Consider the following 144,179-nt stretch of genomic DNA (forward strand, 5'->3'; position numbering starts at 1 on the left):
TATATCAGGCACTGTCAGCATTTTCTAGTTTTTATCATCCTCTAGAAAATAATATACTGAACATACCTCAGGGCAGTTAATTCTACAGGCCATTCTCCCAGCTGAAGTTTCCCCATACTCTTCAGTTATGTGTGAGAACAGCAGTGGACCTTAGTTACAACCTGCTAAGATCATCAAAAACCTCAGGCAAATTCTTCTTCTAATTTATGCCTGAGGTAAAAAAACAGTACAACGCCGGAACCGTTTAAAAATAAACTTTTGATTGAAGATAAACTACACTAATTCACCACATCTCTCTAGCTACTTCCCTTGTCGAGAGCTGCAAGAGAATGACTGGAGGTGGCAGTTAGGGGAGGAGCTATATAGACAGCTCTGCTGTGGGTGATCCTCTTGCAGCTTCCTGTTGGGAAGGAGAATATCCCACAAGTAATGGATGAATCCGTGGACTGGATACACCTTACAAGAGAAAAAGGGTGCCCTTTTTATATGCCAATTCTATATTGTCAGCAGTTTTAGAGAATGGGGTTATTTTTTACCACAGGTATATGGTAACGTTATTAAATAATAATATTACTATATTAAAAAAAATGTTCACATAATCTTGAGTCCCCTTGCCTGCCCCCTTCGATATTGTGTTTTATTTAACAATTACGTTTAGGTCACTCATTCAATCCTAAGTGCTGTCACAAAGATTAAAAAGAATGTGTGTGTGTGCTCCTAATTGCAGGTTGCACTGAAAAACAATAAGCTCTGATTCATTACTTACAACTCTTCCTTAGCATAGGGAGCACAACCACATTTCTTTCAATCTGCTGGGCAGCAATTTTTAAGATTAGATGAGTGACCTAGATGTCATTATTAGGAAAAACATAATTTATGCTTACCTGATAAATTTATTTCTCTTGTAGTGTATCCAGTCCACGGATCATCCATTACTTATGGGATATTAACTCCTCCCCAACAGGAAGTGCAAGAGGATTCACCCAGCAGAGCTGCTATATAGCTCCTCCCCTAACTGCCATTACCAGTCATTCGACCGAAAACATGCAGAGAAAGGAAAACCATAGGGTACAGTGGTGACTGTAGTTTAATGGAAAAATTACCTGCCTTAAAGTGACAGGGCGGGCCGTGGACTGGATACACTACAAGAGAAATAAATTTATCAGGTAAGCATAAATTATGTTTTCTCTTGTTAAGTGTATCCAGTCCACGGATCATCCATTACTTATGGGATACCAATACCAAAGCTAAAGTACACGGATGACGGGAGGGACAAGCAGGCTCTTTATACGGAAGGAACCACTGCCTGAAGAACCTTTCTCCCAAAAACAGCCTCCGAAGAAGCAAAAGTGTCAAATTTGTAAAATTTGGAAAAAGTATGAAGAGAAGACCAAGTTGCAGCCTTGCAAATCTGTTCAACAGAAGCCTCATTCTTAAAGGCCCAAGTGGAAGCCACAGCTCTAGTAGAATGTGCTGTAATTCTTTCAGGAGGCTGCTGTCCAGCAGTCTCATAGGCTAACCATATTATGCTACGAAGCCAAAAGGAGAGAGAGGTAGCCGAAGCTTTTTGACCTCTCCTCTGACCAGAATAAACGACAAACAGGGAAGACGTTTGTCGAAAATCCTTAGTTGCCTGTAGATAAAATTTCAGGGCACGGACTACATCTAGATTGTGTAGCAGACGTTCCTTTTTCGAAGAAGGATTAGGACACAAAGATGTAACCACAATCTCTTGATTGATATTCCTGTTAGTGACCACCTTAGGTAGGAACCCAGGTTTAGTACGCAGAACTACCTTGTCTGAATGAAAAATCAGATAAGGAGAATCACAATGTAAGGCAGATAACTCAGAGACTCTTCGAGCCGAGGAAATCGCCATTAAAAACAGAACTTTCCAAGATAACAACTTGATATCAATGGAATGAAAGGGTTCAAACGGAACCCCCTGTAAAACATTAAGAACTAAGTTCAAACTCCATGGAGCAACAGTTTTAAACACAGGCTTGATCCTAGCTAAAGCCTGACAAAAAGCTTGAACGTCCGGAACTTCTGACAGACGTTTGTGTAAAAGAATGGACAGAGCTGAAATCTGTCCCTTTAAGGAACTAGCGGATAAACCCTTTTCTAAACCTTCTTGTAGAAAAGACAATATCCTCGGAATCCTAACCTTACTCCATGAGTAACTCTTGGATTTGCACCAATATAAGTATTTGCGCCATATCTTATGGTAAATCTTTCTGGTAACAGGCTTCCTAGCCTGTATTAAGGTATCAATAACTGACTCAGAAAAACCACGTTTTGATAAAATCAAGCGTTCAATTTCCAAGCAGTCAGCTTCAGAGAAATTAGATTTTGATGTTTGAAGGGACCCTGGATCAGAAGGTCCTGTTTCAGAGGTAGCGACCAAGGTGGACAGGATGACATGTCCACTAGATCTGCATACCAAGTCCTGCGTGGCCATGCAGGCGTTATTAGAATCACTGATGCTCTCTCCTGTTTGATTCTGGCAATCAATCGAGGAAGCATCGGGAAGGGTGGAAACACATAAGCCATCCCGAAGGTCCAAGGTGCTGTCAAAGCATCTATCAGAACCGCTCCCGGATCCCTGGATCTGGACCCGTAACGAGGAAGCTTGGCGTTCTGTCGAGACGCCATGAGATCTATCTCTGGTTTGCCCCAAAGTCTGACGACTTAAGAAATCCGCCTCCCAGTTCTCCACTCCCGGGATGTGGATTGCTGACAGGTGGCAAGAGTGAGACTCTGCCCAGCGAATTATCTTTGATACTTCCATCATTGCTAGGGAGCTTCTTGTCCCTCCCTGATGGTTGATGTAAGCTACAGTCCTGATGTTGTCCGACTGAAACCTGATGAACCCCCGAGTTGTTAACTGGGGCCAAGCCAGAAGGGCATTGAGAACTGCTCTCAATTCCAGAATGTTTATTGGTAGGAGACTCTCCTCCTGATTCCATTGTCCCTGAGCCTTCAGAGAATTCCAGACAGCGCCCCATACTAGTAGGCTGGCGTCTGTTGTTACAATTGTCCAGTCCGGCCTGCTGAATGGCATCCCCCTGGACAGATGTGGCCGAGAAAGCCACCATAGAAGAGAATTTCTGGTCTCTTGATCCAGATTCAGAGTAGGGGACAAGTCTGAGTAATCCCCATTCCACTGACTTAGCATGCACAATTGCAGCGGTCTGAGATGTAGACGTGCAAAGGGTACTATGTCCATTGCTGCTACCATTAAGCCGATCACCTCCATGCATTGAGCTACTGACGGGTGTTGAATGGAATGAAGGACACGGCATGCATTTTGAAGCTTTGTTAACCTGTCTTCTGTCAGGTAAATCTTCATTTCTACAGAATCTATAAGAGTCCCCAAGAAGGGAACTCTTGTGAGTGGAAAGAGAGAACTCTTCTTTTCGTTCACCTTCCATCCATGCGACCTTAGAAATGCCAGTACTAACTCTGTATGAGACTTGGCAGTTTGAAAGCTTGAAGCTTGTATCAGAATGTCGTCTAGGTACGGAGCTACCGCAATTCCTCGCGGTCTTAGTACCGCCAGAAGAGCACACAGAACCTTTGTGAAGATTCTCGGAGCCGTAGCCAATCCGAATGGAAGAGCTACAAACTGGTAATGCCTGTCTAGAAAGGCAAACCTTAGATACCGGTAATGATCTTTGTGAATCGGTATGTGAAGGTAAGCATCCTTTAAATCCACTGTGGTCATGTACTGACCCTTTTGGATCATGGGTAAAATTGTCCGAATAGTTTCCATTTTGAACGATGGAACTCTTAGGAATTTGTTTAGGATCTTTAAATCCAAGATTGGCCTGAAAGTTCCCTCTTTTTTGGGAACCACAAACAGATTTGAGTAAAACCCTTGTCCTTGTTCCGACCGCGGAACCGGATGGATCACTCCCATTAATAAAAGATCTTGTACGCAGCGTAGAAACGCCTCTTTCTTTATTTGGTTTGTTGACAACCTTGACAGATGAAATCTCCCTCTTGGGGGAGAGAATTTGAAGTCTAGAAGGTATCCCTGAGATATGATCTCTAACGCCCAGGGATCCTGAACATCTCTTGCCCAAGCCTGGGCGAAGAGAGAAAGTCTGCCCCCCACTAGATCCGTTCCCGGATCGGGGGCCCTCGATTCATGCTGTCTTAGGGGCAGCAGCAGGTTTCCTGGCCTGCTTGCCCTTGTTTCAGGACTGGTTAGGTCTCCAGCCTTGTCTGTAGCGAGCAACAGCTCCTTCCTGTTTTGGTGCAGAGGAAGTTGATGCTGCTCCTGCTTTGAAATTACGAAAGGAACGAAAATTAGACTGTCTAGCCTTAGGTTTGGCTCTGTCTTGAGGCAGGGCATGGCCTTTACCTCCTGTAATGTCAGCGATAATTTCTTTCAACCCGGGCCCGAATAAGGTCTGCCCTTTGAAAGGTATATTAAGCAATTTAGATTTAGAAGTAACGTCAGCTGACCAGGATTTTAGCCACAGTGCTCTGCGTGCCTGAATGGCGAATCCGGAATTCTTAGCCGTAAGTTTAGTTAAATGTACTACGGCATCTGAAATAAATGAGTTAGCTAACTTAAGGGCTTTAAGCTTGTGTGTAATCTCATCTAATGGAGCTGATTCAAGTGTCTCTTCCAGAGACTCAAACCAAAATGCTGCTGCAGCCGTGACAGGCGCAATGCATGCAAGAGGTTGCAATATAAAACCTTGTTGAACAAACATTTTCTTAAGGTAACCCTCTAACTTTTTATCCATTGGATCTGAAAAGGCACAGCTATCCTCCACCGGGATAGTGGTACGCTTAGCTAAAGTAGAAACTGCTCCCTCCACCTTAGGGACCGTTTGCCATAAGTCCCGTGTGGTGGCGTCTATTGGAAACATCTTTCTAAATATCGGAGGGGGTGAGAACGGCACACCGGGTCTATCCCACTCCTTAGTAACAATTTCAGTAAGTCTCTTAGGTATAGGAAAAACGTCAGTACTCGCCGGTACCGCAAAATATTTATCCAACCTACACATTTTCTCTGGTATTGCAACTGTGTTACAATCATTCAGAGCCGCTAACACCTCCCCAAGTAATACACGGAGGTTTTCCAGCTTAAATTTAAAATTTGAAATATCTGAATCCAGTTTGTTTGGATCAGAACCGTCACCCGCAGAATGAAGCTCTCCGTCCTCATGTTCTGCAAATTGTGACGCAGTGTCTGACATGGCCCTAATATTATCAGCGCACTCTGTTCTCACCCCAGAGTGATCACGCTTACCTCTTAGTTCTGGTAATTTAGCCAAAACTTCAGTCATAACAGTAGCCATATCCTGTAATGTGATTTGTAATGGCCGCCCAGATGTACTCGGCGCTACAATATCACGCACCACCCGAGCGGGAGATGCAGGTACTGACACGTGAGGCGAGTTAGTCGGCATAACTCTCCCCTCGTTGTTTGATGAAATATGTTCAATTTGTACAGATTGACTTTTATTTAAAGTAGCATCAATACAGTTAGTACATAAATTTCTATTGGGCTCCACTTTGGCTTTAGCACATATAGCACAGATATCTTCCTCTGAATCAGACATGTTTAACACACTAGCAAATAAACTAGCAACTTGGAAATACTTTTCAAGTAATTTACTATAATATGAAAACGTACTGTGCCTATAAGAAGCACAGAAAAAGTTATGACAGTTGAAAATTAATAAACTGAAAAGTTATAGCATCAAATCTTTGTAAAAAACACAATTTTAGCAAAGGATTGCTCCCATTAGCAAAGGATAACTAACCCTGATAGCAGAAAAAAAAAAAAAAAATACAGAAATAAACGTTGTTTTTTTTATCACAGTCAACTACAATGTCACAGCTCTGCTGTGAGTGATTACCTCCCTCAAAACAAGTTTTGAAGACCCCTGAGTTCTGTAGAGATGAACCGGATCATGCAGGGAAGACAATAAACTTCTGACTGAATTTTTTGATGTGTAGCAAAAGCACCAAAAAAGGTCCCTCCCCCTCACACATAACAGTGAGAGAGATCAGTAAACTGTCATAAATTAAATAAAACGACTGCCAAGTGGAAAAAAAATAGTGCCCAAAACATTTTTTCACCCAGTACCTCAGAAAATTAAACGATTTTACATGCCAGCAAAAAACGTTTAACATTAATAAATTGAGTGTTATTAAAAAGCCTGTTGCTAGTCCCTGAAAATTAGGCTAAAGTTTTATGCATACAGTATAATTCCAGTGAAGTGCCATTCCCCAGAATACTGAAGTGTAAAATATACATACATGACAGCCTGATACCAGTTGCTGCTACTGCATTTAAGGCTGAGTTTACATTATATCGGTATGGCAGAATTTTCTCATCAATTCCATTGTCAGAAAATAATAAGCTGCTACATACCTCTTTGCAGATTAATCTGCCCGCTGTCCCCTGATCTGAAGTTTACCTCTCCTCAGATGGCCGAGAAACAGCAATATGATCTTAACTACTCCGGCTAAAATCATAGAAAAACTCAGGTAGATTCTTCTTCAAATTCTACCAGAGAAGGAATAACACACTCCGGTGCTATTATAAAATAACAAACTTTTGATTGAAGGTATGAAACTAAGTATAATCACCACAGTCCTCTCACACATCCTATCTATTCGTTGGGTGCAAGAGAATGACTGGTAATGGCAGTTAGGGGAGGAGCTATATAGCAGCTCTGCTGGGTGAATCCTCTTGCACTTCCTGTTGGGGAGGAGTTAATATCCCATAAGTAATGGATGATCCGTGGACTGGATACACTTAACAAGAGAAAAAAACACGTTCTTAAGAGAGGCAGGCAGGGTCAGGTGACTCAAGTATGTAAGTTTAATTAAATAAACAGGATTACATGTATATTGGCAATAAAGTAAAAGCAGGCATGTGTATATTTAATAATAGGCTAACATTATATTTAACCTAACCCATAATACTTTACCATCACTTTAAAGGGATGTTAAAAAGTCTGTTTCATTGTAGTAACAAAAAAGCACTAAGCAGTGGCTTAATATAAATCATTGTGATAAGTATGGTTTATCATTTTAAAAGCATTTTACATGTAACTCATTGTTTAACTTCATTTCTGCAGTGTCTCTTACTTCCTGTCTCAGCCACTCAACAGGAAGGCAAAAGGTATAGTGTTTCTTTAAAAGCGTTGCTAGGAGACACCATAAAATAGATCCAATCAGATTATTGCCCATGATCAATATTGTATATCTTCTGCAAAAATCATGTGACCTAAAACTTAACTTTTGCAATGTCTGCCTCCTTGTTTCCTGGGCAGGGGCTACACTGAGCATTTCTAAGTGCTCATTTTGCAGGAACACAAAAAGGGACAGTCTAGTCAAAATTAAACTTTCATGATTCAGATAGGGCATGCAATTTTTAAACAACTTTCCAATTTATTTATTTTTTCATCAAATTTGCTTTGTACTCTTGGTATTTTTTGTTGAAATCTAAACCTAGGTAGGCGCATATGCTAATTTATTAGCCCTTGAAGGCCACCTCTTATCTCAGTGCATTTTGACCGTTTTTCACAGCTACACAGTTCATGTGTGCCATGTAGATAACATTGTGCTCACTCCCATGGAGTTACTTATGAGTCAGCACTGATTGGCTAAAATGCAAGTCTGTCAAAAGACCTGAGATAAGGGGGCAGTCTGCAGAAGCTTAGATACAAGGTAATCAAAGAGGTAAAAATAACAGTGTTGGTTATGCAAAACTGGGGAATGGGTAATAAAGGGATTATTTATCTTTCTAAACAATAAAAAATCAAAAAAAAATCTGGAGTAGACCATCCCTTTAAGTATAGGGCTATTTTCCACTGAAACAAAAAAGGCGAATATAGAAACATAGCCTTTTTGGTTCTTATCTACCGTCAAATTCTATGTTTCCATAGAGAGGTTGGTGTTTTAAGAAGAAGTATTCCTCTAGTTTTAGGATTTTGTTGCACTTATGCAAGTATTGAGCTTTGTTTGGAACCTCAGATGTCTTCCATCTCTGTGCCAGTAGATTTCACACTATTAAACAATTTATTTAATCATTTCTTTTGTGCAGTTGTGTAAGTTTTAGGAAGCTTGTGGAATAGCCATGCGCATGGGTCAAGTGGTAAAGGTAGTTCTAGGGCATTTAATGATTCTCTAGTTATATTTTCCCATATGGATGTAATTTTAGAACATGACCACCAAATGTGTGCCATTGTGCCTTTCATTCTCAACATTTCCAGCATGTCATTCTGTGTGCGATAAAGTTTGTGGAGTCTAACTGGTGTCAAGTACCACCTCTGTAAAAATGTTATGGTAAGTTCTAGTAAGTTAACCGAAACAGAGGATTTTGTGATATTATGGAATATCTTTTGTGCTTCCAAATGTGTGATGTCAATATTTAATTCACTCTCCCATCTCTCTCTCTCTCTCTCTCTCTCTCTCTCTCTCTCTCTCTCTCTCTCTCTCTCTCTCTCTCTCTCTCTCTCTCTCTCTCTCTATATATATATATATATATATATATATATATATATATATCTGATGAAGCGCATGTACGCATGCGTGAAATGCGTCATTAGGTAGGGGCCCTACCTTATCCATCTGAAGTCTCTTAACTGAATAAACCACCGACTGCACTGGCTACCTGGCTCCGGTATTTCTTTTCTTCTTTGTCACCTCTCTATATAGGAGTGTGTCCTGGAGGAGATTGTTGAAGTATTGTGTAATTTAGCAATAAGGAGTGTTTCAGTGGTGTAGTAGAGCTACATAGTCTTTCGAAAGATGGAATTATTATAAATTATTAATTTGCATGCAGTTTATCACCCTTTATTAAATTCGGAGATATACAGGGAGTGCAGAATTATTAGGCAAATTAGTATTTTGACCACATCATCCTCTTTATGCATGTTGTCTTACTCCAAGCTGTATAGGCTTGAAAGCCTACTACCAATTAAGCATATTAGGTGATGTGCATCTCTGTAATGAGAAGGGGTGTGGTCTAATGACATCAACACACTATATCAGGTGTGCATAATTATTAGGCAACTTCCTTTCCTTTGGCAAAATGGGTCAAAAGAAGGACTTGACAGGCTCAGAAAAGTCAAAAATAGTGAGATATCTTGCAGAGGGATGCAGCACTCTTAAAACTGCAAAGCTTCTGAAGCGTGATCATCGAACAATCAAGCGTTTCATTCAAAATAGTCAACAGGGTCGCAAGAAGCGTGTGGAAAAACCAAGGCGCAAAATAACTGCCCATGAACTGAGAAAATTCAAGCGTGCAGCTGCCAAGATGCCACTTGCCACCAGTTTGGCCATATTTCAGAGCTGCAACATTACTGGAGTGCCCAAAAGCACAAGGTGTGCAATACTCAGAGACATGGCCAAGGTAAGAAAGGCTGAAAGACGACCACCACTGAACAAGACACACAAGCTGAAACGTCAAGACTGGGCCAAGAAATATCTCAAGACTGATTTTTCTAAGGTTTTATGGACTGATGAAATGAGAGTGAGTCTTGATGGGCCAGATGGATGGGCCCGTGGCTGGATTGGTAAAGGGCAGAGAGCTCCAGTCCGACTCAGACGCCAGCAAGGTGGAGGTGGAGTACTGGTTTGGGCTGGTATCATCAAAGATGAGCTTGTGGGGCCTTTTTGGGTTGAGGATGGAGTCAAGCTCAACTCCCAGTCCTACTGCCAGTTTCTGGAAGACACCTTCTACAAGCAGTGGTACAGGAAGAAGTCTGCATCCTTCAAGAAAAACATGATTTTCATGCAGGACAATGCTCCATCACACGCGTCCAATTACTCCACAACGTGGCTGGCAAGAAAGGGTATAAAAGAAAAAAATCTAATGACATGGCCTCCTTGTTCACCTGATCTGAACCCCATTGAGAACCTGTGGTCCATCATCAAATGTGAGATTTACAAGGAGGGAAAACAGTACACCTCTCTGAACAGTGTCTGGGAGGCTGTGGTTGCTGCTGCACGCAATGTTGATGGTGAACAGATCAAAACACTGACAGAATCCATGGATGGCAGGCTTTTGAGTGTCCTTGCAAAGAAAGGTGGCTATATTGGTCACGGATTTGTTTTTGTTTTGTTTTTGAATGTCAGAAATGTATATTTGTGAATGTTGAGATGTTATATTGGTTTCACTGGTAAAAATAAATAATTGAAATGGGTATATATTTGTTTTTTGTTAAGTTGCCTAATAATTATGCAGAGTAATAGTCACCTGCACACACAGATATCCCCCTAAAATAGCTATAACTAAAAACAAACTAAAAACTACTTCCAAAACTATTCAGCTTTGATAATAATGAGTTTTTTGGGGTTCATTGAGAACATGGTTGTTGTTCAATAATAAAATTAATCCTCAAAAATACAACTTGCCTAATAATTCTGCACTCCCTGTATACAGTTTATATTTTATATATTATTTTCTTTATATATATATATATATATATATATATATATATATATATATATATATATATATATATATATATATATATATAATTACTTTCTGAAGATAGGGGATTCTTTATTTAGACCTACAGAGGTTCTTTTAGTGGAAATGATATAAAACACAAACTTAAAAAGAGACATACATTTATTTCATTTATATCAGGATTTTGATTACTATAAAAACACACTGATAATACCGGCCATAGTTCAGAAATTGTCATCTGCCGAAAACACTCAGTGCAATAAAGTGCTCTAGAGCCTGGTTTCTTAACAGCTGGGCCACAGCCCAGTACCCTGTTTTGACAGCCCTTCTAGCTGGCCACGACTTGAAATGTCCCCACTGCAAGCTATGGCCTAGATTTGGAGTTTGGCGGTAGAAGGGCTGTTAACGCTCCGCGGGTTTTTTTCTGGCCGCACCATAAATTTAACTCTGGTATCGAGAGTTCAAACAAATGCTGCGTTAGGCTCCAAAAAAGGAGCGTAGAGCATTTTTACCGCAAATGCAACTCTCGATACCAGAGTTGCTTACGGACGCGGCCAGCCTCAAAAACGTGCTCGTGCACGATTCTCCCATAGGAAACAATGGGGCTGTTTGAGCTGAAAAAAAACCTAACACCTGCAAAAAAGCAGCGTTCAGCTCCTAACGCAGCCCCATTGTTTCCTATGGGGAAACACTTCCTACGTCTGCACCTAACACTCTAACATGTACCCCGAGTCTAAACACCCCTAACCTTACACTTATTAACCCCTATTCTGCCGCCCCCGCTATCGCTGACCCCTGCATATTTTTTTTAACCCCTAATCTGCCGCTCCGTAAACCGCCGCAACCTACGTTATCCCTATGTACCCCTAATCTGCTGCCCTAACATCGCCGACCCCTATATTATATTTATTAACCCCTAATCTGCCCCCCTCAACGTCGCCGACACCTGCCTACACTTATTAACCCCTAATCTGCCGAGCGGACCTGAGCGCTACTATAATAAAGTTATTAACCCCTAATCCGCCTCACTAACCCTATCATAAATAGTATTAACCCCTAATCTGCCCTCCCTAACATCGCCGACACCTACCTTCAATTATTAACCCCTAATCTGCCGAGCGGACCTCACCGCTATTCTAATAAATGTATTAACCCCTAAAGCTAAGTCTAACCCTAACACTAACACCCCCCTAACTTAAATATAATTTACATCTAACGAAATAAATTAACTCTTATTAAATAACTTATTCCTATTTAAAGCTAAATACTTACCTGTAAAATAAATCCTAATATAGCTACAATATAAATTATAATTATATTATAGCTATTTTAGGATTAATATTTATTTTACAGGCAACTTTGTAATTATTTTAACCAGGTACAATAGCTATTAAATAGTTAAGAACTATTTAATAGTTACCTAGTTAAAATAATAACAAATTTACCTGTAAAATAAATCCTAACCTAAGATATAATTAAACCTAACACTACCCTATCAATAAATTAATTAAATAAACTACCTACAATTACCTACAATTAACCTAACACTACACTATCAATAAATTAATTAAACACAATTCCTACAAATAAATACAATTAAATAAACTAGCTAAAGTACAAAAAATAAAAAAGAACTAAGTTACAAAAAATAAAAAAATATTTACAAACATAATAAAAATATTACAACAATTTTAAACTAATTACACCTACTCTAAGCCCCCTAATAAAATAACAAAGCCCCCCAAAATAAAAAATTCCCTACCCTATTCTAAATTAAAAAAGTTAAAAGCTCTTTTACCTTACCAGCCCTGAACAGGGCCCTTTGCGGGGCATGCCCCAAGAATTTCAGCTCTTTTGCCTGTAAAAGAATAAATACAATACCCCCCCCCCCCCCCAACATTACAACCCACCACCCACATACCCCTAATCTAACCCAAACCCCCCTTAAATAAACCTAACACTAAGCCCCTGAAGATCTTCCTACCTTGTCTTCACCATCCAGGTTCACCGATCCGTCCTGAAGAGCTCCTCCGATGTCCTGATCCAAGCCCAAGCGGGGGGCTGAAGAGGTCCATGATCCGGTCAAAGTCTTCATCCAAGCGGGGCAGAAGAGGTTCTTCCATCCGATTGAAGTCATCATCCAGGCGGCATCTTCTATGGTCTTCCATCCGGAGCGAAGCGGCACGATCCTGAAGACCTCCAGCGCGGAACATCCATCCGGCCCGACGACTGAACGACGAATGACTGTTCCTTTAAGGGACGTCATCCAAGATGGCGTCCCTCGAATTCCGATTGGCTGATAGGATTCTATCAGCCAATCGGAATTAAGGTAGAAATTTTCTGATTGGCTGATGGAATCAGCCAATCAGAATCAAGTTCAATCCGATTGGCTGATCCAATCAGCCAATCAGATTGAGCTCGCATTCTATTGGCTGTTCCGATCAGCCAATAGAATGCGAGCTCAATCTGATTGGCTGATTTATTTAAGGGGGGTTTGGGTTAGATTAGGGGTATGTGGGTGGTGGGTTGTAATGTTGGGGGGGGGTATTGTATTTATTCTTTTACAGGCAAAAGAGCTGAAATTCAGGGCTGGTAAGGTAAAAGAGCTTTTAACTTTTTTAATTTAGAATAGGGTAGGGAATTTTTTATTTTGGGGGGCTTTGTTATTTTATTAGGGGGCTTAGAGTAGGTGTAATTAGTTTAAAATTGTTGTAATATTTTTATTATGTTTGTAAATATTTTTTTATTTTTTGTAACTTAGTTCTTTTTTATTTTTTGTACTTTAGCTAGTTTATTTAATTGTATTTATTTGTAGGAATTGTATTTAATTAATTTATTGATAGTGTAGTGTTAGGTTAATTGTAGGTAATTGTAGGTAGTTTATTTAATTAATTTATTGATAGGGTAGTGTTAGGTTTAATTATATCTTAGGTTAGGATTTATTTTACAGGTAAATTTGTTATTATTTTAACTAGGTAACTATTAAATAGTTCTTAACTATTTAATAGCTATTGTACCTGGTTAAAATAATTACAAAGTTGCCTGTAAAATAAATATTAATCCTAAAATAGCTATAATATAATTATAATTTATATTGTAGCTATATTAGGATTTATTTTACAGGTAAGTATTTAGCTTTAAATAGGAATCATTTATTTAATAAGAGTCAATTTATTTCGTTAGATTTAAATTATATTTAACTTAGGGGGGTGTTAGTGTTAGGGTTAGACTTAGCTTTAGGGGTTAATCCATTTATTATAGTAGCGATGAGCTCCGGTCGTCAGATTAGGGGTTAATAATTGAAGGTAGGTGTCGGCGATGTTAGGGAGGGCAGATTAGGGGTTAATACTATTTATGATAGGGTTAGTGAGGCGGGTTAGGGGTTAATAACTTTATTATAGTAGCGGTGCGGTCCGCTCGGCAGATTAGGGGTTAATAAGTGTAGGCAGGTGTCGGCGACGATGAGGGGGGCAGATTAGGGGTTAATAAATATAATATAGGGGTCGGCGATGTTAGGGCAGCAGATTAGGGGTACATAGGGATAACGTAGGTGGCGGCTCTTTGCGGTCGGAAGATTAGGGGTTAATTATTTTAAGTAGCTGGCGGCGACGTTGTGGGGGGCAGGTTAGGGGTTAATAAATGTAATACAGGGGTCGGCGGGGTTAGGGGCAGCAGATTAGGGGTACATAAGTATAACGTAGGTGGCGGTCGGCAGATTAGGGGTTAAAAAAATGTAATCGAGTGTTGGCGATGTGGGGGGACCTCGGTTTAGGGGTACATAGGTAGTTTATGGGTGTTAGTGTACTTTAGGGTACAGTAGTTAAGAGCTTTATGAACCGGCGTTAGCCCAAAAAGCTCTTAACTCCTGCTATTTTCAGGCGGCTGGAGTTTTGTCGTTAGAGCTCTAACGCTCACTTCAGAAACGACTCTAAATACCGGCGTTAGGAAGATCCCATTGAAAAGATAGGATACGCAATTGGCGTAGGGGGATCTGCGGTATGGAAAAGTCGCGGCTGAAAAGTGAGCGTTAGACCCTTTAATCACTGACTCCAAATACCAGCGGGCGGCCAAAACCAGCGTTAGGAGCCTCTAACGCTGGTTTTCACGGCTACCGCCGAACTCTAAATCTAGGCCTATGACTGGCCTGCCACTCCACACATAAGAAATACTAATGTCAGAGTTCACTGTGCACATACAACAGCAGTTCAGTGGGAGGACAACTTGGGACAAGGTGCAGATAGGACTGGACCTGGACACACACACTACAGGGCCCTGGACACCTCCGGATAAAATGTCCTGGGCCTTGAGTTAATTTGGGTTGAGAACCACTGCTCTAGAGGAGTACAGCTTTTTCCTGTCTCACTTTCTCTCTTTTATCCTGAAAGATTATGTGACAAGTTGTGATGTTTATCATACATATTTTTTATATTTACCTCATTGTATAAAAGTTAACATCTTGTCTTATATGCGTCTTATGTCTTAGCTCCATTGTCTGAGTTTGAGTTATCAGTGAGTTTACTCTCTAATATAGAGGGACTTCTCAAATGCTTATTGCATATTATGTTTTTGAGTTTCATAGGTTCATCATCACAAAAATTCCTTATATTGAATTTTTAAACTACTGTTGGATCAGTGGATGATGCAGTTTTACGATTCCCCCCTTTCTCTAATTACAAAAATAAAAGAAATTCATGTGCTTCTTGCACACTTGCTTACAATAATTATAAAATAATCTTTAGAACAATGCCTTGAAAATATTAGACACACTTTACTGAAGATTCTGTGAATACCTTTCAGTTGGTTTAACGTATACTCTCAATACCTATTAAAAAATAAATGTACTGTAAACATTTGTATAATACAGATTATAAACAAAAGACAAGCAATGCCAATGTTTCATTTATTTTTTAATTAATGTAATTAATAACACGTTTGAAAAGCAATCAATATACAGTATTTTAAATGGGTTATAAATAAGATAATGGACAGTTTACATGGTTACAATGATATGAGGTAGGAATGAAAAAATCATCTGAACTTGGACTACGGCAAACAATTGATAATACTAAGGTATTAGAGATCATCTGCCGACAAAAAAAAAATTAAAAATTAAAACTCAAGCTCTGCTGTTTTTCAAATGGTTTATGCAAAATGTTGCTTTAATTGATCTTTCAATCTGCTGTCAATAAAAACTCTGGGCTTGAAGGGAAGAAATATGGTCTAGAAACATATATACATGTATTCATTTTACCCCATTTTACTAATCATATAAAAATCTTTTTTTTCTCCTCTGGATAAAGCTATAAATAGAAATATCTACCAAAATCTTTATTTTTTGTTATGAATTGGAGGGGCAAAGCAATTTATAGTTTTGAATAGAAGCATTTTAGTAATACACTTGAGTGACAGCTTATATTGTGCACGGGCATGAGAGGCATATCTAGATTCTGTGCCAGCATTTCAAACAGTGTCTTCTAAAAGTGCCAGCAGTGGCTTGTATGTGTCGGCAATAACTTAAAATGCTGTTGCATAGAGTGATTCTAGATACGCTTCATGTAACCTTGCATCTTAAAAGTGAAAGAATTAACATTTTTACTAGAAACATTCTTACAAATAAAACTATCATAAAAAATGTTTTATTTAAAATTGACATGGACTAAAGTGCATTTCAATTCTGGCTTGAAATTCCTTTTAATTCAGGGAATAACTGTCGTCAAACTAAATTCAAGAAGAGTCAGTTGTATATTATATTTTAAAACATTTAAAAACAGGTATGTTACATAATAACTGTAATGTAACTAACTCAGTTTCATTTTCATAAACTGTGTGAGCTCTGGATAAATAATCAGGTTCTAGCTGTTGTTAATAAAGGGCCTTTAAACTGCATAAGAATGTTTGTCATGAGTTGTCACTGCAAGGATTCACAAAGCATGTGATTTGAATGAAATGTCACTAGTCTTAGACATTTACTAAGACCATGGTGGGATCATCAAGATGGATTCCAAGTGTAAATAATAACCACTAAAAATATATTAAGCAACTGAAAAAAAACTAGCAGCACGTAGCAAGGTATTGTAATGCCATATACAGCCAGTTCAATGAGAAGCATCCTGATTTGTTACGTAGTAATTACCTCTCTTAATGAATTTGAGTGCAAGAGATGCAAGCTCAGACAGTTCATCACATATTGTTTTCTGTTCCATTTCTAGCAAATCTAGTCAGTCTAGTTTTGTGTCCCCACTAATGTGGGTAGAATCCATCCTGCTTTTTAAAATATCTCCCAATTAAATGTTTCACTCAGTACATTTGTATGACATCATCCCACTCATCCACAGGCCACATGCCATTTGGCTGCACATTGGGTGGAGAATTTTTCCAGTCCCATACTTTTAATGGAACGTCCCAGTTTTTACCATAATTGGCTTCCAAATAATCTAAAGTCTCGCAAGGTACTCGGACCTTCAGCTCAGCAAACTCTGTCCAACAAAGTGTAAACTTTGGGAACAAGTACCTGCAAAAAATAAATAAAAAAAAATAGGGATTTTAGAATATGCACAACCTGAATTAGCAATACAAGGAAGTACAGATGTATTTCAGCGGATTTCAGTTTAAGAGATTGCTAGCATGACGAATGAACTTATGTTACATAGAAATTATTAAATAGTTTACAAAAAAAAAAAACAGAGAAAAGTTGAAAATGTGATAAAGGACATATGTTTCGTTCTCTAACGTATAAGCATTCATAAAAATGACCACTGGCTCACTTGCATAAAAAAACACAATTTATGCTTACCTGATAAATGTATTTCTCTTGTGGTGTATCCAGTCCACGGATCATCCATTACTTGTGGGATATTCTCATTCCCAACAGGAAGTTGCAAGAGGACACCCACAGCAGAGCTGTAATATAGCTCCTCCCCTAACTGTCATAGCCAGTCATTCGACCGAAAACAAGCCGAGAAAGGAGGAACCATAGGGTGCAGTGGTTACTGTAGTTTAAATTTAAAAATTACCTGCCTTAAAATGACAGGGTGGGCCGTGGACTGGATACACCACAAGAGAAATAAATTTATCAGGTAAGCATAAATTGTGTTTTCTCTTGTAAGGTGTATCCAGTCCACGGATCATCCATTACTTGTGGGATACCAATACTAAAGCTAAAGTACACGGATGAAGGGAGGGACAAGGCAGGAACTTAAATGGAAGGAACCACTGCCCGAAAAACCTTTCTCCCAAATATAGCCTCCAAAGAAGCAAAAGTATCAAATTTGTAAAATTTTGAAAAAATATGAAGCGAAGACCAAGTCGTCGCCTTGCAAATCTGATCAAAAGAAGCCTCATTTTTAAAGGCCCAAGTGGAAGCCACAGCTCTAGTGGAATGAGCTGTAATCCTTTCAGGAGGCTGCTGTCCAGCAGTCTCATAGGCTAAGCGGATTAAGCTTCTTAGTCAAAAAGAAAAAGAGGTTGCCGAAGCCTTTTGACCTCTCCTCTGTCCAGAGTAGACAACAAACAAAGCAGATGTTTGACGAAAATCTTTAGTTTCTTGTAAGTAAAACTTTAAAGCACGGACCACGTCCAGATTGTGTAACACAAGGATGGAACAACAATCTCTTGATTGATATTCTTGTTAGATACCACCTTAGGTAAGAACCCAGGTTTGGTACGCAGGACTACCTTATCCGTATGAAAAATCAGATAAGGAGAATCACATTGTAAGGCAGATAGCTCAGAGACTCTACGAGCCGAGGAAATAGCTACCAAAAAAAGAACTTTCCAAGATAAAAGCTTGATATCTATGGAATGAAGAGGTTCAAATGGAACTCCTTGAAGAACCTTAAGAACCAAGTTTAAGCTCCATGGTGGAGCAACAGGTTTAAACACAGGCTTGATTCTAACTAAAGCCTGACAAAATGCCTGAACGTCTGGAACATCTGCCAGACGCTTAACTAGCTGACAATCCTTTTTCCAAACCTTCTTGGAGAAAAGTTAATATCCTAGCAATCCTGACCTTACTCCATGAGTAACCCTTGGATTTACACCAATAAAGATATCTACGCCATACCTTATGGTAAATTTTCCTGGTGACAGGCTTTCGTTTCTGTCTTAAGGTATCAATAACTGACTCTGAGAAGCCACGCTTTGATAAAATCAAGCGTTCAATCTCCAGGCAGTCAGCCTCAGAGAAATTAGATTTGGATGGTTGAAAGGACCCTGAAGTAGAAGGTCCTGTTTCAGAGGCAGAGACCATGGTCGAAAGGATGACATGTCCACTAGATCTGCATACCAGGTCCTGCGTGGCCACGCAGGTGCTATCAGAATCACTGATGCTTTCTCCGGCTTGATCTTGGCAATCAGTCGAGGGAGCAGAGGAAACGGTGGAAACACATAAGCCAGGTTGAAAGACCAGGGCGCTGCTAGAGCATCTATCAGTGTCGCCTTGGGATCCCTGGACCTGGATCCGTAACACGGAAGCTTGGCATTCTGGCGAGACGCCATGAGATCCAGTTCTGGTTTGCCCCAATGATGAATCAGTTGTGCAAATACCTCCGGGTGGAGTTCCCACTCTCCCGGATGAAAAGTCTGACGACTTAGAAAATCCGCCTCCCAGTGCTCTACACCTGGGATATGGATAGCTGATAGGTGGCAAGAGTGAATCTCTGCCCAGTGAATTATTTTTGAAACTTCTAACATCTCTAGGGAACTTCTCGTTCTCCCTTGATGGTTGATGTAAGCTACAGTCGTGATGTTGTCCGACTGAAATCTGATGTACCTCAGAGTTGCTAACTGAGGCCAAGCCTGAAGAGCCTTGAATATCGCTCTTAGTTCCAGAATATTTAATGGAAGGAGAGACTCCTCCTGAGTCCACGATCCCTGAGCCTTCAGGGAGTTCCAGACTGCACCCCAACCTAGAAGGCTGGCATCTTCATAACAATTGTCCAATCTGGCCTGCGAAAGGTCATACCTTTGGACAGATGGACCCGAGATAGCCACCAGAGAAGAGAATCCCTGGTCTCTTGGTCCAGATTCAGTTGAGGGGACAAATCTGTGTAATCCCCGTTCCACTGACTGAGCATGCATAGTTGCAGCGGTCTGAGATGTAAGCGTGCAAACGGAACTATGTCCATTGCCACTACCATTAAGCCGATTACTTCCATACACTGAACCACCGAAGGGCGCGGAATGGAATGAAGAACCCGGCAGGAATTTAGAAGCTTTGATAACCTGGACTCCGTCAGGTGAATTTTCATTTCTACAGAATCTATCAGAGTCCCTAGAAAGGAAACTCTTGTGAGTGGGGATAGAGAACTCTTTTCCTCGTAAACTTTCCACCCATGCGACCACAGAAATGCCAGTACTACGTCCGTATGAGACTTGGCAATTTGGAAGTTTGACGCCTGTATCAGGATGTCGTCTAAATAAGGGGCTACTGCTATGCCCCGCGGCCTTAGGACCGCCATAAGCGACCCTAGAACCTTTGTAAAGATTCTTGGGGCTGTAGCTAATCCCAAGGGAAGAGCTACAACTGGTAATGCCTGTCTTGAAAGGCAAACCTGAGAAACCGATGATGATCTTTGTGTATCGGAATGTGAAGATAAGCATCCTTTAGATCCACTGTAGTCATATATTGACCCTCCTGGATCAGTGGTAGGATGGTATGAATAGTTTCCATCTTGAACGACGGAACTTTGAGGAATTTGTTTAAGATCTTTAGATTCAAAATTGGTCTGAAGGTTCCCTCTTTTTTGGGAACCACAAACAGATTTGAGTAAAAACCCTGTCCCTGTTCCTCCTTTGGAACTGGATGGATCACTCCCATAACTAGGAGGTCTCGTACACAGTGTAAGAATGCCTCTCTCTTTATCTGGTGTGCAGATAATTGTGAAAGGTGAAATCTCCCTTTTGGGGGGGAAGCTTTGAAGTCCAGAAGATATCCCTGGGATATAATTTCCAACGCCCAGGGATCCTGAACATCTCTTGCCCACGCCTGAGCAAAGAGTGAAAGTCTGCCCCCTACTAGATCCGTTCCCGGATAGGGGGCCGTTCCTTCATGCTGTCTTAGAGGTAGCAGCAGGCTTTTTTACCTGCTTACCTTTTTTCCAGGTCAGGTTTGGTCTCCAGACCGTCTTGGATTGAGCAAAAGTTCCCTCTTGTTTATTATTAGAGGAAGTTGATGCCGCACCTGCCTTGAAGTTTTGAAAGGCACGAAAATTAGACTGTTTGGCCCTAGATTTGGACCTGTCCTGAGGAAGTGCATGACCTTTTCCTCCAGTGATATCAGCAATAATCTCCTTCAACCAGGCCCGAATAGGGTCTGCCCCTTGAAGGGAATGTTAAGTAGCTTAGATTTTGAAGTCACGTCAGCTGACCATGATCTAAGCCATAGCGCTCTGTGCGCCTGTATAGCAAAACCAGAATTCTTAGCCGTTAGTTTAGTCAAATGAACAATGGCATCAGAATAAAAGAATTGGCTAGCTTAAGTGCTCTAAGTTTGCCTAGTATGTCATCCAATGGAGTCGCTACCTGTAAAGCCTCTTCCAGAGACTCAAACCAGTACGCCGCAGCAGCAGTGACAGGGGCAATGCATGCAAGGGGCTGTAGGACAAAACCTTGTTGAATAAATATTTTCTTAAGGTAACCTCTAATTTTTTATCCATTGGATCTAAAAGAAAAAACACAACTGACCTCGACAGGGATAGTAGTACGCTTTACTAGAGTAGAAACTGCTCCCTCCACCTTAGGGACTGTCTGCCATAAGTCCCGTGGGGTGGCGTCTATTGGAAACATTTTTCTAAAAATAGGAGGGGAAGAGAACGGCACACCTGGTCTATCCCATTCCTTATTAATATTTTCTGTAAACCTTTTGGGTATTTGGAAAAACATCAGTACACACCGGCACTGCAAAGTATTTATCCAGTCTACACAATTTCTCTGGCACTGCAATGGTATCACAGTCATTCAGAGCAGCTAAAACCTCCCTAAGCAACACGCAGAGGTGTTCAAGCTTAAATTTAAATGTAGAAATATTAGAATCAGGTATCTTTCCTGATTCATTAACATCACCCACTGAATGAAGCTCTCTTTCCTCAGCTTCTGCATATTGTGAGGCAGTATCAGACATGGTTCTTAAAGCGTCGGTATGCTCTGCATTTTGTCTCACCCCAGAGCTATCTCGCTTACCTCTAAGTTCAGGTAGTCTGGCTAATACCGCTGACAGTGTATTATCCATGACTGCCGACATGTCTTGTAAAGTAAACGCTATGGGCGCCGTAGATGTATTTGGCGCCATTTGAGCGTGAGTCCCTTAAGCGGGAGTCAAAGGGTCTGACACGTAGGGAAAGTTAGTCGGCATAACTTCCCCCTCGTCAGATTCCTCTGGTGATAATTTTTTTAAAGACAGAAAATGATCTTTATTGCATAAAATGAAATCAGTACATTTGGTACACATTCTAAGAGGGGGTTCCACCATGGCTTTTAAACATAATAAACAAGGAGTTTCTTCTATGTCAGACATGTTTATACAGAATAGCAATGAGACTAGCAAGCTTGGAAAACACTTTAAATCAAGTTAACAAGCAAATATAAAAAAACGGTACTGTGCCTTTAAGAGAAACAAATTTTGTCAGAATTTGAAAAACAGTGAAAAAATGAAGTAAATCAAACAAAATTTTTACAGTGTGTATAATAGGCTAACAGAGCATTGCACCCACTTGCAAATGGATGATTAACCCCTTAGTTCAAAAAACGGATCAAAAAAACGAAATAGACGTTTTTTAACAGTCACAACCAACTGCCACAGCAAGCTGTAGCCCTACCTTCCCCAATAAACGACTTTGGAAAGCCTTTGGGCCCTTTAGAGATGTCCTATATCATTCAGAGGGCCTTTGAGGGAAGCTGGATGTCACAGTTTGTAATTTTAACTGCACCAACTGTAACTTTTATACTACAACAGTGGAAATTGTTTCTAGTCAAAATTTAAGCCAGCCATGTGGAAAAAACTAGGCCCCAATAAAGTTTTATCACCAAAGCATATATAAAAACGATTAAACATGCCAGCAAACGTTTTATATTGCAATATCATAAGGGTATTACCGCTGGGAGTAAGCATGATACCAGTCGTTATTAAATCACTGTATTCAGGCTTAACTTACATTAATCCGGTATCAGCAGCATTTTCTAGTGTTTTCCATCTCTAGAAAAAATTATAACTGCACATACCTGATAGCAGAATAAACTGCACGCCATTCTCTCGCTGAAGTTACCTCATCTGTGTAATCCCCTCAGACATATGTGAGAACAGCAATGGATCTTAGTTACAACCTGCTAAGATCATAGAAACCTCAGGCAGATTCTTCTTCTATTTACTGCCTGAGATAAAATAGCACAACTCCGGTACTATTTAAAAATAACAAACTTTTGATTGAAGAAAATAAACTAACTATATTTAACCACTCTCTCCTACAACGTCCTTGCTTGATGAGAGTTGCAAGAGAATGACTTGCTATGACAGTTAGGGGAGGAGCTATATTACAGCTCTGCTGTGGGTGTCCTCTTGAAACTTCCTGTTGGGAATGAGAATATCCCACAAGTAATGGATGATCCGTGGACTGGATACACCTTACAAGAGAAAGAAAAGCAGACAACACTACAGTGCAATGCAAAATGTATGTGGTACATGGCTTAAAACCATATTAGTCTATGAAGCAGCAAGCAGAAGACCGTAGAACATCTGTTTTCTAGAGCTCACAAGTCTACACACATTGTGCCCTTGAAAGCTAAACTACTGTTCAGATACATGTGGTCATGTTTTATCCTGAAGTGTACCTTACGCTGCACCAACATTACAAATCTTTACAGCATTTAGGCTTAAAGGGACAGGGAAGTCAAAATTAACATGATTTAGGCAGATCATGCAATTTTAAAATCACTTCTATTATACCTTTTATTTTTGTTGGTATTCTTTGTTGAAAAGAATATGTATATATCCTATACTACTAGGACATAGCTGGTGCTTAATGGTTACAGACACTTGTCTCTTGTAATAGCAAAGGAAGGCTGCACAACAGGTCACAATTCAAACAAAAGGTTTATTGTTAAAAATAAAACCTAAACGGACATGGAAAAGGCAGGCAGTCTGACACGTTTTGCACCCCCTAGTGGCGCTTAATCATAGACTCAAGTGTAGTATGTAGCATACATCTTTAAATAGGGCTAAAATTGCCCTCACATTTGCCAGTACTTCATACAATAGAAAGTACAAAAAATTAATAAAAGCATAAATACACATAAATACACAAAAAAACAGAATTTATGTTTACCTGATAAATTTCTTTCTCCAACGGTGTGTCCGGTCCACGGCGTCATCCTTACTTGTGGGATATTCTCTTCCCCAACAGGAAATGGCAAAGAGCCCAGCAAAGCTGGTCACATGATCCCTCCTAGGCTCCGCCTACCCCAGTCATTCGACCGACGTTAAGGAGGAATATTTGCATAGGAGAAACCATATGGTACCGTGGTGACTGTAGTTAAAGAAAATAAAATATCAGACCTGATTAAAAAAACCAGGGCGGGCCGTGGACCGGACACACCGTTGGAGAAAGAAATTTATCAGGTAAACATAAATTCTGTTTTCTCCAACATAGGTGTGTCCGGTCCACGGCGTCATCCTTACTTGTGGGAACCAATACCAAAGCTTTAGGACACGGATGAAGGGAGGGAGCAAATCAGGTCACCTAAATGGAAGGCACCACGGCTTGCAAAACCTTTCTCCCAAAAATAGCCTCAGAAGAAGCAAAAGTATCAAACTTGTAAAATTTGGTAAAAGTGTGCAGTGAAGACCAAGTCGCTGCCCTACATATCTGATCAACAGAAGCCTCGTTCTTGAAGGCCCATGTGGAAGCCACAGCCCTAGTGGAATGAGCTGTGATTCTTTCGGGAGGCTGCCGTCCGGCAGTCTCGTAAGCCAATCTGATGATGCTTTTAATCCAAAAAGAGAGAGAGGTAGAAGTTGCTTTTTGACCTCTCCTTTTACCTGAATAAACAACAAACAAGGAAGATGTTTGTCTAAAATCCTTTGTAGCATCTAAATAGAATTTTAGAGCGCGAACAACATCCAAATTGTGCAACAAACGTTCCTTCTTTGAAACTGGTTTTGGACACAGAGAAGGTACGATAATCTCCTGGTTAATGTTTTTGTTAGAAACAACTTTTGGAAGAAAACCAGGTTTAGTACGTAAAACCACCTTATCTGCATGGAACACCAGATAAGGAGGAGAACACTGCAGAGCAGATAATTCTGAGACTCTTCTAGCAGAAGAAATCGCAACTAAAAACAAAACTTTCCAAGATAATAACTTAATATCAACGGAATGTAAGGGTTCAAACGGAACCCCCTGAAGAACTGAAAGAACTAAATTGAGACTCCAAGGAGGAGTCAAAGGTTTGTAAACAGGCTTGATTCTAACCAGAGCCTGAACAAAGGCTTGAACATCTGGCACAGCTGCCAGCTTTTTGTGAAGTAATACCGACAAGGCAGAAATCTGTCCCTTCAGGGAACTTGCAGATAATCCTTTTTCCAATCCTTCTTGAAGGAAGGATAGAATCCTAGGAATCTTAACCTTGTCCCAAGGGAATCCTTTAGATTCACACCAACAGATATATTTTTTCCAAATTTTGTGGTAAATCTTTCTAGTCACAGGCTTTCTGGCCTGAACAAGAGTATCGATCACAGAATCTGAGAATCCTCGCTTCGATAAAATCAAGCGTTCAATCTCCAAGCAGTCGGCTGGAGTGAAACCAGATTCGGATGTTCGAACGGACCCTGAACAAGAAGGTCTCGTCTCAAAGGTAGCTTCCAAGGTGGAGCCGATGACATATTCACCAGATCTGCATACCAAGTCCTGCGTGGCCACGCAGGAGCTATCAAGATCACCGACGCCCTCTCCTGCTTGATCCTGGCTATCAGCCTGGGGATGAGAGGAAATGGCGGGAACACATAAGCTAGTTTGAAGGTCCAAGGTGCTACTAGTGCATCCACTAGAGACGCCTTGGGATCCCTGGATCTGGCCCCGTAGCAAGGAACTTTGAAGTTCTGACGAGAGGCCATCAGATCCATGTCTGGAATGCCCCACAGGTGAGTGACTTGGGCAAAGATTTCCGGATGGAGTTCCCACTCCCCCGGATGCAATGTCTGACGACTCAGAAAATCCGCTTCCCAATTTTCCACTCCTGGGATGTGGATAGCAGACAGGTGGCAGGAGTGAGACTCCGCCCAAAGAATAATTTTGGTTACTTCTTCCATCGCTAGGGAACTCCTTGTTCCCCCCTGATGGTTGATGTACGCAACAGTCGTCATGTTGTCTGATTGAAACCGTATGAACCTGGTCCTCGCAAGCTGGGGCCAGGCCTGGAGCGCATTGAATATCGCTCTCAGTTCCAGAATATTTATCGGTAGAAGAGATTCTTCCCGAGACCAAAGACCCTGAGCTTTCAGGGATCCCCAGACCGCGCCCCAGCCTATCAGACTGGCGTCGGTCGTGACAATGACCCACTCTGGTCTGTGGAACATCATCCCTTGAGACAGATTGTCCAGGGACAGCCACCAACGGAGTGAGTCTCTGGTCCTCTGATTTACTTGTATCTTCGGAGACAAGTCTGTATAGTCCCCATTCCACTGACTGAGCATGCACAGTTGTAATGGTCTTAGATGAATGCGCGCAAAAGGAACTATGTCCATCGCCGCCACCATCAACCCGATCACTTCCATGCACTGAGCTATGGAAGGAAGAGGAACGGAATGAAGTATCCGACAAGAGTCCAGAAGCTTTGTTTTTCTGGCCTCTGTTAGAAAGATCCTCATTTCTAAGGAGTCTAAAATTGTTCCCAAGAAGGGAACCCTTGTTGACGGGGATAGAGAACTCTTTTCCACGTTCACTTTCCAGCCGTGAGATCTGAGAAAGGCCAGGACAATGTCCGAGTGAGCCTTTGCTTGAGGAAGGGACGACGCTTGAATCAGAATGTCGTCCAGGTAAGGTACTACTGCAATGCCCCTTGGTCTTAGCACCGCTAGAAGGGACCCTAGTACCTTTGTGAAAATCCTTGGAGCAGTGGCTAATCCGAAAGGAAGCGCCACGAACTGGTAATGTTTGTCCAGGAATGCAAACCTTAGGAACCGATGATGTTCCTTGTGGATAGGAATATGTAGATACGCATTCTTTAAATCCACCGTGGTCATAAATTGACCTTCCTGGATGGAAGGAAGGATAGTTCGAATGGTTTCCATCTTGAACGATGGGACCTTGAGAAATTTGTTTAAGATCTTGAGATCTAGGATTGGTCTGAACGTTCCCTCTTTTTTGGGAACTATGAACAGATTGGAGTAGAACCCCATCCCTTGTTCTCTTAATGGAACAGGATGAATTACTCCCATTTTTAACAGGTCTTCTACACAATGTAAGAACGCCTGTCTTTTTATGTGGTCTGAAGACAACTGCGACTTGTGGAACCTCCCCCTTGGGGGAAGTCCCTTGAATTCCAGAAGATAACCCTGGGAGACTATTTCTAGCGCCCAAGGATCCAGAACATCTCTTGCCCAAGCCTGAGCGAAGAGAGAGAGTCTGCCCCCCACCAGATCCGGTCCCGGATCGGGGGCCAATATTTCATGCTGTCTTGGTAGCAGTGGCAGGTTTCTTGGCCTGCTTTCCCTTGTTCCAGCCTTGCATTGGTCTCCAAGCTGGCTTGGCCTGAGAAGTATTACCCTCTTGCTTAGAGGACGTAGCACCTTGGGCTGGTCCGTTTTTACGAAAGGGACGAAAATTAGGTCTATTTTTTGCCTTGAAGGGCCGATCCTGAGGAAGGGCGTGGCCCTTACCCCCAGTGATATCAGAGATAATCTCTTTCAAGTCAGGACCAAACAGCGTTTTCCCCTTGAAAGGAATGTTTAGTAGCTTGTTCTTGGAAGACGCATCAGCCGACCAAGATTTCAACCAAAGCGCTCTGCGCGCCACAATAGCAAACCCAGAGTTCTTAGCCGCTAACTTAGCCAATTGCAAAGAGGCGTCTAGAGTGAAAGAATTAGCCAATTTGAGAGCATTGATTCTGTCCATAATCTCCTCATAAGGAGGAGAGTCACTATCGAGCACCTTAAGCAGTTCATCAAACCAGAAATATGCGGCTGTAGTGACAGGGACAATGCATGAAATGGGTTGTAGAAGGTAACCCTGCTGAACAAACATCTTTTTAAGCAAACCTTCTAATTTTTTATCCATAGGATCTTTGAAAGCACAACTATCCTCTATGGGAATAGTGGTGCGTTTGTTTAAAGTAGAAACCGCTCCCTCGACCTTGGGGACTGACTGCCATAAGTCCTTTCTGGGGTCGACCATAGGAAACAATTTTTTAAATATGGGGGGAGGGACGAAAGGAATACCGGGCCTTTCCCATTCTTTATTAACAATGTCCGCCACCCGCTTGGGTATAGGAAAAGCTTCTGGGAGCCCCGGCACCTCTAGGAACTTGTCCATTTTACATAGTTTCTCTGGGATGACTAAATTTTCACAATCATCCAGAGTGGATAATACCTCCTTAAGCAAAATGCGGAGATGTTCCAATTTAAATTTAAATGTAATCACATCAGATTCAGCCTGCTGAGAAATGTTCCCTAAATCAGTAATTTCTCCCTCAGACAAAACCTCCCTGGCCCCCTCAGATTGTGTTAGGGGCCCTTCAGAGATATTAATATCAGCGTCGTCATGCTCTTCAGTAAGTAAAACAGAGCAGCCACGCTTACGCTGACAAGGGTTCATTTTGGCTAAAATGTTTTTGACAGAATTATCCATTACGGCCGTTAATTGTTGCATAGTAAGGAGTATTGGCGCGCTAGATGTACTAGGGGCCTCCTGAGTGGGCAAGACTCGTGTAGACGAAGGAGGGAATGATGCAGTACCATGCTTACTCCCCTCACTTGAGGAATCATCTTGGGCATCATTGTCATTATCACATAAATCACATTTATTTAAATGAATAGGAATTCTGGCTTCCCCACATTCAGAACACAGTCTATCTGGTAGTTCAGACATGTTAAACAGGCATAAACTTGATCAGAAAGTACAAAAAACGTTTTAAAATAAAACCGTTACTGTCACTTTAAATTTTAAACTGAACACACTTTATTACTGCAATTGCGAAAAAACATGAAGGAATTGTTCAAAATTCACCAAATTTTCACCACAGCGTCTTAAAGCCTTGAAAATATTGCACACCAATTTTGGAAGCTTTAACCCTTAAAATAACGGAACCGGAGCCGTTTTAAGCTTTAAACCCCTTTACAGTCCCTGGTATCTGCTTTGCTGAGACCCAACCAAACCCAAAGGGGAATACGATACCAAATGACGCCTTCAGAAGTCTTTTACAAGTATCAGAGCTCCTCTCACATGCGACTGCATGCCATGCCTCTCAAAAACAAGTGCGCAACACCGGCGCGAAAATGAGACTCTGCCTATGCTTTGGGAAAGCCCCTAAAGAATAAGGTGTCTAAAACAGTGCCTGCCGATATTATTAAATCAAAATACCCAGAATAAATGATTCCTCAAGGCTAAATAAGTGTTAATATCAATCGATTTAGCCCAAAAAAAGTCTACAGTTTAAATAAGCCCTTGTGAAGCCCTTATTTACAATCGTAATAAACATGGCTTACCGGATCCCATAGGGAAAATGACAGCTTCCAGCATTACATCGTCTTGTTAGAATGTGTCATACCTCAAGCAGCAAGAGACTGCAAACTGTTCCCCCAACTGAAGTTAATTGCTCTCAACAGTCCTGTGTGGAACAGCCATGGATTTTAGTTACGGTTGCTAAAATCATTTTCCTCATACAAACAGAATTCTTCATCTCTTTTCTGTTTCTGAGTAAATAGTACGTACCAGCACTATTTGAAAATAACAAACTCTTGATTGAATAATGAAAAACTACAGTTAAACACTAAAAAACTCTAAGCCATCTCCGTGGAGATGTTGCCTGTACAACGGCAAAGAGAATGACTGGGGTAGGCGGAGCCTAGGAGGGATCATGTGACCAGCTTTGCTGGGCTCTTTGCCATTTCCTGTTGGGGAAGAGAATATCCCACAAGTAAGGATGACGCCGTGGACCGGACACACCTATGTTGGAGAAATACAGTGAATAGTAAGATGGCCGCAACTCACTAAGGCTCTTCATGCAAGCCGAGTGATGCATGTTTTTCCTAGGACCTATTCAGCCTATGTGTAAAGACCGATGGCACCATTAAGTTACTGAAAGCACATGGATCACGGCGGTACCTTATTTGTTGGCATTGACATAACTGAGCGGAGTATCTGCTGAGGGAGTGGAGACGGGGCCTAACGGCAGTGTCGCACTTGTGGAAAAGGACCGCTCCAACTCCGAGCGCTGCGTAATACACTTTGCCTTCGTTGTAACAACCTTATTCATTTTTTAATCGCAGCACTTGATAGTACTCCTTGCCACACTCCGGGGGTCGGGGCTCCGCTCTGGAGTGCGCACCGAACATCTAATAACTTTATTTACATTGCAGGCAGGGTATATGGGAGAGAGGACAGTGCTGCAGATGTGACACGAAGAGTGAGTATACTGATTCGCATCCCTTATCTGCCTAAGGATCTATAGCTATAAAGACCAGTTGGCATTACCTATGACACAATAGTGTATTATGCTGCGGCCCCTCTGCTGCTGTCTCATTAAGAACTTTACAAAGCCAACAACCCTGTTTGCATCCTATCTACTTTTCTCACACTGGACATTCTAGTTACTCCCTTTGCTGAAGGTGCAGTATATTAGCCTGTACATTTTCCTTGTTTTTCTTTTTCTCTGGAGATCCCCGTTCTTTTAGGGCCATAGCTCATGCGTCACGACCTAAAGGACATAGCATAGACTCTTATCTATATCAGTATACTACAAGTGACACATACTTGCTACTAAAATAATTTCCATAACCCCACTCTCCCTCCATTTCCCGCTGTCTGCAGTGGCAGCGGGTCATATCCTCCTTCCCTTTCCCGTGATTGCTCTGTGGAAGCAAACTCCCTGGGGAGTGGGGCCTACACAGCACGAAACACAACAAAGAATACAGACTCTCCTCAGTTGTTATATAACACTGCCAATTCATCAAAATGTCACAGAGAAGGGTGTCAAAAAATGACAAACTACAAAAAAACGCTACAGAAAACGCAGGAAGTGGTTAATGCTTTTTTTTTTTTTTTTTCAAGCAGAGAAAAATAAACGAAAGCCTGAACCCACTTCCCAGCAATCTGCCACCACAGACGGCATAGGTGACGATTTTGACAATTCGAGAAGCTCTTCTCCAACGACTGTAGATATTACAGACAAAACACCCATAACCTATAAAGCTATGGAAGATCTGATAAACGAGGTTAAATCGTGTATAAAAAGCGAATGTGCAGACCTAAAAAAAGATATCAGCGAATTAGGTCACAGAGTCGACTCACTGGAAGAACATGAATATGTCCTCTTTCAAAAGATGGCTCAGTTATCTTCTAAAGTGACACCAGTAACAACATTTTGTGGAGCTAGAGGACAAACTGGACAATCTTGAAAATCGCACTAGAAGCAATAACCTACGGTTCCGGGGTATACCGGAGTCCGTCCAGAGTAATGAGATACAGAATTTTCTACAAGTCCTCTTCATGGAAATGACAGGCGCAGCTGGCATGGAACTCTCTAATATCATCCTGGACAGAGCCCATAGGGTCCTACGTCGCAAACCAGCCGCAGATCTTCCTCCAAGAGACATAATTGTTCGGTTCCAGAACTATCAACACCGTGAGGATATATACAACCTAGCCAGAAAGCAACAAGCCATAATGTACCAGGGCATTCGCCTACAGATTTTCCAAGACCTATCCACAAGAACCTTACAAAAACGGAGAGAATTTTCAACCCTAACTCTACATTTAAGACATCTGAAGATCCCTTATAGATGGGGATTCCCTACCTCAGTAATTGCCACAAAAAATGGGAATAGGTATGAGTGCCGAGCACTATCTGAAGTGGACAAGTTCTTCACCGATATGGGCACTCCACATCCGCCTACAGATACCACACAGCAACCTCAAAACACATCGCAAGACCGATCTACTCTGAAGCCACAGAGGAGGCCCTGGCCAGAAAAATCATCCAACCAGCCCAAACGGAGACAGATGGGCCTAGAGGAAGCTGAACCACAACAGCCGGGCTGAATCTATTTTTATTTTTCTCACTACTTTAACTGCTTTCAAGATTCACTTGTTACATCACTATGAAAGTGAACTTATACCTCACTCCAAGTTCTTTTCTGGAAAATGTGAGAATTTTGCAGAAACCCTATGGACTGTGGCAAGTATAAAACATAGCGTTATCAGACTGCAATTAATGTAACCAATGTCTAGTTTAATTACAGTTAGTAAGACAAAGTTTTGTTTCATGGATTCTTGTACAGTGTATACTATAATGTTGGATAGTTTAATTATACTTACATAACGTGGTAATAGAAATGTGATTATCTTTATGATATTCAAATATAAGCTTTTGCGCCCTACTCCCGTATCACCCACTCTATAGTGGTGATTTTCAGCACTCAGCCACTAACATACAAGGCACTCGAGTGTTGCGTGACAGGGGCGCAGAACCAACATAGAACTAACATGAATCAGCAAAATAGACCAGGACCAATAAATTGTTGTCATTCTGTATGCATACAATCCCTAGCTATGTGAACAGAATTAACACTACAAATATCTGTGTTTTTGATCAGCACGGTCCATCTATAGTGGATGTGGACCTTTTCCAGTCTCTATTACCTACAGGTTCAGGGCGGTGCAGGGTGGAGGCACATGATTATACCAAGGTTATTGTTTAGGATGATCTATGTTATGCCTTAGGTTAACGCACGCGAATACTTTGCAATGGCCATGGTTTATTTCCTGTAGAGTTGAATAATACGATTGTGATTTCTGCATACACTCGGCTTGTTAACCTGCCCCATCTGTTTGTTTGTTTATTTGTTATACGTTTCATACGTTTGATAAAACTTGTAATCTTGCATAAATTTCCCTTCCTTCTTTTCTTATAATAGCTCGGCGCGATCTTACATGGTTTTTCCACTGGATTGCATCCTTTCTCTCTTTTTCTTCCCTTTCATCACTCTTTCATATCCCTTATCACTCCTGATACCCGCCCTCACCTACAGTATCATATTGACAAACTTGTGTACATTATCGCATACAATACTATACAGAGGACACCAATTGATCATATTTGACTTTGGGGCCTCAGACTTGGATATAAGTACACTGACAGTAGCAAGCCAAAATGTAAAGGGGTTTCTCTCTACTGAAAAGCGCTCTATAGCATATTACGACTTCCATAAAAAACATATTGACATCATTATGTTGCAGGAGACCCATTTTAAAAGACGCAGCGAACCCCAGCTAGCCACAAGGTACTATGATAAACACTTTCTCAGCTCAGGACCAAATAGGAAAAACGGTGTCTGTATTTCCATTAGGCGAAGTGTCTCCTTTGAACTCCTACAGAGATTCTCAGATAAAGAAGGCAGAATATTAATTTTGGTCGGGCTTTGCTACGGTCGTCCGATTACCTTAGCTAATATCTATTCCCCCGAATAGGCCTACACCTTTTTTTTATAAATCCGTAATCAATAATATTTTGGATATTTCTAAAGGCCCAGTCATACTGGGAGGAGACTTCAATTTTACGATGAACCCAGCTTTAGATAATTCAACAGGGAAGTCGTATCCCTTTACAGCAAGCTAACTGTACTACACTACATTCTATCACCCTATTTGATACCTGGAGAACAACCCATCCCACACAGAGAGACTATACGTTCTTCTCCCATCCCCAACACACATATTCCCAACTGGATTATATCATGTGCGGCCAAACACTCCTAACTGACTTAGTTCAATCTAAAATAGTTCACACGCCCTGGTCGGATCATAGCATGGTCCTTTCCTCCTTTAACTGGTACACTAGGCCTAGAAAAACTCTAACCTGGAGACTTATTGACGCTATCTTAACTAATCAGGAAACACTAGAAGAGCTGACTAAGGCAACACACAAATATTTTTTAATAAATAGGCCAGAGGACACATAAGCCGCGAACAATTGGGAGGCATACAAATGTTATATTAGAGGATATTTGATAAAACATGCTGCTAAATTACGGAAACAAAGTATGGCCCAATTTACTTCACTAGTGACAAACCTAGACAGGGCAGACAACTTACACAAAGCAGACCCGACCTCCCCTCAAACACTTTTGAATCTCTCCTTAGCAAGAGAAAATCTCAACAAGTATTTGACCCAAAAAGCACACTTGAGGGCTACCAAGGCCAAATTTTTTGCTGAAAGCAACAAGGGGGGTCGCCTCTTAGCTAGATCACTGAAAAAACAGCGCTACAATTCTTTCATAAGAACTATCACACACCCATCAGGTAGATCAGTCAACCAAAATTAAGACATTGCAGACTCCTTTGTCTCATATTACTCCAAACTTTATAACCTTAACCAAAATATGACACAGGAAAAAATCAGTAATATAGAGAAGTATCTCCACACTTTAGAGACCCCGAAAATCACAGACAAGGACAGACTTCCCTAGATTACCCTATAACGCTTGAGGAAATGATAACTACTATAAAAACTCTCCCTAATGGCAAATCCCCCGGTGCGGATAGCCTAATGGCTAAAAAAAATTCAGTTGCTCCAACCCCAACTCGGTCCATCTCTTCTTGCGTTGTTTACTTCAATAGATAAAGGGGAAACTTTTTCCAGCTCACTATTAGAAGCCCTTATTACGGTCATTCCGAAAGCCGACAAACCAAACAACCAAGTAGGTAATTATAGAGCTATTTCACTACTCAATATTGATATTAAGATCTACACTAAAATACTCGCGAATCGTATGAATAATATTTTACCAAATATTATTCACCCGGACCAGGTGGGGTTTGTCAAGGGGAGAGAAGCAAAAGATAATACTATCAGAGTTTATCACTCACTACAGGCTTTACACGACAATAAGACCCCTCTCACTCTTTTATCAACAGACGCAGAGAAGTCTTTCGACAGGGTCAACTGGCACTTTATGTGGGGGGCCCTGTCGAAATTCGGCTTCCCTACTACTTTTCTGTTCAGAATCCAGGCCTTATACTCGAGTCCCCAAGCTAGGGTTCAGGTAAATGGCACTGTCTCACAATCTTTCTCCATATCAAATGGGACCCGCCAGGACTGCCCATTGTCACCATTACTATTTGCAATAACTATTGAGATTGTAGCCATAAAAATGAGAGAACACAGATATACATGGAATACAATACAATGATATAAATCAGAAATGCCTGCTGTTTGCGGACGATGTGTTCCTCACTCTCCAATCCCCTTCTACTACCCTCCCTGCCTTAATACAGACCCTAGAATCTTATGGCCAAGTGTCCGATGTCTCCATTAATATGGAGAAGTCGGGGATAATGCTATTAAACTCACCTATGCATGATGCAGACTTTATAAAAAAATCACACCCCATTCAGGATAACCGACAAACTTAAGTACTTAGGTCTTACGATTCCCAGCAATAATCAAAATCTCTATCAATCTAAGTCTTCAACGTTCAGTAGTGGCTCTCCTTGAGGGCTGGCACAGACAGGGCACTTGTCCTGGATGGGAAGGATAAACACTGTTAAAATGATGATCATACCAAAATATTTATCTTATCCAGGCATTGCCGATGGCTCTCCCGAACTCCTATCTATATACACAACAGAGACTGCTGAATTCTTTTATTTGGTCCTATAAAAAACCCAGGGTTTCTCAAGATACCCTTTACCTGAGCAAGGAAGACGGCGGTCTTAATGTACCAAATCTTGTGAATTATTATAGGGCTATTCATTTGGCAAGGGTGATCTCCTGGTCCCATTCCCACCCTAATGCATTGTGGTTACAAGTCGAATGCTCCTTACTACAAGTTAAAAACATGAGGGATTTAGCATAGCTTCCTAAAACTCATAGACCGCCCTTGGCATACCAGAACAGCTATGTTAAGGCTACTCTTGACGTATGGGATCATGTAATTATACACAATAAGGGAATCTCTACCTCAGTTTCCCCTCTAATTCCATTTTTGGGCAACCAGATTTTCCTACAACACCTTTCTTTTAGCCACACGAATGACTTAGAACACCTACATAACCTACCTATCTATATATTATTAGAAGCAGGCGCGCTTAAAGATAGAGTATCATTACATAATGACCTTGGCCCTCCCTTTCACAATTGGTATTCGTACCTTCAGATTAGACACGCAATAAATAGTAGTACACACAAACTGAATGTCCTCAGACCATTATCAACATTTGAACGACTTTGCATTAACGCTGAAATCAAAAGAAAACACCTCTCAATAACATATAAAATGCTCAAAGAGTCCTTTTTTACACAAAGGCCTACATATACTTTGAAATGGAATACAGAACTAACAGAAAATATTGATGACGAAAAGTGGAAGCTATGCTTCAAGACATCTCACTCAGCCTCTACTCCACTGTTTATAGCTAAAATGAATTATAAAATTTTAGCCCGCTGGTATCTGACTCCACAACGTCTCGGATATATGTACCCGTCTGCCTCATCTACCTGCTGGAGGCGATGTGGCGGTATAGGGACTATGACACATATTTGGTGGGACTGCCCACTCATCTCTGACTTTTGGAGACAACTCAGTATTAATAAGATCTTAGGCTCACGTATATCTCTTAGTTCTAGCCTCATCCTGCTAAACCTCCTTCCACCACTCCACTGTGCATATCGCACAAAACTTCAATTAATGCTAGCTAGCGCAAAAAGACTAATACCCAGACTCTGGAAAACTCAAAAGGTCTTTACACACACGCAATGTTTATCAGAGGTAGAACATATGCTACTATCTCTTGAAAAACAAAGTTACTACTATATGGGTAAACAAGACTTTATTACAGACATGCTCTTTATCTGGGAGCAAGGTCTTCTCGAGATTGTAAGTTAGTTACCCGATTTGATGAATATGCCCAGTTACTGTGTGGTAGGAGCTGCCCTCCTGAATTATGCAATATGTAGATAACTGCTTGACCTAATCTCTCGTATGCTTATGTGATCTCTATGACAACCCATATATCAGGATCCCTCTCCCCCTCTTTCCCCTATTTGTTTTTTTCTCCTCATTACTTCCTTTTTTTTTTTTTAAATAGAGCTGTATTCAAATGATATAAATTTGAAACCTGTTATTTTTCAAAAATGGTAAAATATCTGGGTAGTTTAACAACATCCATTTTTCCTTCTTTAATTGTATTACGTTTTCTGTTAACTTTGTTACAAATGTATTATGGATGTCATTCTGTACAATTTATAAACCCAATAAAAAAAATTTGAATAAAAAACAAAAAAAAACAAACAGTGAATAGTTTCCAGTTCACATAGTGGTAGACGTTCTATATATCAAAGACGTTATTAAACTTACTCATTCATATATTTTTTTATAGTTATAATAGATAAGCTGGGATGGAATTTAAGGTGGATTAAGATGAAAACTTAAGGTGGGATGCATTATTTCATCATCATGTTGGAGAAATATATGAGAGTGGGATGGCTCATTACACAAATACTGTATTAATAGACCCTGTTTCCATACAAATGTATAATACAACACTATAATATACAATCAGTATGTTATTTAACAGAGTCACAAAATTTGAAGTTAGTATGAACACACATACCCCTGATATATAGTATATAATACTAGTGTATATTTATAAAGTGCATAATCTACCACATTCAAATAATTCTTACTACTAGAATTACACAAAATAGCCAATTTCCCATTCCTGGTTAAGGTCATTGGGAATTCTGGTTTTTAATTTGTAGATCCAGTAGAGTTCTTTTTTATCCAAAATCTTGGATTTATTACCTCCCCTAACTGGCATCCTTGCAACATCAATGACTTTATTGAAAACTTACCAACATTTGTGAAATGCATACTGTTGAAGTGCTGAGCCACAGTGGAATCTTTGACATCATTGAAATGTTCACAGACTCTAGTGCCCATTCGTCTCGTCGTTTTCCCAACATATTGGCAGTGGCAAATCAAACACTCCAACAGTTGCACCACAAATGTGGTTCTACAGTTTGCATAGAAATCAATGTTTTAAACACAATTGTTTACGGACGACATAAAATTCATATTTGTGTCCAACATGTCACAGGTCAAACATCCCCTGCCGCCACATTTAAAATTACCCTTTGTGCTCAACCAAGTACTACCTTTCCTTGTCTTCTTTACTATACTCAGTGCTAATTTAGTGGCTAGGGTTTTTTAGAGACAAACTTACACAAACCAATGGTATCTTTTAATACGTCATCGTTTCCCAAAATGGACAAATTCCTTCTTAGTATCCTAACAATATCTGGGAATTGATTAGTATACTCAGTGGTAATAAGACATCTCCCTGTTTCACACCCTTTTTCTCATGGCTTTTTTTCTGCATGGGCCCATGAGACTGGCTGATCTCTCTTCTGACTGTGTTTAATTGTTCAGGATCATACCCCCTTGCTTCCCATCTTTTACATAAGTCCATGGACTGTTGCATATACACATCCATGTCCTTTGTATTACTCCTTAGCCTAATGAGTTGGCCTCTGAGTATAGCACGAATAAGGTGGTGAGGATGGCACGACTTGGCATGCAGTACTGTTACCAGCACTAGGTTTGCGAAATGTTCGTGAGATAATTATGTTTCTATTCACATCGCCTTTTAGTGATATATCCAAGAAATCAACTTCATGTACACTATGAATTCCCACAAACCTGAGTTGCATGTCATTTTCATTTACATAATTCAAAAACTTCTTAAAACTCTCATCATCTAGAGGCTCATTGAAGATTAAAATTAAATCGTCAATGAACCTCCTGTAAAACAGGATGCTGTCTACGAAAGGGTTATTTAGATCAAAGATATATTTGAGTTCCCAAAAACCTACATACAAGTTTACAAATGACGGGGCGTACTTGGCCCCCATTGCAGTGCCACAGCACTACAAATAAAAAGTATCATCAATAGGAAAAAATTGCGTGTAAGGAGGAAACTCCAAAACAGTACATATGAAAAAATTGTGTCAGTACAGTAATTAGTGAACTTATTTTAAAAGTACCTAACAGCTGATATACCCAAGGAGTGTGGGATGACTGTATAAAGAGATACAACATCAATTACTACCCAGCTGTGCCCCTCCTGGCAACCAACTCTCTCCAAGCATTCCAATAGATGATGAGAATCCCTCAGGTAGGATAAAAGACCTTTGACTAAAGGTTGAAGGATGTCATCCACCCATTCTGACAGTGGCTCCAAAAGGGAGCCAATGTCCGGAAAGATGGGTCTACCTGGGGGATTCACAGGATCCTTATGGATCTTGGGCAAGTAATGAAACAAGGGCACAACTGGGTATTCAGGAATTAAATGTTGTATATCATCCTGGCTGAATACACCTATTCCAACCCCATCGTCCAATATACTCACAAGCTCCCTTCTAAAAATATGAGTGGAATTGCAGACGCTTGTAAATATTGGAGACATGTAATTGGCGTTGTACTTCTGCAAAATAATCAGTCTTGTCCAAGACTACGATGTTGCCTCCCTTGTCAGAGTTTCTTATAACAATTTCTTCATTATTCTGCAGTAGTTCCAAAACCAATTTTTATGAGGGAGTCAAATTAGAGACATATTTATTTTTACTGTTCTCATTTGTTCTATCTGCCAGCTGTGTTATCTCTCTCAACATTTTTTTGGAATAAATTCAAAGCTTGCCCTCTAAATTGTATGGGATAAAAAACATAATTTATGTAAGAACTTACCTGATAAATTCATTTCTTTCATATTAGCAAGAGTCCATGAGCTAGTGACGTATGGGATATACATTCCTACCAGGAGGGGCAAAGTTTCCCAAACCTCAAAATGCCTATAAATACACCCCTCACCACACCCACAATTCAGTTTAACGAATAGCCAAGAAGTGGGGTGATAAAAAAGTGTGAAAGCATATAAAATAAGGAATTGGAATAATTGTGCTTTATACAAAATCATAACCACCACAAAAAAAGGGCGGGCCTCATGGACTCTTGCTAATATGAAAGAAATGAATTTATCAGGTAAGTTCTTACATAAATTATGTTTTCTTTCATGTAATTAGCAAGAGTCCATGAGCTAGTGACGTATGGGATAATGACTACCCAAGATGTGGATCTTTCCACACAAGAGTCACTAGAGAGGGAGGGACAAAAGAAAGACAGCCAATTCCTGCTGAAAATAATCCACACCCAAAATAAAGTTTAATGAAAAACATAAGCAGAAGATTCAAACTGAAACCGCTGCCTGAAGTACTTTTTCTACCAAAAACTGCTTCAGAAGAAGAAAATACATCAAAATGGTAGAATTTAGTAAAAGTATGCAAAGAGGACCAAGTTGCTGCTTTGCAAGTCTGATCAACCGAAGCTTCATTCCTAAACGCCCAGGAAGTAGAGACTGACCTAGTAGAATGAGCTGGTAATTTTCTGAGGCAGAGTTTTACACCGACTCAACATAGGCAAGATGAATTAAAGATTTCAACCAAGATGCCAAAGAAATGGCAGAAGCTTTCTGGCCTTTTCTAGAACCGGAAAAGATAACAAATAGACTAGAAGTCTTTCGGAAAGATTTAGTAGCTTCAACATAATATTTCAAAGCTCTAACAACATCCAAAGAATGCAACGATTTCTCCTTAGAATTCTTAGGATTAGGACATAATGAAGGAACCACAATTTCTCTACTAATGTTGTTGGAATTCACAACTTTAGGTAAAAATTCAAAAGAAGTTCGCAACACCGCCTTATCCTGATGAAAAATCAGAAAAGGAGACTCACAAGAAAGAGCAGATAATTCAGAAACTCTTCTGGCAGAAGAGATGGCCAAAAGGAACAAAACTTTCCAAGAAAGTAATTTAATGTCCAATGAATGCATAGGTTCAAATGGAGGAGCTTGAAGCGCCCCCCAGAACCAAATTCAAACTCCAAGGAGGAGAAATTGACTTAATGACAGGCTTTATACGAACCAAAGCTTGTACAAAACAATGAATATCAGGAAGAATAGCAATCTTTCTGTGAAAAAGAACAGAAAGAGCAGAGATTTGTCCTTTCAAGGAACTTGCAGACAAACCCTTATCTAAACCATCCTGAAGAAACTGTAATACTCTCGGTATTCTAAAAGAATGCCAAGAAAAATGATGAGAAAGACACCAAGAAATATAAGTCTTCCAGACTCTATAATATATCTCTCTAGATACAGATTTACGAGCCTGTAACATAGTATTAATCACAGAGTCCAGAGAAACCTCTGTGACCAAGAATCAAGCGTTCAATCTCCATACCTTTAAATTTAAGGATTTCAGATCCTGATGGAAAAAAGGACCTTGAGACAGAAGGTCTGGTCTTAACGGAAGAGTCCACGGTTGGCAAGAGGCCATCCGGACAAGATCCGCATACCAAAACCTGTGAGGCCATGCTGGAGCTACCAGCAGAACAAACGAGCATTCCTTCAGAATCTTGGAGATTACTCTTGGAAGAAGAACTAGAGGCGGAAAGATATAGGCAGGATGATACTTCCAAGGAAGTGATAATTGCATCCACTGCCTCCGCCTGAGGATCCCGGGATCTGGACAGATACCTGGGAAGTTTCTTGTTTAGATGAGACGCCATCAGATCTATTTCTGGAAGTTCCCACATTTGAGCAATCTGAAGAAATACCTCTGGGGTGAAGAGACCATTCGCCCGGATGCAACGTTTGGCGACTGAGATAATCCGCTTCCCAATTGTCTATACCTGGGATATGAACCGCAGAGAGTAGACAGGAGCTGGATTCCGCTCAAACCAAAATTCGAGATACTTCTTTCATAGCTAGAGGACTGTGAGTCCCTCCTTGATGATTGATGTATGCCACAGTTGTGACATTGTCTGTCTGAAAACAAATGAACGATTCTCTCTTCAGAAGAGGCCAAAACTGAAGAGCTCTGAAAATTGCACGGAGTTCCAAAATATTGATCGGTAATCTCACCTCCTGAGATTCCCAAACTCCTTGTGCCGTCAGAGATCCCCACACAGCTCCCCAACCTGTGAGACTTGCATCTGTTGAAATTACAGTCCAGGTCAGAAGCACAAAAGAAGCCCCCTGAATTAAACGATGGTGATCTGTCCACCACGTTAGAGAGTGTCGAACAATCGGTTTTAAAGATATTAATTGAGATATCTTTGTGTAATCCTTGCACCATTGATTCAACATACAGAGCTGAAGAGGTCGCATGTGAAAACGAGCAAAGGGGATCGCGTCCGATGCAGCAGTCATAAGACCTAGAATTTCCATGCATAAGGCTACCGAAGGGAATGATTGTGACTGAAGGTTTCGACAAGCTGCCATCAGTTTTAGACGCCTCTTGTCTGTTAAAGACAGAGTCATGGACACTGAATCCATCTGGAAACCCAGAAAGGTTACCCTTGTCTGAGGAATCAATGAACTTTTTGGTAAATTGATCCTCCAACCATGATCTTGAAGAAACAACACAAGTCGATTCGTATGAGATTCTGCTAAATGTAAAGACTGAGCAAGTACCAAGATATCGTCCAAATAAGGAAATACCACAATACCCTGTTCTCTGATTACAGACAGAAGGGCACCGAGAACCTTTGTAAAAATTCTTGGAGCTGTAGCTAGGCCAAACACTGGCAGAGCCACAAACTGGTAATGCTTGTCCAGAAAAGAGAATCTCAGGAACTGATAATGATCTGGATGAATCGGAATATGCAGATATGCATCCTGTAAATCTATTGTGGACATATAATTCCCTTGCTGAACAAAAGGCAAGATAGTCCTTACAGTTACCATCTTGAACGTTGGTATCCTTACATAAACGATTCAATATTTTTAGATCCAGAACTGGTCTGAAAGGAATTCTCCTTCTTTGGTACAATGAAGAGATTTGAATTAAAACCCCATCCCCTGTTCCGGAACTTGGAACTGGCATAATTACTCCAGTCAACTCTAGATCTGAAACACAATTCAGAAATGCTTGAGCTTTTACTGGATTTACTGGGACACGGGAAAGAAAAATTCTCTTTGCAGGAGGTCTCATCTTGAAACCAATTCTGTACCCTTCTGAAACAATGTTCTGAATCCAAGGATTGTGAACAGAATTGATCCAATTTCCTTGAAAAAAACGTAACCTGCCCCCTACCAGCTGAGCTGGAATGAGGGCCGCACCTTCATGTGGACTTAGAAGCAGGCTTTGCCTTTCTAGCTGGCTTGGATTTATTCCAGACTTGGAGATGGTTTCCAAACTGAAACTGCTCCTGAGGATGAAGGATCAGGCTTTTGTTCTTTGTTGAAACGAAAGGAACGAAAACGATTATTAGCCCTGTTTTTTACCTTTAGATTTTTTATCCTCGTGGTAAAAAAGTTCCTTTCCCACCAGTAACAGTTGAAATAATAGAATCCAACTGAGAACCAAATAATTTGTTACCCTGGAAAGAAATAGAAAGTAGAGTTGATTTAGAAGCCATATCAGCATTCCAAGTTTTTTTTTTTTTATATATTAGTTTTTATTAAATTTTACAACATTACAATAACAATAAAGGCAGAGATCAAGTGAGATGTAATACAATTAGATTATTGATATGCACATTGATACAAAATAAATTTTTTCAGGATGCCCCTAGCTTCAAGTCTCTGCACATTTTTGCTAAGGACCTTGGGGTCACAGAGTATCTAAGTCCAAGTGTATTCAGTTTATACGTTCCCAAGTTTTCAAAATGGGGAGGCATCCGTAGTTCAATTCTCAGCAGTTCAGTGCCGTGAATGCAATTTGAGATTATATATCCGTGGTATTTTGTCTCATGCTCTTTATAATAAGTAGAAATAGAATGAAAAAAGAGAAAGAATGGGAAAAGAAAGAAGGTGGTATAGCTTAATGGTGTTGTCATTTTATGCTCTCAAGAATCTGTAGTGGCGCCATCAAGTAATGTTACTAGTGTTATCTACTGAATTTGTATGATTCCCATATAAACATTAAGTCATGGTAGAGTGCTAATTTGTTCAGTTTTAAGTAGTGAAATCTTTCTAGCAAAAGGTTTTTTTCTACCAAGGCTATCCATTCTGATATGGTAGGAGTGACTGCTGACTTCCATTTTCTCGGTATTAGCTGGTTAGCTGCGTTGAGTAATATGTGGAACAGATGCTTTCTTATTTTACAGGTAATTTCAGCGGGGTGGCTCAACATTATAAGCTCTGGATTAGGTATAAGTTGGGTGTTTAAAATTTTGTTAATATGTGTAAAAATAGACATCCAGTAAGTTTTGATATTATCACAATCCCACCAAATATGAGAGAGGTGGCCTCTTTGAGAGCACCCCCTCCAGCAGGATCCTGAGGAGTGTTTATATATGTATTTAATTCTGGCGGGAGTAAGATACCACCTCATCATTAGTTTAATATTTGTTTCCTTAGCTTGGGCCGAGTGTCCTGAGTGCATAAGATTGGAGAATCTATTTTTCCAGGACCCTGCAGGTGATTGAATATGTAGATCATTATCCCATTTTTTGGTATAGGAAGGAATATCTGGGTAGTGATGTTGTACAGCTAGTTTGTATATTTTGGAAATAACTCCCTTCACTGCTACTTGGGAAGTACATATTTGCTCATATGATGTAAGTGGACGGGTCAACTCTCTTCTAAACCTATGTGACATTATGTAATGTCTCATTTGGTGTACACGGAACCAAGATGTTAGGAATGGGTGTCCTAATAAGTCCAATTGGGATTTGTCTTTGATGTTGCCCACCTCGTCTATTAGGAGATGGATAGGAAGGAGCTTCAGGGGGTCTACATTAGAGCTACAATCCAGTGTGATACCTGGCTTGAACTCTGAGTTAAGCAGTAGTGTGGTAAGGGGTGAGTAACGGGATGATATTTTATTTGACGTTTTGCAGATTTGTTTCCAATCAGACCAAAGTCCCATTGGAAAGTGAGGATGATGAGATGGAGTGTTGTTAAAAAAAGCTGGGTTCCAGCAGGACAGAATGTAAATTACATGTTGGTTGCTAGGTCAGACTCAATTGCACCCAACTTTTCTGGGGAGATGTAACTAGTTTATACCATTCATGTATTCCTTTGTAGGGATATGGCAAGTTTATAGGATCTGAGATGTGGAACACCCAGACCCCCCTTCAGAGGGGGTTTAAAAAAACGTGTTTTTATTTATCTGTGGGGGCCTGCGTTTCCAGATATAGTCGTTTATAATTCGTTGCATGGTGTCTAAATCTTTTTGTGTACCTGGTATTGCAACAGTCTGAAGAATATATAGGATTTTTGGTAGGAGGGTCATTTTTGTAGCTTGTATTCTACCTAGCCAAGATATGTTTTTTGGGAGCCATTGGGATGTAAGGGTTTGGAGTTCTGTGATCAGCTTACCATAGTTATATCTACATAGATCTGTCATTTTTGGGGTGATGCAAATACCAAGGTATTTTAGGAACTTAGATTGTTGTTTAAAGGGGCATGTTGATTTCAATATATTGAGAGTGTGAGTTGTTAAATTTAGGGGTAAATATTCTGATTTAGTCATGTTAACTAGGAAGTTTGAAATTGACCCAAATTGTGTTATTTCAGGGATCACTTGTTGTAGAGATATTATGGGGTCTGTAAGGGTCAAAAGGATATCGTCTGCAAAGACAGCCAATTTATGTGTTTGGTTAGCGATAGTTATTCCTTGGATTTGATTGTTTAAACGTATTTTGATAGCCAGAGGTTCAAGGGAAAGAACGAAAAGAAGCGGTGAGAGGGGGACACCCCTGTCTAGACCATTGCGGATCTCAAAGGGCTCTGAAAGAGTGCCATTAATCCTGACCTGTGCTGTGGGGTTTGAGTAAAGTGCAAGAATCTTCGGATAAAAGAATCTGGGATATGGGAAGTGTTGTAGGTCGAAAGTAAGTATGTCCAGTCGGTCAAAGCTTTTTCAGCGTCTGTGGATAAAAAAAACAGTCGGTGTCTTGGTCTGAGTAGTGTATTCCAGTAGGTTAAGAACTTTGACAGTGTTGTCTTTTGCTTCTCTATGGGGTATAAAACCCACTTGGTCCTGGTGTATAATGGATGGTAGAATTTGGTTGAGGCGGGAGGCCAATATCTTTGCGTAGAGTTTGAGGTCTATGTTCAACAGAGATATTGGCCTAAAATTCGCCGGGGTGTTTGGGGGTTTGCCAGGTTTAGCTATAACCGAGATATTGGCCTGCATCATGGTGTCAGGGAAAGGTGACTCTTCTGTTATGGAATTAAACAAGTTTGTTAGATGTGGGATTAGGAGCGGAGCAAAAGTTTTGTAATATAAGCCCGTAAAACCATCGGGTCCCGGGGCTTTTGTTTTGTTTTTAATTGTTTTATAGCTTCTAATACTTCTGATGTCTGGATGGGATGGTCTAAGTGTTTACGTTGATCGTCGTTTAGTTTTGGGAATGGGTAGATTATCTAAGTATTTATTACAACATAATATATGGTTTTTGGGGGTCTCTGTGAGGGAAAAGGTTATATAATTGTGATAGAATTTTTTGAATTCTCTGGCTATGGATTTGGTGTCTTCTAAACTGTTTATTATCTGACGATTTAATGGTGTGGATATAGGTTTTTTGTTGTTGTTGTTTTAATGCCCTGGCTAGGAGTCTGCCAGATTTGTTTCCTTCTCGTAAAAGTTTTGTTGTAGAGTAGAAGTTGTTTTTGTGATTTAATATGTAACTTAGAATTGAGTTTTTCTCGTTTAGAAATGAGCTGTTTCTAGAGTGGAATTATCATCGGGATTAGATTTGTGTTTAAAATCTAAATCTGCAATTTCTGTGGCTAAGAGATTGATCTCTTCTCGACTTTCCTTTTAATTTGGGCAGCAGTTTTAATAAACTCACCTCTTATTGTACTCTTGTGAGCTTCCCAGAGGGTGCCCACTGCAATATCTGGAGTCGCATTTGTGGAGAAGTAAGAGGATATATGTTCCGTAAATAATTCTTTTTGAGCAGGATCCAATAGAAGGGAGTCATTAAGTCTCCATTGAAAATCCCTGAGAGGGGCTGTTGGCCAGTGTATGGTGCAGGTAACGAGGGAGTGATCTGACCATGTTGTATGGCTTATGGATGAGTGTATGGTATGTGACAGGATTAGGTGATCTACTAGAATATAGTCCAGTCTAGAATAGTTTACGGGTTGGGGTGAGAAAAGAAAGTGAAGTCCAGTTTATGGGGGTTAAAGTATCTCCAAGTATCATGTAAGCCGAGGAGTTTCAGTTTCTGCCAGATTTTATGCAGGTTTGGTGTTTTGGCTCTAGTAGTAGGGGTTTGAACAGTCCCACTGTAGGGTCAAGGGGAAAGTTTAAATCTCCTGATACTATTAGGGATCCCCTAGCATCTTAAGGGCTAAGTCAACTACAGAGGTTAGGAATTTATCTTGGTGTGAGTTTGGAGCGTATACATTGATTAGAGTTATTGGCTTACCGTATAGGGAGGCCTTTTAGACATAAATACCTGCCTTCTTTATCGCCTATAACTTGTGTCTTGGTAAAAGGAATCGATTTGTGAATTAAAATACTGACCCCATTGATTTTTTTGTGTGGATTAGTGCTGTGAAAATGTTGAGGGTAGTGCGGGGGAGAAATATTTTGGGATACATTTCCCCTTAAAATGGTTTCCTGTAGAAATAAATATGCCTCCTCTTTTTTGCAAGTCTAGGATAGCTATTCTTCTTTTATTGGGGCAATTTAGGCCTTTGGCATTTTGCGTGAAAATGTTTAAATTTTGTCGTGAGCGGCTATCCATTAAATTCTAGAGTGTTGGTGAACCTGATATGTATTGATATACGTAACATTCTGAGGCATTCAAAAATGACAGTTTGAGCTTATATGAGAGAAAAGGGGAATATAGAGAAAGAAAGAGGGGAGGGAATAGATATAAAAGGGAGAAAGAATAGAACACAGTAGTTAGAGACAGTAGTGTAAACAACATATCTCTATCAATAGGGAGACATACTCCCAACTAAGTGAGAACAATAATATTAAAAGTCAACATCAGATAACAATAAACAATAAACAGTTTAAAACCTTAACCTTAAATAGCTATGTTAGCAGCTCTAGGAGCTTTAAGACACAAAATATATAGGTTTACCAGAAACCTTTTTCAGGCCAATACTTCCTCATAAGAGTTGTGATCAGGCAAGGATAAGTCCAAACGAAAGCCGGGGTTTCATCACCCCTTGTCCCCAAGTGATGGTGAATCTGATTGTGGGGATTTACGTGTTCTTCTCTGGGATGCCTGTCTCCATTCTCCCCGCTGAGGTAGTGGTGGTGCTTTCCTTGGGTTAGTGCCATCTTCTTGAGGTGTGGAGGTGTCATCCATTTGAGGCCTTGGAATGTCCAGGTCTTTACAGATGGTTTGGGATGTCTTTAATTGAAGAGCAGGTGAAGCGTCTCCCCTTCCAGAGGACCTGTGGTGAAAGGGGAAGCCCCACCTATATGGGATGTTAAATTTCCTCAGTAGCATTGTAAGCGGTTTGAGCTCCCTCCTTTTTGTGAGGGGTCCCTTTGTGATAGGTCTGCAAACATTTGGATTTCAGCATTTTCATATTTAATAGGTTGCTGCTCTCTGGCTAACCTCATCAGCTCCTCTTTTTCTTGAAAATTCGTGATGCGGGTTATAACGTCTCTTGGTGGTTGCCCAGCTAGTGGCTTGGGGCGCAATGCCCTGTGTGCTCTGTCCAGGCTGATTTTTTGAGGGGGGTGTCCTCTTTTTTATGTGTACTGAAAAATTCCTGGAGATATTGTTCGATGTCAGATGGTGAAACAGATTCAGGTATTCCCCGCAGCCTAATATTATGACGTCTACTGCGATTTTCGACATCATCTATCTTATCTTCAAGCTCATTAATGGTGGTGTCTTGTTTATGTATGGTATGTTGGAGTTCAGAGATAGCCTCCGCCTGTGAATCCTGTATATTTTCAAGTGGACTCAACTCTATTACCTATATCTGATATGTCCTTTTTGAGCTCTGATATTTCTTCTTTAATGCATTGCTTGACCTCAGCTACAAGGGAAGAAAAATCCTTCTTTGATGGAATTGATCTGAACAGAGCTGAGGGTATTGTGATGTTATCTGGAACCTGGTCACTTTCAGAATCAGATGATTCAAGGGACAAGGGAATCCTTTATTCTTAGCTATTGTGTGCAGCAGATGAAGGCAATAGAGATAACAGCTACGGTTACATAAGGCTGAGAGTAATACTCCTATTAAACAGAGATTAGTGGTACAAGCTTATATTCACATAGATGTTTGATTAGGGAGTATGTGGCAAACAGTCCCAAGTTCCATTGCGATTGCACATATAATGCGGTATTTGTAGTGTTCCTACTATTTACCTTTATTGTGGGACTTTCTGCTTAAGCTTCTTAGCTACTGGTTTTAGATATCCCCTTTTTAGAGGGTGCTTTACTGGATTTTCCTTTTCGCTCTTTAATGTATTTGTGCTGTTGCGGGAAGGTCGCATCTAAACTTGTTGTTGAAAGTGCGCAACAAACTCTAGCGCAGGATGCGGCCTGTTACGGATCTGCCGTTGCTCTGTATAAGCCTCTGGTTGTAAAAGGGTAGGTGTTGTGTGTGTTCAGTGATCTTACCGGAGCTGTCCTTATATGAAGCCTCACATTCTTGTTGTCTTAGGCAGCTAGAGCTGTGCGATTATCTTCCGATGAGGCCCGTTACACATTGGGCCTGTGTGTGCTTGGAGCGTCGGACTGTGCAGGTTTAAACCTTTGTGGTGGGCAAAGTAAGGGCTACAAATCAAAGTCAAGATAAGCGGGACACATCTTAAGGGTTTATAGCCCAGTAGTGCAAGGTGGCTATCGCCAATTACGTTCTCACTTAGCAAGGGGACCAGGAGCTCAGTCACACAGCAGCCATCTCCTAGGCTGGCTAGATCCGCCCCTCAGCATTCCAGAGACATAAACCTGAACATCAACTCTGATAATATCAAAAATGGCATCACAGATAAAATTATTAGCATGCTGAAGAAGAAGAATTATATCATGAGAACTCATGATGTGTTACTTGTTGCGCTAAAGTTTCCAACCAAAAAGTTGAAGCTGCAGAGCAACAACAGCCAAAGATATAGCAGGTCTAAGAAGATTACCTGAACACAGATAAGCTTTTCTTAGAAAGGATTCAATTTTCCTATCTAAAGGATCCTTAAACGAAGTACCATCTGACGTAGGAATAGTAGTACGTTTAGCAAGGGTAGAAATAGCCCCATCAACTTTAGGGATTTTGTCCCAAAATTCTAATCTGTCAGACGGCACAGGATATAATTGCTTAAAACGTTTAGAAGGAGTAAATGAATTACCCAATTTATCCCATTCTTTGGAAATTACTGCAGAAATAGCATTAGGAACAGGAAAAACTTCTGGAATAACCACAGGAGCTTTAAATACCTTATCCAAACGTTTAGAATTAGTATCAAGAGGACCAGAATCCTCTATTTCTAAAGCAATTAGTACTTCTTTAAGTAAAGAATGAATAAATTCCATTTTAAATAAATATGAAGATTTATCAGCATCAACCTCTGAGACAGAATCCTCTGAACCAGAAGAGTCATCAGAATCAGAATGATGATGTTCATTTAAAAATTCATCTGTAGGGAGAGAAGTTTTAAAAGATTTTTTACGTTTACTAGAAGGAGAAATAACAGACATAGCCTTCTTTATGGATTCAGAAACAAAATCTCTTATGTTATCAGGAACATTCTGCACCTTAGATGTTGAGGGAACTGCAACAGGCAATGGTACTTTACTAAAGGAAATATTATCTGCATTAACAAGTTTGTCATGACAATCAATACAAACAACAGCCGGAGGAATAGCTACCAAAAATTTACAGCAGATACACTTAGCTTTGGTAGATCCAGCACTAGACAGCGATTTTCCTGTAGTATCTTCTGACTCAGATGCAACGTGAGACATCTTGCAATATGTAATAGAAAAAACAACATATAAAGCAAAATTGATCAAATTCCTTAAATGACAGTTTCAGGAATGGGAAAGAATGCCAAGAACAAGCTTCTAGCAACCAGAAGCAATAAAAAATGAGACTTAAATAATGTGGAGATAAAAGCGACGCCCATATTTTTTAGCGCCAAATCAGACCCCCACATTATTTGGCGCCTAAATGCTTTTGGCGCCAAAATGACGCCACATCCGGAACGCCAACATCTTTGCCGCAAAATAACGTCAAAAAAATGACGCAACTTCCGGCGACACGTATGACGCCGGAAACGGAAAAGAATTTTTGCGCCAAAAAGTCCGCGCCAAGAATGACGCAATAAAATGAAGCATTTTCAGCCCCCGCGAGCCTAACAGCCCACAGGGAAAAAGTGTCAAATTTTTGAAGGTAAGAAAAAAATTATTAATTCAAATGCATTATCCCAAATATGAAACTGACTGTCTGAAAAATAAGGAAAGTTGAACATTCTGAGTCAAGGCAAATAAATGTTTGAATACATATATTTAGAACTTTATAAACAAAGTGCCCAACCATAGCTTAGAGTGTCACAGAAAATAAGATTTACTTACCCCAGGACACTCATCTACATGTTTGTAGAAAGCCAAACCAGTACTGAAACGAGAATCAGCAGAGGTAATGGTATATATAAGAGTATATCGTCGATCTGAAAAGGGAGGTAAGAGATGAATCTCTACGACCGATAACAGAGAACCTATGAAATAGACCCCGTAGAAGGAGATCACTGCATTCAAATAGGCAATACTCTCTTCACATCCCTCTGACATTCACTGCACGCTGAGAGGAAAACCGGGCTCCAACTTGCTGCGGAGCGCATATCAACGTAGAATCTAGCACAAACTTACTTCACCACCTCCATCGGAGGCAAAGTTTGTAAAAACTGAATTGTGGGTGTGGTGAGGGGTGTATTTATAGGCATTTTGAGGTTTGGGAAACTTTGCTCCTCCTGGTAGGAATGTATATCCCATACGTCACTAGCTCATGGACTCTTGCTAATTACATGAAAGAAATCTGATTTTATCTTTTTGGGCTTCCTTGGTTTTATACCTTGTCTCTTGTCATTGGCTCACCAGATGTGCTAATCTTACTAACAGTAGTGCCATTGTTACTCTGGAATCACCTTTAACTATGTGTTTAATCCATTTGAAGGGGTATATACAAGCAACAGGGCAATAATAAAGTGCAGTACCATATTGGAGCATTGTATTTTTATATCATAATGTCTTCTTTTTTATTTGATCATGTGCTGGATGCTAGGTTATCATTTGCCTCTTTTGTGATTGTTGTCCTATAAACTAATAAAGCTTAAATAGAGTTTGAACCCATCCCTGTGCACTCTGAAACTGCAAGCCAAAACAATTCCTGTCTGTCCAAAATAACTGCCAAAGGGAAAAGACAGGAGAAGCAATGCACTACTAGGCGCTAGCTATTGATTAGTGACTGGTAACATATATATCTTGTCATTGCCTCATGTGTACATCTATGTTCAGGTCATAAAACCCAAAATGTTTCTTTTATGATTAAGACAAAGCATACAATTGAAAAAAATCCAATTTACTTCTATTATCAAATTGGTATCCACTGTTGAAAGGCAGGTAGGTAGGAGGGTGCACATATATGGCAGCAGTTTTACAAAAATACTTTTAACAATGTTATACATTTGCAAGAGCACTAGATGTCAGCATGGTGTTTCCTGCCATGAAGTGCTCCTCCAGACACAAGTACTCTAGCTATCTAGATATGCTCCTCAACAAGTTATACCATAAGAACAAAGCACATTTGATATTAAAAACATAATTTATGCTTACCTAATAAATTTATTTCTCTTGTAGTGTAGTCAGTCCACGGGTCATCCATTACTTATGGGATTATATCTCTTCCCCAACAGGAAGTTGCAAGAGGATCACCCAAGCAGAGCTGCTATATAGCTCCTCCCCTCACATGTCATATCCAGTCATTCGACCGAAACAAGACGAGAAAGGAGAAACCATAGGGTGCAGTGGTGACTGGAGTTTAATTAAAAATTTAGATCTGCCTTAAAAGACAGGGCGGGCCGTGGACTGACTACACTACAAGAGAAATAAATTTATCAGGTAAGCATAAATTATGTTTTCTCTTGTTAAGTGTAGTCAGTCCACGGGTCATCCATTACTTATGGGATACTAATACCAAAGCTAAAGTACACGGATGAAGGGAGGGACAAGGCAGGAACTTTAAAAGGAGGGAACCACTGCCTGAAGTACCTTTCTCCCAAAAATAGCCTCCGAAGAAGCAAAAGTGTCAAATTTGTAAAACTTTGAAAAAGTGTGAAGTGAAGACCAAGTCGCAGCCTTGCAAATCTGTTCAACAGAAGCCTCATTTTTAAAGGCCCAGGTGGAAGCCACAGCTCTAGTAGAATGAGCTGTAATTCTTTCAGGAGGTTGCTGTCCAGCAGTCTCATAGGCTAAACGTATTATGCTACGAAGCCAAAAAGAGAGAGAGGTAGCCGAAGCCTTTTGACCTCTCCTCTGTCCAGAGCAAACGACAAACAGGGAAAAAGTTTGACGAAAATCTTTAGTTGCCTGCAAATAGAACTTCAGGGCAGATTATGCAAAAGTCGTTCCTTCTTTGAAGAAGGGTTAGGACACAATGATGGAACAACAATCTCTTGATTGATATTCCTGTTAGAAACTACCTTAGGTAAGAACCCAGGTTTAGTACGCAGAACTACCTTGTCTGAATGAAAAATCAGATAAGGAGAATCACAATGTAAGGCAGATAACTCAGAGACTCTTCGAGCCGAGGAAATAGCCATCAAAAACAGAACTTTCCAAGATAACAGCTTAATATCAATGGAATGAAGGGGTTCAAATGGAACGCCTTGCAGGACGTTAAGAACTAAGTTTAAGCTCCACGGCGGAGCAAGTGTCTTAAACACAGGCTTAATCCTAGCCAAAGCCTGACAAAAAGCCTGAACGTCTGGAATTTCTGCCAGACGCTTGTGTAGAAGAATAGACAGAGCAGAAATCTGTCCTTTTAACGAACTAGCGGATAAGCCCTTTTCTAAACCCTCTTGTAGAAAAGACAGTATCCTAGGAATCCTAACCTTACTCCATGAGTAACTCTTGGATTCGCACCAATACAATTATTTACGCCATATCTTATGGTAAATTCTTCTGGTAACAGGTTTCCTAGCCTGTATTAAGGTATCAATAACCGACGAGAAGACACGCTTTGATAGAATCAAGCGCTCAATCTCCATGCAGTCAGCCTCAGAGAAATTAGATTTGGATGGTTGAAAGGACCCTGAATTAGAAGGTCCTGCCTCAGAGGCAGTGACCATGGTGGACAGGATGACATGTCCACTAGGTCTGCATACCAGGTCCTGCGTTATCAGAATCACCGATGCTCTCTCCTGTTTGATCTTGGCAATCAGTCGAGGAAGCATCGGAAATGGTGGAAACACATTAGCCATGCTGAAGACCCAAGGGGCTGTCAGAGCATCTATCAGCACCGCTCCCGGGTCCCTGGACCTGGATCCGTAGCAAGGAAGCTTGGCGTTCTGGCGAGACGCCATGAGATCCAGATCTGGTTTGCCCCAACGATGAATCAGTTGAGCGAAAACCTCCGGATGAAGTTCCCACTCCCCCGGATGAAAAGTCTGGCGACTTAGAAAATCCGCCTCCCAGTTCTCCACGCATGGGATGTAGATTGCGGACAGGTGGCAAGAGTGAGACTCTGCCCAGCGAATTATCTTTGAGACTTCCAACATCGCTAGGGAACTCCTGGTTCCCCCTTGATGATTGATGTAAGCCACAGTCGTGATGTTGTCCAACTGAAATCTGATGAACCTCAGAGTTGCTAACTGAGGCCAAGCTAGAAGAGCATTGAATATTGCTCTTAACTCCAGAATATTTATTGGGAGGAGTTTCTCCTCCTGAGTCCATTATCCCTGAGCCTTCAGGGAATTCCAGACTGCGCCCCAACCTAGAAGGCTGGCGTCTGTTGTTACAATCGTCCAATCTGGCCTGCGAAAGGTCATCCCCTTGGACAGGTGGGGCCGAGAAAGCCACCATAGAAGAGAATCTCTGGTCTCTTGGTCCAGATTTAGTAGAGGGGACAAATCTGAATAATCCCTATTCCACTGACTTAGCATGCACAATTGCAGCGGTCTGAGATGCAGTCGCGCAAATGGTACTATGTCCATTGCCGCTACCATTAAGCCGATTACTTCCAAGCACTGAGCTACTGACGGGTGTGGAATGGAATGAAGGGCACGGCAAGCATTTAGAAGTTTTGATAACCTGGCCTCCGTCAGGTAAATTTTCATCTCTACAGAATCTATAAGAGTCCCTAGGAAGGGAACCCTTGTGAGTGGTAATAGAGAACTCTTTTCCACGTTCACCTTCCACCCATGCGACCTCAGAAATGCCAGAACTATCTCTGTATGAGACTTGGCAGTTTGAAAACTTGACGCTTGTATCAGAATGTCGTCTAGGTACGGAGCCACCGCTATGCCTCGCGGTCTTAGTACCGCCAGAAGTGAGCCCAGAACTTTTGTAAAGATTCTTGGAGCCGTAGCTAACCCGAAGGGAAGAGCTACAAACTGGTAATGCCTGTCTAGGAAGGCAAATCTTAGGTACCGATAATGATCCTTGTGAATCGGTATGTGAAGGTAGGCATCCTTTAAGTCCACAGTGGTCATGTACTGACCCTCTTGGATCATGGGTAGGATGGTTCGAATAGTTTCCATTTTGAATGATGGAACTCTTAGGAATTTGTTTAGGATTTTTAAGTCTAAGATTGGTCTGAAGGTTCCCTCTTTCTTGGGAACCACAAACAGATTTGAATAGAATCCCTGCCCGTGTTCCGTCCGCGGAACTGGGTGGATCACCCCCATTAGTAAGAGGTCTTGTACACAGCGTAGAAACGCCTCTTTCTTTATTTGGTTTGCTGATAACCTTGAAAGATGAAATCTCCCTTGTGGAGGAGAAGCTTTGAAGTCCAGAAGATATCCTGAGATATGATCTCCAACGCCCAGGGATCCTGGACATCTCTCGCCCAAGCCTGGGCGGAGAGAGAAAGTCTGCCCCCCACTAGATCCGTTTCCGGATAGGGGGCCCTCTCTTCATGCTGTCTTAGGGGCAGCAGCAGGTTTTCTGGCCTGCTTGCCCTTGTTCCAGGACTGGTTAGTTTTCCAGCCCTGTCTGTAACGAGCAACAGCTCCTTCCTGTTTTGGAGCGGAGGAAGTTGATGCTGCTCCTGCCTTGAGGTTACGAAAGGCACGAAAATTAGACTGTTTGGCCTTTGATTTGGCCCTGTCCTGAGGTAGAGCATGGCCCTTACCTCCCGTAATGTCAGCGATAATTTCTTTCAAGCCGGGCCCGAATAAGGTCTGCCCTTTGAAAGGAATATTAAGCAATTTAGATTTAGAAGTCACGTCAGCTAACCAGGATTTAAGCCATAGCGCTCTGCGCGCTTGGATGGCGAATCCGGAGTTCTTAGCCGTAAGTTTGGTTAAATGTACAACGGCATCAGAAACAAATGCGTTAGCTAGCTTAAGTGCTTTAAACTTGTTCATAATTTCATCCAATGGAGCTGTGCGAATGGCCTCTTCCAGAGACTCAAACCAGAATGCCGCCGCAGCAGTGACAGGCGCAATGCATGTAAGGGGCTGTAAGATAAAACCTTGTTGAACAAACATTTTCTTAAGGTAACCTTCTAATTTTTTATCCATTGGATCTGAAAAGGCACAACTATCCTCCACCGGGATAGTGGTACGCTTAGCTAAAGTAGAAACCGCTCCCTCCACCTTAGGGACCGTCTGCCATAAGTCTCTTGTGGTGGGGTCTATAGGAAACATTTTCCTAAATATGGGAGGAGGGGAAAAAGGCACACCGGGTCTATCCCACTCCTTGCTAATAATCTCTGTAAGCCTTTTAGGTATAGGAAACACGTCAGTACACACCGGTACCGCATAGTATCTATCCAACCTACATAATTTTTCTGGAATTGCAACCGTGTTACAATCATTCAGAGCCGCTAATACCTCCCCTAGCAATATGCGGAGGTTCTCAAGCTTCAATTTAAAATTAGAAATCTCTGAATCCAGTCTCCCTGGATCAGATCCATCACCCACAGAATGAAGCTCTCAGTCTTCATGTTTTGCAAATTGTGACGCAGTATTGGACATGGCTCTCACATCATCAGCACGCTCTGTCCTTAACCCAGAGCTATCACGCTTGCCTCTTAATTCTGGCCATTTAGATAATACTTCTGTCATAACAGTAGCCATGTCTTGCAAAGTGATTTGTAAGGGCCTCCCTGATGTACTTGGCGCCACAAACTCACGCACCTCCTGAGCGGGAGGCGAAGGTACTGACACGTGAGGAGAGTTAGTCGGCATAACTTCCCCCTCGTTGTCTGGTGATAATTTCTTTGCATGTAAAGACTGACTTTTATTTAAAGTTACATCAATGCATTTAGTACACAACCTTCTATGGGGCTCCACATTGGCCTTCATACATAGTGAACAAACAGATTCATCTGTGTCAGACATGTTTAAACAGACTAGCAATGAGACTAGCAAGCTTGGAAAATACTTTTCAAATAAATTTACAAGCAATATAAAAAAACGCTACTGTGCCTTTAAGAAGCACAAAAAGCTGTCACAGTTGAAATAACAATGAACCAAATTAGTTATAGCAACCAAATTTTCACAGTAAATGTATTAAGTTAGCAAAGGATTGCACCCACCAGCAAATGGATGATTAACCCCTTAATACCCCAAAACGGATAACAATTTAATAATTAACATTTTTATCACAGTCAAACACACTGTCACAGGTCTGCTGTGACTGATTACCTCCCTCAAAATGAATTTTGAAGACCCCTGAGCTCTCTAGAGATGTCCTGGATCATGGAGGATGAAGTAGGAAGATTGTGACTGAACGCGTAGATCTGCCCACCTGAGTGTGCACCCTCTTTGACATTTTATGCCCACACTGTGGGATAAGAACTATCTTCCCTTCAACGGATTCAACTCTATCTAGCGCTTGAAATAATAAGCGCAAAAGAAGCAAAACAAAAACACCGGACGACAGACAGAACTGCCTCTTAGAGACTCCTGCAAACCCTGAACACCTACCAGCAAAATTACAAGGGTAAACAGTCTCAGAGACCAACGGATATTCCTAATTAAACTCATGCTAAAGATTGAAGAATTTTCAAACGCTATAAGCCTCTTAGAGACTCCTGCAAACCCTGAACAGCATACTAGCAAAAAATAGGGTATACAGTCTCAGAGACCAACGGATATTTCATTTTTGAACCCCCGCTAAACATCGAGGGACTTTCTAGCACCATAACAACGATAAAACGGCTAAGAATTTTCTTTAGCACAGCCAATGGAGATACACATTGTATCAGCCTCTTTTAAAACTTTGTAACTCCTAAAAAAGGAAATAGAAACAAATCTACTGCTTGTTCCTATTAACCACCAAAGCCACAAAAAGCAAAAAGCAAGATTGTCAAATTAAAGGCTGTAATTACTCCAAACGTATATTGCCTCCGCAACGGTTTTTTATGACCACATAAAGCTAAAAAGCCTTTTACACTCAAGACAAAATCGTGAGTACCAGAACAACAATAATACGAAACTTTTAAAGCCTCAAAAGAGACTATATAGACAACACAAGCAAGCAAAAAGTGTACAATATTTTAGCAACTATTTTCTATCCTTAAGTATTGTTATTACAAATTATACATTGTATATTGTTTTATATTGTCTTAAAGTAATAGAGCTCTATACTTTTATTATGCACATGTTTTAAAGTGTTTTAAAATAAATATATATTTTTTTCAACCAAAACGTATAAGCATAAACTCTTATTTAGGTTACACAGTAACATACAAACACCATCGATTACACCTTTAGCTCCCCTCACCTTGGTTATTGCGAACCAAATTTTCACAGTAAATGTATTAAGTTAGCAAAGGATTGCACCCACCAGCAAATGGATGATTAACCCCTTAATACCCCAAAACGGATAACAATTTAATAATTAACGTTTTTATCACAGTCAAACACACTGTCACAGGTCTGCTGTGACTGATTACCTCCCTCAAAATGAATTTTGAAGACCCCTGAGCTCTCTAGAGATGTCCTGGATCATGGAGGATGAAGTAGGAAGATTGTGACTGAATTTTTACTGCGCAAAAAAGCGCTAAAATAGGCCCCTCCCACTCATATTACAACAGTGGGGAAGCTCAGTTAACTGTTTCTATGCAGAAACAAAAGTTAGCCATGTGGTAAAAATCATGCCCCAATAAGTTTTATCACCAAGTACCTCACAAAAAACGATTAACATGCCAGTAAACGTTTTGAACATACATTTTAAAAGTTATGAAGTGTTATTAATAAGCCTGCTACCAGTCGCTTTTACTGCAGTTAAGGCTCACACATTACTTCAGTATTAACAGTATTTTCTGAGTCAAATTCCATTCCCTAGAAAAATACTTCAGTGTACACACACTCCTCAGCCTAATACCAGTCGCTACCACTGCATTTAAGGCTGAACTTACATTACATTGGTATCAGCAGTAATTTCTCAGTCAATTCCATTGCTTAGAAAAATAATTTACTGCACATACCTCGTTTGCAGGGGGGCCCTGCATGCTATTCCCCTTTTCTGAAGTTACCTCACTCCTCAGAATGTGCGAGAACAGCCAGTGGATCTTAGTTACGTCTGCTAAGATCATAGAAAACGCAGGCAGATTCTTCTTCTAATGCTGCCTGAGAAACAAACAGCACACTCCGGTGCCATTTAAAATAACAAACTTTTGATTGAAGAAATAAATTAAGTTTAAAAACACCACAGACCTCTCACAACGACCTATCTTTAGTTAGGTTGCAAGAGAATGACTGGATATGACATGTGAGGGGAGGAGCTATATAGCAGCTCTGCTTGGGTGATCCTCTTGCAACTTCCTGTTGGGGAAGAGATATAATCCCATAAGTAATGGATGACCCGTGGACTGACTACACTTAAGAGAAAGTAAATTGGAAAGTTTTTTTTTTTTTTTTTTTAAATGTTATGCTCAATCTGAATCACAAAACAAACAGGGTGGATACTGTTGTTTGATCAAAAATATGATACCACTAATAGCACTATCAGTGCATTATACATATTAATTTGTTCCAGGTGCATACTTAAATTTCTTGCCACTTTTGGCTTGTGTTCCACCATTCCACATGTGATCATCTTCTTCATAGAAGAAAAAAATGTCAAGTTTCACATCACCATCCCCAAAAAATGACAGCTCCAAACTGTCTTCCATCTAAAAATAAAACAAAAATAATTTGAAAAATCATATACAAAGTCAATTTAGAAAATTCACTACATTTTATTGAAAAATATATCATTATATAAATATATATTTATATATCCAGCCTTTAAGTAGTAAAACAGAATTCGACTAAATCTTAAAAGTAATGCAAATATTAAGATTAAATTACAGAATTTCAAAAGTTAAAAACAGAATTTATGTTTACCTGATAAATTACTTTCTCCAACGGTGTGTCCGGTCCACGGCGTCATCCTTACTTGTGGGATATTCTCTTCCCCAACAGGAAATGGCAAAGAGCCCAGCAAAGCTGGTCACATGATCCCTCCTAGGCTCCCGCCTTCCCCAGTCATTCGACCGACGTAAAGGAGGAATATTTGCATAGGAGAAATCATATGATACCGTGGTGACTGTAGTTAAAGAAAATAAATCATCAGACCTGATTAAAAAACCAGGGCGGGCCGTGGACCGGACACACCGTTGGAGAAAGTAATTTATCAGGTAAACATAATTCTGTTTTCTCCAACATAGGTGTGTCCGGTCCACGGCGTCATCCTTACTTGTGGGAACCAATACCAAAGCTTTAGGACACGGATGATGGGAGGGAGCAAATCAGGTCACCTAGATGGAAGGCACCACGGTTTGCAAAACCTTTCTCCCAAAAATAGCCTCAGAAGAAGCAAAAGTATCAAATTTGTAAAATTTGGTAAAAGTGTGCAGTGAAGACCAAGTCGCTGCCTTACATATCTGATCAACAGAAGCCTCGTTCTTAAAGGCCCATGTGGAAGCACGGCCCTAGTGGAATGAGCTGTGATTCTTTCAGGAGGCTGCCGTCCGGCAGTCTCATAAGCCAATCTGATGATGCTTTTAAGCCAAAAAGATAGAGAGGTAGAAGTTGCTTTTTGACCTCTCCTTTTACCAGAATAAACAACAAACAAGGAAGATGTTTGTCTGAAATCCTTTGTAGCATCTAAATAGAATTTTAGAGCACGGACAACGTCCAAATTGTGTAACAAACGTTCCTTCTATGAAACTGGATTCGGACACAAAGAAGGTACAACTATCTCCTGGTTAATATTTTTGTTGGAAACAACCTTCGGAAGAAAACCAGGCTCAGTACGTAAAAACCACCTTATCTGCATGGACCAGATAGGGCGGAGAACACTGCAGAGCAGATAACTCAGAAACTCTTCTAGCAGAAGAAATTGCAACCTAAAACAAAACTTTCCAAGATAATAACTTAATATCTATGGAATGTAAGGGTTCAAACGGAACCCCTTGAAGAACTGAAAGAACTAGATTAAGACTCCAGGAAGAGTCAAAGGTCTGTAAACAGGCTTGATTCTAACCAGAGCCTGAACAAACGCTTAAACGTCTGGCACAGCTGCCAGCCTTTTGTGAAGTAAAACAGATAAAGCAGAGATCTGTCCCTTCAGAGAACTCGCAGAAAATCCTTTCTCCAAACCTTCTTGTAGAAAGGAAAGAATCTTAGGAATTTTTATCTTGTTCCATGGGAATCCTTTAGATTCACACCAACAGATATATTTTTTCCATATATTATGGTAAATTTTTCCAGTTACAGGCTTTCTAGCCTGAATAAGAGTATCTATTACAGAATCTGAAAACCCACGCTTTGATAAAATCAAGCGTTCAAACTCCAAGCAGTCAGTTGGAGGAAAACCAGATTCGGATGTTCAAATGGACCCTGAATAAGAAGGTCCTGTCTCAAAGGTAGCTTCCATGGTGGAGCCGATGACACATTCACCAGGTCTGCATACCAAGTCCTGCGTGGCCACACAGGAACTATCAAGGTCACCGAAGCCCTCTCCAGATTGATCCTGGCTACCAGCCTGGGAATGAGAGGAAACGGTGGAAATACCTAAGCTAGGTTGAAGATCCAAGGTGCTACTATTGTATCCAATAGAGTCGCCTTGGGATCCCTGGATTTGGACCCGTAACAAGGGACCATGAAGTTCTGACGAGAGGCCATCAGAACCAAGTCTGGAATGCCCCATAATTGAGTTATTTGGGCAAAGATTTCCAGATGGAGTTCCCACTCCCCCAGATGCTCCTCCATCGCCAGGGAACTCCTTGTTACCCCCTGATGGTTGATATATGTAACAGTCGTCATGATGACTGATTGAAACCTTATGAATTTGGCCTTTGCTAGTCGAGGCCAAGCCTTGAGAGCATTGAATATCGCTCTCAGGTCCATTATGTTTATCGGGAGAAGAGAGTCTTCCCGAAACCATAGACCCTGAGTTTTCAGGGGTTCCCAGACCGCGCCCCAGCCCACCAGACTGGCGTCGGTCGTGACAATGACCTATTCTGGTCTGCGGAAGCTCATTCCCTGTGACAGGTTGTCCAGGGTCAGCCACCAACGGAGTGAATCTCTGGTTATTTGATCTACTTGTATCGTCAGAGACAAGTCTGTATAATCCCCATTCCACAGTCTGAGCATGCCCAGGTGCAATGGTCTTAGATGAATTCGTGCAAAAGGAACTATGTCCATTGCCGCAACCATCAACCCTATTACTTCCATGGACTGCGCTATGGAAGGAAGAAGAACAGAATGAAGTACCTGACAAGAGCTTAGAAGTTTTGATTTTCTGGCCTCTGTCAGAAAAACCTTCATTTCTAAGGAAAACAGAATTTATGTTTACCTGATAAATTACTTTCTCCAACGGTGTGTCCGGTCCACGGCGTCATCCTTACTTGTGGGATATTCTCTTCCCCAACAGGAAATGGCAAAGAGCCCAGCAAAGCTGGTCACATGATCCCTCCTAGGCTCCGCCTACCCCAGTCATTCGACCGACGTTAAGGAGGAAAATTAGCATAGGAGAAACCATATGGTACCGTGGTGACTGTAGTTAAAGAAAATAAAATATCAGACCTGATTAAAAAAACCAGGGCGGGCCGTGGACCGGACACACCGTTGGAGAAAGTAATTTATCAGGTAAACATAAATTCTGTTTTCTCCAACATAGGTGTGTCCGGTCCACGGCGTCATCCTTACTTGTGGGAACCAATACCAAAGCTTTAGGACACGGATGAAGGGAGGGAGCAAATCAGGTCACCTAAATGGAAGGCACCACGGCTTGCAAAACCTTTCTCCCAAAAATAGCCTCAGAAGAAGCAAAAGTATCAAACTTGTAAAATATGGTAAAAGTGTGCAGTGAAGACCAAGTCGCTGCCCTACATATCTGATCAACAGAAGCCTCGTTCTTGAAGGCCCATGTGGAAGCCACAGCCCTAGTGGAATGAGCTGTGATTCTTTCGGGAGGCTGCCGTCCGGCAGTCTCGTAAGCCAATCTGATGATGCTTTTAATCCAAAAAGAGAGAGAGGTAGAAGTTGCTTTTTGACCTCTCCTTTTACCGGAATAAACAACAAACAAGGAAGATGTTTGTCTAAAATCCTTTGTAGCATCTAAATAGAATTTTAGAGCGCGAACAACATCCAAATTGTGCAACAAACGTTCCTTCTTTGAAACTGGTTTCGGACACAGAGAAGGTACGATAATCTCCTGGTTAATGTTTTTGTTAGAAACAACTTTTGGAAGAAAACCAGGTTTAGTACGTAAAACCACCTTATCTGCATGGAACACCAGATAAGGAGGAGAACACTGCAGAGCAGATAATTCTGAAACTCTTCTAGCAGAAGAAATTGCAACTAAAAACAAAACTTTCCAAGATAATAACTTAATATCAACGGAATGTAAGGGTTCAAACGGAACCCCCTGAAGAACTGAAAGAACTAAATTGAGACTCCAAGGAGGAGTCAAAGGTTTGTAAACAGGCTTAATTCTAACCAGAGCCTGAACAAAAGCTTGAACATCTGGCACAGCTGCCAGCTTTTTGTGAAGTAACACAGACAAGGCAGAAATCTGTCCCTTCAGGAACTTGCAGATAATCCTTTTTCCAATCCTTCTTGAAGGAAGGATAAATATTAGGAATCTTAACCTTGTCCCAAGGGAATCCTTTAGATTCACACCAACAGATATATTTTTTCCAAATTTTGTGGTAAATCTTTCTAGTTACAGGCTTTCTGGCCTGAACAAGAGTATCGATAACAGAATCTGAGAACCCTCGCTTCGATAAGATCAAGCGTTCAATCTCCAAGCAGTCAGCTGGAGTGAAACCAGATTCGGATGTTCGAACGGACCCTGAACAAGCAGGTCTCGTCTCAAAGGTAGCTTCCAAGGTGGAGCCGATGACATATTCACCAGATCTGCATACCAAGTCCTGCGTGGCCACGCAGGAGCTATCAAGATCACCGACGCCCTCTCCTGATTGATCCTGGCTACCAGCCTGGGGATGAGAGGAAACGGCGGGAACACATAGCTAGTTTGAAGGTCCAAGGTGCTACTAGTGCATCCACTAGAGCCGCCTTGGGATCCCTGGATCTGGACCCGTAGCAAGGAACTTTGAAGTTCTGACGAGAGGCCATCAGATCCATGTCTGGAATGCCCCACAGCTGAGTGACTTGGGCAAAGATTTCCGGATGGAGTTCCCACTCCCCCCGGATGTAATGTCTGACGACTCAGAAAATCCGCTTCCCAATTTTCCACTCCTGGGATGTGGATAGCAGACAGGTGGCAGGAGTGAGACTCCGCCCATAGAATGATTTTGGTCACTTCTTCCATCGCTAGGGAACTCCTTGTTCCCCCCTGATGGTTGATGTACGCAACAGTTGTCATGTTGTCTGATTGAAACCGTATGAACTTGGCCCTCGCTAGCTGAGGCCAAGCCTTGAGAGCATTGAATATCGCTCTCAGTTCCAGAATATTTATCGGTAGAAGAGATTCTTCCCGAGACCAAAGACCCTGAGCTTTCAGGGATCCCCAGACCGCGCCCCAGCCCATCAGACTGGCGTCGGTCGTGACAATGACCCACTCTGGTCTGCGGGAATGTCATCCCTTGTGACAGGTTGTCCAGGGACAGCCACCAACGGAGTGAGTCTCTGGTCCTCTGATTTACTTGTATCTTCGGAGACAAGTCTGTATAGTCCCCATTCCACTGACTGAGCATGCACAGTTGTAATGGTCTTAGATGAATGCGCGCAAAAGGAACTATGTCCATTGCCGCTACCATCAACCCGATCACTTCCATGCACTGAGCTATGGAAGGAAGAGGAACGGAATGAAGTATCCGACAAGAGTCTAGAAGTTTTGTTTTTCTGGCCTCTGTCAGAAAAATCCTCATTTCTAAGGAGTCTATTATTGTTCCCAAGAAGGGAACCCTTGTTGACGGAGATAGAGAACTCTTTTCCACGTTCACTTTCCATCCGTGAGATCTGAGAAAGGCCAGGACAATGTCCGTGTGAGCCTTTGCTTGAGGAAGGGACGACGCTTGAATCAGAATGTCGTCCAAGTAAGGTACTACAGAAATGCCCCTTGGTCTTAGCACAGCTAGAAGGGACCCTAGTACCTTTGTGAAAATCCTTGGAGCAGTGGCTAATCCGAAAGGAAGCGCCACGAACTGGTAATGCTTGTCCAGGAAAGCAAACCTTAGGAACCGATGATGTTCCTTGTGGATAGGAATATGTAGATACGCATCCTTTAAATCCACCGTGGTCATGAATTGACCTTCCTGGATGGAAGGAAGAATAGTTCGAATGGTTTCCATCTTGAACGATGGAACCTTGAGAAACTTGTTTAAGATCTTGAGATCTAAGATTGGTCTGAACGTTCCCTCTTTTTTTGGGAACTATGAACAGATTGGAGTAGAACCCCATCCCTTGTTCTCTTAATGGAACAGGATGAATCACTCCCATTTTTAACAGGTCTTCTACACAATGTAAGAATGCCTGTCTTTTTATGTGGTCTGAAGACAACTGAGACCTGTGGAACCTCCCCCTTGGGGGAAGTCCCTTGAATTCCAGAAGATAACCTTGGGAGACTATTTCTAGCGCCCAAGGATCCAGAACATCTCTTGCCCAAGCCTGAGCGAAGAGAGAGAGTCTGCCCCCCACCAGATCCGGTCCCGGATCGGGGGCCAACATTTCATGCTGTCTTGGTAGCAGTGGCAGGTTTCTTGGCCTGCTTTCCCTTGTTCCAGCCTTGCATTGGTCTCCAAGCTGGCTTGGCTTGAGAAGTATTACCCTCTTGCTTAGAGGACGTAGCACCTTGGGCTGGTCCGTTTCTACGAAAGGGACGAAAATTAGGTTTATTTTTTGCCTTGAAAGGCCGATCCTGAGGAAGGGCGTGGCCCTTACCCCCAGTGATATCAGAGATAATCTCTTTCAAGTCAGGGCCAAACAGCGTTTTCCCCTTGAAAGGAATGTTAAGTAGCTTGTTCTTGGAAGACGCATCAGCCGACCAAGATTTCAACCAAAGCGCTCTGCGCGCCACAATAGCAAACCCAGAATTCTTAGCCGCTAACCTAGCCAATTGCAAAGTGGCGTCTAGGGTGAAAGAATTAGCCAATTTGAGAGCATTGATTCTGTCCATAATCTCCTCATAAGGAGGAGAATCACTATCGACCGCCTTTATCAGCTCATCGAACCAGAAACATGCGGCTGTAGCGACAGGGACAATGCATGAAATTGGTTGTAGAAGGTAACCCTGCTGAACAAACATCTTTTTAAGCAAACCTTCTAATTTTTTATCCATAGGATCTTTGAAAGCACAACTATCCTCTATGGGTATAGTGGTGCGTTTGTTTAAAGTGGAAACCGCTCCCTCAACCTTGGGGACTGTCTGCCATAAGTCCTTTCTGGGGTCGACCATAGGAAACAATTTTTTAAATATGGGGGGGAGGGACGAAAGGAATACCGGGCCTTTCCCATTCTTTATTAACAATGTCCGCCACCCGCTTGGGTATAGGAAAAGCTTCTGGAGCCCCGGCACCTCTAGGAACTTGTCCATTTTACATAGTTTCTCTGGGATGACCAACTTGTCACAATCATCCAGAGTGGATAATACCTCCTTAAGCAGAATGCGGAGATGTTCCAACTTAAATTTAAATGTAATCACATCAGGTTCAGCTTGTTGAGAAATGTTCCCTGAATCAGTAATTTCTCCCTCAGACAAAACCTCCCTGGCCCCATCAGACTGGGTTAGGGGCCCTTCAGAAATATTATTATCAGCGTCGTCATGCTCTTCAGTATCTAAAACAGAGCAGTCGCGCTTACGCTGATAAGTGTTCATTTTGGCTAAAATGTTTTTGACAGAATTACAGCCGTTAATTGTTGCATAGTAAGGAGTATTGGCGCGCTAGATGTACTAGGGGCCTCCTGAGTGGGCAAGACTCGTGTAGACGAAGGAGGGAATGATGCAGTACCATGCTTACTCCCCTCACTTGAGGAATCATCTTGGGCATCATTGTCATTGTCACATAAATCACATTTATTTAAATGAATAGGAATTCTGGCTTCCCCACATTCAGAACACAGTCTATCTGGTAGTTCAGACATGTTAAACAGGCATAAACTTGATAACAAAGTACAAAAAACGTTTTAAAATAAAACCGTTACTGTCACTTTAAATTTTAAACTGAACCACACTTTATTACTGCAATTGCGAAAAAACTATGAAGGAATTGTTCAAAATTCACCAAATTTTCACCACAGTGTCTTAAGCCTTAAAAGTATTGCACACCAAATTTGGAAGCTTTAACCCTTAAAATAACGGAACCGGAGCCGTTTTGAACTTTAACCCCCTTTACAGTCCCTGGTATCTGCTTTGCTGAGACCCAACCAAGCCCAAAGGGGAATACGATACCAAATGACGCCTTCAGAAAGCCTTTTTCTAAGTATCAGAGCTCCTCTCACATGCGACTGCATGCCATGCCTCTCAAAAACAAGTGCGCAACACCGGCGCGAAAATGAGGCTCTGCCTATGCTTTGGGAAAGCCACCTAAAGAATAAGGTGTCTAAAACAGTGCCTGCCGATATTATTATATCAAAATACCCAGATAAAATGATTCCTCAAGGCTAAATATGTGTTAATAATGAATCGATTTAGCCCAGAAAAAGTCTACAGTCTTAATAAGCCCTTGTGAAGCCCTTATTTACGATCGTAATAAACATGGCTTACCGGATCCCATAGGGAAAATGACAGCTTCCAGCATTACATCGTCTTGTTAGAATGTGTCATACCTCAAGCAGCAAAGAGACTGCTCACTGTTCCCCCAACTGAAGTTAATTGCCTCTCAACAGTCCCTGTGTGGAACAGCCATGGATTTTAGTGACGGTTGCTAAAATCATTTTCCTCATACAAACAGAAATCTTCATCTCTTTTCTGTTTCTGAGTAAATAGTACATACCAGCACTATTTTCAAAATAACAAACTCTTGATTGAATAATAAAAACTACAGTTAAACACTAAAAAACTCTAAGCCATCTCCGTGGAGATGTTGCCTGTACAACGGCAAAGAGAATGAACTGGGGTAGGCGGAGCCTAGGAGGGATCATGTGACCAGCTTTGCTGGGCTCTTTGCCATTTCCTGTTGGGGAAGAGAATATCCCACAAGTAAGGATGACGCCGTGGACCGGACACACCTATGTTGGAGAAACTATTATTGTTCCCAAGAAGGGAACTCTTGTTGACGGGGACAGAGAACTTTTTTCTATGTTCACTTTCCACCTGTGAGATCTGAGAAAGGCTAGGACAATGTCCGTATGAGCCCTTGCTTTTGACAGAGACGACACTTGAATCAGGATGTCGTCCAAGTAAGGTACTACTGCAATGCCCCTTGGTCTTAGCACCGCTAGAAGGGACCCTAGTACCCTTGTGAAAACCCTTGGAGCAGTGGCTAATCCGAATGGAAGTGCCACAGGTAATGCTTGTCCAGAAAGGCGAACCTTAGGAACCGAAAATGTTCCTTGTGGATAGGAATACGTAGGTACGCATCCTTTAAGTCCACCGTGGTCATGAATTGACCTTCCTGGATGGTAGGAAGGATCGTTCGAAATGGTTTCCATTTTGAATGATGAAACCCTTAGAAACTTGTTTAGAATCTTGAGATCTAAAATAGGTCTGAATGTTCCCTCCTTTTTTGGGAATTATGAACAGGTTGGAGTAAAAACCCATCCCTTGTTCTCCTAATGGAACAGGATGAATCACTCCCATGCTTAACAGGTCTTCTACACAGTGTAAGAATGCCTGTTCGAAGATAATTGAGACCCGTGGAACCTTCCCCTTGGGAGTAGTTCCCTGAATTCCAGGAGATAACCTTGAGAAACTATTTCTAGCGCCCAAGGATCCTGAACATCTCTTGCCCCAGCCTGAGCAAAGAGAGAAAGTCTGCCCCCCACCAGATCCTTCCCAGATCGGGGGCCAACACTTCATGCTGTTTTGGTAGCAGTGGCAGGTGACTTGGCCTGCTTACCCTTGTTCCAGCCTTGCATCGGCCTCCAGGCTGGCTTGGTTTGAGAAGTATTACCCTCTTGCTTAGAGGGTGTAGAATTTGAGGCTGGTCCGTTTCTGCGAAAGGGACGAAAATTTGGCTTCTTTTTAGCCTTAAAAGACCTATCCAGAGGAAGGCGTGCCCTTTCCCCCAGTGAGCCTGAATAATCCTCTTTCAAGTCAGGGCCAACGGTTTTACCCTTGAAAGGATGTTAAGCAAAAGCGCTCTGCGCGCCACGATAGCAAACCCTGAATTATTCGCCGCTAATCTAGCTAATTGCAAAGCGGCATCTAAAATAAAAAAGAGTTAGCCAATTTAAGAGCTTGAAACTCTGTCCAAAACCTCCTCGTACGAAGATTCTTTATTGAGCGACTTTTCTAGTTCTTCGAACCCAGAAACACGCAGCTGTAGTGACAGGAACAATGCATGAAATTGGTTGTAGAAGGTAACCTTGCTGAACAAACATCTTTTTAAGCAAACCCTCTAACCTTTAATCCATAGGATCTTGAAAGCACAACTATCTTCTATAGGAATAGAAGTGCGTTTGTTTAGAGTAGAAACCGCCCCCTCGACCTTGGGGACTGTATGCTATAAGTCCTTTCTGGGTCGACTATAGGAACTAATTTCTTAAATATAGGGGGAGGACAAAAGGTATGCCGGGCCTTTCCCACTCCTTATTTACTATGTCCGCCACCCGCTTGGGTATAGGAAAAAAATCGGGGGGCACCGGAACCTCTAGGAACTTGTCCATCTTACCTAATTTCTCTGGAATGACCAAATTGTCACAATCATCCAGAGTAGATAATACCTCCTTAAGTAGTGCGTGGAGATGTTGAAATTTAAATTTAAAAGTTACAATATCAGGTTCTGCTTGTTGAGAAATTTTCCCTGAATCTGAAATTTCTCCCTCAGACAAAACCTCCCTCCTGGCCCCTTCAGATAGGTGTGAGGGTATGTCAGAACAGATATCATCAGCGTCCTCTTGCTCTTCAGTGTTTAAAACAGAGCAATCACGCTTTCTCTGATAAGTAGGCATTTTGGAAAAAATGCATGCAATAGAATTATCCATTACAGCCATTAATTGTTGTATGGTAATAAGTATTGGCGCACTAGATGTACTAGGGGCCTCTTGTGTGGGCAAAAACTGGTGTAGACACAGAAGGGGATGATGCAGTACCATGCTTACTCCCCTCATTAGAGGAATCATCTTGGGCAATATCATATCTATGGCATTATTATCCCTACTTTGTTTGGACATTATGACACAAATATATCACATATATTTAAATGGGGAGACACATTGGCTTTCATACATATAGAACATCGTTATCTGATGGTTCAGACATGTTAAACAGGCTTAAACTTGTCAACAAAGCACAAAAAACGTTTTACAATAAAACCGTTACTGTCCCTTTAAATTTTCAAAACTGAACACACTTATTACTGAATATGTGAAAAAGTATGAAGGAATTGTTCAAATTTCACCAAAATTTCACCACAGTAACTTAAAGCCTTAAAGTATTGCACACCAAATTTGAAAGCTTTAACCCTTAAAATAACGGAACCGGAGCCGTTTTTACATTTAACCCCTATACAGTCCCAGGTATCTGCTTTGCTGAGACCCCAACCAAGCCCAGAGGGGAATACGATACCAAATGATGCCTTCTATAAGCTTTTTTCAGTGGTTCTTAGCTCCTCACACATGCTCTGCATGCCATGCTTTCCAAAAACAACTGCGCATTAAGGCGCGAAAATGAGGCTCTGTCTATGACTAGAAAGGCCCCAGTGAAAAGGTGTCCGAATACAGTGCCTGCCGTTTTTAATTAAACAATCCCCAAGATTAACACTATTAAAAGTAATAATCTGCCAAATATACTTAGTAAAAGTAATCGTTTTAGCCCAGAAAAATGTCTACCGTTTTTTAAGCCCTAATGAAGCCCTTTATTCTTTTACTACTAAACTAAGAAAATGGCTTACCGGTTCCCATACGGAAAATGACAGCTTCCAGCATTACGAGTCTTGTTAGAAATGTGTCATACCTCAAGCAGCAAAAGTCTGCTCACTGTTTCCCCCAACTGAAGTTAATTCCTCTCAACAGTCCTGTGTGGAAACAGCATCATTTTAGTAACGGTTGCTAAAATCATTTTCCTCTTACAAACAGAAATCTTCATCTCTTTCCTGTTTCAGAGTAAATAGTACATACCAGCACTATTTTAAAATAACAAACTCTTGATTGAAGAATAAAAACTACATTTTAAACACCAGAAAAACTCTAAGCCATCTCCGTGGAGATGTTGCCTGTACAACGGCAAAGAGAATGACTGGGGAAGGCGGAGCCTAGGAGGGATCATGTGACCAGCTTTGCTGGGCTCTTTGCCATTTCCTGTTGGGGAAGAGAATATCCCACAAGTAAGGATGACGCCGTGGACCGGACACACCTATGTTGGAGAAATAGGAAAATCAGGCAACGCATTGAACACAAGAAATGTGGCATAAAAAGGACAGGAAACAGTATAAGGTTTGCAAACAATGCATAAGAGGGATATAAACTGCTCTTAAAACATACACATGGGGTTAGCTGTCAAATATGTATTTCAAAGACACACCTGTTCCTATCAGCCAATAGAATTTATCAGCAAATAGGATTGTTTTAGCCTTTAATTCCGATTGGCTGATAGAATTCTATCAGCCAATCGGAATTCAAGGGACACCATCTTTGATGACGTCATTTAAAGGAACCTTCATTCTTCAAGATCCAGCGAAAGAAGAGGATGCTCCGCGCCGGATGTCTTGAAGATGGAGCCGCTCCGCTTCGAAAGGATGAAGATAGAAGATGCCATCTGGATGAAGACTTCTGCCCGCCTGGAGGACGACTTCTTGCCGTTTGGATGAAGACTTCTCCCGGGTTCGTTGAGGACTTCTGCCCGCTTGGATGAAGACTTCTCCCGGCTTGATAAGGATGGATGTCCGGTCTTCAAAAACTGTAAGTGCATCTTCGGGGGTTAGTGTTAAATTTTATTAAGGGTTTAGTGGGTGGGTTTTATTTTTAGATTAGTGTTTTGGGCACAGAAAAAGAGCTAAATGTCCTTTTAAGGGCAATACCCATCCAAATGCCCTTTTCAGGGCAATGGGGAGCTTAGGTTTTTTAGGTAGTTTTTTTTTGGGGGGGGTTACTGTTAGGGGGCTGTTTGCATTTTTTTTTACAGGTAAAAGAGTTGATTTCTTTGGGGCAATGCCCCGCAAAAGGCCCTTTTAAGGATTATTGGCAGTTTAGTGTAGGCTAGGGTTTTTTTTTATTTTGGGGGGCTTTTTTATTTTGATAGGGCTATTAGATTAGGTGTAATTAGTTTAAATATTTGATAATATCTTTTTTATTTTTGTGTAATTTAGTTGTTGTTTTTTTGTAATTTTAGTTAATTGTATTTAATTAAATGTAATTTATTTAATTTTAGTGTAGATGTTAGGTGTTAGTGTAACTCAGGTTAAGTTTTTTTTACAGGTAAATTTCTATTTATTTTAACAAGAAAGTTTAATAGTTAATAACCATTTACTTACTACTCTAACCTAGTTAAAATAAATACACTTACCTGGTAAAATAAAAATAAAACCTAAGATAGCTACAATGTAACTATTAGTTATATTGTAGATAGCTTAGGTTTTATTTTATAGGTAAGTATTTTAGGTCTTAAATAGGAAATTATTTAGTTAATAATATTAATTTGTATTTAGATTTATTTTAATTATATTAAAGTTAGGGGTGTTAGGGTTAGACTTAGGGTTAGGTTTAGGGGTTAATATATTTATTTAGTGTTAGTGATGTGGAGGCCAAAGGTTTAGGGGTTAATAACTTTAGTATAGTGGCGGCGCGACGTTGGGGCGGCAGATTAGGGGTTAATAAGTATAGGTAGGTGGTGGTGATGTCGGGGGGGGCAGCAGATTATGCGGTAATAAGTGTAGGGTAGGTGGCAGCGACATTGGGGCGGGCAGATTAGGGGTTAATAAGTGTAATGTAGGTGGCAGCGATGTCAGGGGTCGGAAGATTTAGGCTCCATTATTGCAAGTCTTAGGCTTTTTTTTAGCCGGCTCTCCCCATTGAAGTCTATGGGGAAATCGTGCACGAGTACGTATAAGCAGCTCAAAGCAGCGCTGGTATTTGTGTGCGTTATGGAGCTCAACGCTGCCATATTGCCCGCTAACGCAGGTTTTTTGCAAACCTGTAATAGCAGCGCTATTAAAGGTGAGCGGGTGGAAATAACTTGCAAGTTATTACCGAGCCCACTCATAACGCAAAACTCGTAATTCTGGCCGACTCTGATTTATGAAGAAATGTATATATTGCAAGATTTTTGTTTTTATGTGTGCATGTCTTACATCAGTTGTTATTTTTGTTTATTTAAATAGGAAATATTGAAACAAAAAATTAAATGTCAGCTATCCTGTTACTTACATTTATGGTACACTTTCCCCTTTGTATAAACAGATATGTAAATGTCGGCAATATTTTATATGGAGTTGAATTCATCAGTGGTAACGAAGACACACTTTAACTTACTTTTAATGTAGCTGTGAAATTTAAAGGGACAGTCTGCACCAGAAGTTTTATTGTTTAAAAGATAGATAATCCCTTTATTACCCATTCCCCAGTTTTGCATAACCAACAGTTATATTAATACACTTTTTACCTCTGTGATTACCTTGTATCTAAGACTCTTCTGACAGCCCCCTGATCACATGACATTTTAGTTATCTATTGACTTACATTTTAGCCAATTAGTGCAGTGTTTGACACAAGCCACGGGAGTCATCACAATGTTATCTATATGGCTCACATGAACTAGCTCCCCCCTGTTGTGAAAAACAAATAAAAAAGCATGTGATAAGAGGCTGTCTATAGTAGCTTAGAAACAGGCAGGCATTTACAGGTTTCAATGTTATAAAGTATATTAATATAACAATATTGGTTGTGCAAAGCTGGGGGATGGGTAGTAAAGGCATTATCTATCTTTTTAAACAATAACAATTTTAGTGTTGACTGTCCCTTTAAATACCTCTCACGCTCTGGCCGCCAACTTCAAAAGTTATTTTTTGCGAGCTAACGGTTTGAACTGTTCTCCAATCGGCTCTCTAGCCCTAGAGCACTCACTCAATTTTTTTTGTAGCTAGACTGCAGATTGGAGAACAGTTCAGACCCATTAGCTTACAAAAAAAATATTACTTTTGAAGTGGGCGGCCAGAGCTTGGGGTACTTAAATTTCAGCAATACATTAAAAGTAAGTTTAAAGTGTATGTTCATTTTAACTGATTAATTAAACTCCATCTAAAATATCGCTAACATTCCGGATCTGTTTATACAAATGGAAAAGTTTACCATCACTTTAATTTGTAGAAGGCAAACTCATCATTTTTATTGTAAAAGAGATCAGGTCAATCTATGTTAAACAGTTACACCAGAGATATGATGTTGTGACAGAAAACAGAACATACCTTGCCAAATTTGTGCTTCAGTGGGAGTCCTGCCTTCTGAAATGCAGGAATTATTTCTGGTTTGTAATCTTGTATAAATATCCCTAAATCCACATCTTTACTGTAAGGAATAATATTGCACTGTCTGTACCACCCTGGATCGAAAAAAGAAAGCCTACTTAAAAACTGTAAAACGTGTGCGTTTATATAAGCAAAATTATAGCTATAGCAGCAAACATTTATTTTAGGTCCACAAATTATACTGCCCTTAAGAAAGTTTGTGGCCGAATGTTACAGGCTTATAAAAGTACATTTGTAAAGCTCTAGTGCAAAAGGGCCCAAATTGCTAGCCCTGGGCTACCACCATTCTGCTGTTTAATTGGTTGCAACTGTAATGCTTAAAAAAGGGCATTATACACTAATTTTTTTCTTTGCATAAATGTTTTGTAGATCTATTTATATAGCCCATAAAGTTTTTTTTTTCTAAATATGTATAGTTTTGCTTATTTTTAAATAACATTGCTCTGATTTTCAGACTCCTAACCAAGCCCCAAAGTTTTAGGAGAACACCGACAGATATCTACTCCAGCTTGCTCCTGTTTGTGTAAAGGGTCTTGCAGTGGGCTTTCCAGCTACCTTTTCAACAGAGCTAAACTGAGAGCTTCTAAGTAAGTTTTTAAACAGTTTTATACTGGATTTTATATATCAGTATCTGTGCATCTTATTCTTTATAGTAGTGTCTATTACATGCAGTTATATTAAAATTGGTGTATACTGTCCCTTAAAATACATTATTTTTTATATGAAACCATGCTAATATATCATAATTAAAGGGACATAATACTCATATGCTAAATCACTTGAAACTGATGCAGTATAACTGTAAAAAGCTGACCGGAAAATATCACCTGAGCATCTCTATGTAAAAAAGGAAGATATTTTACCTCACAATCTCCTCAGCTCAGCAGAGTAAGCTCCTTGTAAAATGTTATACTCAGCTGCTCCCAGCTGCAGGTAAAAAAATTTTTTTAAAAAAATGAAGAAATGAACAGCAGCCAATCAGCATCAGCAGTGCTGAGGTCATGAACTATTTTACTGTGATCTCATGAGATTTGACTTAACTCTCATTAGATTTCATTGTAAACTTTCCCTAAAACTGAATAGGGAAATAACATGAGAGTGCATGAGGCTCATCCCTTCAGCTGTCCCGGGACAGACATACTGATTTGCTGCTTAGAAGTCCTTTACAATGGGATGTGGCTACTGAGAAACTTTTGAGGTAAAATATCTTTTTCTTTTTTACATAGAGATGCATCACTTTCAAGTGTTTAAACATTTGGGTATTACGGCCTTTTAAGCTTTAAGGGACATAAAAAAAACAATCTTTTAATTTCATGATTCAGAAAGAGCATGCAATTTTAAACTACTTTCCAATTTATTTCACTTATCTAATGCTTATTTCTGTTGGTATATTTTTTTGAAAAGGATGCCCAGATACGCCTAGGAGCAGCAATGCACTACTGAGAGCTAGCTGCTGACTATTAGCTACACATATATACCTGTCATAATTGGCTCATTCCATGTGCTCAGCTAGCTCCCAGTAGTGCATTGTTGTTCCTTCAACAAAGGATACCAAATTAATTAAGCAAATTTGGTAATTGAAGTAAATTTGAAAGTTGTTTAAAATTGTAATATCTCTTGTATGCTCATCCTTCAACAAAGGATACCAAATTAATTAAGCAAATTTGAAAGTTGTTTAAAATTGTAATATCTCTTGTATGCTCATCCTTCAACAAAGGATATCAAATTTTAAAAAAATGATAATAGCACTAAATCATCTATCTGAATCATGAAAGAAGAAAAATAGTTTTTGTGCCTTTAACTTTTAAAATATATACCGTAGTATGGCTTTAAAAGAAAAAAAATATTTCTTAACTGTCCAAATACATATAAAAAGTGCAAAGGGTACTATATGTTATAAACATGGGAGAAGGAAACTGCCTGTGAAGGTTATCACAACAAAGCATATTTCACCTAAGCACGTGCCACTGCTAAGCCAAAAAGTCACTCCCAAGGTACTCAAGGTTGATGCTGCCAATTGCAAGAGAGATTTGGCTTTCTTTCTGAACTCTATGCCTTCCAATGAAACGTCATCAGGATACATCTAGGGTATGAAAGAAGACAGATTATTTCTAATAGACAAATGTTTGGGCACCACTGGCCAAATAGCATATTCAGAAGAATTTCTAAAAGAGAAGTTACCAAACTGTACAGAGAACAAACAAACTTTACAGATTTATGCAAATATGAATGCACAAATACTATGTATCTGCTGAATGTAAGTGATTGAAAAAATATATAAAGCAATAAATGTGGATTGTGCAAAAGCTTGATACCATTCCAGTTGATCCACTAATGATTTCTATGTCCCAGAATTTGAATTGTCTAAAAGGATTTGTTAGGCCTCCATCAAAGTCTATTAGCGAGTTTCGCTTGAAATAGCAACAAAATGTTAGTCATGGGTGCACCTTTGTATACAACTGTATGTTCACAAAAATCTTACAGTATTTAGATTTTAAATCTGCATTGTATATGGCTAATCTGAGTATCTGAAAATGCCTGATCACATTCCTGTTATTGGCTATTTGCACAAAATAAATACATATAAATATATAATTTCCAGTGGTCCAGGGCAACTTTTTTCCTCTGCTTTTAACCCGTGACTAATAAGAGAGAGATATATATATATATATAGATATATATATATATATATATATATAGATATATAGATATATAGATATATATATATATATATACACACACATACACATATACATACACATACATATACAGTATATATTTCGAGAAATAAACAAAGGGGAAGCAAGTGCTGTTGAGCTATATTATAGTATCCTTGTTCCAGACAAATAAATGTCTATATGGGACAATTTGGTGCAGACCCTTATTATAAATGGCATGGAGCAAATAAGAGAGAATAAACAAGAACGAAATCTTGTTGTTAAAAGACAGGGAAATCAGCACTCTTTTATAAAGTAAAGAAAAGCTCAAGAAAATTATACTTCAATAGCGAGTTTTAATTGTGAATCAGTGACATCTCACCCCGTGAGAACACCATCAGTCATTCAAAAGTACAGTTCTAAAGTACATATACGATGTGTAGGCACAAAAGGACATACATTTAAAATACATATATAAATACATTTTTATGTGCAAAGTGCATAATAAACCTGAACGGTCAGGGATGAACACAGGCGCAAAGTAACTTAAAGGGACAGTACACTGTAAAATTGTTTTTCCATTAATGTATTTTAAATGACTTGTTATACCACCTGCAGAGTATAAAATATTTGAGAAATTGCATTTTCAGGTTTATTTGTGTATATGAAGTAGCTGGTTTTGTGCTTTGAAACCACAGCCTATTACAATGGGCTGAATTTAAGGTGATATCAGATCTCATTATGTTATAACTTTGTGTACACAGACTTGCTTCCTTATCTTATAATTGTCTGGAACAGCATAGCTCAATACAAAGAGGGAACAATGGAAAATTATAATTTTATCACTTAACTATCCTGCATCCCAATGAGATTGTAACTTCTTCTGCTGACTGTGTTTACTTAGGTTTGTCAATAGCACATACTCCAGTATCAAATCTTTCAGTATAGGTTGGGAAACCACAAGCTAAATCAGCTATTTCAAATGCTGAAATAGGAGTAAAGGAGCTACTTGCAACCAATTTAATACACTCTAGCAGGTAAAAAGGATCATTGGGAATAATTTAAAGGGGAGAAAGTTTTTGGGTGAACTGTCCCTTTAAGCTGTTAGTATCAAGCTGTTGATGGCAAGATATTGCTTAACCTACTACACCCTACTGCTCACAAAACCCCCAAGCAAAGTAGGCATGGAGGTATAACCTGGGCAGATATATTCTAAGAGGTTAAGTATTGAATTCCTGCATTAGTGCAGTTTATACTATCAACATATGTTCAGCTTAACGGAACTAGTATTGCAAAGTACATAAGCAACGGAAATATATTGTAGGGGGAGTATTATCTAGACTGACTACACCCTGCTGCTCACAGCACCCCTGGTTTCAGAGGTATTAGCTGGGCAGGAGAAAATTGGGATCTAAGTAGTCTAGTAATCAACCCACCTAAATATGTACATTTAATATAGGATAGAAAACATGCAAAGTTAAAGCATATGAGGATTAGTAAGCAAGTTAGCAGCAGTAATGCTGAGATATCACTTATATGTCTTTGCAGATGTACACTTGCAAGTATGAGATTCAGCTGGAAATGCTGTATAAGGCAGTGTAAGGCAGTATGCAGTTTTTTAAGTAACAGTTCCAAGTTTATGAACAGTAACCCTAGACAGGGATAATCACGCCTCTCTTTTGTGAGCAAAATCGGAGTACACTCCTACTTTAAAGGCCCATCTGTTGCCTTCTATTGAAAAGTACATACGACCTTGTTATCAGCTGGAAAGGCGATGAAAGCCTTGTTTATCCTTCTTGGAAGAGCTTTCCTTGTATAATTCGTGCTTTGTGAGCAAACTGCTCCGAAGGACGCCAAGATTTTCAAAGCGAGACTCTGCAGTCTTGTGCGTACATCACGTGTACCAGTCGGCTAACCAATGCCGACGCGCATTTCACCCCCTCGTCTGATTGTAAGACAGGGCTTCGTCAGGGCATATGGAATAAGGACGTGTACGTCCCTTTTTATGTAGATATTTTATTGCGCCTCTGCTGGTGGGTGAAGATAACTTTATATTTAGTGTCTAAAACATGTGCAGATCTACATAACGATTGTAGTTGGATACAATTTTAGCATCACAATTTCTTAAATTGTAAATGTCTTATGTGCCTAGTAAAAACATTGAAGAGACACGTTATTACTTTTAAAAATAATTATTTGAAAACAGCTTTATATGAGAGAACCTTAGAAGTTATAAAAAGCAAGCCATATCCAGCTTGTCATTAAGGCCAGTAGGGAGTTGGGTCTCTAAAATCAAGATCCATCTACACTCCTTTCTTAGGAGGACTTTGTCATTGTCTCCTCCTCTGCCTTTTGTGATACCCCTGTCTATGCCAATAAATTTTAGAGAGTCAGTATTGCACTCATGAAAATTCTCAGTGTCTTGCAACATTACTCTTTTGATTTTTATTCTTAACATCATCACACATTTTTATATATATATATATATATATATATATATATATATATATATATATATACACACATACATACAAACAAACATTACCATACACACACTTCAGTCTGTGTGACAAAGTATGAAAGTTACTGAAAAGAAAAGATGATAACAGCACCCTTATAGCACACAGTTCCAATTTGCAGATAACAAATATATGTACGTGTGGGAATGACTTCAGCATTAGAACGTAACATTTAAGGAGTCATTAAAACCATTGTAATTAAAAAACAATTAAAATGGTGAATAACCATCCAGATCTGCAGGGGGTTTGGGGAAAGGATGAGTATCCAATTTTAAAAGATCAGTCCGTACTACAAGGTCCTGGAAAGGCAAATGTATGTAAATGTATCTCGTTAAGATTTGTACCCTACATTTCTTTATGGGAAGGACAAAATACTTATATTACAGTATAGTGTTCAATAAAATGAGCAGTTTTAAAATAATATTGAAAGTACACATTTAAAATCATATTAACAGTACACATCCAAATTCAATTTACTGTGTGATTTAAAGCATGCAGGACAAAAATATATCTAATTTAGAGGCTCCTAACGCTGGTTTTAGGCTAACTCCGGTATTTGGAGTCACTCAAAAAAAGGGTCTAACGCTCACTTTTCAGCCGCAACTTTTCCATACCGCAGATCCCCTTACGTCAATTGCGTATCCTATCTTTTCAATGGGATTTTTCTAACTCCGGTATTTAGAGTCGTGTCTGAAGTGAGCGTTAGAAATCTAACGACAAAACTCCATCCGCAGAAAAAAGTCAGTAGTTAAGAGCTTTCTGGGCTAACGCCGGTTTATAAAGCTCCTAACTACTGTACTCTAAAGTACACTAACACCCATAAACTACCTATGTACCCCTAAACCGAGGTCCCCCCCACATCGCCGCCACTCGATTAAATTTTTTTAACCCCTAATCTGCCGACCGCCACCTACGTTATACTTATGTACCCCTAATCTGCTGCCCCTAACACCGCCGACCCCTATATTATATTTATTAACCCCTAATCTGCCCCCCTCAATGTCGCCTCCACCTGCCTACACTTATTAACCCCTAATCTGCCGCACCGCTACTATAATAAAGTTATTAACCCCTAATCCGCCTCACTAACCCTATAATAAATAGTATTAACCCCTAATCTGCCCTCCCTAACATCGCCGAACCGAACTTCAATTATAAACCCCTAATCTGCCGACCGGAGCACACCGCTATTCTAATAAATGTATTAACCCCTAAAGCTAAGTCTAACCCTAACACTAACACCCCCCTAACTTAAATATAATTTTAATCTAACGAAATTAATTATCTCTTATTAAATAAATTATTCCTATTTAAAGCTAAATACTTACCTGTAAAATAAACCCTAATATAGCTACAATATAAATTATAATTACATTGTAGCTATTTTAGGATTAATATTTATTTTACAGGCAACTTTGTAATTATTTTAACCAGGTACAATAGCTATTAAATAGTTAAGAACTATTTAATAGTTACCTAGTTAAAATAATTACAAAATTACCTGTAAAATAAATCCTAACCTAAGTTACAATTAAACCTAACACTATACTATCATTAAATTAATTAAAAAAAATACCTACAATTACCTACAATTAAACCTAACACTACACTATCAATACATTAATTAAATACAATATCTACAAATAACTACAATGAAATAAACTAACTAAAGTACAAAAAATAAAAAAGAACTAAGTTACAAAAAATAAAAAGATATTTACAAACATAAGAAAAATATTACAACAATTTTAAACTAATTACACCTACTCTAAGCTCCCTAATAAAATAACAAAGCCCCCCAAAATAAAAAATGCCCTACCCTATTCTAAATTACTAAAGTTAAAAGCTCTTTTACCTTACCAGCCCTGAACAGGGCCCTTTGCGGGGCATGCCCCAAGAAGTTCAGCTCTTTTGCCTGTAAAAAAAAACATACAATACCCCCCCCCCAACATTACAACCCACCACCCACATACCCCTAATCTAACCCAAGCCCCCCTTAAATAAACCCAACACTAAGCCCCTGAAGATCTTCCTACCTTGTCTTCACCATACCAGGTTCACCGATCGGTCCAGAAGAGCTCCTCCGATGTCCTGATCCAAGCCCAAGAGGGGGGCTGAAGATGTCCATGATCCGGTAGAAGTCTTCATCCAAGCGGGGCAGAAGAGGTCTTCCATCCGATTGAAGTCTTCATCCAAGCGGGGCAGAAGAGGTCTTCCATCCGATTGAAGTCTTCATCCAAGTGGAGCAGAAGAGGTCTTCCATCCGATTGAAGTCTTCATCCAGGCGGCATCTTCTATCGACATCCATCTGGAGCGGAGCGGCAGCATCCTGAAGACCTCCGACGCGGAACATCCATCCTGGCCGACGACTGAACGACGAATGACGGTTCCTTTAAATGACGTCATCCAAGATGGCGTCCCTCGAATTCCGATTGGCTGATAGGATTCTATCAGCCAATCGGAATTAAGGTAGGAATATTCTGATTGGCTGATGGAATCAGCCAATCAGAATGAAGTTCAATCCGATTGGCTGATCCAATCAGCCAATCAGATTGAGCTTGCATTCTATTTGCTGTTCCGATCAGCCAATAGAATGCGAGCTCAATGTGATTGGCTGATCGGATCAGCCAATCGGATTGAACTTGATTCTGATTGGCTGATTCCATCAGCCAATCAGAATATTCATACCTTAATTCCGATTGGCTGATAGAATCCTATCAGCCAATCGGAATTCGAGGGACGCCATCTTGGATGACGTCATTTAAAGGAACCGTCATTCGTCGTTCAGTCGTCGGCCAGGATGGATGTTCCGCGTCGGAGGTCTTCAGGATGCTGCCGCTCCGCTCCAGATGGATGTCGATAGAAGATGCCGCCTGGATGAAGACTTCAATCAGATGGAAGACCTCTTCTGCCCCGCTTGGATGAAGACTTCAATCGGATCATGGACATCTTCAGCCCCCCGCTTGGGCTTGGATCAGGACATCGGAGGAGCTCTTCTCGACCGATCAGTGAACCTGGTATGGTGAAGACAAGGTAGGAAGATCTTCAGGGGCTTAGTGTTAGGTTTATTTAAGGGGGGTTTGGGTTAGATTAGGGGTATGTGGGTGGTAGGTTGTAATGTTGGGGGGGGGGGTATTGTATGGTTTTTTTTTACAGGCAAAAGAGCTGAACTTCTTGGGGTATGCCCCGCAAAGGGCCCTGTTCAGGGCTGGTAAGGTAAAAGAGCTTTGAACTTTAGTAATTTAGAATAGGGTAGGGCATTTTTTATTTTGGGGGGCTTTGTTATTTTATTAGGAGGCTTAGAGTAGGTGTAATTAGTTTAAAATTGTTGTAATATTTTTCTTATGTTTGTAAATATTTTTTTATTTTTTGTAACTTAGTTCCTTTTTATTTTTTGTACTTTAGTTAGTTTATTTCATTGTAGTAATTTGTAGATATTGTATTTAATTAATGTATTGATAGTGTAGTGTTAGGTTTAATTGTAACTTAGGTTAGGATTTATTTTACAGGTAATTTTGTTATTATTTTAACTAGGTAACTATTAAATAGTTCTTAACTATTTAATAGCTATTGTACCTGGTTAAAATAATTACAAAGTTGCCTGTAAAATAAATATTAATCCTAAAATAGCTACAATGTAATTATAATTTATATTGTAGCTATATTAGGGTTTATTTTACAGGTAAGTATTTAGCTTTAAATAGGAATAATTTATTTAATAAGAGTTAATTTATTTCGTTAGATTAAAATTATATTTAATTTAGGGGGGTGTTAGTGTTAGGGTTAGACTTAGCTTTAGGGGTTAATACATTTATTAGAATAGCGGTGAGCTCCGGTCGGCAGATTAGGGGTTAATGTTTGAAGTTAGGTGTCAGCGATGTTAGGGAGGGCAGATTAGGGGTTAATACTATTTATTATAGGGTTAGTGAGGCGGATTAGGGGTTAATAACTTTATTATAGTAGCGGTGCGGTCCGCTTGGCAGATTAGGGGTTAATAAGTGTAGGCAGGTGGAGGCGACGTTGTGGGAGGCAGATTAGGGGTTAATAAATATAATATAGGGGTCGGCGGTGTTAGGGGCAGCAGATTAGGGGTACATAAGGATAATGTAAGTAGCGGCGGTTTACGGAGCGGCAGATTAGGGGTTAAAAATAATATGCAGGGGTCAGCGATAGCGGGGGCGGCAGATTAGGGGTTAATAAGTGTAAGGTTAGGGGTGTTTAGACTCGGGGTACATGTTAGGGTGTTAGGTGCAGACTTAGGAAGTGTTTACGCATAGCAAACAATGGGGCTGCGTTAGGAGCTGAACGCGGCTTTTTTGCAGGTGTTAGGTTTTTTTTCAGCTCAAACAGCCCCATTGTTTCCTATGGGGGAATCGTGCACAAGCACGTTTTTGAGGCTGGCCGCGTCCGTAAGCAACTCTGGTATCGAGAGTTGAAGCTGCGTTAAATATGCTCTACGCTCCTTTTTTGGAGCCTAACGCAGCCTTTATGTGGACTCTCAATACCAGAGTTATTTTTATGGTGCGGCCAGAAAAAAGCCGGCGTTAGCTACGCGGGTCCTTACCGACAAAACTCTAAATCTAGCCGAATGTATTTTCAAAATACAACATTGTACCAAAAAGTACAAAATTAAAAGTGTACTCCATTTTTGTATTGTACTACAAACTGGAAACTCTGTGACTGGGTGTCACAGATAACCTATAGGAGGCGCTTACTTAACAGGTGGTGTGGGTGGCCCTAGTGTGAATGTGTAATAATCAACACATATGTAAATAAAAACATAACTAAAGTACAAAATTACTATAGAATATAAATTGTTAAAATCATATAAACTTAATTGGAAAATTAATATGATATGTAAATCAAAAAATATAATAATAAAATAAAAATGCAAATGTATATATAAACATACACACGTTGTACTGGAAGATGTCCAATATAAACGGTGCAAATAAAAAGTCCCAAATAAAGTCCGTCTGAGAAAGGGAAAAGTGGAGAAGGCAGCTCTCAGTCTTCACTTCACAAGTGATGTAATTTTCTTATATGGACAACTGTAAAAAACAGAAACAGAGGCGCCACATGTGTAGATCAATGGATACCAAGATGTATATCTGGACAAGACACAGGATACTCACAAACGTGAAGGCACTCTCTTGTGCCTGTTAGAGGCAGGCTGGTATTCTAAACAGCAAACCAGCTGGCTGTGTATACGAATCCCCGTCGTGATGTCCTGGAGAGATGGATGTCCTGCAAGGCAGTCCTTGCCTGGATAGTGTCCTAGAGGTTGGAACAAGGGAGAAAGGCTGGACAGCCTTTGGGTTACTTGGAAGAGATTGATGCACACACCAGACTTAGTGAATCATAAAACTAGCATTTATTATACAGAATAAAATCGCCAGTAATGTAGCACATTACAGCTGGTGTGTTAAAATCAAATCTCTTATGGTATATAGAGAAGTAAAGCGACGCGTTTCTCGGGAGTGACCCCGTTTCCTCAGGCTTGTATGCTCTATCTATGTCTTAATCACCCTTAAATAGGCCCAAGTAACCACATGTTCACAATAAACACTCCCCTTCCTTCCTTTACTTAAACCAATCAGAACCTTCCTTTCCCCCCACTCCCACTTGTTGCAGTAATTAGTTATTATTTACTGGATAAATTTGTCATTGACAATATACTGTTTATTCCCTCTTATTCTTGTTATATATACAGATGATCTTGAGATTTATTAACAAACTTGTTTTTGCGATCGTGTAGAAAGTTACAACCGGGATTATATAAACAAATCATGTCATGTGATGTGTGTCTAACCCACCAATGATAACGAAGAACTATGGGGCTTGTCTTAAAATCTGAATCCGATTGGTGGGAGTCTATTTAATCATAAACTACATTTCCCATGATTCCTGTGAACTTGTTTTGTGTGATCATATAGAGAGTTACAACCGGGATTATATAAACATGTGATATTTACCACCAATAATAACGAAGAACTATGGGGCTTGTCTTAAAATCTGAATCCGGTTGGTGGGAGTCTATTTGTTAATGAACTACATTTCCCATGATTCCTGTGAACTCCTTTTGTGGTTGTGGACCGCACCGGTTTTGTATCCACCGCCATCAGCATCACAGATAATGATTTTCATTGCTCAATACAGGTACACACCCAAAAATCTGATAGGTTGGTATGGCGTAAACACACTAACGTCAAGTTAACCAACCATGTTCAATATACGATCAATAGTGGACTCTATATTATGCCCAAATAAGTTTAAATGTCCAATAATTATGGCTATATGCGTGATAACAAATATGTATATAAAAAAACGATGTGCAATAAAAATAAATAGTTTTATAACACCGATGTTCCGTACACATTAATTTTTATTGCACATCGTTTTTTTATATACATATTTGTTATCACGCATATAGCCATAATTATTGGACATTTAAACTTATTTGGGCATAATATAGAGTCCACTATTGATCGTATATTGAACATGGTTGGTTAACTTGACGTTAGTGTGTTTACGCCATACCAACCTATCAGATTTTTGGGTGTGTACCTGTATTGAGCAATGAAAATCATTATCTGTGATGCTGATGGCGGTGGATACAAAACCGGTGCGGTCCACAACCACAAAAGGAGTTCACAGGAATCATGGGAAATGAAGTTCATTAACAAATAGACTCCCACCAACCGGATTCAGATTTTAAGACAAGCCCCATAGTTCTTCGTTATTATTGGTGGTAAATATCACATGTTTATATAATCCCGGTTGTAACTCTCTATATGATCACACAAAACGAGTTCACAGGAATCATGGGAAATGTAGTTTATGATTAAATAGACTCCCACCAATCGGATTCAGATTTTAAGACAAGCCCCATAGTTCTTCGTTATCATTGGTGGGTTAGACACACATCACATGACATGATTTGTTTATATAATCCCGGTTGTAACTTTCTACACGATCGCAAAAACAAGTTTGTTAATAAATCTCAAGATCATCTGTATATATAACAAGAATAAGAGGGAATAAACAGTATATTGTCAATGACAAATTTATCCAGTAAATAATAACTAATTACTGCAACAAGTGGGAGTGGGGGGAAAGGAAGGTTCTGATTGGTTTAAGTAAAGGAAGGAAGGGGAGTGTTTATTGTGAACATGTGGTTACTTGGGCCTATTTAAGGGTGATTAAGACATAGATAGAGCATACAAGCCTGAGGAAACGGGGTCACTCCCGAGAAACGCGTCGCTTTACTTCTCTATATACCATAAGAGATTTGATTTTAACACACCAGCTGTAATGTGCTACATTACTGGCGATTTTATTCTGTATAATAAATGCTAGTTTTATGATTCACTAAGTCTGGTGTGTGCATCAATCTCTTCCAAGTAACCCAAAGGCTGTCCAGCCTTTCTCCCTTGTTCCAACCTCTAGGACACTATCCAGGCAAGGACTGCCTTGCAGGACATCCATCTCTCCAGGACATCACGACGGGGATTCGTATACACAGCCAGCTGGTTTGCTGTTTAGAATACCAGCCTGCCTCTAACAGGCACAAGAGAGTGCCTTCACGTTTGTGAGTATCCTGTGTCTTGTCCAGATATACATCTTGGTATCCATTGATCTACACATGTGGCGCCTCTGTTTCTGTTTTTTACAGTTGTCCATATTTTTGTATTGTAATATGAGCCTTGGCGAACAGGGTAATTCTTTGGGCATGTCTCATGTTTTCCTATAGGCCTTAGTGTATTCTCTAAGCATTTTAAACTTACAGGTCTTGTAGATTTATCTCAAGTTTGTATCAAAATTCTCAATTCACTAATTACACTATTTAAAAAAAAGATATTAAAGTGAATGCAAGTTAAACTGCGCTGAAAACACTGTCATTTGATTTGTATTTTCTTCAATAAAAAAATAAATTAAAAAAAATGTTATCAGTGTGGGGGTGCTCCCTGTCACATTTGCTCTGCCATACAAGATTTTCCATTGCAGAGCGCTTCATTACTTTTATGTGTGGTAAATTGCCACTCACTATGACTTCCAAGTTCAGCCCCATTTTTTAAAGAACTGAATGGAATCTGCCCTCGTGATGGTCGCCATTATATTTCACTCCATGCCTGTGAATTTTAGTTAATCAACTCTATAGTCTCCTCTCTGAACCTCACTGTTGAATACCAAAACAAAGGTCATTAAGGGACATGAAACCCATTTTTTTATTTTATACTTTTATTATCTATCTTGCTTCCTTCTCTTAGTATCTTTTTTTAAGAAGCAATGCACATGGGTGAGTCAATAACATGAGGCATACATGTGCTGACACCAATCAGCAGCTCCTAAGCCTATCTAGATATGCTTTGCCAAAAAAGGATACCAAGAGAACGAAACAAATTAGATAAAATAAATAAATTGGAAAGTTTTTTAAAAATGCATGCTTTCTCCAAATCCCAAAAGAAAAAAATTGGGTTTCATGTCCATTTAAATGCAAAATCTGAGTACAGGAAGAGATTAAACAAACATTTTCCTTTGAAACTAACCTGAAAAAATAATCGAGCTTCTTTATATCTGCACTCAAGAAACCTGGAGCGAGAAATTTCTTTTAAAACTCGAGATGTATCTTTGGGGATCTGCATCTTCAATCCATCTGCAGTGATCATAAGTAGTTCAGGTCTGAAAAAAACATATCAGTTGATATCATGAATTTAATGATGTAGTGCTAGTGAAATGGGATATTTAGTTTAATGTTTCAAGATGCCCAAAAAGGCTCACTGCTTATTTCTATGCAATATCGTAACATATGTCAATAATTATATTCTTAAGATTTTTTTTCAACAATAGTATAATTTAAAGAGACATAACATTTAAAAAAAAAAAGTCTTCAATTTACATATATTATCAAATTTGCTTTGTTTGTATATGTCGGAAGCGCTACATGGCAGCAAAAAGTGCTGCCATCTAATGCTCTTACAAATGTATATCTTGCTGCTGCCATATAGTGTTCCAGATTTGTGCGCGCTCCTGAGCTTACCTCCCTGCTTTTCAACAAAGGATATCAGGAAAAGGAAGAAAATATGATCATAGAAGTAAATTGGAAAGTTGTTTAATATTGCACGCTCTATCTCAGTGTTTTTCAACCAGTGTGCTGTGAGAGATCCTCAGGTGTGCCACGGCAGACTGACAACAGTGTGACATATTTTTTAAACTTTGCTTGTTTTTTACTCCCAGTGCAGGGGTAGTTTGTAGGAGGCATGGCATAACAGCACGATACATACAGTATGTGTGTGTTTGTGTGTATGTGTGTATATATGTGCTGTATTAGGCTACAATGTGTGATTTTTTTTAAATTTTGGGATGGTGGTGTGCCACGGGATTTTTTAATGTAAAAAAGTGTGCCACGGCAAAAAAAAGGTTAAAAATCACTGCTCTATCTGAATCAATATTGGAAAATATTGGGTTTCATGTCCCTTTAAAAACCTGCTTAAATTATGTACTTCTTTGCAACTGGAACAATAATATCTTTGCTTCCTGGGAAATAATACTTGTAACTACAGCTTTCATCATCAATTTAAAATCAAGAGTCAGGCAAAAATATATCTGCAACTAAGAACTGCAAAGTAAGAATCCAATTATTGCGCTAGCAAAATGAACAAGGATTTGCAAATCAAAAGTAGTTCAGGTATATAGACCTTGTACGGACTGTTGAAATCCATGTGCATGGTTTCCTTTGCTATAGCCAAAAGGGAAAGATGTTAGCAAGTGTATGCTCTGAGCTAACTAACATTCGGCTAGATTATGAGTTTTGCGGTACGGCTGAAAAATTGGCCATTGCGCATGGAATGGCCGGTAATGCATATTACGAGTCGCGGCGGTATAGACTGTAACGTAAGCATTTTAGCCTTAATGCAACCCTCCATTCCGCACTCAAAAAATGACCTTTGAGTGCAGGATTTTCTATTGCGCCGTATTACAGGTTGTGTGGTCCGGCTAAAATGCTTGCGTTATAGCTTATCCCGACACGAGCCATTCCGCAATCTGAGACCAGTAGTTATGGATTTTACAAAACAAAAAATGTTTCACAAAACTCATAACTAAAATGTTACAATGTACATTAACACCCACAAACTACCTAACCTAACACTACGAAAAAAGCTGTGGAGGCATCGTTGTACCAATAAGATGAGAGCTACTGAAATAATCCTATTGGCTATTCCAATTAGCCAATTGGATTTCAGTAGCTCTCATCCTATTGGCTGATTTGAAAACGGGTACCATACATTCAAGTTTCAGTGTACGGCGGTGACCATATGAAGAGGATGTCCGCACCGCCGTTGCTCCATGCCTCCACAGATCCGCGACACCGGGATGAAGAAAGAAGATGGCCCCACAATGGATAAAGATATTGACGCCTGGATGAAGACTTCTCGCTGTCTGGATGAAGATGGATGTCCGGACTTCAGGAACCGTGAGATTTTCTGGGGTTAGTGTTAGTTTTTTTTTAAAAATTTTTGGGGTGTTTTTTTTTTTTTAGATTAGGATGGGCACTGTAAGCAAGCTGAATGCCCTTTTAAGGGCAGTAAAAAGAGATGAATGCCCATAAAAAAGCCCCTTTAGGGGCAATGGGAAGCTTAAGTTTTATTTAGACTTAGGTTTTTTATTTTGGGGGGGTTTTACTGTTGGGGGGACTTTGTAATATTTTAATGTAAAAGAGCTATTTAACTTAGGTCAATGCCCTACAAAGGGCCCTTTTAAGGGCTATTGGTTGTTTATGGTTAGGTTAGGGAGTGTTTTTATTTGTGGGGGGGCTTTTTATTTTTATAGGGCTAATAGATTAGGTGTAATTGTTTTTATTTTTGATAAATTTGTTTATTTTTAGTGTTTATTATTTTATGTAATTTATTTTCGTAGTATTAGGCCTATTTAAATTTGTAAATTAGGTTTGTTTATTTAGTTTTTTTATTTTATTAGAATAGTAATGTTAGGATAATTTATAATTTAGTGTTAGTTTTTTTTATTTCACAGGTAAGTTTATTAAAAGATAGTTATATTTTAACTTTTAATTTAAAGTTAGGGGGTGTTAGGTTTAGGGGTAAATAATTTAATTTAGTGTTTTGCGATGTGGTTGCCTGGCGGTTTAGGCGTTAATAGGTTTAGTTTATTAGTTACTATGTGGGGGGGCTGGCGGTTTAGGGGTTAATAGGTTTATTAGTTGCGATGTGGGAGGTCGGCGGTTTAGAGGTTAATAGATTTATTTAGTGTCAATGATGTTGGGGAGCGGCAGATTAGGGGTTAATCACTTTATTTAGCGTCGGGGGCAGCGGATTAGGGGTGTTTAGACTAGGGGTTTAGGTTAGGGTGTAAGATTTAAACGTAACTTTCTTTCCCCCATAGACATCAATGGAGTTGCGTTACAGTAATTTGCCATTCCGCGATTGCAGGTGTTAGATTTTTTCCAACACTCTCTCCCCATTGATGTCTATAGGGAAAGCATGCACGAGAATGTAAACTCAGCCCTTTGCTTTTTTTGCGGTATGGAGCTTAACGCACCATAACGCACAGCACAAGGACTCAGAGGTTTTTCAGTAACTTGTAATGGCAGCACTATGGAAAGTGCGGTACCGCTCATTTTATTGCATTATTTACACACCCGGTATAGCGCACAACTCGTAATCTAGCCGATTATGCGTAGAATGTTTATGGCTAAAGTAAATTTCATACTTTAGCATGATAGCAGCACTCAAGACTATAGAGGGAGTGGAGCAAGCATACTTTTCAGAGGTATTTTACAGCAATAGCAGGTGAAATAAAGAATGTATGTATAGTGAAATATTATGCCTGCCTTTAAACATTTTATGGTAGAGATTAAATGTTAGGATCCCAATTTATTAAAAATCTACCTGTCATAAGCGCCAGCATTTTGGCCTATTGGAAGTTTCCGAAAAGGTAAAAAGTTCTTGTCCATCTTATGTTTCAGCCTTAATGGGCCATGCCAGAGGTAATTGCCACTTCTCTCATAAAATACCACCAAGTGGATTGCATGAGCTGCTATTTTGAAAACATAGTGTAGAGGAATTTGTGTTCCTGAAAGGTCATCCATCCCTTCAAGTCGTGGATCTTTCCCATCATACCTCTGCCACTGAAATCCCATTTTCTCCGCAGATCGAAACAAGTTACCCTTAAAGATACAACCTTAGGTTAATATGAAGATAAATAGAAAATTATAAAAAAAAATTTAAAATTATAAAGGATCATGATCACAATTCAAACTAGATTTGGAAAGTGGAAATATAAATATTTGCATAATTTGTATTTTAAAAGGAGAGATTTATGTTCAACAACAAATGAACAACAACAAAAGTCAGTAAATCAATTTTTAATAACAAGGACTTCATACACCCTGCATTAAACTTAAATAGCCAAGGGTGATGCACACTGTTCCATATATTTCTAATTTACTCATTTACTCAAGACACTATTAGACAGATAATATCTCTTCCCTACCAATTAACTGATTAATCTCAAAATTCTGCTAACAAAATAATAATTCTGGCAAATAGAATATACTACAGCACTAAAAGTGTGCAAATTTCAAACATGCAAAGAACACATTCAACCAATCAGAGCAATGACTCTAACTTGTCACAATTTGGGTGCCCCAGGCCCAAGTTGAGACTGACACATTCAACTAGAATCAACATTAAACATCTCTATAAGGTAGAAATTTGTAAGAGGTAGGAATGCTCAAGGGAATGTAACATTTAGCATAAATAGGTAGGTATAGATCTCGGAAGTGAATTTATCAAAGTTGAATAATAAAAAATACATAATCTGCAAAATTGCTGTTTAAAAGACTTGTGTTCATCTCTTTATTGGTGGCTACATTTAGCCACCAATCAGCAAGCGCTACCCAGGTGATGAACCAAAAATTGGCAGTCTCCTAAGCTTTACATTCCTGCTTTTCAAATAAAGATAGCAAGACCATGAAGGTTCAGCACGATAGATGGTGCTTGCTTATTGGTGGCTACATTTAGTCACCAATCAGCAAGCGCTACCCAGGTAATGAACAAAAAATTGGCAGTCTCCTAAGCTTTACATTCCTGCTTTTCAAATAAAGATAGCAAGACCATGAAGGTTCAGCACCCTAGATGGTGCTTGCTTATTGGTGGCTACATTTAGTCACCAATCAGCAAGCGCTACCCAGGTAATGAACAAAAAATTGGCAGTCTCCTAAGCTTTACATTCCTGCTTTTCAAATAAAGATAGCAAGACAATGAAGAAAATTTGATAATAGCAGTAAATTAGAAAGTTGCTTACAATTGCATGATTTATCTGAATCATTAAAGAAAAGAATTGGGTTTAGTATCCCTTTAATAGAACACTGGCGTGTTACAGATTATATCTATATATATATATATATCTATATATATATCTATATATATATATATATATATATATATCTATATATATCTATATATATCTATATCTATATCTATATCTATATCTATATCTATATATATATATATATATATATCTATATCTATATCTATATCTATATCTATATCTATATATATATATATATATATATCTATATCTATATCTATATATATATACATACACATATATATCTATATATATATATATATCTATATACACATATATATCTATATACACATATATATATATATACATATATATATATATATACATATATATATATATATATATATATATATATATATATATATATATATATATATATATATATATATATATATATATATATATATATATATATATATATATATATATAGCCTCTCGCAGCACCATTTATCTTGAAGGCCTAGCTAATCAACCCCGGTCTGCAATTTAAATATTTAGCAGGCCAGGGGTGCTAAACAGTAGTTCCATATTGTATAAAAGCAGAAAAAGAGAAAAATGGTTCAAGAACCACAAAGTCTACTATAGCCAGCACTGATTAATAAAAGGCAAATTAAGAACTCCGAAATATATAGGACCAGATGGCAAAGTAGAAAAACTACACTGAAACAGTAACCTGTGCTAAATCACACCATTTATTGTAATAACTGCCAAATCAAAATTGCAATTCCCCAAACAAAAGTAAAAATAAAATAATAAACACATAAAGTAAAAACCACAGATACTAAATTGTGTCGACACAGATGAACTAGTCATATGACCTCTGTATAGATACCATCCCGGGAGGCAAAATAATATTGGTAATGTCCAAAAAAAAAGTCATATAAGTGCACAAATCAAACTCCTGTAGTGCATAAAATCCATATTATTAGAGGACATCAAAACAAAATTCTCCTAGGGTGATAATACTTGAATAAACAGAGGAAAAACTTTAGAAAGTAAGAGGGAGCTGCTAGAGTTGTATAACCCCTGTATGATTAAACTTAGTATAACGTCCAACATAGAGTGGTATAGTCCTGTAATTGCAGGTAAATAGATCTGTTTTACCGGATCGCTAGGGTGGCTAATGCAGCAACTTTCAGAAAAACAGCTTTGGAGGGCAAACGGATACCTGTATCAGGGATAATTCCTCTCGCACCTGACCCATCCTTGGACGGTCCGCACTGTGCCTTTAAACTCTTCACGCTGTTGAATCCGTTTTTTTTCTGCTGCAGATAAAGATGAATATATGAACTCACCCTAGCGTCCCGCACAATCCGTAGATCAATTGGTGTACAGGGGTTAACAGTCTCAACCTCTATGTCGCTCCTCAGACGGCTGTCATCCGGTCGATAAATCAAGGGGGTCCAGCTGCTACCCCCAGTGTTTCTGCTGCTACGCGCGTTTCACCCGCACTAAGCAAATTTCAAAACGGGCTTCGTCAGGCCATGTATCTCTATCCGATTGGATCTTGTTCTTTTATTTACGTGACTGCACGTGACGTCGAAGGGTGAAATGTTAACAATGTTGCTGTGGTATCCATTGTTGATAAGGGATTGCAACATTTTATATTAAATTAAGTAAACCTTTAAATATGAATGATTTGGCAGAATCTCAAAAGATAAATTTGTTAATGCTTATTCACGGCCATATCGGCCTTACATATAGCAATAAACCCATTCATATCAGTTATTATTTTTGTTATTACACAGTTGCGTGACAGGCTTCAAAAAACATTTTACATAACTTTTTACTATAGTTTTTAAACAACAGTCCCTAAGTATTAATCAATTTCTCAAAATTGCAGAATAGCAGATATAGATAATCTTAAAACCCAGTTGCATAGACGAGGTTGATATTATAATCAAGAATTTATTTAAACTTTAAAATTTCCATTTAGATAGAATCATAGTGGGATGAATCATTTTATTAATACATGATCTATATAAAATTTATACCAGTATCAATATGACATTTAAGTAAGCTATCACTGCAAAAAAGGGGCATAGTTCATCTCCTCATTCAAACCGCTAGGGGTTAGTGCTTTTAAATTAAATATCCACTTGCACTCTTTGCAATAATAGCTTATCTATGTCTCCTCCTCTGTTTTTAAGGTCTACTTTTTCGAGACCCATAAATTTTAAATGATTTTTGTTACTATTATGGAAAATTTAAAAGTGTCTTGCTACACTGCTAGTAGTAATTTCATTCTCTATTTCTCTTTTATGCTCTTTTATGCGTTCTCTCATTTCTCTATAGGGTTTTCCTATGTAATACATGGGACAGTCGCAAAACACTATATATATTACACCTTCTGATCTACAATTCACCTTCCCTATAACCTTGTGTGTATTACCCCATTTGTCAACAAAATAAGAAGTTTGCTGCATGTTTTTACAAACTGAACATCGTTTGCACTTCAAAATTCCATCTTTTTGAGAAACTTTACCTAGCCAATTCTGTTGTTCATATCGAATGTAATAACTAGAGACTAATTTGTCCCTTATATTCGGGGCCTTTCTAGGTGTCATGAGAGGTCTATCACCAACTATTTGTTTGATTTCATTGTCAATTGTGAGGACATCCCAATGTTTTTGTAAGATAGCTCTTATATCATTCCATTTTTTATTATATTGACTGATAAATCTGATAGTTAATTCTGAATCTTTTGGTTTATCCTTATAAAGTAATTAATCTCGTTTGTTCCATGGCTGCTCCATATGCTTTTTTTAAAACTGTCTTGGAGTAACCTCTCTGAATGAATCTTTCTTTTAGATTTTTTGCTTCAATTTTAAAATCGGAGATCTCTGAGCAGTTTCGTCTATGTCTCAAATATTGACCTTTCGGAATATTATTAATAAGAGAATAAGGGTGATGGCTATCGGCTCTCAGAAGGGAATTACCAGCTGAAGGTTTTCTAAAAGTATTTGTCACTATTTTATTATTTGCTATTTTAATTGTTAAATCTAAAAAAACAATATTTGTTTTACTGTATTTGTAAGTGAATCTTAAATTTAAATCATTTTTGTTAAGATTGGACATAAATAATTATTTATGTCCAATCTTAGCAAAAATGATTTAAATTTAAGACTTTGAACTTCTTGAACCATTTTTCTCTTTTTCTGCTTATATATATATATATACATATATATATATATATATATATATATATATATATATATATATAATATATATACACATACACACACATTTTATTTTTATTTTTTCCCCCCAATAATGTCTATATTATATATTTTTTCAACTTGCAAGGCTTGAGAAAAACAAATGAAATCCTCTGTTAATTAAGTAAAGGTCAACAACCTTTGTATGTAAATTCTTAAATAGAGGAAAGAAATAATATATATCGAGGTAGAAATCCCTTTATCCAAACTGCTTGGGACCGGAAAAGGTTAGGATTTCAGAATAGTTTAGATTTTGGAATATTTGCAGCTGTAAAATGGGACAGTTTGGAGAGGGGATGGAACCAAGGGTAGACAACCATATCTTATGTTATTTAGGCAATATTTTCATGTCATAATTCAGCTTATACATTTAAGCTAAAGGTAGTTTTAGACTTTTGTATACATAGCACAATCAGAAAGATAGTACTGTTATCAAAAACGTAATATTTGTTGTTTTAAATAAATTTTGACTTATTTGCACAGACAAACAAAGACACAGGAACAGAAGAATGTGACTTACGTATGGGGGGAAAAAAGTAACTTGATAATTTTATTTATTTTTTGATCAAAAAGTTTTTATTAAAAGAAAATGTTTCAGTATATAAGTATAATCATAAACAAACAGATATATGAAGAAATCAATACTTGAATTTAAAACTATGTTCAGATCCTTTTCTGTAGTATAATGCTTCGGGACTTCACTACATAATACAGAGTATGCTTTATTTCAGTGGTTTTGAATGCCATACTTTTGTATTATGCTTTATTTCATTCAAAAAATTTAATAAAAATACTATACTAAAAAAAAAAGTTTAGATCCTAATTAAAAGCAATGTTTTCCTGCAAGGTTAATAGGCGAGTATCAATCTCCAGCAATAGAGATGTGGGTGTTGTCCTTACCAGCTAGTGAACATTAATAGGAACACCACACCATTTAATGCTTTGTTAGTGTCAATTAATTTACTTATATAAATGACAGTTTTTGAACATAATGTTCTTTTAATAAACAATTTGTGTGTGTAACTAAACCAACAAAGATGCATTTACTAGATATGTAAAAAATCTAACGGTTTTATTACATGTTAGGTGAAGCAATTAAATAAACAATATTAAAGGACACTTAAATAGAAAAGAACTGCAAAATCAGCAAATCCATAATAAAAATACAATGCAATAATACTTTGAATTTCAACATTTCCATTTATTTCCCTATCCCCTATATCATGTGACAGTCATCAGCCAATCAGACATATACATATATACAAATTGATGAAAGAAATAAGTTGGAAAGTTTTCTAAAATGTACTGCTTTACCAGCATCGTGAAAGTTTAATATTAACTTTCTTGTCCCTTTTGGTAACAAAGAATGGAATTAATTAACAAAACATTTGTTCTGATTTTATTAAGTTGTAATCTATTTAAAGAAAACACTTACTTTGCGACCCCATAATTTTTCCAAAAGTGCAAAAGTGGTGACATCCCTGTGCTTGCAGAAGTATTTGCATTCAGAGACAATGTTGTCAGGTAACCTTCTTAGCTGATCCAAATCATTTTGGATAAATCCCAAAACCACAGGGTCAATGAGATATACTGGTAAGTTATGGCTTGAAACCAGGCTCAGAAAATTCTTGATCACTCCCTGACAAGGCAAAAAAAAAAATGATTATGTATGAACGTGTTTTTACTTTCTAAGCTACAAATGTCCTCATTATTAAAGAGGCATTAAACACCTTGAGACTGTATGATAGAATATTTAATTATGTGTAGTAAAAAATAATTGCAATATCCCGTTTGCTACCATGTCCCAGTAATTTAAAGTGAATGTAAATTTTGCTGAACCAGTGCCCGGTTTTTAATAATCCTATTATAAACAGGGGCACTTTCATTCTTCAAACATTACATTTCACTGCTTTTGTTAAAATACTTACCTTTTCTTTGTGAAAGCTGCTCCAGCGCTTCCTCTGCCCGTCGCAAGCCTCTTAATACGTCAGAAATGACGATCCCGGCCTTCCTCCAAGCGTTGCTTTAGGCAATGATTCCCCCGGGGGGGAAGCCGTGATTGGAGGATGCCGGAATCGTCATTGCTGACGTATGAAGAGGCTTGCGACAGGCTGGAGAAGCACTAGAGCGGCTTTCAAGAAGAAAAGGTAAGTATTTTAACAAAACCAGTGAAACGTAAAGTTTGATGAATGAAAGTGCCCATGTTTTTAATAGGATTTTTAAAAACCGGGCATTAATTCCGCAAACTTTACATTCACTTTAACTCTGAACATTTTTGGCCTTCCCAATTCCTGTTATAATACATATATACACAAACACACATACAGGTCTGGTATCCCCCTCTCACACATGTAGACTTTTTGAGTGCAGGTTTCCTTTTAAACACCTACCTGAACTTTTACATAAGCAGAAGCTATAAATGCTTTGTTATTCCTGAAAAAGTCTACACACATATTACACTACCTTTTATAAATGATTGAGATGAATACAGAATACTGGCAGAATGTGTGCAGAAAAGACCGTTCATTTCAAGTATAGCCCTAACATTTAGAATAAGAGATATATAATATAAAAACAATACAAATGGAGGTGAAAGAGGAGTACAAACAAGACCTAGAGAAAATAAATAAGTCCAGAGGTAAGAGTAACATAAGTGACAGGAGGGGGACACAGTGAATGAAATAGAAAGTAAACTAGGGAACAAAATAAATGGAATAGTGTGAGATACTGAGATGAATAAAGAGAATGGAACGCTGTGCATGGTAAAAACACATGTAAAATGGGATTTATCCTGCATTAATACTAGTATCAGTTGTTAGCCTTTTTGGTACATAAGTCTACTTCACAGCCCTAGTACCAATAAAACCTTTTTTTTATTATTTTTATCAAAATATACATTACAAACAAAACAAACATACGTTAAAAAAATACATATACCTAAGTAATTATAATCATCCATTTTTAAATTGTTCTTTAAAATGTTTGCTGTAAAAATGTTAACTATATTTATTCACAACAGTATCACACATTCTGGGGCACCTTACTCACTTAAATTATACCTTATATAACCCATCGTATAAATAATAATCGTATAATAAATTGATTTTAACCTCTTTTAATCATAAAGAGAAATCTGGAGATTACTTTTTTTCCCAAGATTTCAAAATCATCTTTTTAGTACAATTACACATTATTTGTATTTAACTAATAGGCTGATTCAATATTACAGTAAAAAAATCAAACTGTATAAACTTTTTTCACCCCGTTAGCCTCTCACTTAGTTCAAATATTTATTTCCAGAAGTATTTTAGTATAGAACATCATATATGCTTCATATTACCCTCTTCTCCACAACCTCTCCAACATAAAAACTTTGTATGTGGGTATATATTTTTATTTTATTTGGTGTGATGTACCATCTTGTGAGTATCTTTAAATTAATTTCAATTACGTTCATTGAAACTGATGATCTAGTCGTGCCAATGAATATATTCAGACAGGTCTTTGAATCAACATTTTCATTTAGTTATTTTTCCCATCTTTTAGTGTATTCAGGTATTTCATTTTTATAAACAGTTGTTAGTAAATTAAATAGTTAATAAAACATAGGTACTTTATATGCTATTATTTTTAAGTACCTATGTTTTAATAAAGAATATATTTTATTGGTAATAGAGCTGATGTGGACTATGTATTGGATATATTGAAAGGTTTGGCACTGCCCTTTACTTCACGTGCACTTTCTGAAACACAAATATCATATATTCAGTGCTGTACCTAAATCTTTTTTGTAAGCAGTTTTTAGCTACTTGGTATTTATATTTGGGAAAACAGCGCTCAATCCCTAAATTATATTTCAGTGTCAAATGGTGCCCCCTTCTGGACAAGATGAATTTAGTTTAAATTGCCAGTCTGGAGATAAAGGTATTTTTTTTAAATTAGCTGTTATTGACAATGAAATTACTTGCTTCAAGATATTCTGATTAAAGGGACAGTGAACATAAAAATTATTATTGTTTAAAGGATTACTTTCTGTTATAAATTTTAAGCTAAACAACATATTAAAGTTAATAAACATTCATTAAAACCTACTGACCTATATTTTCTCCAAATGAAATTTCATAACGTTCTAAAAGTTATATCTTTTATTCGCCGATGATGTCACGTTATCCTGCCCACTATTTTCAGCACTGAGTGTTCAAAATACTTAAACCAATAACTTTGTGTTTAAAGTGCCATTTTGAAACCTAGGTATTGTAAACGGATTGGTACAGAGCAAAGGATACCCACGGAGTGGGTTTGGAAAACAATTAAATTTGCAGACAAGATTTCTGATATACGGTAGAGATATGTTAATGAAATGCTATTGATAAAAAGCGTATTTGGGGTAGTTAGTTAGTAACAGGCATAGAAAATATTTACTTACAGTGGCCCTTTAAAAGGATAGATAATGCCTTTACTACCCATTCCCCAGCTTTGCACAACCTAAAAACAGCCCCATGATCACATGCTTTTATATTTGTTTTTCACAACAGGGGAGTGTTAGAATAGATCATGTGAGCTATATAGATAACATTGTGCTGACGCCCATGGATTCTAACAACAAAGCACTAATTGGCTTAAATGCAAGTCAATAGATAATACATTTAAAGGGACACTGAACCTAAATTCCCAAATTTTTTCTTTCATGATTCAGATAGAGCATGCAATTTTAAGCAACTTTCTAATTTACTCCTATTATAATTTTTTCTTCATTGTCTTGCTATATTTATTTGGAAAATAAGGCATCTAAGCTCTTTTATTAGTTCAGCACTATGGACAGCACTTTTTTATTGGTGGATGAATTTATCCACCAATCTGCAAGAACAACCCAGGTTGTTCACCAAAAATGGGCCGGCATCTAAACTTACATTCTTGCATTTCAAAAAAAGATACCAAGAGAATAAAAAAAAAATGTGATAATAGGAGTAAATTAGAAAGTTGCTTAAAATTTCATGCTCTATCGGAATCACAAAAGAAAAAATTTGGGTTCAGTGTCCCTTTAAATTCATGTGATCAGGGGGCCGTTAGAATATGCTTAGAAACAAGGTAATCACAGAGGTAAAAAGTGTATTAATATAACCATGTTTTCTGTGCAAATTTGAGGAATGGGTAATAAAGGGATTATCTATTTAAACAATAAAAATGTTTGAGTTGACTGTCCCTTTAACATTATAAAGAGGTAGATGCATAGATCTTGGTTTCTCTGCTATAGGGATATTGATTTATCTGCAGATTGAATGCTGTTTAGAACGGTACTAAATACTATTCAACATCAGTCAGATATTTCCATATTTGTTAGGAGAGCAACTATGGAATGAACAATGGTTGTAAAAAACAGTCATACTAGATTCACTACAGCTTCATTTAATTAAAGAATACCTATGTTATGTATCATATTTTAAAGAATGATAAGTGGAGTCTGGTGGATTTTCATGTAAAACATGTTGTATAAAAATGTACAAGTATAATTTCTTTAATTTTGTATTATATTATGGCAGATCTGACTGTAAATGAATGCAACTCTGGCCACTGCCAAACATCCCAGCCATATTAGCTACAGCATACTAGTAGCTAAGACATGAGCTCAGACTAATGTGTACAGTTAAAATAAACCATTAATATCATTCAGCTTCAAGTATTCTTTAAACGCATTAATAACAGTGCTAATATTTAAAAACATGCAAGAGATTTATTCAATGTCTTGTGTTTAAAGAAAGAAAATGAGGTGGGTATTTTCAGTTTTTATATATATATATATATATATATATATTTATATATATTTAAAAGAAATTTTCCTTAAACAAGAAGAGGCACTCTCAGGACTTGAACTTTCAATAATTATTATAACAAGACCTTTTTCCAAGACCAATTAAACTTCATATTTTCATCATTAACGCCTGTGTCGTAGTCTAGGAGTTAATGATTATAAGATTAAGTATAACTGGTCTTGAAAAAGGTCTTGGTATGAGACTGAAATATCGACCAGAACAAGCTTATGTAAAGACGTGAATAAAAAGTTGAAGATTTATTGAAAGTTCAAGTCCTGAGAGTGCCTCTTCTTGTTTAAGGAATTTGTCTACTGTTACTGTTGTAGAGCACCTAGAATCTGTGGCCTACTGGTTCCCAGGAGTTTATAAAAAAGTAAGCACTTACCAACTGTGTATTTTCCGGTGCTGACAGACTTTCCTTCAGTTTGGGAAATGCAGGGGAATGCTAAACACACAAAATAAAGTAACAAAGAATAAGAGATTAATACACAATTAAATTACATGTTATAAAAACTAGTAATAATTTTGTATAGTCATGCTAAGTTAAATGAACATAAAAGTGCAAAATGAAAATACTCAAATTAGTTAGAGCATTGTATGTTTGTACTGTTGCTTGCATAAAATAAAGTGTTTAACCCCTGCAAAGGGATTAAACACATAGTTCAAGTCAGCTTCAGAGCAAAAATAAAATTACTGGGAGCAGGAACACATCTAGTGAGCCAATCACAGAAGGCATGTGTGTAGTCATCAATCACCAGCTACCTCACTGTAGTGTATTGCTACTCCTGAGACTACATAGGTATCATTTTCAACAAAGAATACCAAGAGAAGGAAGTACATTTGATAACATTAGTAAACTTAAAGCGACACTAAACCCAAATTTTTTCTTTCATGATTCAGATAGAGAATACAATTTAAACAACATTCCAATTTACTTCTATTATCTAATTTGCTTCATTATTTAGATATCCTTTGTTGAAGAAATAGCAATGCACATGGGTGAGCCAATCACACGAGGCATCTATGTACAGACACCAATCAGCAGCTACTAAGCCTATCTAGATATGCTTTTCCGCAAAGAATATCAAGAGAATTAAGCAAATTAGATAATATAAGTAAATCTGAAAGGTGTTTAAAATGACATAATCTTTCTAAATCATGAAAGAAAAAATGTGGGTTTCATGTCCTTTTAAGTATCTAAAAACTGCTTGCTCTGCCTAAACTATGAAAGGGACATGAAAGTCAAAATTCAACTTTCATGATTCATATAGAATAGATAATGCAAATAAAAGATAGTTGTACTAGGAGGTTAAACTAAGAGATACGGACACATACATAAATGATATAATAACGAAATGTATTAGAAGTAACAGTATGTAAGTACAGTATGTGCAAGAATTAAAAAAAAAAAAAGTTTAATAACACCAATAACTACTTACCATTTTAATGGGATGCACACAGTTTCTGAATATTTGGTGGGAAATTAGATAAATACACTCGCATTTCATCATCAAGCATTTTTAAGCTTCCACTTCCTATCCATATATCAGGAGCAGCAATGCACTACTGGGAGCAATCTTCTGACTGGTAGCTGCACATGCATGCCTTTCGTCATTGGCTCGCCCAGTATGTTAAACTAGCTCCCAGTAGTGCATTACTGCTTTCAACAAAGGATACCAAAGAAAATGAAGCAAACTTAATAACAGAAGTAAATTGGAAAGTTGCTTTAAAATTATATATTCTATCTGAAACATGAAAGAAAAATATTGGGGTTCATGTCCCTTTAAAATGGAACGCAGTTCCATCATCTTCAAATAAGCTTAAACTGCCTTAAACTGTTAAATGTGGCATTCCCTGTTAGACATACAATATACTTCCTGTATAACTATTGCTATTGGCATTGTATATGAAAGTTAAGTATTATGCTGTCTTAGCAGCAGTTTTTGCGATTTAAAGACTTCAGCTTCTTACTTATGTCAGTTGTATGTGTTAAAAAAGAAGCAGTCTCCTTCCACTCCAGTCAGTGCCAGATCAGGATAAATGCACCACATTATGCAAAGGGACAATTAAACCAATTTTTCTTATGGTCTGTCCAGTGGCTTCCCATATGTCCCTCTCCCCAGGGGGTGCAAGCAAACAAACAAATCTCCCCAAAATTCCAAAAGCCAGAAGAGCAATTGAATGAATCCCTTCACTAGATTACAAAGAATTTGTGATAGGAAGAACATTGAAGGGTGACAGTTACTTAATAAAGTCTATGTGATTATCCAAGAATACCATATCAATAGATTTAAACATTGTGTACTGTTCTCTAAAGTAAAGGATAATCATAAGTCAAAGGAATAAAAATTAAATTGGCAACAGAATTCTTTAAGATTGTTCCGACTCTGAGAAGCTTTCTTAAAATTTTAAATTCAATTTCAAACCTTTTTAGGAGTCAAACAGCTCCCAGTGCTCCCACATAATTATTAACTTACATAGAGTAAAAATGCCACTCACAATCTTAGACCTGATTCGGTTAGACCGCTTGTGAGTCTGCAAAAAAAAACAAAAAAAAAAAACCCCACTGACTTCTGACTTCAGTTCAGCGTTTAAGCTGCCACCCTCAGAGCTCTGCGAGTCTGACTGACTACTGCCTGTGCTGCAAACACACTGCTGTCCCACTCACTGACTACATGTGCAGTCACAAGCCGATTGAGGAGACTACACGAGCCAATGGGCCGCCAAAGCCGCCAATGGGAATAGTTTCAGTTCCGGCTGAGCTGCGCCAATAGGTTAAGATGATCTGAGACCCACTAGGTATCAATCACGTGTCAACCATGTGATATGCGTAGCAGGCAGGCGAAAAGTCAGAAACCAAAATAAAATTTAAAAGAAATTAAAAAAAGTTTGTGCTGAAGCTGGGACACACCTACACACTGCCGCCGACACACAGTTTGGAAAGCACTGAACTATATCTGTTTAACCTTTCTGCAAAGATTATGAAAGAACAGCAGGTGTTTATTGCTAATTACTAGTCATTATCCTCCTATGATCTAAACAAAAAAATAAAAATACACCTTGCCAATATATTATAAATTGTCTTTGTTTTAATTTTCATTTTAAGAATTAAAGGACATTATTAATTCAATAGGATTCAGTCAGGAGACAGACAGACTTACCTTTACAGATATGTAATACCTATAGTAATACAGCTGGAAAAGAAGAAACAAGCAACTTGCTGCAGTCAGAACAGCCAAAATCACGTTTTTATTTATTCGTTGCATTACCCAGGCTTTGTTGGAACCCAGAGTATGTTTAACTCAGGACTTGTCATTTTGTTTGCATCACATGGAGGTTATGTTCAGACTGTGCAAGAAGAAAAAAAAGATATGATTAACGTTATGAATTAAATAAGCAGTATTGGGTCAATATAAGGTGTACATATGTATAATGAAGGTTAAACAAATACAAATCCATGACTAACAGTATAATGCTTTACTATTTGTGTAACTTCTAAAGTTTTCTAATTAAAGGGATATTAAGATATTGAGATTGTAATACAATGTTTAATAATGTGTAGTTAAAAAGTATAGTATATTTACTTTCATTATTTATTTTTGTCCTTTTCTCCTGTAATTTAAAATAGTTTGTTTTCTAAAATCCACTGAGTTTTTCTACAAAGTAATGGGCGTTACCATGTTTGAACTAATGTTTTCTGTTTATTTATCTATCTCTCCTGCTGAGGACAAGTATGAACAGATATAAAATAGAAAATAAAAAGACTGTGCAATCAAGGCTGTGTAGAACATAGGATTGTTAAGGCAATAAACTAACAGAGTTTCCTTTTGCACAGTGTCTTTTATTGTCTGATTTATATGTGTCCCTAATTGTCCAAAGCAGAATAAGACAATAAACATAAGATCAAACATGGCAGTAACCTTTACACTTATATATTCATATTTTAAACAACTTATATAATTGTAAAAAAATACATCTACATATTATCCTAAGGCTAATTGTTGCTTTGAATACATCATTAATTCTAGCATTTTAAAGAAATGAACCGCAATAAATCATAATACTTTACACAATGACTAAAGTACCAAATACTACTGAGTAAATATACTGAGGAGCTTACAATCTATAAAGTGATTAGGCAGGAGAGAGCTAAATTATTCGGACATTTCTTATCAGATAAACATGGTTAGAGAGCAATTAGTATAAGTGAGGGCAGCTCAGGAGTAAGCAGAACTGAAAAAAGTATATGGGAGACATGCTTCTAACATTACAGACTGGGCTTGACAAATTTATATTAAACTTAGTCATCCAGAAAACTGAAGAGAAGAAAGCTACGCCTTTTATTAGGACTCAAGCAAGGGTTGTTTTTTTAGATATAAGAAAAATATTTTAAAACTAAGAGCCATGTGTCCCTTGCTCTCATGATTTTTAAGCCCTTAAATAAAAGGGAGAAGAACATAGTTTATGAATTTTTTACAGAATTAAAATAATCTAAATGTCTAAAAAGTCGAAATGAATAACTTATCAGTTCTGCTTTCCTATGTGCAAAGTCTTCCTCTTGGTCTTCCTCTGTCCTCCAAAGCATGTACATTACTACTGTATCAGCTCAGAATTGGCTGCAATCAAGCCCCCAGTTTGCCCTGGATTGGTTCACAGGCACACAATGAAGATCAATCAAAGGCACTGTCTGTGGCAGCTTTGATTGGAGTTTGGGAGGTTTTTATCACCATGTTAATTCCTTTACAGCATCATTGGTGTGATGCACCTAAATGGATACACTAGTGCACAAACTGAATTCTCTAAAGCATTAGATACTTATATTTTTGTATTATTTATTTAAAAGCTGCAAAAAGTTTAAAAACATAACTTATGTCCTGCTAAGAAATGCCAAAGACCTGTCACTCCTGGGTAAATTAGGAGCCATACGTACCATATCCATCAATCACCTGTCATTCATGTTCGGCTCACAAGCACTCACATGCACAGCAAGGGGTGAGCACTATTGCAGTAAAAAAATGTTCATTAGTCTGGTGGCGTTTTGATTTCTAATAATAAGCACATAAAACAGTTATATTAAAAAAAATGATAACATTTACTGTTATGTCAGTTTATACTCGTCTTAATGCATTTCATTATACTGTACATTCAATTTACACTTTAATGATAAATCTGATGATAAATGAAAGTCTAGTCTACCAAAAGAGAAAAAATAAGACAATTATTGTAAATGGCATATTAACTACACTACGTAGTGAGCAAAAACGATGACCCGATTTGCTATTTATTTGCAAGCAGCTCAATTTAGTGCATACAGCAACTACAGGAAATGGGTGTTTTGTTTTTCATAAACGCATTGTCGAATAGAGGAAAATAACAATTTCTTGTGTGTCCAACACAAAGGGTTAAGCCATACCTCCAATCCAGCCACCATGATGCTATAACAAGCTTCTGAAAGGAGAGGAGCCACCGGAAGTTACGTCACGTGTCACCATGGCAACAGAAAGCGTCATCTGAGAGCAAGTAGTGAAGGCGAGACGGGAAATCGCCGTAAATTAGAAACGGTTTTCCCATAGTAGAAATTGGTTGGCCTTAGTCATAACATTATAACAAAATAAGCAAATGCTATAAAATGCATTACCTTAAAATATTAAAATAGTTTGTATTTCTTTCTTATATCATTTAAATACTTTTTTTAGGGGGAGGTGTAACATATTATGCCGTTTTCCCTTTGGGCTGTTTTATTTCTTGCCTCATATAATACAGAACTGGTACTTTCTTATTTTAGCGTATTTTATTAGGAGCATCTGCACAATTTAGTATTTTAGCGTATTTTATTAGGAGCATCTGCACAATTTAGTATTTTAGCGTATTTTATTCTCAGTGCTGTCACTGGTAAGTTGGTAACACAATGTTTATACAATGTTTCAAGTAATCAGACTGCATAAAAACATTTCATGCCTTCAGTTTAAACTAGTATTATGCCCTGTAAAATTAACCCTTTATTGCCTACAGTAACTAGCATTATGCCCTGTAAAATTAACCCTTTATTGCCTATAGTAACCAGCATTATGCCCTGTAAAATTAACCCTTTATTGCCTACAGTAACCAGCATTATGCCCTTTAAAATTAACAATTATTGCCTAGAGTAACCAGTATTATGCACTGTAAAATCCTGTTTCTTCAATAATTAAATACGCTAAAATACAGCATAGGAATGAATGGTAAACTCAGTAGTACTTAAAGTGCCCACACCCAGTGAATACTCACTCCAGTGTGCCTGTATCCCTCCTAGTCCTTAGAGTGTCTGAGATCGGCTCAGGGGTGCCTATGTTTCCTCACTTAAAGGGCCACTGTAAGTAAATATTTTCTATGCCTGCTACTAACTAACTACCCAAAATACGCTTTTTATCAATAGCATTTCATTAACATATCTCTACCGTATATCAGAAATCTTGTCTGCAAATTTAATTGTTTTCCACACCCACTCCGTTGGTATCCTTTGCTCTGTACCAATCCGTTTACAGTACCTAGGTTTCAAAATGGCGCTTTAAACACAAAGTTATTGGTTTAAGTATTTTGAACATGCAGTGCTGAAAATAGTGGGCAGGATAACGTGACATCATCGGCGAATAAAAGATATAACTTTTAGAACGTTATGAAACTTCGTTTTGGAGAAAATATAGGTCAGTAGGTTTTAATTAATGTTTATTAACTTTAATATGTTAGTTGTTTAGCTTAAAAATTATAACAGAAAGTAATCCTTTAAATCTCATTTACCTTCAATAATTAAATACTCTAAAATACTTCATAGGAATACATTATAAACTCAGTTGTACCTAGAGTGCCTTCACCCAGACAAAACTCACTCCAGTGAGCTCTGGTCCCACTGTAAGCAAAGTGTATCGACTAAACTAGGAGAGGAACAGCTTAAAGGGCCATTATACACTCATTTTTTCTTTGCATAAATGTTTTGTAGATTATCTATTTATATAGCCCATAAAGTTTTTTTTAAAATAAATGTATCGTTTTGCTTATTTTTAAATAACATTGCTCTGATTTTCAGACTCCTAACCAAGCCCCAAAGTTTTATGTGAATACTGTCAGCTACCTTCTCCAGCTTGCTCCTGTTTGTGCAAAGGGTCTTTTCATATGCAAAAGAAGGGGGAGGGGGGAGTGTCTTATTTTCCACTTGCAGTGGGCTTTCCAGCTGCCTTTTCAACAGAGCCAAACTGACAGCTTCTAAGTAAGTTTTTAAACGGTTTTATACTGGATTTTTATATCAGTATCTGTGCATCGTATTCTTTATAGTAGTGTCTATTACATGCAGTTAAATGAAAATGAGTGTATACTGTCCCTTTAAGGGAGATTGACTTTACTGAATGGGAAGGTTAGGGGGTGGGGGGCTAGGAGTAGCCCCCTCCTTTGAATAGTACAGCTATAGCAAGACAATAGAAGTAGGGATGGGCAGTGTAGATAAGATGCAACTAGCTGATCCTGAATAGGCTAGCACAGGGATTGGCCAGGAGGGGGAGAGGGGGTGTGAACAGGAGTTGAGGGGATTAACTGTCTATAAAGATGATTGCACAATGCTTGGAGCTCACAATAATTATTTTCTTTTGTACTTACAGGTATTTCAACAATTCCAGTTGTAGAAAACTGCACGATGGCTTCAAGAAGCAGGCGAATTCCCAAGAAATTCTTGGAAGGAGAGAATCATTGGACCACTGCTGCTGGGAAAGAGGAGAAGAGAGCGGCAAAAAGGAAAAGGAATGCTGGGGGACTCGCAGGAAGAGAAGCTCAGGGAGTGGTCCTCCCAGATCGGGTAGGGAAGCTTAGACAAGATGCCACCGAGGTAAGTGTCGCACCCCTTCTCCCCTTCCCGCAGCCCCCATCCCCCGCCCACTCCGCGTTATCATACGCGGCCTCCTCTGGGTCCAACTCAGCTCAATCCCCTGCACCACCCCCGCTAATCAGGTCACTAGCGCTGGGGGACGACTCGCCACCAGGGATCTCATTAGCCCAGGCGTGGCCCGTTGCATCGGCATTTAGCCCGGCCGAGCGGGAGCATACACAGGGTCATAGAGTACCTGGCAGCAGATCAGGCGAGGGAGGGTTCCAGGGGGCATCGCCGCTTTTGTTTTTTAGTGATCACAGTCCCGGTTCCGACCGCGCACCCCCACGCACGCCGACGCTAATGGCGCATATCAGTGACGTCAGTGGCGCACGTGGGGGGGCGGGGGCGGCGCCGCGACCGTTAGTCAGGGACCAGGTGTCATACAGGAGAAGAGTAGTGGAGGAGGGGAACTACCTACATGCGGTAAGGGGAAACTTTACCGGGAGGACAGCGGTGACACAGGGGGACAGCAGGGAATACATGGAGGGCCAAATGGTTGCATCGCCAGTGGGGGAATTTCAGGCTGGGCCACATATCAGCAGGGGAGGGAGGAGCGGTCATAGGAACCTGACGCAGGCGGTCCCAATACAGAGGGAATACATTTACGTAGTGGGGGAAAACTCCGCTGGCAATAATTATAGGCGCAGCAGGGAGGCCGCAGACACCGACTATGAGGTGGGGGGCATAGAGTACGCGCAGCATCATGCGAACGCACACATTAACCCTGAGATAGGCTCATACGTAAGAGGCAGGGACGGGCTGCTATATAAGAGGGTACATGAGAATGATAGGGCCGGCCAAGAGATGCCACACAGCAAAAGGACTGTAAATAACATGTTTTGTCCACAGGCACTTCAAGCGGTCGCACCTGTCGCTGCGGTGGGGGGACAAAGTGGGCTCCGGCAAGCAGAGGAGCAGAGGGACCTCTCGAGCATCCTGGAACCAGTGGAGGGGGAGCAGCAATGGAGCAGCAATCCAACTCATCACAGACAAAGGCAAAAGGTAAGAAACATAGTGCTACGATTTATTCTGATAGTTCAAGCAGTAATTCTGATTCTGATGGGGATTCTGATGTGTTACGGGGCCCCAATAAGAAAATATTGAAAATAGTTCGGAAAATTTATGCAAAACAGGGTCATAAAGAGGAGCAAAAGGGCTCTGAGTCAGAGGGCAGTGAAGAAGGGGGGGCCCAGGTTGAAGATGAAATGAGCGGGATACGCTTAGATCCGCTGGACGTGCACTTAAAATCTAAGTTAGTACAAAAAGCAAAAAAAGGGAGATGCTTAGATTTCTTTGACATAACTAGAGAAGCGATTGTCACTAAATCCAGGGGGGAGGGGGCAAAAAATAGAAAAAAGAGTTCATTTGCAGAATGGGTTAAGGGGTTTGCAGTATACGTGGAAAGTTTCCTAGAGGCACACCCCAGACAAATGAAGGGTATGATGAGATACCTGCACCTAATCGCAGATTGCTTTACAACGTATGGGGGTTTTCCTGGAAGGAATATGATGAGGAGTTCAGGAGGGGCAGTGTGGCCACAGGGGGGAAAGGTAGGAAGGATTTCGGGGTAAAAATAGATACATGGTCCCGCCTGGTAAAGATAGCAGAGGGGCAAGGTGGTAGTAGAATGCAATACGGGAGCGCGTTCGTAGCAAAAGGGATTAAGCAGGAGATAAAAGAATGCTAGGCGTATAACGATAAGCGCTGCGATAGAGGAACGGCTTGTAGATTCAAACACATTTGCAGGCATTGCACAGGGAATCACCCCGGGGTGGAATGCAGAAAGAACCAAGGGGGAAAAAATATTCCTTTCGTGCCCCAAATAAGTCTCAAGGGGGAGGGGCTGGGGCTGGCTAGAACACCTCTGAAAGTAAATAAGCTGGTGGAGGCCCTACAAGGATACCCCAAGGTAAAGGAGAGGGAAAGATTAAAGGGGGGGGCTACTATACGGGTTCAAGATACCCATACAGGGGAGGGTTGAAGCCACAAAAAAGGAAAAATATCTAAGGTCTGCACATGAATTGCCTGAAGTGTTAAGGGGTAAATTAAAGAAAGAGGTGGAGCTGGGAAGAATGGTAGGTCCTTTTTTAAGAAAGCCAATAGAGGGGTTGGTAGTGTCCCCCCTAGGCGTAGTCCCCAAGAAAGAATTAGGAAAATTTAGGCTGATTCAGCACTTATCGTATCCTAGAGGGCACTCGGTAAACGATGCCATAAGCAAAGAAGACGCATCAGTAGCTTATCAATCTTTTGACCAAGCGGTTAACCTAGTCAAGGCAGCGGGAATAGGAGCAGAATTGGCAAAAATCGACATAGAAGCCGCTTTTTGGCTATTACCGCTGCACCCCGAGAGCTTCAGATTGATGGGGTGTAAGTTTGAAGGCGGCTACTATGTCGATAAATGCTTGCCAATGGGGTGCTCAATCTCTTGCGCGTATTTCAAGGAGTTTAGCTCCTTTTTGCATTGGCTGATACAAAAGAGAACAGGTAGTAACTCGCTAGTACATTATTTAGATAATTTCATGATTGTTGGTAAGCGCGACGCAGGCGAGTGCGGGAGAATACTGGGGGAAGTGTTGGCAATTTTCAGGGAGCTCGGAGTGCCGGTAGCACTAGACAAATCAGAAGGCCCCTGTACATCACTGCCTTTTCTGGGGATAGAAATTGATTCGTTAAATAAACAATGCAGGCTACCGGGGGAAAAAATTGGGAAAATTAGGATGGCCATAGAACAAATGCTAAGCAAGAAGAAGGCCACCCTCAGGGAGATGCAGAAATTGCTGGGCCTCATTAATTTCGCATGCAGAGTGATACCACTGGGTAGAATTTTTAAGAGAATGCTCGAGATAAGCACAAGAGGGGCAATATTACCTAACCACAATATTAGGCTAAGTAAGAGCTTAAAAGCAGACCTGAGAGTATGGGATCGTTTTTTTGAAAAACTTTAATGGGATAAGAATTTGGGAGGAGAGAATCTTAGCAACCGAGCTGCAATTATACACAGATGCCGCAGGCGGTTTAGGTTTTGGGGCATACCTTAATGGCAAATGGTGCGCAGGAAAATGGCCACAGCTATGGGAAGAAAAGGGATGGACTAGGAACTTAGTGTTATTGGAATTATTCCCCATAGTGGCCGCAATAGAACTGTGGGGTGGAGACTTGGCTAATAAAAATATTCTGTTTTGGTCAGATAACATGGGGGTTGTAGAGGTGTTAAACAACCTATCGGCATCTTCCGCCCAGGTTATCCCATACGTGCAGCATCTAGTCCTTAAAGCGCTCAAGAATAACATAAGCTTCAGGGCCAAACACATCCCAGGCGTAAACAATGTTATTGCGGATGCGTTATCAAGGTTTAAATGGGATCTATTCAGGCAGCTGGCGCCTAAGGCAGAGCTAAATGGTGAAGAATGCCCCATTTCTCTTTGGCAGATTGGGAACAGTTAGAAATAATCAAAAGCTTGATAAAAAGGTCTTTGGCCCCGCGGACGTGGACAACATATAGTAAGCACTGGGAAGGCTGGAAAAAATGTATGGGGACAAAAAAGGGCACTGAGGAAGAGCTATTCTTAGAATACTTAGCACAGTTGAAACAGGCAAAAATAAAAAAAGGGAAACTGACTACAATATTGGCAGCTGTATCATATTTTTCCCAGCTCCTAGAGGTACACGACATGACGAAAAGACTCATAGTTAAGAAGGTAGTTAAGGGATGGGCAATAGAGGAAGAAGGAAAGAAAGACAGGAGGGAGCCCATCACGGTAGACAGGTTGAGAGCATTACTTGACTCGCTAGGTCAGACTTGCAGAAACGACTTTGAGGCAAATTTATTTTCGGCAATATTTATCATCGCATTCTCCGCAGCATTGCGCATAAGCGAGCTAGTAGCAATAAGTAAGACCGCGGGAGGATACGGGCTAAGAGCAGGGGATGTCAAGGTAGAAAGAAAATCATTCTTAGTGTTTATTCAGAAATCCAAAACTGACAGGGAAGGAAAATGGACATGGTTAGTGTTAAAGGAGACAGGGGACAAAATTTGCCCAGTCGCAGGCGTAAATAACTACTTAATGGCAAAGGCAGCGAAAGGGGACATGTTCTTTAGACACAAGAATGGAGACCCAGTGACTAAATTCCAGTTTAGGAGGGTATTGCAATTAGCAATCAAGAAACTGGGTTGGGACCCCCACACACTTGCACCACATTCATTTAGGATAGGAGCTGCCACAAATGCAGTGGCAAGTGGGGCGCCAGCAGAACATATAAAGAAATTGGGAAGGTGGAAATCAAACGTTTTTAGAAAATACATAAGACCACTATAAGAAGGGATAAGGTCCGCCCTGCATAAGGGCAGCTAAGCAGGCACTGCATGTTTTTTTCGTTGTGTGCAAATTTTGTCAATAATCAAGTTAACAGCCAAATTGTTTTATGTTACAGAAAGAGCGTTAAGAGTCTGGGTCTTAGGACACTCCTACGTGCATTGGGCCGCAAAGCAAGCGGCAAAATCCAAGCAAGGAGAAAACTTAGGTTTCAATACGAGCGCAGTCGGAATCAGGTGTATAGGGCAGAGAGGAATGAAATGGGGACAGTTAATGGGTGTAGCACGAGATTCAAGGAGAAAATGGGGGAAACCTGGCATCCTGATCATCCACCTAGGGGGTAACGATATAGGTTCAACACCCTCAGTTGAGCTGCAAGAACAGGTCAGGGAGACCTTGAGATGGTTCAAAGAAGCATGGCCAGACACAAAGCTAGTATGGTCTAGCATCATTGCAAAAAGGTATTGGAGGGACTGCGTATCCCAAAAAGGGGGTTTCAATTGCAAGAAGAAGGTAAATCAGGCAGGAAGGAAAGGGATGGAAGAAGTAGGAGGGCAAGTACTGGAACACCCGCTTATCGGGGTCCGGAACCCTGAGCTATACAGGGCGGACGATGTTCATCTGACAGAGCAAGGCAACAATCTATTCCTGGAGGATCTGAGGGCCATTGTAAAGACCCTTACAAGGTAAGAAAAGGTCACTAGGTGTGCTTTGGTTGGCGACAAGAGGGTCCTCTTTTGGTGGCGGAAAGTGGGCGTCCTGGCACGTGGGTAATGCAGTAATGGGGGGAGGTGTGTAGGGTACAGGGGCGGGGTATTGGTCTGTCGGTCAAACCCACAAGCCCTCCTAGTCTGCAGACCTTTCGGCCCGTTACTAGCAAATTGACGCCCCTGAGTTGCGCACGGTCACGCTCCTTGGTTACGTGGGGACGCCCAGTTCTCTCGTCATGCTGTTGCATGAATTGTGTTATCAATTCAAATCCAAATTGGATTAAGGATATGTTATTATCCTAGTAGTTGAGGATCGCTCATTTTTTCATAATTTAGATTTGAATTTAAAAAATGTGACCTTTACTAACGCCAAATCTGTGTCTGTCATTATTGGTATATGAAAATTGGGTGAAAGGGGTTACCGAACTAAAGGTAAAGTGGGAGCGTTTGGGTAGTAGGTACCTGGGAAGATAGTTAAAGTGTAAATCCCTTAGCAAAGTGTATCGACTAAACTAGGAGAGGAACAGCTTAAGGGAGATTGACTTTACTGAATGGGAAGGTTAGGGGGTGGGGGGGCTAGGAGTAGCCCCCTCCTTTGAATAGTACAGCTATAGCAGGACAATAGAAGTAGGGATGGGCAGTGTAGATAAGATGCAACTAGCTGATCCTGAATAGGCTAGCACAGGGATTGGCCAGGAGGGGGAGAGGGGGTGTGAACAGGAGTTGAGGGGATTAACTGTCTATAAAGATGATTGCACAATGCTTGGAGCTCACAATAATTATTTTCTTTTTCCCTCCCTCCCTCCCTAGAAACGACAAAGCCTAGCCCAAGGAAAAGGTCACACACAAGAGCGATTACAAGCGACACGGCTAAGGGCAGATGCTGTGGTGTTTCCGCCACTCTAAATAAGACCGCCCGTGTAGCGCCCCTTAAGGGTTTTTTCGCCACGAAGCAAGAAATCGGCTACTGGTCTGTCGGTCAGAGCTGGTGGATGGCATAGAGAAATCATGGCGTTTTTAGTGGTTTATTTCATGACGCGGCGGGAAGTGGGCGTCCTGGCACGTGGGTAATGCAGTAATGGGGGGAGGTGTGTAGGGTACAGGGGCGGGGTATTGGTCTGTCGGTCAAACCCACAAGCCCTCCTAGTCTGCAGACCTTTCGGCCCGTTACTAGCAAATTGACTCCCCTGAGTTGCGCGCGGTCACGCTCCTTGGTTACGTGGGGACGCCCAGTTCTCTCGTCATGCTGTTGCATGAATTGTGTTATCAATTCAAATCCAAATTGGATTAAGGATATGTTATTATCCTAGTAGTTGAGGATCGCTCATTTTTTCATAATTTAGATTTAAATTTAATAAATGTGACCTTTACTAACGCCAAATCTGTGTCTGTCATTATTGGTATATGAAAATTGGGTGAAAGGGGTTACCGAACTAAAGGTAAAGTGGGAGCGTTTGGGTAGCAGGTACCTGGGAAGATAGTTAAAGTGTAAATCCCTTAAGTGTCTGAGACCCTCTCAGGTGTGCCTGTTTATTCACTTAAGTTTATTTTCCTACAATAATTAAATACGTTAAAATACTTCATACGATTGAAGGGTAAACCCAGTAGTACTTAGAGTGCCTCAATCTAGTCAGAACTCACTCCAGTGTGCCCTTGTCTATCTCAGTACTCTTACCCTGCTTCCAATTAACCTTTCCCTACATCAACGTCCTTTGTACATAACGCCATTCTCTTATGAACCTCATCTTTTGCTGCCAGTCACTCAGCTTCCTCTACATTCTGTAGTTCCCAATTTACCCCTTTCCATTGTCCAATGTGACGATTCACATGCACAATTTTTTGTTGTGCATACACATTGGAATTGGAACCTTAAAATAATTTAACTCAGAGGAACCAAATCAAATTAATTGTTTTTTGTATTCACTTCTGAAGAACCAAATAACTATCAAATGCATTTAAACTGAACTGGTGTTTTTCTGGTACTGCAGTTATTTATCTGTAATGAAGTATGCTTATGCTATTCTTATGCTAATATATAGCCACTGTGTAGCGAACTTCACTTTGCTTTATGAGTAGCAAGTTACTGTTGTAACAATGTATCAAGAGTATATACAAATCACTGTTTATAATAGAGTTAAGGCGTTTTACCATTTGTATCTTCCGCACACAATATGGGGACTCACTTGCTCCTGTGTAAACAAACCACGTGGGCCAAATTTCTCCAGCTGACAACAAATGTCCCCAGTTTTTTGTGTGCGCACACCTTAAGCGTGTGAATACCTCTGTACACGTCTTACTCCTACGCCGGTCTAAGTCCAACCAGCTGCGGCTCCACTCTTACTGCCTGGGCTCTCCCTCAGGCTCTCTTTGCCAATTTCACATTTTTTCCAAAATGGGCAGCATATGGGTGGTCATAAAAGGTGCTAACGTCACTTGTTGAATTAAAATAAAGTCTTTATCATATATAAAACACGATAAATCCACTACAGGATTGTATAAGGCACAGCACACAGAGAGTACTCAGCGTACCTGACGTCCACAGCTGACGCGTTTCACGCTATCAAATGCACATGTGAATCGACTGGCTATACAGGATAGGGTTAAAACAGGTTAGATATTTTTAAGGTAAATGGTTATATGGCAAGGGTGATTCTAATGTTTATAGGGTTGAAGGTGAAAAGTAAGCTACATGTCTGAGGGTAAGCTGAATCTGAGCAGAAGGAGGAAGGATAGAATTAGTTTGATGATAAGTAAGAATGGGGAGGGGGTTATAGATACATTTTTACATTGAAAGGTTTAATATGGGGACTACACAGTGAGGAGCATAAAGGGTGACTGCACAGAATAGGATTCAATTAGAGACGATTCAGGAGAAATATGATTAGCAATTTGCTGTAAGGAAATGGTTAATGTATAGTATGAAGTTATAGTGAGGGGTAAGGGATGAAAGAGAGGTTTATATATTTATGGGGAGACTAATATTAGTATTGCAAGGGTTAATAGGAAAATGGTGTTAATAACTGATGGCATTGCAAGGGTTAATAGGAAAATAGATTGAGTTCAGTACAGTATGTCAATATGTGCCCTAAGGACAGAGCAGTTTTCATTTTAGAAGCGGTCTGTGCAGTTTCTTCAAGATGCAACATTGTATTAAAAAACATTGCATAGAAAACATCAACAGTGGCCGGGAATTTAAAACGCTTGTTTCTCCCATAGAGAATAAAATACGCTAAAATAAGTGATTACCGTTCAATTGAACCAGAGATGTAATTCCTTTGTGTTTGTTTACAAAGTTATTGTAAGAGCTTGGAAATTGTGTTGTGCTTCAATGTCTCTCCCATAAATTCCTCTCATATATACAACATTATTGGTACTTTTCCATTAATGGACCGCCACTCTGTTAGTGAATACAGGATACCAGCAGATGGTGCTATAGAGTTTTGATCTCCTAATGGAAAAGTAGAAGAAATTCACTCATCTCCACTATCTTTTTTTTTTCTTCTGGGGGGAGGGGGGAACTTTTAAACATCATTCCCCAAACTTCACTTAGGGTGGATGCCAGAGGGTCAGTGGAGAGCCCTGGTAAGCGTGACAAATGTAAGAGTGTCAGGAACAATGTGGGAAAGATAATCAAGCACCAGAGGGAAGTTATGCGCTCCTCTGATCTACTGGCATCCACCCCAAGTGAATCTTGGGGAATGTAATTTATAAAGGGGGCTAAAAAACCCCAGGGCGGAGGCAAAAAAGATAGTGGAGACCAAAAATCTATAGCGCCATCTGCTAGCATTCTGTATTCTCCAGCAGAGTGGCAGTACATTAAAGGGACACTCAAGTCAAAATTAAACTTCATGATTCAGATACAGCATGAAATTTTAAACAACTTTCCAATTTACTTCCATTAACAAAATGTGCACAATCTTTTTATATTTACAATTTTTGGATGTAGACCAATATAGCCCTTAAAAGTAGGTATATTCCTATACAAATTGTAAAGAAAGCTAGTCAGTGAGTACAGTTTCTTACACCATCAAAAGTAAATTAGAAACTAGAGGAAACTTACAGGAAGAGGTCTGGCAGACCAAATGTTTGTGAGAGTCAAGAGCTTGCATGATGGGCGGCTCACAGGACAACCTCTTCAAGCACAGCTTTACACTGGTCAAAGTAAGCATGTCTCACTTTCAACTTGAGGAGAAGACATCAAGCTGCAGATTTGACATGTTAAGGGGTAGTGATGTCGCGAACCTAAAATTTTCGTTTCGCAAACGGCGGACTCGAACTTCCGGTATTGTTCGCGTACCGCCATTGAATTCAATAGGCAGGCGAACTTTAAAACCTACAAGGACTCTTTCTGGCCACAATAGTGATGGAAAAGTTGTTTCAAGGGTACTAACACCTGGACTGTGGCATGCTGGAGGGGGATCCCTGGCAAAACTCCCATGGAAAATTACATAGTTTATGCAGAGTCTGCTTTTAACCCATAATGGGCCTAAATCAACTAACATTCCCAAATTGTTTGCAATAACGTGCTTTAAAACATCAGTTATGATGTCGTATCTATCAGGTAGTGTAAGGGTTACGGCCGCATCACAGTGACAGAGCAAACTCCAAGTGTTACGCACCGCAATCAACCGCAAACAGTCCACTTGCACAACCACGAGATAGATAGATTTGATAGATAGATACATAGATAACATAGCTCAATCGATGCAATATACATATGATCGATACACTGTACATAGCTCAATAGATGCAATAAACATTCGATCGATACGAATTACATCGATCAATAGATGCAATATACATTTGATAGATACGAATGTTATCGAATCAAAGATGCAATATACATTTTATAGATACGAATGACATCAACCAAACAATGTAATATACATTTTATAGATACGAATTACATCGATCAATAGATGCAATCTACATTTGATCGATACGTTTGATAGTTCGATCGATTTGATATATAAATAAATGGATTTGAAATATACAGGGAGTGCAGAATTATTAGGCAAGTTGTATTTTTGAGGATTAATTTTATTATTGAACAACAACCATGTTCTCAATGAACCCAAAACACTCATTAATATCAAAGCTGAATAGTTTTGGAAGTAGTTTTTAGTTTGTTTTTAGTTATAGCTATTTTAGGGGGATATCTGTGTGTGCAGGTGACTATTACTGTGCATAATTATTAGGCAACTTAACAAAAAACAAATATATACCCATTTCAATTATTTATTTTTACCAGTGAAACCAATATAACATCTCAACATTCACAAATATACATTTCTGACATTCAAAAACAAAACAAAAACAAATCAGTGACCAATATAGCCACCTTTCTTTGCAAGGACACTCAAAAGCCTGCCATCCATGGATTCTGTCAGTGTTTTGATCTGTTCACCATCAACATTGCGTGCAGCAGCAACCACAGCCTCCCAGACACTGTTCAGAGAGGTGTACTGTTTTCCCTCCTTGTAAATCTCACATTTGATGATGGACCACAGGTTCTCAATGGGGTTCAGATCAGGTGAACAAGGAGGCCATGTCATTAGATTTTCTTCTTTTATACCCTTTCTTGCCAGCCACGCTGTGGAGTACTTGGACGCGTGTGATGGAGCATTGTCCTGCATGAAAATCATGTTTTTCTTGAAGGATGCAGACTTCTTCCTGTACCACTGCTTGAAGAAGGTGTCTTCCAGAAACTGGCAGTAGGACTGGGAGTTGAGCTTGACTCCATCCTCAACCCGAAAAGGCCCCACAAGCTCATCTTTGATGATACCAGCCCAAACCAGTACTCCACCTCCACCTTGCTGGCGTCTGAGTCGGACTGGAGCTCTCTGCCCTTTACCAATCCAGCCACGGGCCCATCCATCTGGCCCATCAAGACTCACTCTCATTTCATCAGTCCATAAAACCTTAGAAAAATCAGTCTTGAGATATTTCTTGGCCCAGTCTTGACGTTTCAGCTTGTGTGTCTTGTTCAGTGGTGGTCGTCTTTCAGCCTTTCTTACCTTGGCCATGTCTCTGAGTATTGCACACCTTGTGCTTTTGGGCACTCCAGTGATGTTGCAGCTCTGAAATATGGCCAAAGTGGTGGCAAGTGGCATCTTGGCAGCTGCACGCTTTACTTTTCTCAGTTCATGGGCAGTTATTTTGCGCCTTGGTTTTTCCACACGCTTCTTGCGACCCTGTTGACTATTTTGAATGAAACGCTTGATTGTTCGATGATCACGCTTCAGAAGCTTTGCAATTTTAAGAGTGCTGCATCCCTCTGCAAGATATCTCACTATTTTTGACTTTTCTGAGCCTGTCAAGTCCTTCTTTTGACCCATTTTGCCAAAGGAAAGGAAGTTGCCTAATAATTATGCACACCTGATATAGGGTGTTGATGTCATTAGACCACACCCCTTCTCATTACAGAGATGCACATCACCTAATATGCTTAATTGGTAGTAGGCTTTCGAGCCTATACAGCTTGGAGTAAGACAACATGCATAAAGAGGATGATGTGGTCAAAATACTCATTTGCCTAATAATTCTGCACTCCCTGTATATAATTTCCCTGACAGAGTATAACAATAAGACATGTGGTCTGTGACCTGTGGTGTGTTAAGTAGTAATATTCTTAACATTTTACTACAACCTGTTACTCCCCCTATCAGATGAGGTCTATATGGCCTTCATTTGTGGAACCGGGAGATGGAAGAAGATGATTGTTCTGTCCTCCTACTTCAAATTTGTCAGAAACACAAGTGGCTGTCTCAAAACATCCCGGACAGAAGATAGATTGATAGATAGGATAGATATACATAGATTTTTTTTTAAAATTCTCTTTTTTATTGAGTTTTTCAAACATACATTATAGACATAATAAATGAAAAATAACATCTCGTTACCAATATTACATTTTTACCTGTGTTATTACCGTACAATAATAGCGTTCTATTCTACAAATCATAATATCATCATATCCATGATAAATTTACCTCATCATTTTCAGTTATCATTAATACCTTCCAAAATTATTTTTTTAAATCATATAATACAGTTTACAGCTAACAATCATTTGGGATTTGATAACCCTTTATCATGAATTCTACAGATACTTTCTGTTATAGTCGGGGAGAGAGAAAAAAAAAAAAAAAGGAAGAAAAATTTCCCATCTCTCTTCCCCCTCTCCCTCCCCTTTTAATCAAAGGTGAATCTTATCTTTCCCTAGACCCCGAACTGAGCTATATCTATCCAATAATGGGGCAGCTCATTCTCCAATACTAAGGAGATATACATAGATTGATAGTTAGATAGAATCGATAGAAGAGAAATAGATAGATTTGTTAGATATATAATTACCCTGATAAAGTCTAATAATTAAACATGCGTTCTTGGACCCAACTAGGTTGTGTTAAGTAGTACTATTCTTCGCACTTTCAGCCCTGTAACTCCCCCTATTGGTGGAGGTCTATATGGCGGTTATGATTACCCTGACAAAGTATAACAACAAGACACGCGGTCTGGGACCCATGGTAATTTTGTTATGTTAAGTAAAACTTTTCTTATCACTTGAATCCCTCTTACCCCCCCCTTTTGTTGGAGCTCTATATGGCCTGCATGATTAGCCTAACAAAGTATAATAATAAAACATCTGGTCTTGGACCCATGGTAATTAGGTTGTGTTTAAGTAGTGCTATTCTTATAACTGTAATCCCTGTTACTCCCCCTATCAAGGGACGTCTATATGGCCTGCATGATTACCCTGACAAAGTATAACATCAAGACACACAGTGTTGGACCCATGATAACTAGCTTGTGTTAATTAGTACTTTTCTTAGCACTTTAATCCTTGTCCCCCCCCCCCTATCGGGGGGTGGTCTATATGGCCTGCCTGATTACCCTGAAAAAATATAATAATAAGACATGCGGTCTGGTACCCATTTTAACTAGGTTGTGTTTTAAGTACTACCATTCTTAGCACTTTAATCTCTGTAACTCCCCCTATTTGGTGAGGTCTATACGGCCTGGATGATTACCCATACAAAATATAATAATAAGACATCTGCTCTTGGTCTGCCACCCATGGTAACTATGTTGTGTTAATTAGTAATGTCCTTAGCATTTTAATAGCTGTTACTCATACTCACCCTATCGGTGGAGGTCTATATGGCCTGCATGTTTACCCTTACAAAATATAATAACCAAACATATGCTCTGGGACCCATGGTAAGTAGGTTGTGTTAAGTAGTACTGTTCTTTGCAGTTTAATACCTGTTACAACACCAAATGGTGGCAGGTCTATCTGGCCTTCATGATTAGCTGCACCCAAACCCAAAAAAAAGCAGAGTGGTCTTAGACTAACACCCATGGCTAACTCGGTTGTTTCAATTAGTACTATTCTTAGCACTTTCATCCCTGTTACGGGTGGTCTACATGGCCATCATGATTAGCCGAACAAAATACTACAATCCAACCTTTGCTCAGTCTTCATAGGCCCTTCATTGGCTGTATTTTGATAGTACAGTTCTTATTATTTTTATAGCTGATACAACACCGAATGGTGGCAGCTCTATATGGCCTGCATGATTAGCCACACCCAAAACAAAAATAAATCCAAGCGGTCTTGGATTAACACCCATGGCTAACTCTGTTGTTTCAAGTAGTACTATTCTTAGCACTTTCATCTCATCCCTGTTACTTCCAGGACTCTCGGTGGTGGTCTACATGGCCATCATGATTAGCCTAACCAAATACTACAATCCAACCTTGGCTCAGTCTTCATAAGGCCCTTCATTGGCTGTATTTTGGTAGTACTGTTCTTATTAGTTTAATACCTGATACAACACCGAATGGTGGCAGCTCTATATGGCCTGCATGATTAGCCGCACCCAAAGCCAAAAAAAAGCCAAGCGGTCTTGCACTAACACCCATGGCTAACTCTGTTGTTTCAAGTTGTACTATTCTTAGCACTTTCATCTCATCCCTGTTACTTCCAGGACTCTCGGTGGTGGTCTACATGGCCATCATGATTACCCTCACCAAAATATAACAACAATACGTGCGTGCAGGGAGCCATGGTAAGGTTACTTCCTTTCGCAAAATCGAGTATAACAGTTGCAGGCAGAGGTTCTGACCCTGCATTATGGCTGCACCTCTCCCTAAAAGAGGCATGCGTTACAGAGTCTGTGGGCATGTATGCAAAGAGCTGGCCTGCCTAAAAAGAGGAGCAAGGCTGTACAGGTTGTTCTCCTTCAGCCGTTTTATACGCTGTCCCACGGCCACGACCCTCAACAACCACAACAGAATGAAACACCACATATGCCATCCTTTTGAACAACAGAGTACAGGTATGGCATTGATTTTATTTACACTGCGATATTTATTATGAACCGTGAAATTGAAAACAAAAACATGATTGGACACCCAGTACAGGTTGTTCTCCTTCAGATTTTTATACGAGGGTCCCTCAACAGGCACGACAGCATGAAAGAACCCATTTGAACAAGGTTGGATGCCGAGCTAATCATGTCCCGTTCCTCCTCCTCCTCACTGATGGTATCTTCTTCCCCCCCAGCCACGTACAACACCACGGGTACCAGAGAGGTGACAACAACGAGCACCCTGGGATGCCTGTTGTGCTCGGTCTTCCTCCTCCTCCTCCTCAAAGCCACATTCCTCCTCTGACTCCTCTTCCTCACAATCCTCTTCCTGCGTTGCCGCAGGTCCAGCAAGCGATGCTGATTCGGCTGTTTGTGGGGGTGATGGACACCACAACTCTTCCTCTTCACGCTCATCTACTGCCTGATCCAGCACTCTTCGCAGGGCACGATCCAGGAAGAAAATAAATGGTATGATGTCGCTGATGGTGCCTTCGGTGCGACTGACAAGGTTTGTCACCTCCTCAAAAGGACGCATGAGCCTACAGGCATTGCGCATGAACGTCCAGTAATTTGGAAAAAATATCCCCAGCTCCCCAGAGGCTGGCCTAGCACCCCGGTCATACAAATACTCATTAACAGCTTTTTCTTGTTGTAGCAGGCGGTCAAACATTAGGAGTGTTGAATTCCACCGTGTCGGGCTGTCGCAAATCAAGCGCCTCACTGGCAGGTTGTTTCGACGCTGGATATCGGACAAGTGCGCCATGGCCGTGTAGGAACGCCTGAAATGGCCGCACACCTTCCTGGCCTGCTTCAGGACATCCTGTAAGCCTGGGTACTTATGGACAAATCGTTGTACAATTAGATTACACACATGTGCCATGCACGGCACATGTGTCAACTTGCCCAATTTCAATGCCGCCACCAAATTACTTCCATTGTCAGAAACAACCTTGCCAATCTCCAGTTGGTGCGGAGTCAGTGTAAGGATTCCAGGCCACCTTTTCCTTCTCTCCCTTACCTGCACTCCCTACCTGCTTTTAAGTCGTCACCTGACTGCAAACAGGTGCTTAGTAATTAGACTTGCAGCAGCTAACAGCATCACAGCAACTTTGCTCCTGTGAATCAGAATTAAGCCTAAATCTTTGGATTACAAAATCTACTTGCAAAGATTCAACTTATATCATCTTTTCCCGTATTGGATTACTAACTTGGGATTGCTTTGTTTCTATAAAGGAGTTTCTGTTTCTTGTCTACATTCTCAAGTGCCGCTCTACTCTGAGATATCCTAATCCTGTTTAAAACATCTTGGATATTAAGCCTTTCCTTCAGTGACTTTCTATGGCAGATTGAAGCTACTGGCTTATATAACTCCCTTTGCACCTAAGTTCAAGCAACTTAATATTCTGAGCCGTATTCTCAAACAGCGTAAACCGCTGTCACTCAAATTCACTGACTGCATTACGTCATCGTTTGTCCGGAGCTACAGACTACAAGCCGCTGTCACTCAAAGGTCTGTTCCGCCCACTCCTCCTCTCAGCTCCGCTCTGTAGCGGCTACGTTTTTTCACCTGTCAGTAACAGAGTCGGCTCTGCTCAGAACACGCTTGTAAGTGTAAAGACTCAAGCTGCTCACAACTAGTGACGATTCTCTATGCAACAGGTTTCTAATTTGTACCAACTCCTGAAGTGCCGTTGTCACTCTGGCTTATGTGCTCTCAAGTAATTAAGTCTGCAGCTGCTACTAGCTTATTCCTCTTACCACCACTATTTGAAATACTCATAGCATTACCTGTTGTTTATTCTGACAAGTGTCAGTAGTAAACATAACATAATACTGAAAGTAAGTATTGATACTTCCTCCCGGTATCCTTTGTTGAAAGACATACTTTCTACTTTCTTATTTAAAAATAACATTAACTTATTTTCACTTAATATCGACCAGTCTATGCTGATTAATAGCCTGAAGTATATTGGTGATACAACACTTTATGTGTTCAAGTCTGCAGTTGTGATCTTTTGCTTTACCTTTTAAGGGGTTCACCTCTGAAAGCTTACAGAATTACTAAGCCACTATGGATCCAGCAGACTTGCCAAATTTTGTCTACAATTTGTCCCACAGGGTGGATGAACTCACTCAGGGGATGAGAGATTTAAAGGCAGAAAATGACACTCTAAAGAAAGCATTTCAAGATATGACAGCCTCCAAAGCTCATACATCAGAATCTTCAATTGAACCTTTTATCTCCTCTCCAGAACCTTTTAATGGAGATAGAGCCTTATACCGGCAATATAGAAATGCTTGCCTTTTGACTTTTACTCTAAAACCTACCACTTATCCAAATGATAGAGTGAAGGTCTTAACCATGATTTCTTATCTTCGTGGGGAACCCCGTATTTGGGCTGATACCCTCTTTGAGACCAACAGTACAATCCTCTCATCTCTAGATTCTTTTCTGGCTGTATTGGATGAACTTTACTCTGATTCAAACGTAGAATTAACAGCTGAAACAAAATTAAGGAAACTGAAACAAGGCAACCGGCCAGTGGAATGTTATATAACTGACTTCAAACAATATGCAACTGATAGTCAATGGAACACCGTTGCATTAAAAAATCAATTCCGCCTTGGCCTCGCGGAACAAGTAAAAGATGAACTGGCTCGCACTGAGCTCCCAGAAACCTTAGAAGGCCTTATCAGACTTTCCATGCAGCTTGACCGACGTCTCAGAGAAAGAAAATCTGAACGCCAATTTGCTGAATCTGCTCCTAGAAGACCACCCGTCTCGTACCCTACTCCTTCTCAATCCAGTTCAAGTAAGGCAGAACCTATGGATATTGCTGTCTTCAGAGGGCCACTTACTTCTGAGGAAAGATTCCGGAGAAAGTCTCGTGGGTTGTGTATGTACTGTGGTTCTGCTTCCCACTCAATTCGTGACTGTACTTCACTACGTAAGAACAAAACCAGTAAGTCACTTTCTTGCTTGACCTCATTGATTGTTCATGATTCTCCAGTTCACTGTCTTTTACCTCTCTCTTTGCAGTGGGACAACAGGCATATGAAGATAGAGGCAATAATTGACACCGGAGCACAAGAAAATTATATTGATGCATCCATTGTGTTAAAAAATAAAATACCTCTCTGCAAAAAATTGTCTTCTGTCTCTATTAAAGTTGTTGATGGCTCTGAAATTTCTTCTGGTCCCATCACGCACCACACCATTCCTATTCTAGTGACTACGATTGGCTTACATCAAGAATATGTTACTTTTGACGTTATCACATCACCCCTCTTTCCTATTGTGTTAGGAATACGTTGGCTTCAGTTACATGAACCTGACATCACCTGGAGTTCTTTACAAGTACAATTTAATTCACCTTATTGTAAGCAGACCTGTTTCCAACATCGTTCGTTACTTCATTTATCTGAAACTCCACAAATACCTGAATTCTACTTGAAGTACACCGATGTCTTTAGTAAGAAAGAAGCGGAGACTCTTCCCCCACATCGCCCTTACGACTGCCCTATTGATTTAAAACCTACCACTTCACCACCATTTGGTCATCTCTATCCGTTATCACAACCAGAACTGGATCACCTTAAAAGCTATCTGGATGATAATTTAAAGAAAGGCTTCATTCGTCCCTCTGTGTCTTCTGCTGCCTCTGGTTTCTTTTTTGTAAGGAATAAGGATCAATCTCTACGCCCCATCATCGACTTCAGAGAATTAAACAAAATAACCGTTAAGAATCGATATCCCTTACCACTCATCCCGGAATTGATTGAGAGGTTACAACATGCTAAACTTTTCACAAAACTCGACCTTAGAGGGGCTTATAATCTTGTCAGAATCAGGGAAGGCGATGAGTGGTTAACGGCTTTCCGTACTCGGTACGGTTTATATGAATATCTGGTTATGCCTTTCGGTCTTACGAACGCCCCTGCAACCTTCCAGTACTTTGTGAATGATATTTTCCACGATCTACTAGATGTCTGTGTCATAGTATACCTGGATGACATCCTCATCTATTCCAACAACCTAGATGAGCATATAAAACATGTAAGCTGGTTTCTTTCCCGTCTCCAGGTGCATCGCCTTTATGCTAAGTTGGAGAAATGTCTCTTTCATACTACTGAGATTGACTTCCTCGGATATACTATTGGACCTAAGGGTATACAAATGCAGGAAAATAAAGTTGACTCAGTCAGATCCTGGCCACAACCTACCAACAGGAAGGATTTACAACGTTTTCTTGGTTTTAGTAATTATTATAGGAAGTTCATCAGAAACTTCTCACATAAAGTTAAACCACTCACCTCACTCACTAGTGTTTCAGTTCCTTTCATTTGGAATCATGCTGCCACACAGGCCTTTCAATCACTCAAAGAGTCCTTTACTTCTGCTCCTATTCTACGCTTTCCAGACACCTCCTTACAATTTACTTTAGAAGTCGATTCATCAGACTATGCTATCGGTGCAGTTTTATCTCAACGGAAAGATCTGAAACAACATCTTCACCCTGTAGCATTTTACTCTAAGTTACTTTCCCCAGCAGAAATAAACTACTCTATCGGAGACAAAGAATTACTGGCCATCAAGAGAGCTTTCGAGAATTGGAGACATCTCTTAGAGGGCACATCTCTTCCTATTCTGATCTACACCGATCACCGCAACCTCGAATTTCTACAAAGAAATAAAACCCTTTCTGGTAGACAAGTTCGTTGGAGCTTATACTTCAGCCGATTCAATTTTCAGATTATCTATAGACCGGGTGCTAGGAATGGTAAAGCTGATGCCCTCTCCAGAAGAGATCCAAGACCAGTAAATACACAAGAACCTACTTCGATTATTCCAGCTAATAGATTTCTAGGTCTTATGTCAAGTTTTGTTTCTAAAATACAACTTTCCTTGCCCTCTGACACTGAGATACCATACAATCAGGTTACCCTTCAAAACGATCTGTACTTCCATGGCAAGAAAATATATGTACCAAAAGTCCTGAGAAATGATGCTATCCGTCAACACCATAATCCTCCTCTATTGGGACATCCTGGTATCTATAAAACCAAAAGATTACTGGACAGATCTTACTGGTGGCCGGATATGATCTCCACAATAAAAGCATACATTCAAGACTGTACCATCTGTATAACATCCAAAAAGGATAGAAACAAACCTTATGGTGATCTAATACCTACACCTATACCTGACAGACCCTGGCTGCACATAGGCATGGACTTCTTAGTCGAATTACCTTTGAGCACTGGTTTTAACACCATTCTTGTCATCACTGACATTCTAACTAAGATGGCCATATTCATTCCCTATCATAAACTGCCTACATCCTACGAAACAGCTCAACTTTTCCTAAATTCAGTTGTCAGATTCCATGGACTTCCAACTGTCATAACAACAGACAGAGGTACCCAATTCACATCGAAGTTTTGGAAACATCTTACCCGACACTTACAAATCGATCATCGTCTGACTACAGCTTTTCACCCACAAACCAACGGACAGACCGAGAGGCTGAATCAATGGCTCGAACAGTATCTGCGCTGTTACTGCTCCTATCAGCAAACTGATTGGGCTCGCTATCTCTACATGGCTGAATTTGCTTATAACAACTCTACCAATAGTTCCACTAAATTATCACCTTTCTTTGCTAACTATGCCTTTCACCCCAACTTCAGTTTGGAGCAGAATCAACCTGTAAACTCCCCTATCGTGGATGACCTTCTTCAAACCATCGCGGAAAATTTCCATTTTCTAAAACTAAATATTCTGAATGCACAATCTTCACAAAAGAAGTATTATGATCTTCACAGAAGACCTGCTCCCGCCTATGCAGTTGGTGATAGGGTTTGGCTGTCTACGAAAAATATCAAGATACCTGTTCCTTGTAAGAAACTTTCTGGATTGTTTATTGGTCCATTCCTCATTACCCGTATTGTGAACCGTAATGCTGTCACCCTGGACCTCCCTTCCTCTATACCTGTTCACCCAACATTCCATGTCTCTTTGTTGAAACCAGCCAATGATTCAACCCCTATCTCCAGCGTTTTACCTCCATCTACATCACCTTTACTCTCGGATTCCTTCGAGGTCCAAGACCTTCTTGATTCTAGGATTTGCAAAGGAGAATTACAATACCTGGTTAGGTGGAAGGGATACTCTCCGGATGATGACACCTGGGAGCCGTATACACATATAGACGCTCCACGTCTGATATCTAGGTTTCACAGGCGCTACCCTCACCGTCCTAAGCATCAAGCCGAGGGTCGGCTTTCTTGATGGGGGGCATACTGTAAGGATTCCAGGCCACCTTTTCCTTCTCTCCCTTACCTGCACTCCCTACCTGCTTTTAAGTCGTCACCTGACTGCAAACAGGTGCTTAGTAATTAGACTTGCAGCAGCTAACAGCATCACAGCAACTTTGCTCCTGTGAATCAGAATTAAGCCTAAATCTTTGGATTACAAAATCTACTTGCAAAGATTCAACTTATATCATCTTTTCCCGTATTGGATTACTAACTTGGGATTGCTTTGTTTCTATAAAGGAGTTTCTGTTTCTTGTCTACATTCTCAAGTGCCGCTCTACTCTGAGATATCCTAATCCTGTTTAAAACATCTTGGATATTAAGCCTTTCCCTTCAGTGACTTTCTATGGCAGATTGAAGCTACTGGCTTATATAACTCCCTTTGCACCTAAGTTCAAGCAACTTAATATTCTGAGCCGTATTCTCAAACAGCGTAAACCGCTGTCACTCAAATTCACTGACTGCATTACGTCATCGTTTGTCCGGAGCTACAGACTACAAGCCGCTGTCACTCAAAGGTCTGTTCCGCCCACTCCTCCTCTCAGCTCCGCTCTGTAGCGGCTACGGTTTTTCACCTGTCAGTAACAGAGTCGGCTCTGCTCAGAACACGCTTGTAAGTGTAAAGACTCAAGCTGCTCACAACTAGTGACGATTCTCTATGCAACAGGTTTCTAATTTGTACCAACTCCTGAAGTGCCGTTGTCACTCTGGCTTATGCGCTCTCAAGTAATTAAGTCTGCAGCTGCTACTAGCTTATTCCTCTTACCACCACTATTTGAAATACTCATAGCATTACCTGTTGTTTATTCTGACAAGTGTCAGTAGTAAACATAACATAATACTGAAAGTAAGTATTGATACTTCCTCCCGGTATCCTTTGTTGAAAGACATACTTTCTACTTTCTTATTTAAAAATAACATTAACTTATTTTCACTTAATATCGACCAGTCTATGCTGATTAATAGCCTGAAGTATATTGGTGATACAACACTTTATGTGTTCAAGTCTGCAGTTGTGATCTTTTGCTTTACCTTTTAAGGGGTTCACCTCTGAAAGCTTACAGTCAGCCACTGATCCACCTGTGCGTTCAGGAGCGGTCAGGAGTGCTGGTGCGGTGTGACTCTCCGCTTTCAGGCAAGTCAACCCCAAGACGGCGTGACACTGCCGTACCCGGGATGTAGCATAGTACCTCGGGAGCTGGGGGGGTGCCATATATGTGGAGCAAGACGCAGAAGTTGAAGAGGACTCAGCCGAGGAAGAGGTTATGGAAGAGGATGGAGTAGGAGGAGTAGAGGAGGTAGCAGCAGGCCTGCCTGCAAGTCGTGGCGGTGTCACCAACTCTTCTGCAGAGCCACGCATTCCATGCTTGTCAGAAGTCAGCAGGTTTACCCAATGCGCAGTGTAGGTGATATACCTGCCCTGACCATGCTTTGCAGACCAGCTATCCGTGGTCATATGGACCCTTGCCCCAACGCTGTGTGCCAGACATGCCATAACTTCCTTTCGAACAACAGAGTACAGGTTTGGGATTGCCTTTTGTGAAAAGAAATTTCTGCCAGGTACCTTCCACTGCGGTGTCCCAATAGATACAAATTTTTTGAAAGCATCAGACTCCACCAGCTTGTATGGTAGAAGCTGGCGGGCTAAGAGTTCAGACAAGCCAGCTGTCAGACGCCGGGCAAGGGGGTGACTTTGAGAAATTGGCTTCTTACGCTCAAACATGTCCTTGACAGACACCTGACTGTGGGCAGATGACCAGGAACTGCTACGTAAGAGAGACTGAGTGGAGGATGGTTGAGAGGGGGCAAGGAGGACAGCACTGGTTGACGTGGCTGAAGATGCTGGAGCAGGAGGAGGAGGGCAGCTTTCACTTTGTGTGCTGCTTCTACTCATGTGTTCTTCCCATCAGCGTTTGTGATGGGAGACCATGTGCCTTCGCAAAGCAGTTGTAACTAGGTGGGTGTTGGACTTCCCACGACTCAGTTTCTTTTGGCACAGGTTGCAAATGGCATCGCTGTTGTCAGAGGCAGACACACAAAAAAAATGCCACACTGCTGAGCTCTGCGATGACGGCATTCTGGTGGTGGCAACAGCATGCGTTGATGGGCGTCGGCGTGCTGTCTGGCTGGCCCCTGGTGACGATGCATGCTGTCTGACTGTGCCACTAGCTCCTTGAGACGACCTCCCCATGCTTCCAAATCGTCTCCTCCTCCTCCTCCTCCTCCTCTCTGTCTCCCCATCTGAACTTTCCCCCTCTTCTTCTTCTCTTCTAGCAGGCACCCAAGTGACATCCACTGACACATCATCAACCGCTTCACTTGTATCTGAAACATCAAGAAAGGAAGCAGCAGCGGGTACAACATCATCATCACACCGTACCTCCATTTTGGTAATGCTGCCTGACTGAGACTGATCACTATTATCTACATCCTCTGTCAATGATTGTTGCGCATCACTCATTTCTTCCAAATGATGTGTCAATAACTCCTGTGACAGATCAAGTGAAGCGGCTGTGGTGCTAGTGTTGGTGGTGGCGACAGGCGATGATTGACAATTTTTGCAATACTGTTAAAAGAAATATGATTGCTGGCAATAATTGGCTAGGTGGGTCTGGCGGCACACAGCAGGCTGCAAGACAGGAGGAAAGTGCAATTCAATGGCACGAGCAAACTGAGGATTCAGAACAACTATTACCAAAAATTTTAATTTTTAATTATTAAGAATACTGTGACAACAAATATGATTGGTGTAAATATTTTGAAAGTAGGCCTGGCACACAGGCTTGGAAGGCAGTAGAAAAGTGCAATTCAATGGCACGAGCAAACTGAGGATTAAGATCAACAATCAAAATTTTTTTAATTTTAATTAGTAACTATACTGTGACAACAATTATGATTGGTGTAAATAGTTGGCTAGACGGCCTGGCACAAAAGGCTGGCAGGCAGGAGGTAAATGCAATTCAAGGACACTAGGAGTCCAAAAAAAATATGATTTTTATTTTTTTATATAATGTTACAAGAATTATGATTGGTTCCACAAATTGGCTAGTTGGGCCTGGAAAACACGCTGGCAGGCAGTAGGAAAGTGCAATTCAATGGCACGAGCAAACTAAGGAATCACAAGCGATCAATTTGGAATTTTAAAGATTAACAATACTTTTACAAAAACTAGGATTGGTGGCACTAATTGGCTAGTTTGTGCCTGGCACACAGGCTGCCAGGCAGGAGGAAACTGCAATTCAATGGCACTAGTAGACTGAATATTTGAAGTACAAAAAATTATGATTTTTAATTTTTTGGATACTGTTACAAGAATTATGATTGGTGCCACTAATTGGCTAGTTGGGCCTGGCACACAGGCTGGCAGATATGAGTCGTGGATGGTAGGTAGGGCAGCAATTTAATCACATGACTAAGGGGTACTGACCCCGAAACGGAGTTACCCTTATTTTTATTTTTCATACTCTAGGGCAGCAATTTAACACAGTATGCTGTGTAAGTCACAAAAAACACAGGCCTGATAGAAAATTAAGTTAAATTACACTAGCAAAATATTTTAAAATTTTAGATTTTAATATTAAAATTATGTTAAGAAGTGCAATGCACATATGAGTGGTCGCACTGGCTGGCTGCTACGTAGGGCAGCAATTAACAACAGTATGCTGTGTAAGTCAGACAGTTAGACACAGGCCTGATAGAAAATAAAATTAGATTACACTAGCATAATGATTTAAAGACTTTTTTGGGGGGGAATTTAAAGAAAAAGGTTAAGCACATACATATGAGTCGTGGCTGATAGCCTTGGAAGGGCAGCTATTAAAAACAGTAGGCTCTGTAAGTCAGATACACACACGCCTGATAGAAAATACTATTAGATTACACTAGAAAAATGATTTAAATTATTTTTTGGGGGGGGGAATTAAAAAAAGGTTAAACACATATGAGTCGTGGCTCATAGACTAGGGAGGGCAGCAAGTAAACACAGTAGGCTCTGTATGTCAGCAAAACACACAGGCCTGATAGAAAATTATATTAGATTACACTATCAAACAAATTTAAACTTTTTTTTTTTATATTTAAATTAAGGTGAAGAAGATATGAGTGCTGGGTGGCTGCCTGGCACAGACCAATTAACCAAAAGACTGAAAAAAAATGAGGTATATTAATGCTGAGTGAGCCTGACAGACACAGGCCTGATAGTAAATGTAATTAGATTACACTAGCAAAATATATATATTTTTTTAAATTTAAAATAATGTTATAAACGGATATTAACACTGGTGGCTGGCACAGAGCAATGAACCAGAGTATATGCTGTGTGACACAGGCCTGATAGAAAATGAAAAAAAATTACACTAGCAAAATAATTAAAATTTTTGGTTAGTTAAATTTAAACTAATGTTGTTAGGGAGATATCAGTGGTGGCAGTAATCACAGCATATGCTGTGAGCCTTAAACACACAGCCTGAAAGCCAGGCAAATGCTAATAAAAAAAAAAAACGAAAAAAAAAAAAAAAAACGGCACAAAATATAGCCCTAAAAAGGGCTTTTTGGGGTGCTGTGCTTGCAGCAGAGATGAGTGGAGTCCTACTGGACTGTAGTGGACACTAAATACACTAGCCTAGCTATGTTTTTCCTATTAATGTCAGGAGCAAAAACACAACACGTCCTCTCATTAAGAAAGCAAGGTCGTTATGAGTCTAAAATGTCGGATTCCGAGTAGCTGGGAGGGTCTGTGAGGGAGTGTCTGATGTTGATTGGCTCTAATGTGTCAGACGGCTGTGACATACAGGGTCAAAGTTTCCTCAATGATGACACATAGGGGCGGATCGCTATGTTCGCTGTGAACCGTTCGCGGGCGAACAGTTCGGGACATCACTATTAAAGGGTACTTAGAAAGCTATTGGTAAGATGGCTAAAAAAGAATAAAATGCTTTCCTGGCCCATGAAGCACCATCAGTGGACTACTGAGAACCACCGTTCCCTCAAAGGTGCACACACACCTTTTTTCTAGATAGTGCACAATACTTTTAAATGTGAGCACAGCAATCTGATCCAGTGTAGTTTTATTTAAGGGAATTTTATTTTAATTGCTGCTGACTAATACAGAGTGCAGGAACAGTTAGTGTAGCTAAGGAGTCTGCTCTTTCACTGGAGTTGGAGTAGATTGCTAAATACTGAATATGGGAACTGTACTTCTAAAGAGGTCACCCCTTCCAGCTGGCACTAGGGTTATTTGCAGGAAGGAATGATAGAAGAATTCACATGTCAGACAAACTAAGAGCTAAGACGACAAGGATACAGAGCATGTCAGACTGGAAGTCTCTTCCTAATCAGGTTGATGAGGTACAGTTTTCTAGAAGCTTTCTTGGATTTTGCATTGTCCTAAAAAGTTTATGGATGAACATTAAAGGGACACTGAACCCAAAATGCTAGCTATCTTTATTTAAAAAAGAAGGCATCTTAGCTAAGGAGCCAGACAAATTTTGGCTCAGAACCCTGAATAGCACTTGTTTATTGGTGGGTGAATTTATCCACCAATCAGCAAGAACAACCCAGGTTGTTCACCAAAAATGGGCCGGCTTCTAAACTTAGTCTTGCTTTTCAAATAAAGATACCAAGAGAATGAAGAAAATTTGATAATAGGAGTAAATTAGAAAGTTGTTTAAAATTGCATGCTCTATCTGAATCACAAAAGAAAACAATTGGGTTCAGTGTCCCTTTAACCGCAGATGAAGTTCACATTATTCTGTAGGAGATCCATTCCTTCTTCCGATGAGAAACATAAATAGCCTAGCTTGTTGCATAGATTATATGAAGGGTAAACAACATCTGTATTTATTCTGTGCTTTTTGACTGGATTAAATAAATATTCAGTTTCAGGTTTTTTTAAGTTGTTACCTTAAAAGTGTTCACTCCCTGCAGCCGGCACTGCAGTCATTTGCAGGAGATAATGGCGATTGTGTCTGTGTGAGAGTGTCTTTGTCCGTGTTGGTCTGTCTGTGTGTGAGAGTGTGTGTGTTTGAGAGAGAATAAGTGTTTGTGTGTGTGTGAGTATGTGCGAGTGTTTGTGTGTATAAGTGAGTGAGTGATTGTGTGTGTGAGTGTTTAAGAGGGAGTAAGTAAGTGTGTATGTGTGTGTGAGAGTGTATGTGCAAGAGTGTTTGTGTGTGTGTATGTTTGTGAGTGTGAGTGATTGTTTGAGAAAGTGTGTGTGAAAGTGTTTGCGCGTGTTTGTATATGTTTGTGAGAGTGTGAGTGATTGTGCGGTTGTGTTTGAGAGAGGGCATGAGTTTGTGCTTGCTACAGAGAGAGTAAGAGAGTGTGTGTATGTTTGTGAAAGTTGCTGTATGTGTGTTATTAGTTTTACTACATTTAGTCAAATGGCTAAAAATTGTACAGGTAGATATCTTTTGAGCATAGCGCTCCAAAAAATTAGAGGGTACTTTGCTGAGGACTGGAAGAAAATATTATAGACCAATGAATCAAAATTTGAACTTTTGTGTTTTTTTTACAGCACACAGTAAGTGAAAGGATGGTTCCTCATTGTGTGACACCAAATGTCAAACGTGGATGAAGAAGTGTAATGGTCTGGGGCTCTTTTGCTAGATCTAGAGTCAGTGACTTGCACAGAGTGAGTGGCATCCCGAACCAAAAAGACTAGCACAGCATTTTGCAGCACTGTGCAATACCCTCTGGTATACGCATAGTTAGTCGTGGGTTCATTCTACATTAAGATGATCCAAAACATATCACCAACCTATGTCAGAACTACCATAGAAGAAATGAGCAAGACGGTAGGCTTCAAATCATGGAATGGCCAGTGCAGTCTCCAGACATAAACTGGACAGAAGGGTGAAAGCAAAGCAAACTACAAGTGCAACACATTTTTGGGAACTTCTGCAACAGTGTTGGGAAGAACTTTCTGAACAATAATTGATTTTCATTGTAGAAAGAATACCACAATTGTGTTTGGCTGTTATATCTGCAAGAGGTCGCTACCTTGAATAGCCAAAAAATGTATATTAAATTTTGTTAAGCATAACAATTCCATGATTTATTTATTTTTTATCTCCAATTGTTCATTTGATCTATGCTTTCATTTTAAAATACTTTGACATATTTAAGGGACATTAAAGTGATGGTAAAGTCAGACCATTTACTCAATAACATTTTATTACTTTTAAAGTTACAAAAGTGCTTGTTTTATATATTAATAGTACCTGCAAGTTGGTTTATATTCTGTTTATCGTTCTACGTCAATCAAAATCCTGCAACTTTCTCTTTTCATTATGCATTTTTTTTTTATGACTTTTTTTTCCTTCGACCAATGAGATTGTTACCCATACTGCTCATTAAAAAGAATTGGAGCTCATTCAGCTTATTTGCATGTGTTTCATAGCCCAACCATTTGGATTCGCTCATCCTCTTGGTCACAATTTAGTAGAGCATGCAAAGTAAATTACACAGGGGTAGTCCCAATGATGTAAAGGTAAACAGTGAATTGGACCGATTCAGTTTTCTTGAATATGTGCCAATTGTGCAGTTTATTTTAAATTGGCATATTATTATTTTTTTATTCACAGTGTTATATTTATATTTTCTGAAATGTATTTCAACATATTTTCTCAATATGTTTCAACATATTTATCCTCTGTTTACTTTGATGACGATACTTGTACATGCACAGTTTAAAGGGGCATTGTACACTTGATTTTTCTTTGCATAAATGTTTTGTAGATGATCCATTTATATAGCCCATCTGGGAGTGTTTTTGTAACAATATATAGTTTTGCTTATTTTTTTTCATAACATTGTGCTGATTTTCAGACTCCTAACCAAGCCCCAAAGTGTCAGATGTATATAAAGCATATCCTCTGATGAAGAAGTACAGCGTTACTTCAAAACGCATAAGGACAGCTATAGTTGGCGCAACAGGGACACTTCTACACCGGCAGCACTTCACTTGGTAAACCTTACTGTATATCAATACAGTGATTGGAGTTGAATGCTCTAATTAATTGATTTTATGCTCTACTTTGATTCTAAACATTAACTTGTATGCACTGGGCCTAAACAGGGAGTTGATAATACTCAGCTACTGCGGACTTTCAGCCAGTACCAACATCTATTATATATATATATATATATATATATATATATATATATATATATATATATATAATCAGACTGACTCTTTATACAACACTAATTTATTAGTCACATGCAGTGACTTGCTACTATCACTACTAGTATTATACATAAGAACGGACACTGGAATATATAGTCTATATATATATATATATATATATATATACACACACACACTGAGAACATCTGTGGAAAGCGCAGCTTTTCATTAGCAATCCATACACCATCCTGCTGTTTGACTGAAAAGTACAAATAAGGAATATATGGGGCATTTATTCTAAGCTTTAATCTTACCTCATCACGGATTGAGGTTGTTTGATGTAAGTGCAATACCTATTGAATGTAATAAATATTTATTTTTTACCATACAATAATACGCTATGTGATTCTTTTTCATACTTTTCTATACTGGGGCTATCCACCCCATATTCCATACTCCGGAGGTGGACAAGATTCTCACCACGGAATGAAGGATTAAAGAGTCCAAAGATTCCATTTGATGCAAGCATACTATGCAGACTTTATTGGGAAGGATTCTGAAAATAAAGATCCAAGCAAAGACAGACTATGGAACAGACTGTTTGAGGTGTATCTATATCTCCCCTTTAAAGCTTCAAACTTAATTCATAAGATTGGGGTAAGTTCTGGTAAGCAGATTTTTTTATTTTTTATTATTATCATACGGTTTCTGCAATAGCATTACTTCCAGAAGCGAACTGTATTAATTACTTGACAACACCGGTTCAAAGTATTCATTGACTTTGTTAAAGAGACAATACATATCTGTGCGCCTTTGTTTATTATTGATCCAAATGCTTTTAATAGTGACATGGGTACACTATATCAATACCCAGGCAGCACGATTACTATCAAATTATAAATTTATTATACACTGTTTTATTATTGTAAAATATGTTATGGTGAATTTATACCATAGGGAGTGAGTAACAATTGTCTATAGAAAAGAAAACCTGTCCCTTGATTATAGTAATAAATATATATTACACTTAACAAATCATTATATAAATAGGTCTAGCGCTGGTGACGTTCCTTTATATACATAATTATATATATATAGCTCATTTCTTTCATGTAATTGCTATTTCTACTCCTCCATATTTATATAGATATATATATAAAATGGTATTTTGGTATAATATATATATATATATATATAGACACACAAAAAGGCAGGCTCTCTCACATTCAGGACAGCAACCAGGGTGTCCAGCTTGTATGTAGAATATGTAAAAAAAATCCCAAAAATGGCCAAAGAATGGGAAATGGCACTCACTGGATTTGTGAAGCAGAGAAAGACCCTTAAAGGGACACTGTACCCAAATTTTTTCTTTTGCGATTCAGAAAGAGCATGCAATTTTAAGCAACTTTCTAATTTACTCCTATTATCAATTTTTCTTCGTTCTCTTGCTATCATTATTTGAAAAAGAAGGCATCTAAGCTTTTTTTGGTTTCAGTACTCTGGGCAGCACTTTTTTATTTATCCACCAATCTGCAAGGACAACCCAGGTTGTTCACCAAAAATGGGCCGGCATCTAAACTTACATTCTTGCATTTCAAATAAAGATACCAAGAGAATGAAGAAAATTTCATAATAGGAGTACATTAGAAAGTTGCTTACAATTTAATCAAGAAAGAAAAAGTTTGGGTACAGTGTCCCTTTAATTTTCAAAACAACAGGAGTGCCGCTTCCAATTCTTTGACCAGTGTTGGGATTTTTTTTTACATATTCTACATACAAGCTGGACACCCTGGTTGCTGTCCTGAATGTGAGAGTGCCTGCCTTTTTGTGTATGTATGTATGTATGTATGTATGTATATGAGCTATATAATATAGTGTTAATATGGAGTCTCCAAGCTGCAGCTGTTTGGGGGTTCTCAATTTCACCTCAGTGAGAAAATGGTGTGGAATGACTAGAAAAAAAGATTTTTAAACAGCGCTTCCAGGGGATAATCTGCATACACAGAGGAAAAAAATAGAATAAATGTTTCCTGTGTTAAAACCGTATTTGTTTAAAGAATAAAAGCTATAATAAGCGCTCACCTGTAATTACCACAGAGATGAGTGATAAGTGATCCGTTTTGTGTAGTGAAACTCCAGCGTTGAACCTCCAGTCTGACTGGAAATGTCTTTGGATTTAAAAGACCAGGGGCGCGATCCGATAAAGATCGTAGTTTGCGGCGCAAGCGAGGGAACCCCCGCCGCCCGCAGTTTCAGCTCGCAAATCGAGCTATCCTATATACGGCGCCGTCAGAGGCTAAAGTGCCGTAAGTCGGATAAACCAGCGATGTCCAGAAATCTGCATAAGCACAAATTTCTGGAGTCGCCAGTGACTTACGGCACTTTAGAAACTGCCTACAAAACCTGACTAAAGTTATTAAATCTCCCGTACTGTCTAACACGCCTCCTAAACATAGCCCGACATGTCTAACCCTCTATCCGCTATCCCTCCTCACTATCCTAACAATAAAAATGTATTAACCCCTAAACCGCCGCTCCCGGACCCCGCCGAGAGCTATATTAAATCTATAACCCCCTAATGTTAGCCCCTTGCCCGCCGCCATCTACCTTGCCTACCCCCTAAAGTGAGCCCCTACCCCGCCACCATCTACCTTACCTACCCCCTAAAGTGAGCCCCTACCCCCTAAAGTGAGCCCCTTACACCGCCGCCATCTATTTTAAAAATATTAACCCCTAATTTAATCCCCCTACACCGCCGCCAGCTAGGGTTAATATAGTTATTATATATATTAACTATATTAACCCTAATTCTATTAGGGTTAATATAGTTAATATCGTTATTATATTATATATATATTAAGTATAATAACCCTATCTAACTCTAACATCCCTAACTAAATTCTTATTAAAATAAATCTAATTAATATTATTAATTAAAATATTCCTATTTAAATCTAAATACTTACCTATAAAATAAACCCTAAGATAGCTACAATGTAATTAATAATTACATTGTAGCTATTTTAGGGTTTATATTTATTTTACAGGTAACTTGGTATTTATTTTAACTAGGTACAATAGCTATAAAATAGTTCATAACTATTTAATAGCTACCTAGTTAAAATAATTACCAATTTACCTGTAAAATAAATCCTAACCTAAGATTGGTTCAGCCAATCGGATTGAACTTGAATCTGATTGGCTGATTCAATCAGCCAATCAGATTTTTCTACCTTAATTCCGATTGGCTGATAGAATCCTATCAGCCAATCGGAATTCGACGGATGCCATCTTGGATGACGTCATTTAACGGTACCTCATTCCTCGTTTAGTCTTTGTGCTGGATGGATGCTCCGTGGTGGAGGAGCGAAGAAAGAAGATTGAAGATGCCGCTTTGCTTGAAGACATCGCCGGATGGAAGAAAACTTCACTGCCGCTTGATTGAAGACATCGCCGGATGGAAGAAGACTTCACTGCCGCTTGATTGAAGACATCGCCCGGATGGAAGAAGACTTCACTGCCGCTTGATTGGACATCGCCCGGATCGGATGAAGAGTTCGGCCCGGCTGGGTGAAGACAAGGTAGAGAGATCTTCAGGGTGGTAGTGTTAGGTTTTTTTAACGGGGGTTTGGGTGGGTTTAGAATAGGGGTATGTGGGTGGTGGGTTGTAATGTTGGGGGGTGGTATTGTGTTTTTTTTTTACAGGCAAAAGAGCTGTTTTCTTTGGGCATGCCCCGCAAAAGGCCCTTTTAAGGGCTGGTAAGGTAAAAGAACTGTGAACTTTTTTAATTTAGAATAGGGTAGGGAATTTTTTTTATTTTTGGGGGCTTTATTATTTTATTAGGGGCTTAGAATAGGTGTAATTAGCTTAAAAATCTTTTTTTTTATTTTTTGTAATTTAGTGTTTTTTTTTGTAATTTAGTTTAGGTTATTTTATTGTATTTTAGTTTAGATATTTGTAGTTTATTTAATTTATTGATAGTGTAGGTGTATTTGTAACTTAGGTTAGGATTTATTTTACAGGTAAATTGGTAATTATTTTAACTAGGTAGCTATTAAATAGTTATTAACTATTTAATAGCTATTGTACCTAGTTAAAATAAATACCAAGTTACCTGTAAAATAAATATAAACCCTAACATAGCTACAATGTAATTATTAATTACATTGTAGCTATCTTAGGGTTTATTTTATAGGTAAGTATTTAGATTTAAATAGGAATATTTTAATTAATAATATTAATTAGATTTATTTTAATAAGAATTTAGTTAGGGATGTTAGAGTTAGATAGGGTTATTATACTTAATATATATAATATAATAATATAATATTATATAATAATAGCTGGCGGCGGTGTAGGGGGATTAAATTAGGGGTTAATATTTTTTAAATAGATGGCGGCGGTGTAAGGGGCTCACTTTAAGGGTTAGGTAAGGTAGATGGCGGCGGGTAGGGGCTCACTTTAGGGGGTAGGTAAGGTAGATGGCGGCAGGGTAGGGGCTCACTTTAGGGGGTAGGTAAGGTAGATGGCGTCGGGGTAGGGGCTCACTTTAGGGGGTAGGTAAGGTAGATGGCGGCGGTGTAAGAAACTCACATTAGGGGGTATTAATTTAGCTTGCGACGGTGTAGGGGGATCACATTAGGGGTTTATACTTTTAATGTAGGTGGCGGCGGGGTCCGTGTGCGGAGGTTTAGGGGTTAAATACTTTATTAGGGATTGCGGCGGGGGATCGCGGTTGACAGGTAGATAGACATTGCGCATACGTTAGGTGTTAGGTTTATTTAGCAGGTAGTTTAGGGAGTTACGGGGCTCCAATAGACAGTGTAAGGCTCACTACGGCTGCATTTTGTGGTGAGGTGAAAATGGAGTAAGATTTCTCCATTTTCGCCACGTAAGTCCTTTCGCTTTATATTGGATACCAAACTGCGCTGGTTTGGTATACCTGCCTATGGCCCAAAAACTACG

General features: G+C 39.6%; 1 protein-coding gene across 2 annotated transcripts; it reads right to left on the reverse strand.

The window, feature by feature from the left end:
- Nucleotides 1-15,347: 15,347 nt before the first annotated feature.
- On the reverse strand, nucleotides 15,348-107,953 carry FKTN (fukutin). 2 transcript variants are annotated; one of them, XM_053702615.1, is made up of 10 exons: nucleotides 107,884-107,953; nucleotides 105,632-105,818; nucleotides 102,856-102,915; nucleotides 98,096-98,299; nucleotides 91,960-92,237; nucleotides 88,603-88,735; nucleotides 76,831-76,960; nucleotides 74,818-74,951; nucleotides 59,852-59,979; nucleotides 15,348-16,964 (listed from the first exon to the last, which is right to left on the reverse strand). In XM_053702615.1, exons 2-10 carry the CDS (start codon nucleotides 105,734-105,736, stop codon nucleotides 16,751-16,753), a joined length of 1,386 nt encoding a protein of 461 aa, XP_053558590.1. In that variant the 5' UTR covers nucleotides 105,737-105,818; nucleotides 107,884-107,953; the 3' UTR covers nucleotides 15,348-16,750. The 2 variants fall into 2 exon arrangements, with proteins under 2 accessions (XP_053558590.1, XP_053558589.1); XM_053702614.1 differs by lacking the exon at nucleotides 107,884-107,953 and adding an exon at nucleotides 107,401-107,517.
- Between the last annotated feature and the right edge of the window lie 36,226 nt (nucleotides 107,954-144,179).

The sequence above is a fragment of the Bombina bombina genome, chromosome 2, assembly GCF_027579735.1.
Source record: "Bombina bombina isolate aBomBom1 chromosome 2, aBomBom1.pri, whole genome shotgun sequence".
NCBI classification, from domain to species: domain Eukaryota; kingdom Metazoa; phylum Chordata; class Amphibia; order Anura; family Bombinatoridae; genus Bombina; species Bombina bombina.

What these genes read in the sequence shown, in the direction of transcription:
- FKTN (XM_053702615.1), bottom strand. Translation starts at nt 105,736, where the DNA reads ATGCAACGAATAAATAAAAACGTGATTTTGGCTGTTCTGACTGCAGCA. An exon ending in CACCGGAAAATACACAGTTG is followed by an intron (nt 98,300 to 102,855) that starts GTAAGTGCTTAC and finishes TTGCCTTGTCAG; the next exon opens with GGAGTGATCAAGAATTTTCT. An exon ending in TGAAGCACAAATTTGGCAAG is followed by an intron (nt 59,980 to 74,817) that starts GTATGTTCTGTT and finishes TTTTATTTTTAG; the next exon opens with ATGGAAGACAGTTTGGAGCT.